Raw genomic sequence first — 144179 nt, forward strand, 5'->3', positions numbered from 1 at the left:
GAATTATGTGCGCGTGTACTTTATATTTTCTAACTCCTTGTTTAAAACTTCTTGTAACTTCTTGCTCTATGCATCCATTCTTTTCCTGAGTTCTTGGATCATCTTTACAATCATTACTCTGAACTCTTTCTTGGGTAGATTGCCTATCTCCACGTCACTTAGTTGTTCTTCTGGAGTTTTATCTTGTTCCTTTGTCTGGAATATATTCCTCTGCCATCTCATTTTATCTAAGTTTCTGCTTGTATTTTTATGTATCTGGAAGGTTAGTTATGTTTCTTGACCTTGGAGAAGTGGCCCTCTGTAAGGGATGTCCTATGTGTCCCAACAGTACACCCCCTCTCGTCACCCAAGGGCCAAGGACCAGCTGGTTCCAGGGTAGGTTCTGACCTGTATTTGCAGACTTGGTTACCCAGGTGACCAGATCATAGTTTTTTTGCTTCTGGTGTCTGCCCCCCTGGTGGGTGAGGTTGGTCTAGAGGCTTATGCAGGCTTCCCGGTGGGAGGGGCCAGTGCCTGCCCGCTGGTGGGTGGGCAGGGCCAAGTCAAGGGGCGTGTCTAGAGGTGGCTGTGGGCTTAGGAAGTCTTTAGACAGCTTGTCTGCTGAGGGTGGTGTTGTGTTCACACCTGTTGGTTGTTTGGCCTGAGGTGTCCCAGCACTGGAGCTTACAGGCTGTTGGGTGGGGCTAGGTCTTGGAGCTAATTATCCAACCAAGATGCCTGCCTCTAGCAGGAGTTCAGGTAGATGAACACTCCCCGATATTTCCACCACCATGTTTTATGACCCCAGAGAGAGCCACAGCAACCCCCTGCCTTTTCAGGAGACCCTAGACCCCCTAAGACCAGCAGGCAGGTCTGGCTCAGGCTCCTATGAAGTCACTACTTTTGCCCTGGATCCTGGTGTGCAGGAAACCTTGTGTGCACCCTCCAAGAGTGGAGTCTCTGTTTCCATCAGTCCTGTGGAGCTCCTGCATTCAAGCCCCACTGGCCTTCAAAGCCAAATGCTCTGGGGGCTCCTCCTCCCGATGCCAGATCCCAAGCTGAGGAGCCTGATGTGGGCTCAGAACTCTCACTCCTGTGGAAGAACCTCTGTGATATAAGTATTTTTGTTTGTGGGTCGCCCAGCCAGCAGGTATGGGATTCGATTATATCGCGAGTGCACCCCTCCTACCATCTCTTTGGACTTCTTCTTTATGTCTTTGGACGTAGAATATCTTTTTTGGTAGGTTCCAGTCTTTTTTATGGATGGCTGTTCAGCAGTTAGTTGTGATTTTGGCATTTTCGTGAGAGGAGGTGAGCTGAAGGTCCTCCTACTCTGCCATCTTGTCTCCCATCTGTCTCAAAACTTTGACCAAAAGGCATGATGCATGCACAAAAGATGGGTGCAGGCTATCTTTCTCTGCCATCAGCTCAGGCAAGTATTTCTCCTCTTCCATAGTGCAGCCTTCGGACCGTCCCCGGGGAGGCACAGGGTTCCCCACGGTCGGACACAGGCTGCTGGGCAGCCCTCTCCCGCCCCTCACTGTGCACCTGCTGCAACCTCACACCACCCAGCGGTCTAGCTGCTGTCCCTCCTGTATGTGTTTGTAGAAGGAGTCTCTGTTTTCCCAAGAGGAGTCTGTGTGATGCCTCTCCAAAGTTCTAGCTGCTTGGGATTGGTGGGAGAAATGGGACTCAATCTAATCTCCTTTGTGAAGACAGTATTACTCTGGCTTTAACCTGTGTTCCAGATACATCTCATTTCATCTTGAAAGATAAAAACGTACTGCATTATTCCATTGCCAAACCAAACCTGAAATCAAAACAGACAGAGGTGCAAAATAAAAATGGCTGTGCGCAAATATGAGTTGTCAGTGTCTGGTCACATCCTGCCCAACAATTAGATTCAGAGCATTTCAGATTCGGCAGAAATCTTACACATCATCTTGCCAATCCTGTTTTGAAAGATGAGGAAACTGTGGCCCAGAAAATCTAAGTGTCTTGCTCAAGTTTTTACAGTGAGTTAAGGCCAGAGACAGGACTGAAAATCACAGACTTTTTTCTATACCACAACTTAATCATCTAATTGCTTTTTTTCCTTGATTGTCAGTTCCCTATCTCTAAACCTAGACTGAGGGTTTCCTAACCACAACAAAAGGGACACAGCGTGCTAAAGAATTAGTTAAGTAGAATCAAGGAATGCTATTTACTTTAAAAAAAAAAAAAGATTTGTTAAATGCTAAAAAGTTCATAATAGTCTAGTCATTTGTCACAGGTTCTTAGGTTTCAATTACAGGAAAACATTATTGCCAAAGTCCACAAGCGCTATCCTAATTTTTCAGATTACTTCCTTAGAAAGTGTGCTTTTGATCTGTTCTTCCATAGAAGAATAAATGTGCAGACTTCAATGCTTAATAAAGTTGAAAGCTTCTCCCTGGGGTAACTGAAATTCTTATCAAAGGGGCGATAGACCTGGTTGCAGCTGCAACAAAGAAGTGCCATATAAAGCCAAGTGGAAAGCAGTTAAGCATCACTGGTGGTACAGGGCCATTGAACACGGTCATATTAATTGGAATCTATTGCACAGGACATTCCACTACATGCTGGGCAAATGACCCTGAAAGTTTTGAGTTTCTCTGGTGTATAAAAAAAGTTCAGATGTAAAAATAATCATACAGATGGTGGATTCTCTATCCTTGAATGGGCATAGATACCCTGAGATCTAGGTGGCTGAAAATTTTCTTTTTTTAATAATATCCTTTGAGTGAGTCACCATATATGCATCTTCTTTTACAACCATTTGAAAACTTGTCTTCTAATAATTTCACACAGAGCTTTCAGCGTAGCAACATTCAAAAGAATAAAACTAATGAAACACAGCAACTTTTACATTTTTACTTTTGTGCTTTGGGAAAATTCCAATTAAAAGATACAAGGCAGTTCAAGTTGCAATTTCTTTATTGCTTCCAAAATGAATAACCTCTAATCTAATAGAAAAATTAGAGAGATTTAAAACCAAGGTAGTATGGAACATGTTTCGGGTACACCAGGATGCAACCCTCTGCACTTATGATTTAAATTTTTGTACCCTTAGATGCTCATATCGTTCCTGATTGCAGGTAGTATGTAAAGAGCAATCACTGTATTTGTCTTTTAGGTAGAAGCCATTCCTGAGCTTTATTACAGGCTCTTTATCTTACCCTTTAAACTAAGTATTAAAAGAAAACACCACAAGATATAATACTATCAATGGGTAATCTTGAAATGTCAGAATTATCATTAAGATATAGCTACCTGATAAGAATAATCCCTTACTCAGCTTCCCAAAGTTTGCCCAATTTTATAAATAAATGGTCTAGAATACAAATCAGTGGAAACATAAGCCCTAGCTAGATGATGACCAGAGGGTGAATGTCCTTTAAAAGTATTGTACTTCAAGCCAACTTTCATTTACTCGAAACTGGAAGCCCCAAATTCTTATGAACATCAATCTTTTTATCAAGCTATATAACACATACTAAAAAGATGCTGAGTTTATAATACATCCAAGTTCTTGTCTCCCCCAGGGATCAACACATAATGTTGACTGGATTTTTGATTAACATATTTATCTAAAACATAACATTCACGAGAAGTCCAAGCACAGAAATCAACTCATTTGCAAGAATCTTTTCTTAAACTAATTAAAGCAAACAGAATAACTGTGCCTTTTTTATTCCATAACCATAACTAGTATCTTCTTTACATTTACCTTTCTACAAACAGGTAAAATTTCGATGATTTCTACCTTTCACAAGATGATTACTTCAGAATCAGTTGGAGCCCCCAACAAGTGGGCATTATTATTGCCAAGGAGATATTTACAACCAGAGCTCATTAGAGAAGAGTACCTATGGAAAACCTACCTCTTTGCCAAGTGTCAAATATCAATGAATATAGTATTTAGGTAGCAGCAACATGACCTCTTGAGTCACACTCCATTGGATAGAATGGAACTGATAAAAGATAAATGACATATGAAAGAGTATGATATTCTACTCTGGGCCTTGCTTCCCCCTGGGTAATGTCTTGCATTGAGTGAGAGCCAGAACAAGATTTAAAGGAGATTACTAGATAGGCATATTAGACTCTGCCAAATTCTCTCCTTATAATGAATAACTCTGGATGTCACTGGTTTCACTAATGATTACAGTAATAATCCAATGTGGCTATCACTGAATAAAAGGTTAGCAGGACATTAAATGAATCATTTTCCTACCGAGTCATTATATTGTTCATAAAGCTTTCTCTCACAGCCCTCTACTAAAATTGCTGTGGCCATAATATTCTGTGAGAGGTGTGAACAAGCACTATTCTATAAGTGGTCTCACCATAAAACACAACAGTAGATAGAAATCTGTAATAGGAATAAGCTTTTCCTAGATTATCTACTCTCATAAATGTATATCACCTATTATTACCCCAACACTTTATCTGTATGCATATTGGGTAATCAAAGTAGAGAATTTTCATCCCCAGAGTACAAAGGTTTTCAAACAATCATGTTATTGTTGTATTATTTTTGTTAGTTACTGGTAAACTGTGATAAATTTACCTGCCTAAAAGACCTATCAGAAGCCTTTGAGGAATGTTTGATGGTCCACTTAACTAAAAATCAATCATTGACAATATAACATAGTAGGTTTGGAACCAGACAAATCTAATTTGAATTCAGACTACAATACATATAAATTCCACAACTTAGATCACATATATAAATTCTCTAATCCTCAGTTTTTTCATTTCTAAAATGAAAACGACAATACTTTCAATACAGAGTTGTTATGAGGACTAAATGTGATAATAAATTAAAAACCCTTAGCACAGTGTCAGACACATAGTAATTACAGGGATAAATGGTAGCTATCAGGGCCACCAACAGACTTTACAGGTCTTTTGAATTAGAAAAAGCCCTGTGGGGACTCAATTTGGAAAGCAGAGCATGAAATGGATTTTAGCCTCCCCTGGCCACCCCAGCCAGGTGCTTCTGTACAGTGTACAAACTGCACAGCTGTACTTAGAGGATTTGGGAGGTACTATCAACTACAGCACATGAAAGTTCTATCATTTAAATAATTCCTTGTGAATAAGTTTTTTCCTCTCTCTAGGAAGCCCCTGCTATTTTGATATGCAATGAAAATCAGAAGATGATGAGACAGATAATTTCACACACCACTGGTGGGAGTATAAATGGTGTAATATTTCTGGAGGAAAAAATAGTAAGAGTCTTAAAGAGGCTTATATCTTTTGGTTTAGTAATTCCATTTTGAGACCTTACTCTAGAAATAATCAAAGATACAGAAAAATATTTGTATAGTGTTATATATAATAGTGAACATTGTAAACTATCTAAACATCTGATTATAGTTTAATGGAACACTCTACATCATGTAAATTGCTCCTCAGAGAAGCTTTGATAATAGAGCAAAACACTTACTAAAATGTTGAGTGGAAAAAGCAAGATGCAGAATTGCATATTTTTATGATTCCATTAAAAAATATATTGAAAAAATCCTGGGATAAATGACAACCAAATATTCACAGCATTTCTCTCTGAAGAGCAATCACAGGTGATTTTTCTTTTTTTTTTTTTTTTGTGCCATATGGCACGCGGGATCATAGTTCCCTGACCAGGGATCAAACCCATGCCCCCTGCAGTGGAAGCGGAGTCTTACTACTGGACTGCCAGGGAAGTCCCTTCAAGTAATTCTTGACACATTCTCCTTAGACTGAGCATTTTTATTATTATAAGCAGAAAAGGAGTTATTTTTTTAATTTTTGAAAAATTAAATTGCTTAGAATAGCAGCTACATTAGTTCATTAGCGCTGGTCCATTAATGGGTTAACTAATATAAAGCACAATGAAGGTTTAATGTGGTTGGAAGGAAGATTCCTAGAACTAGAACAGGAATTCCTAGAACTGAGACTATTTTGAGTAGTTTGAATTACAAAGGAGAGGATAGCTGAGGCTTTAACTTGGTTGGGCAAATGGACAGTTAAACAGTGTGAAGGATGTCTGCTTCTGGCCAAGGTGGAGTAACTAGGACCAGTTATACCCTCCTGAAATAACTAAAAGCCTGACAAAATATATCAAATGATAGTTTTAAAGACATTGAGCATTAGGCAGGAAAGGATAGTGACCTCTGAGTCAGAAAACAATAAAATGAGTTTTACAATTGTGCAGCTTACTGCCTTGAGAAAGTTTCCAGGCTGTGACACAGGGAGAAATACCCAAGTGGTCCTTCCTGACTTGAAGAATTAAAACTGGGCTTTTGAGGAACCCAAAGAGCTAGAATTCACAAAGTAGAGTCCCAGAGAGGAGAAATCTGCATTGAGAGAGAATTTCAGAGGTCTGCACAGATTCCACCTAGAGTATTTAGCTGAGTACTGATCAGTACATACATTAAGGAAACTACTGGAGACCAGGGAAAAACATTCAAAAGATTAGAGGTGTAATCCTCAGACCTCATACAAGGCTGGAGAGAAAAAACAATGAATAGAAACTGATCTAGAAATGACACAGATGATAGAATTAGTAGATAAGGACATTAAAATATGTATTACACACATTGTAATGTTCAACGTTCCACATGTTCAACAAATTAGAGGAAAGGTTGAACATGTAGAGATATGAAAGATATTTTTTGAAAGACAACTTGAATTTCTAAAGATGAAAACTACAATATCTGAGATGAAAAATACACTGGATGGAATTAACTAGAGGAATACATTGCAGAAAAAAAGTTAGTGAATGAAATAATGTGGAAATAGAAACTATCCAAATGAAGAATGCCAAGGGGAAGGGGGGAGACTAAAAAAAGTAGAAGAACATCTATAAGCTGCAGAAGAATTTCAAGCGGCCTAATAAAAGTGTAACTGAGGTCCCCAAAGGAAAGGCTAGATGGGAGGACAGAAAAAAATTAGAAGAAATATGGCTAAAAATTTCCCAAATTTGATAAATACTGTAAACCTATGAATCCAAGATTCTCAGGAAACCACAAGAACAAGACACACGAAGAAAACTAGAGTGAGGCACATCATAAACAAATTGCTTAAAATTATTGGTAAAGAGAAAACCTTAAAAGCAGCCAGAGGAAAAAAGACACATTATGTACCGGGGAACAAAGACTACAGATTTCTCACTGGAAACAATGGAAACTGGAAGACAATAACACTTTTAAAATACTGAAAGGAATAAACTGTTTACCTAGATTTCTATACTCAGCAAAAACATCTGCCAAAAATGAAGGTAAAATAAAAACTATTTCAGATATACAAAAGCTGAAAGAATTCATCACCAGCAAGCAGAACTGCACTATAAAAAATGTGAAACGAAGTCCTTCAATCAAAAGGAAAATGAAAACAGACCGAAATCTAGAACTACACAAAGGAACGAAGGACACCAGAAATGGTGACTATGTAGGTAATTATAAAGATATTTTCTCTTATTATTTAAATCTCTTTGAAAGATAATTGACTGTTTAAAGCAAAATAATAATATGTTTTGGGGCTTATAAACTATGCAGAAGTAAAATGTATTACAATCATAGTACAAACACTGGGAGGAAACAAATGGAAGTATACTATTATAAAGTTGTTATACTATATAAGAAGTGATTTAATATCACTTGAAGACAGATTACGATGACTTAAAGATGTATACTGTAAACCTGTAAACTCTAAAGCAAACACTATATAACCATCAAAGAGTTACAGCTAATAAACCAACAAAAGAAATAAAATGGAATTATAACAATGTTCAATTAATCTAAAATAAGGCAGAAAAAAAGTAAACAAAGAACAGTCGAGACTAATAGAAAACAAATAGCAAGATGACAGATTTAAACACAAACATTTCAATACTCACATTTAATGTAGATGGTTTAAACACTCCAACTAAAAGACAGAGATTGGCAGACTGGATAAAATAACAAGACTCACCAATATTCTAAACCTACTTAAAAAGAATGTTAAATAGGTTCAATATTAAAGAACAGGAAAGATACACCATGTTAACACTAATGAAAATAAAATAAAATATTAATATCAGACAAAGCAAATTTCAGAGCAAAGAATGTTTCCAGGGATAAAGAGGGTCATTTTGTAATGATAAAAGGATCAATTCATCAAGAAGACATAGTAATTCTAAATATTTATGTACCTAGTACCAGAGCTTTAAAATACACGAAGCAAAAATTGATGAACTTCAAGGTGAAAAAACTTATGATTAGAGTCAGAGATTTCAATTTCCCTCTCTCAAAAATTGACACATAGACGAGAAATCAGTAAGGGTATAGAAGAGTTGAACAACACTATTAACCAACTTGACCTATTTGACATTTATAGATCAAACCACACAACAACAGCAGAATACACATTCTCTTTAATGAATCTGGAACTTTAACAAAGCTAGACCATATATCCTGGGTCACAAAACAAAACTTAAAATGTTGAATTAATTAAAATAATTTAAAGTATGTTACCTGAATATTCAGATAATAACTGAAAGATATCTGGAAAACAGTGTAAAATTTGGAAACTAAAAAACACACTTCTAAGTAAATAATGGGTCAAGGAAATCAATAGGGAAACTATAAAGTCTTTGCAACTGACATAATATGAGTACAGTATTGTGAAATTTATGAAATACACCTTAAGCAGTATTTAGAGGGGAATTTATAGCATTAAACACCTACTGTAGAAGAGAGGTTTCAAATAAATGATCTTAGCTTCAATCATTAGGACCTAGGAAAACAAGATCAAATGAAATCCAAAGTAAGCAGAATAAAGGAAATAATAAGACCATAGCAGAAATCAATAAAATAGGAAACAGAAAAGCATTAGAGAACAAGCAATAAAAAAAAGCTGGTTATGTGATAAAAATCAATAAAATTGACAAACCTATAGTAAAACTGATCAGGAAAAATGAGAAAGACACAAATGAAAGATCAAGAATGAGAGAGGTGAATTAACTTCAGATTCCACTAAAAGAAGATACTAAAATTATAATAATGAAGTATTATGAACAACTTTATGCCATTAAATTCAAGAATTTAGATGAAATATTAAACTCCTTGGAAGACACAAACTACCAATTTCCTTTGGAAATTCCAACTCTGCTCAGTTAGGCAAAAGCAGGTTAGTATATAATTGAAAGAGAACAGAAGCAAGCATGGAAAATTACAGGGCATTGTTATAATGATAGTTTTTAACACCCAGAAATTTTTAGTTCCTTTATGATAAGTTCTTTAGCAAAAAGGCATCAGTAGAATCTGAGAATATAATTTTAAATGTGTCAAAGATATAATGGAAAGCATTTGTCTTTTTTAAGGCCTAAAAAAAAAGGAGTCACTGTTTTACATACTTTTAATATAAGATCTTCTGTAAAAAGTAATGTTAATGCAGTGATTAAGGCAAAATTAATGATTCTTGTATTCACCAGAATTATCTTTTTATGAACTTGGATAAAATATCTATAATATTCATAAATGACATGAAATGAGTATCTATAACATATAAGGGGCTTCCACAAATTAACAAGAAAAATAAATGAGGCTATATAAAAATGATCAAAGGATATTGATACTGTGACAATTCACAGGAAAAAATTACAAACACCCATACATTTAAAAATATTAGGGAGGGTGGGAGCGAGACGCAAGAGGGAGGAGATATGGAGATATGTGTATATGTATAGCTGATTCACTTTGTTATAAAGCAGAAACTAACACACAGTTGTAAAGCAAGTACACTCCAATAAAGATGTTAAAAAATATATTAAAGCATGTTCAACTTTACTAGTTATCAGAAACATGCAAAGTAAATGCAAAGCATGAATGCAAAGCATTTTTCACCCACTAGATTGACAAAAAATAGAAGACCACAATAATAATCATTGCTGACAATGAAGAAATGGGAAGTTTCGTAATTTCTTTGGGGAATATAAACTGCTATAGCTTGAGAAGAGCAGTTTAGCATTATCTATCAAAGTTTAAAATGCACATATGATGAAGAAAGGATGTACCTCAATGATGCAGAAAAAGCATTTGACAAAATCAAACACACTTTCGTGTCAAAAATACTCAACAAACTAGAAACAGAAGGGAACTTCCTCAACCAGATAAAGGACATCTACAAAAACACCTGCAGCTAATATCAACTTTATGGTGAAAGACTGGATGTTTCTTCCTAAGATCAGGAATAAGCAATATATCTGCTCTCACACTTCTATTCAACATTATATGTACTGGAGTTCTAAGCATAGCAATTAGGCAAGAAGAAGGAATAAAATATGTCCAGATTAGAAAGGAAGAGCAAAACTCTCTCTATTTGAAAATGATATACTCTTGTATGTAAAAAATTTTAAGAAATACACCAAAAAACTACAAGAACTAATAAACAAGTTCTGCAAGTTTGCAAGATTCAGGATCAATATACAAAACTCAATTACATGCACCGGCAATGAACAATCCAAAGCAAAATTAATAAAACAATTCCATTTATAGTAGCATCAAAAATAATAAAATACTGGGAATTCCCTGGCAGTCCAGTGGTTAGGACTCTATGCTTCCACTGCAGGGGGGCACGGGTTCAATCCCTGGTTGGGGAACTAAGATTCCGCATGCCATGGTGCAGCCCCCCAAAAAAATTAAAAATTAAAATAATAATAAATATGAATAATAAATTTAACCCCCCAAAAAGTCAAAGATTTGTATGGTGAAAATTGTAAAACATTATTGAAAGAGATTAAAGAGATATAAATAAATGGAGACACATCCCGTGTTCATGGATTAGAAAACTTAATATAATTAAGATGACACTATTCCCCAAATTGATCTATAGATTCAACACGATCCATATCAAAATACCAACTGGAGTTTTTATAGAAATTGACAAGCTGATCTTAAAATTAATGTGGAAATTCAAGTGACCTAGTATAACCAAAACAATCTTGGAAAAAAAGAACAAAGTTGAAGGACTCACTCTTTCTGATTTTGAAATTTACTACAAAGCTACAGTAATAAAAATAGTGTGGTACTGGAACAAGGATAGACATATAGATTAATGGACTATAATTGAGAGTACAGAAATAAACCATTATATGTACAGTTAGTTGATTTTTTACTAGGTGGCCAAGATCATTCAATGAATGAAACAATAGTCTATTCTTAGATAAATCACTGTTTTCATACCAATGGACCACTATGATTTTGGGGGTCAGAATCAAGTGCCCACTGTTGAGGTCAGGAATTCAAGGGCCCTGGGACTGACACCTCTGACATAGAGTAGGTGAAGAGCAATTCCCATACAAACACCCCCCCCCCCAATGCTAGGCAGATACAAATAACAGATGTCAACTATATCAAACACAAATTTTTTTTTCTGACAGTTTGAACGTGAAAGGAAGTAGAGGTCAGTATAGCTAAAGTGGAATGTGGAGATGAGGAACTTTATTAGAACAGAAGTGACAAGTACATTTAAGTGCTTGTGCATAGTAACAAATAGTGAGCATTTAAAGATACAAAAGAAATGGAAGCTAATCAATGAATCTAAAGAGTAATTATTCCCCACTCTCCCTTAGAAAGTATATTCAATAAAGAAATTTCTTCCTTAATCCTTGGAAGATGACCCAGACTCTTCCTTAACTTTCTTTTTTTTTTTCTCATAGATTGATTCTATATTTTACAGGTAGTACAGAGAGATTCTTTATACAAATATTGTGTGTGCCTTTACCACATTTACATACATATGTATATGAACATTTCAAACATATTTTGATCTGGGGAAATTAACTTTCTTCTTCTTGCTAAAGTAATACAACGTTGAATCACCACTTTAAATCACATTGTACAGTCTATAGAGTCATTGGAACCTGAAATTCCAGTACCCAGGACTATATTAATCAGCACTTCAATCTTCATTAATGATAGGATTCTCTCCACTCACCCTTTTACCCAGGAAGGGCAAAATTGCAGGCAGGCCGCAGGTGGCCTTGGCAAAAGGGAACGTGGTAGGCTTCTTTTTCTTGTTTGTTCACCTCCTCCCGCATTCTCGGCTGCTATTGCTGACCCCTCTAAGTGGGAGTACTAGGGGGAGGGAGAGGAAAGGGAGGCAGAAAATTTCTTCCAGGATTGGTACTATTTTAAGATGTCAGGACTTCCCTGGCGGTCCAGTGGTTCTGACTCCCCGCTTTCACTACTGAGGGTGCGGGTTCAATCCCTGGTCAGGGAACTAAGATCCCCGGTCAAAAAAAAAAAAGTCTGCATTCTCTGGTTTGGCAGATATTTAAAGCTGAGTCCTCTCTCTCTCTCTCTTTTTTTTTTTTAATGTGAGGCTTGCAGGATCTCAGTTCCCTGACCAGGGATCGAACCCAGACCACGGCAGTGACAGCACTGAATCCCAACCACTAGGCCACCAGGGAACTCCCTAGAGCTGAGTTATTCTTCAAGATGGCTTTATGGATCCTTTGGAGACTAACCTGATAGACCCTTCCAACTGCAACGCCCATGACATGGGTCTTTCTTTCTGTACTTACAGCTACTGATCCACCCTTAGCTGCTACTAGAAACAACAGCCCATTTATCAGATTCTCTGTTGAAGACCAATCACCTTCCCAGGCAATCTTCTCGGATAAATTTCTTGCTTTGTGAAGTTATAAATTTTCCTTATTGTTTAAGTTAATTGAGTCATAGTTTTAGGTTATCTGCAACCAAAGGCACTTTTACTGATAATAGTGATACATTAACTTTTATTTTTCTCTTCCTGGTATTGTTTATTTTATGGGAAGGGAGTTGCTGATTGTGTGTTTGATTTCTCTTTAGGAAATTTCAGTGGTCCTGTTCTGGAAGCTCGAAACTTATGGCCTTCAAGGCCTCAGAGAATATTGAGAAAACTAATAAATTGATTACGGTTATGAATAAAAATTATAATAACGAATTATTTTTAAAAGTCTTTAGAATCTTATCCCCAAATAAACTAAGGGCAGGGTTCCCAGATTTTTATTCTTAAACCTCCCTAAGTGAGTTTTTTCTGAGATTGACAGATTTTATTTTCACTGTATTTTGAAAATTAGATGCAATGCCCATGTGTTTTAAGCAGTAACTGTAGTATATTTGCCTTAAAAACTGACAAGAAACCAAAAGAACTAGAACAAAGAGCACTAATTTTGTACCCAGCTGCATGCTAAACACACAATGAACCAATTTGAACCCAAATATAACTGCTATTTTCAGATGTTTGTTTAATTTCATAAGTAACACATGAATATATTCTATTACGAAAGATTCAATCTCCAAGTTCCTTTCCTTTTTATAAGTATTTGCATACATACACACATATAACTTTAAATATTTTATATAAATGTAGTCATCATAAATATACTGTTCTGTGGTTTGCATTTTTACTTAATAATTTATTTTGAAAAATTTTCCAAATCAGTATACAGAGCTCATTTTAACAACAACATAATATTCAATAATGGAGTGCATATAATTTATTTAACCATATCTAGTAACTGATATTTAGGTTCCTTCCAATTTTCAGTTATTACAATGTTGCAATGAACCACAGACATTTCTTTATTCATATTTTTCTGTAGCATTTAAAAAAACTGAGACAATATATACCTGGAACAATAAAATATCCTTTAAATCACTCCCAGATGCTTGCTTAAAGTTCTTGCTTCAACTACATGTAGAGAATTATCTAAAACAGGTTATAATAATATATCATTGGAACAAAAAATTACTGCCTGCATGGACATTACCTAAAATAGTATACCTAAAAAATGTCTCATGTCTCAAAATGGAACTGCAACAGACAAGTTCATGAGCTGACTAATCTAATTGGGAATGCAAGCTGACTTTAGGCATGGCCTATTAGACCAAATTTCCTTTTTCTCCTTCTTTCCTTCCCTCCCTTCCTTCTTCTCACACTTGTAGATATCACCGACAATTTATTAAATATGTTCGAATACACCTTTCAAGTCTTGGTACTTCCATTACCCACTGAGGTTCATTTGTGTAATAATTATGACATATGGATAGCTACTAAGAGTTGTTTCTAATGTCCACAATCAGAAGACTAAAAGATCAGCTTTTGAAAAGTGGTCCTCTTCTAAGCAGTTACAGAATTAACACTTGTCAAGCTGTTTGTTTTTCATTATAAGGGAAGACTTGCATTATATTTTTATTGTCTGAAAGAAACCTCGGCCATGCTTTTCATGTTACCATGTAGTCTATAAATAGATTTTCTCATTCAGCAGAAAGGAAGCAGAAATTTGATACGTTTTACATAAAGTATCAGATATTCCTGTGGTTCATGGGTCAACAAACCGAACGATGACACCTCACATATTACAGTCTGCATTAGCAGTAATTCTTAGTTTGGAAACCTAAGAAGAATATTGTAACAGAATCAAGGTCTGAAGGCATCAGAGGGTATTTTTAGACTTCTGTGGGGTCATGATCTGCTCTTTTTAGGTGTGGATTTCACGTATTAAAATTCAATAACTTGTTTTCCCAACTTCACAAAGCCCTTAAGGCAAAATGCATAATGAAAAATTCCTTGGGGTCCTAAACAGTAGCAAAGGATACATTTTCATTTTAATCCCAATATTGTTTTCAGCAGTTCTTCAACTTGTTTACTGTTGTGTCCTAGGTCTTCTCAGGCAGCAGGTTGTAAAAGGCTTCTGTGATTTGGCAGTACAAGAGCCCATAAAGGAATGAACAAGTTATTCCAATTAGCACAAAGGCCAGGTTAGATATCAGTCTGCAGATGTAGGTAACATTCCTTGTACATGTAAGGAAATTTTGTTAAACAAAACTTCTAGTCAGGTTGGATTAAATTTAACCATACTAGAGAAAGAAGAAGTTCAGAGACTTTGTAAATAGCTTTCTTAAAAGGCTATAAATCTGGCTTAAGTCTCTCAGTTGAGTCTTTTTACAAATCTTAATTATACTCTCTCAGCAGTTTTGTGCTAACATCCAGAGCACTCTCTTCGAACTCTGACCAAAGATTGTTTTGAAATGTAATGAGTTAGAATCAAGTTTGCATTTGTATCTGCAAAGTTGATTAAAAAAAAACCAGAAGAGATTTTCATTCTAGTTCTGATTCTACTCTCAATAATCTTAGGTAATTGTCACAAGTATTTCATATCATTTGTGATTTATAAATCATAAATGCTTTCTCAAATTTTGATTGTATGATGACAGTGTTCCAATATTATTCAAATTTTTGAAGTGTGAATTTAACATGGTTTTATTAATCACATAGGACAAAAATAAGTGACTACCATTGGCTCTTAATTTTGCAGCATATCCAGTTTATTTGGTTCCTGGTCAGTGGTGGCATGGGATTGGACTGTGAGAAGTGGAAGTTTCATTCATTATTCATTTTCCATGACCAAGGTTTGCCTAATTTCACCACGAACCCTTTGGCCGCTGCCATTTTATAGACAAAAAGTAAAAGACATAGAGATGTTGAATAACTTTCCCAAGCTCACATAGCATTTTAGTAACAAATCAGAATTAGCTTTCTGGAAATTTCAAGATGTGACTTAACCTACCAAATGATCTTAAAATACCAATGCAGTGACTGAAAATAGGAATGCATTGTAGCTGATGCCATAGAGCAGTAGTGTAGAAGCTTGTTATTTTTATCATTTTTCCTAAGAAGGAAAAAAAAGAACAACGTATATAAACAGAGTAAGAAATATAAATAGCCAATTAACATATAAAAATAGGCACCATTACTAAGAACTAAAAACAAGTAGATATACATAGAAAAAAGTCTGCCAGAGCACACACCACTTAATAGTAGTTACCCTTGGGAATCAGGATTGTGGAAGGAAAGACTTTTATTTTTTAATTTAAATGCTTTTGTATTGTTTATATTTGTTACAACCAAAATATATGATAGTCAACAAATATTTGTTGAACTTCTATAGCACTGTATTTGGAATATATCAGTGAACAAAATAAAAATTCCTGTCTCCATGAAGTTTATATTCATCTTCTGTTACACTGTAGTTCAAAAAACAGCTGAGGCATCTTTCATTTAAATTTAATTCAAATAACTGCAGCAGAAAAAAATAGAGGGAACTGCTTTCTCAAGCAGCATAAGTTACATTGAGCTGGATTTGTTTTTTTTTAATGACTATGAGAACAAAAGACCCATGTGAAGGTGGAAAAAGGAACAAAACAAAAAAATAAAAACAGACTTTGGAGATAGATAATATTGCAATATGTAAACTATATTTATCTCCAATATCAGCCATGTTTTATGATTTCAAAAAAATATCTAAAGCATGAATCACAAAACTTAAAGTAAAGCAAGAATAGGGGTTAGTGTTTATATTTGTACTAGAACATGGTTTCTGTAGCACATTTGAGAGACTTTTTATTTTTATAACTTGAGTGTCAGATGACAGAAGGAGGAAGAAACCTATGAAGGAAATGAGAGTATAACAAAATACAATCTGAATTGGGGCTTTGAATCTTAGGCCAAAAGGTTCAGCTAATGTTGAACAAAGTATTGTAAATATTCCAGAGCAGGGGCATTTACTGCACTGCAACTGAATAAACCAGGTGGCCAAGTGATTGCTTCAAAATCTCCCTTTAATTAAACATTGATTCGCTTCTTACAAGGGTGACTCATATTTCTGACTTTTTTACTAATGAATACATGTAAATGTTTCAAATGTTTCCAGACATATACATGAACACTACACTATTCATGGTGTGGTTTCAATCAGGTTTAATTTTTAGATGTTTGTAAGTTTATATTTGAAGATTTTCTTTGCTACATGATACAATTTTTCTGAATTTGATTTTGGATGCTGCAACAAAGTTTTCAAAATACTATGTATACATTGTACTTTTTCAGTCATACTGAAAAGAACACTAGTTTCCAAGTACTCACCCAAACCAATCATAGCTATATTCCTATTGAATACAATAAATTATGCTATAAAGAGCTACTGTACTTATGAAGGTAAATTCTGTATCATATAGTCATTCAACTTTCATTCTGTTAATCTTAGATTCTGAAATATATACATGTATGTATTATATTCATATATAATATATTACATATACTAGATATCACATATGTTCTTTGTATATTGTATGTATATGCTTTTTCTTCATTTATTTAACTAGTGAATAAGAAACAACCAAAATAACACCAATGGAGAATGATTTCTTAATGATATGCTTAGTATATTTAATATTGTTCTTTTTCAAACGTTAATACTTACCAGTTAAGCTTTCCACATTTTTCAAATCACATTTTCCTGGGAATGAGGTGAATTATGTATTATAAAATGAATCAAAATACTCTTGATTCTTTTATACATGATTCTTCTAAAAGTTTCTTGGTGAAGTCAAATAGTCATCCAAGAATTGGTAGACTTTTAAAAAAAAATTCTCTATGATCTTTTATTGTTAAGTTATATTTTTGTTTTTACCTCCTCAAAGCAGAAGCTCTATTTTATGGAATATGCACTAAATTGATATTGAAAATCCTGAACTCATTCCTAAAACTCTGAATTTATGAAACTCAAATTAATTGGACAAGTTGGAATGATTAATTTTGCTGAGGTGTTAGGAATCAGAAAGAGTAGGTGTTGATTCTCTTTCAATACTAAATTAATTCCATGTCAATGAAAAGACACACAAAATAGTTGCCTGTTGTTTAATAGCCTTCAATAAACGCTAAGGGAAAGGAAAAGAGAAATAAGTAACAATTACTGAAGACCTAAATTTTCCAAGAATTGATACAAATGTTTTTCCTTAATCCTCACAGCAGTATTATGACATAGGAAATGTTATTTAACAATTTAGAGATGAGGGAAAGTAACTTTCTCAATGTCACACAATTAGTAAGTGGCTGTGTGGTTCAGCCAGGATTGGTGACTTTAGAACTCAGTTCTTAATGACTGTACTCTGCTGCCCATCCGATTGGTCTTAATTTCCTTTTGTCTCCTTGATTACTGTTAATTTCTTATTTTCATGCTTCTTTTACTTTTCCCCCATTTCCCTTCTTTCTTTCCTTTTCCAATACGAATGGAGAAAGGCAAGTAAACAACAAATATTCCTTCATTGCATTGGGAAAAATACATCAAGGATATCCTAGATATTTTGCCTTATTTATTTTCAAATTCCTTACGGTAAGGGAGGAATCCTAAAACAGCAATCCTAAAAGGTTTCATCATTTAGGTACTTGCAGGAAATAGATGGCATACTCAAATTGGATAATTTGAGGAGATTTTTTTCAAAAGAGACTATTTTAGAAGTATCATCAGGATATAGGGAAACTACATGAGATAGTGCAGTAAGAGTTGGGTTCCCTTGCCAGTGCTAGGCCTGCAAGGGGTGGAAGGCTGCGGGGGTGAGGCTGGGTTTATGGCTTCCTGAACCTAGGGACTCAGAAAGCTCTGTGAAGAGGGTCGTCTGACAGGTACTCTGATCTTCAGTCAACGGATGCAAATAGATGCAGGATGGTGGAACTAGTTCCCATAGCTCTCTACGTTCTTACCATCTCCTACTAGGGCTCTCTTGGCAGCCTCTACCCAAAGCTGAAAGGGAAAAAAGCCTGTGATGCAGTCAGTGCAGGTCAGCCTCCTGAGGCATAGAGCTGGCTGAAGAAGAGTGGAGAGAGAGCCTAGAGAGGCAAACAGAAGGCATCCAGCACAAGGTCCAAATTGTGATGAGAAGAAACAGAGCAGCTACTTGAGCTAAGGGGTATTTCCTTGTTTTCCAAAAGCTTTCGTTTTTGCTAATATCAGAAATAGCTTTCCCTGATTAATCCCATCAGTATTCATGTAATTTCTTTGTACAAATTGCAATGTCATTAAATATTTTAATCTGTTCCTGATTAATTTATCATTTCTTTCATGCGTATCATTATTTCTAAGTTTTCGCAGTGTGTATATGTTATGTATGCTACTACTGAATCAGAAATGGGCAGCCTGGGGCCTCTTAGGTCAGATGGCTAGGCCCTGGTACTACAAAACACAATGTTGAGAGTAGCTATGGCCCCCAGACCATACTAGCCTCAGGCAGCCTGTATCAAACAAAGCTTAAGAATAAGGGCACTGAAGCCAGACTCTGCTACTGGCTAGCTGTATGAGATTGGACAAATTATTTCTGCTTATGTTACCTATTTATAAAATAGGGAGTAATGATACCATCTATCTCAAAAGGTCGTTCCAAGGTTTAGAAGAATGAACATGTGCAAAGTGATTGCAGCAATGTCTGACATATAGTAAGCACTGAATAAATGTTAAGTTTTGTAATCTCAAAAATTAATGTTTTTGTTGTGACACGAATTGGCTGATTACAGGAAGACGGTAAAAGTAAAGATGGTTTAATATAAATTACAATTAAGAAAGCAACTCAGGGACTTCCCTGGTCGTCCAGTGGTTAAGAATCTGCCTTCCAATGCAGGGGACGTGGGTTCAATTCCTGGTCAGGGAGATAAGATCCCACATGCCGCGGAGCAACTAAGCCCATGTGCCGCAACGACTGAGCCCGCGTGACGCAACAAAGAGCCCCTGCATTGCAACAAAAAGATCCCGCGTGCCGCAGCTAAGACCCAACGCACCCAAAAATAAATAAATAAATATTTAAAAAAAGAAAAGAAAAGAAACTCAAAATGACTTTGAGACCACATAAAGAACCATCAGGGCAGAAAATACATCTAAATGACTAATTTGCAGGCAAACAACATAATCCCAGAAACCAACTTTGTAGTGTGGGGTCTCACATCTAATATGCTTAATGTTTAGGTTGACTATTATATTTCCCTCATTGTAAAATATTTTACCAAGTATTTTTGGGTCATTCCAAGTGACCACAAGCTTAGGTCAAGTTGTATTCCCCCTGGCTTCTCTTAGCTGATCCCATGTCTCAAATGTCTTAAATCAGTCACTTTCTCTCTCTCTGTCTCTAGCTCTGCTCTTATTTCATTTAATGCCATTTTATTTTCCCTGTTCCAATGCTTCTTTCACCATTTTTATTCCCACAGTTCTCTAATTAACTTTGCCTAGTTTGTACTTAGGGCCCTGGATTATTCTCTCTAGAAACCTGTAGCTTTATCAACTTTATTCCTGTCAAACAATTTCTGCCTCATACAAAATGACTGCCTTTGTGTAGTCACTTTATATATTATCCATAAATTTTGTGGATCAAAAAACTGAAAGCATAGAAGGCATGCATCATAGATAAATGAAAAATTATTTAGTAGTAATCTAAGAAGGTCAATGTTTTCCAAATTGTAAGCCATGACCTATTATGGGTCATAAACTAAGTTTAAGTTTAGTCAGCAGATTCCAGAATTTTTTAAATTAAACAAAGTACAATGAAATACGTAAAATAAAAAAAATCAGAATGCAACTGTAAAAGTATTCATTGTTTTATGAAGCTTTTGTTTTAGTTATTTATATGTATATATGCTTGGTCACCATGTAAAATGTATTTCTTATTCTGGATCAAGATATAAAAAGTTTGGAAGGCTTCTGATATATCACATTTACTTGTTTGTTGTTTTTAAAATGCTCTTAGTCCTTTTTATAAAGACATTTATACATTTTCAGTTAGATTGTAATTTCTTGAGGGAAGGTACACATTCTTCTTTACCTTTTGTATAACAGCTCCACAATTCAATTGAACCAACAGTATTGAAAGCCTCAAAACATACTATTCACTAAGTATCCAATATATATTGACCATCTTGACATCTATGCAACTAAAGAAAAATGAAGGCAACGATAGCTGAAAATAAGTGTGTAAATGAAATATTCTATTACAATAGGCCTCCAATTTGTCTTGCTATTTGTGAGATCCATTACCATTTGTTAGCACCATTCAATTAAATGAAAGAATTTGCTATATACTATATGCCAGACCAGGCATTTTGCTAGGTGTTTAAATTAGACATGTGATTAACATACAGTGTCTGCTCCCAAAGAGTTCATGATGTACAAAGGATATGTGTTTTGATGAGACAGGACTGAATTATAAGTATTGAGTATTAAGTGTTTTTGTCTCACGACATTCTACTGAAGTGGGCATCATTATTCCTACTTTTAAAGAAGAGGAAACGTGTCTAGAGATGTAAGGTTTTACTGGGATTTTAATCCCTCTGAATTCAAAGCTCGTGATCTTTCTTCTATATCTACTATATTAGGCCTAAGATTTTTACGTGGCTTACTTTGCCAAATCCCAGAACATGGAGAGGCATAGGACTGTAACATTTGCATTTATCAACTAATCAATAATTATCTTTTGAGCACCTACTAGATGTCCATGTTCTAGAAGGAAGATCAACATATACAAATTTAGGACAGAAATTAACCACTGAATTCAAGGAAGCCCATAAGGTTGGACAAAATCGATTGCCAGAGGAATGGAGTTTATGAAAACCACTATGGATGTCAAATAGAACATCAGTTCAAGTTAGGTCTGGTTACAAAAAGCTTTTCGAATAAATCATGGCTCCTATATCATAACACAAAATTGGAATAGCCCCAAGAAACACTGCTTGTATGCCTCACCAGCACCCCCAGCCCTCATTGACTTTATTTTTTTAAAATATTTATTTATTTATTTGATTGCACTGGGTCTTTGTTGAGACAGGTGGGTTCCTTAGTTGCGGCATGCATGTGGGATCTATTTCCCTGACCAGGGATCAAACCCAGGTCTCCTGCATTGGGAGCGCAGAGTCTTAACCACTGCGCCACAAGGGAAGTCCCCCTCATTGACTTTAAATATGTAAATTTGGGCCAAAATGGCTGAGTACATTAGCATCAAGTAATTATGGTTTACTGCAATAGTTTTCCATAATTTTATAAAACTAACAGTTTCCCCTGTGGCAGGCTTACAGTGAAGTCTAAAATGCAGACAAGATAAAAGTAGAGCTGATTATGGAGAGAAGAGTGGTGACGCAGAGCAACCCCCTTCCCTAGCCAACAGTGTCCAATTGTTGTATGATTAGAAACAAGTCATATAACAGCTATTCCTTGATTAATTCATTATTTACTGGGCACTGGTCCCAGCCCTCAGGGAGCAAGAGAAAGTTGGATGAAAGTAAACTTAGACAGCCTGAAGGAATTTACAAGGCATATTGTTACATTTCATTTTCTCACAATCATCCTGTGTGGTAGGTTCCAGCAGAGATTTTAGACAACTTGGCCAAGATTGTGTAGCTCCAACCTATTATTTTTAAAATTGATTTACAAGTGGGTTTATAAATATTCTTAAAATAATGTTGAAATCAAAATATTTCGAAATACATGATTCCTTGACAATGCCAAAAATCCCTTGCCTTTTGTCTCAGAATAATAATATATTTGATTAGTGATGGCGAAATGCATCTGTACTTTTTCACTGTCTTATTCAGTATGCTTTGAGATTTCCTGAGTAACTGAACATTTTACATTCTTGGTTTTCTTGATTTTAATTGACATGCAAGGAAAACTTAAACTTTTCATGTCAACTTTTTTATGCTTACACATTTTATGAAATATGCCTAAGCGTCATATACATTGATTCAAGGGATTAGAATCCCAATTATACCTTAACATCTTGAACATGTTTCCTCTTCTTTAAGATGGAGATAAAGTTGCCCACCTAATGAGCATCTGTTTGTAAGCTATTTTATAAAATTACTTGTTAAATGTCAAGCTTATAAAGATTTATGAATGTGTCTTTAGGTATTATCATTATAATTTCTTATATTCCTACTATAGATGCGTAAGTGTAATTTCTGAAGATCTCAGCTTAAACCTCACTTCCTCCAGGAAATAGTGCATTGCCTCTCCCCATGATTATGTTATGATACTCTACTCTGGGCTCTAACAGAACACTTTCCCCATATGGAACTTGTCTCATTTTATTGTAATTGCTTCTTCAGTCACCTTTCTTGCCTGATAAACTGAAAGCTCTTAGGGAACAAGGACACTATCCATCTTTTGCACAATGATATCACATGTGTGTATACAACATAGCAAAACTCTAGTAAATACTTGTAGAGTGAATAAAAAGTCAAAGTTGGAACTTTTTCTCCACTTCATAAAATTTGATTTTCAGTATTGAAAATTATTACTTTAAAAATAATTTCATTAGTAATGCAATCCCCTAAGGTTCTGGTCACTTTACTCTTCCTCTAACCCATTAATAAATTTTTGAATGGAAAATGCAATAATAATAATATTAATAATAACAAAACAATATCATTAAAATGCCTTCACAGTATATTTGCCTGGAAAACTGATGCCTTTGAATGAGGGATCATCAAGAAGATGAAATTCAGAGTTATCAAACTTGTTGAGTTGCTGTGATTTAATTACATATTATTCTCCAAAATGTCATCTTACCAAGGACATCTTTTTCCCCAAGAAGATAATTCTTAGTAGAGAAGAAAAAAATGTTTCTATTTTCATGCCATGGTAGAAAAAGAATTTGCAAAGCAAGATCAGAAAAAGAAATATAATAAATCTATAAGTGACTTTCAGAAAACAAAATTGTAATAAAATATCAAGACTGGGTGCATTAATAATTTTGTTAAATTCTCAAGCCATTTCCTACGTGAAGTTATATATTAGTTGGTCTTTCTCATAATAGATGCTGAGCCACTCTTAGCAAATTATGACCTATGAATAAGAGTATTATGGTTACTATCTTCATATTTAAGCTTATACACAATGTGATTAGTAAATTGGAGAATTTGAAGGAAATTGAAGATCCAAGAATTATATCCTTTTTCTTCACTTTTCTCCCACTCTTTACTCCTTGGGGAGGGGATGGGGAATCCACATAATTTTTAAAATTTTACTCAACATATACCCATCAAAAGAATATGAGATTCAAAGAAACTGACCATGTCTTTTCTTGCTCTTTACATACTTAGCACTTAGTAAATGCTTGTCATGTTGTATATATTCCAGAAATGTTTAATTGATAAATGAATGAAAAATTGTTTTTATAAGAATCAGTTATTCTTAATATTACACTAGAATTTTCAAAAATCCTATCTTAGACTCCATACAAATGTATATTTGGTTACATTGATTATGTTAACCAATATATCTAATAATGCCCAGCAGAGGAAAAAAAAAACCTTATTTATGGATAAAAACTAGCTTTATTCAGTGGACTGAATCCAATACACCCTCTACATCCGCTGTTCTTTTTTTTAAAATTTATTTATTTTATTTTTGGCTGCTTTGGGTCTTCTTTGCTGTGCATGGGCTTTCTCTAGTTGTGACGAGCAGGGGCCACTCTTCCTTGTGGTGCACGGGCTTCTCATTGCGGTGGCCTCTCCTGTTGCAGAGCATGGGCTCTAGGCACATGGGCTTCAGTAGCTGTGGCGCATGGGCTCAGTAGTTGTGGCTCGCGGGCTCAGTAGTTGTGGCTCGTGGGCTCTAGAGCGCACGCTCTGCAGTTGTGGCACACGGGCCTAGTTGCTCCGCGGCATGTGGGATCTTCCCAGACCAGGGCTCGAACCTGTGTCCCCTGCATTGGCAGGTGGATTCTTAACCACTGCGCCACCAGGGAAGCCCCATTCCCTGTTCTTAAGACTTCTTAATAGCAGTGTGTCACTAGTATTACTGCAACTCCTTTTTAAAAATCATTAACTTATTCACAGGGAACACAATGAAAAACTCACAGAAGAAAAAAAAAACGAAACAGTTAAACCAGGTTAAAAGATTCATCAAACCTAAGAAAACCAAAAATTTTTCCACCTATCCTCAACTAAAGCAGATATCTTCTTTCCCATTTTTGCCCACTGCATCTACCTGATTTAATGTTTATTTAGGAGTATCTTCCTCTTAACATCACCAAGGATAGATTTAAAGCAAAACAATTTTAATCAAATTCACATGCAGATTATACGGGCTCCAGCCAATTCCTCTTATCATAATTGACCAGAACTGTGGTACTGCCGTGCTTTATAGAATTTTAGAATAATTTTCTCTGATGCACATTTCATATCATTATGAAATAATATGGCCTATTTAAAAATATGTTTTATAAAACCAGTTCCCTCTCCTGTCTTATTAACTCTTGAGAGACTGGACAGTAAAATTTTTAAAAGATATGTATTTCCATCTTTTGGGCTTTGAAATTTCCGTCATATTGGAAATTGGAGAAAATATTATTAAATTTCACATGTGTTTGAAAGTAGTTTTACTTATCCAAAATCTTTTTAAAGTAATGCAAAGCATATATATCATCTGCAGTTATCTTTCAAAATGCCTCATTAGAAAAGTTATAGTCAAAATTAGCAAAAGTGGTTAAGTTCAAAATACAAGGAATTTTATAGCAAAACTGAAAATGCCTATCATGTTTTAAATTTGCAAATCATCTTTAAAAATTTTAGATGTATCATACATTCATAAAAGCATGTAAAATCAGTCCAGAGAATAAAAATAACAATAGAATGAATGTTGATAAAGCCATTAGCCTAAAATATAAAACATTGCTAGTATTTTAGAAGCTCTTTTCGTGTCCCTCCCAGATTGAAAATCTTCCTTTCACCCATCCCAAGAGGTAACTGCTATCCTGACCTCTCGGCTAAACATTCTCTAACTTTTCTTTATAGTTTGTATCACCCATCCCTGAGCAATTTCACGCTTCTTGTTTAGTTTTGAAAATCTGAGTAACAAGCCTGAACCTAGATATATACAAAAAGGGCTATATTGCCACTGTTACATATACCTTCCAAGGAAAATAGAAACTGAACTGCGTTTGTATGTCATAATCTTGCTTCAGCTTCCCTGAGAGTGTAAATGAGCCCTTTTTTAAGAAGTCAGTGACCAAGGCCATAAGTGAATAGGCAAAACATCTGTCAGGACAGTAATGTAGGTCAACTTGGAAGATACAGACAATGCAAGGCAGACAAACTTACAAAAGATCGTTACTTAATAATATCATCAATATAGCCAAAACATAACAGGAATATTTATATGTTTAAATATATATATATGTATATTTCTCTGAAGTATATAAAAATATATATGCACTATATTGCATCATTGCATACATGCAATGGGAAGTGATTAGGTTCTGAGAATCAAGCCTTTATGAATGGGACTAGTGCCCTTATAACAGAGGCCCCAGAGATATTCCATGCCCCTCCCACCATGTGAGGTTATAGTGAAAAACAGTTATCTATGAGGAGGTGGGCTCTCACCAGACACTGAATTTACCAGCACCATGATTTTGGACATCCTAGCCTCCAGAACAGTGAGAAATAAATTTCTGTTGCTTATAAGCCACACAGCCTGTGATATTTTGTTATAGCAGCTCAAATGGACTAAGACAAATATATATTTATTTGTTTTAGAAAATTAGAAAGAGCCTCTGGAATTTAAAAATATGATAGCAAAAATGAAAAACTCGATAGAGAAGTTAGGGAAATCTTCCGGAAAATAGAGCAAAAATATTAAGAAATGAACTCTAGGAGAGAAAAGATTAAAAAATTAGAATATCAGTTTAGGAGATACTGCATCCAAATAGTAGGCATTCTAGAAAGCAAAAGCAGAGAAAAAGGAGAAAGAGAAAGTGTAAATGAAATAATTCAGGAACATGACCTAAAAAGAAAGAAAGAAAAAGAAAAGACATGAGGTATCTTGTGTCCAACACATATATATATATATAAATACACTCACACCAAGGCACATTATCATGAAATTCCAGAATACTTGAGACAAAAATAAGATATTATAAACTTCCATAAATCAAAGAATGATCATACAAAAAGATAGGGGATTGGGGTTTCTTCAGACTTTTCAGTAGCAACATTGGAAACAAAAAGACACTTGAGCAATGCACTTCAAATGTCTGAAGGAATATGATTTCCAATTTAGAATTTCATAGCCAGCCAAACTATCATTGGCTATGAAGTAGAATAAAAATACTTTAAGACACAGAAAAATGCAAAAATTTTCTTCCCCACATTCTTTCTGAGGAAGCAACTGAAGTAAACAAGGGCCACTAATACAGAAGAGAGGTGAAATGAATCCCCAGGATGTTGGTGAAGGGAGATCTCAAGATGATATCTGTATATCTGGTGAAGAGTATAACCAGTCCAATTTAGAGAAGGTAAAAACATCTCTGGGAGAGACTTTGGAATTGAATTGTTGATAAGTAGTTAGAACATTAAGTTAAAAAGATATTTAAACTCTAGGAAAATATAAAGTCATCCCTGAAAAGTAATCCTCATTTATCTTATGGCTCAGCTCTGATTATATGAATATATATATATATAATTGATATAACCTAAATTTCTATAAGACTAAATTGGAGGAAAACAATAGAAAGTGTACATGTTGTAGGGGAGGCAGGAGAAAGAAGAGACCTAAGGTCTCCTCTTCCATAACAAGAAGCCAATAGATAATGCCCACATATGATTTAGAAATATAAAAGATAGCAGAATAATAAGCTAAAAAATTAAAAGTGGTTGTCTCTGGGAAAGGGGAAATAATTATAGATGCGAGTGGAGCACAACAGTTTCTAAAATTCCTTGAGAACTAATTGATTCTTTAAATTAAGTATAATTTTGGCAAAAAGAAAAGCTCAAGAGGAGATATATAATTTTTAAAAAGAAAGAGTGTGTATCCTGTGTGCACTACAGAGAATCCAGGACTGAAAGTCTGAGGTCTGGTAGCACCAGTGGTGACTGAGAGAAGTGGAAGGATGTTTAGAAGGTCAATATACAATATATCGTTCTCAAGTTTAGATTCCTATTTTAACCTCAAGTTATCAAATCATTTTTTCGCTTTTAAGCTGACTTCCTTCACCATCTTCTCTAGGCAACTCTTATCATCTAACTCTTATGCCCATTCCACCTTAATTAGGTTGCTAATGGTATTAAGATGTAATATAGCAGTTAAGGGCATAAACTTTAGAATCAGAAAGACTGACTTTAAATTCTAACTTGATCCTTTATTTGTTGTATGGTCTTTGGTGAGTTAGTTAACATCTCTGAGCTCTAGTTTTCTCTTTTGTGAAATGAAGAATAATAATGGCCACCTCTAAGGACTAATGAGAGGATTAAATGAAGCAACATATGTAAAGATGCTGAGTACACTGGCATGTAATGAGTGCTCAGTTATTATCAATAAACTCTAGAATAGTATTACTGTTAGAATCAATATTTTAATTTAAGTATGAGACAATTATTTGAAATCATTATGGGCATTTTGTGCTTTTTTAAACTACTCATCATGATTCATTGTTGGATCATGGAATCAATTCAATGGATCATTATTAACATTTTAAAAACTGTAAAACAGAGTAATAAGGAATAGACCAAGGTACTTTGTACTAAGAAGCATTTATTTAAATGTTTGAGAAATATTGGCCTAAATGTTGATGGGAGGGAAGCATGCTATTTGAAGTTTCGTAGTGTTTCTCTCCTTTTAAGTAAAAGAACAGTTATGGAAAAATAGATTAAAGATGATATAAATAATTGTATGTGTTTCTCAAATTCTTTGCTACAATAATAAATTATAACGAAAGCCTAGGGTCAAGTCCATGTTTACAATAGGTTAACTCCTACTTTTCAGGACTACCAAAGTCCAAAAAGGAACTTTTTGGAGTCCATTGCATCCTAGCTCATCTTTTATACCTAAGAATAAAATTCTGAAGTATTAAAAACAAGTTTAGTTTATAAAAATGTCTTTGACAAAATTTTTATATTTTAAAAGAATCAGGGAATTCCCTGGCAGTCCAGTGGTTAGGACTCCACGCTTCTACTGCCTGGGACCTGGGTTTGACCCTTGGTCGGGGAACTAAGATCCCACAAGCCCTGCAGTTTGGTTAAAAATTAAAAATTAAAAAAAAAATAAATGAAAGAATCAGATATATTTTTATTACCCAGACCTTGGTTTTTAAATACAATTCCCTAGTAAAAGGAACCAGGTTTCCTTGGAGAAATAGCTGGTTCCACAACCATCTGGGGGAATGGAAAGTATAAGATGAACCTAGAAAAATTTGTGCAAGAAAATACAGATTGCTCAAATATTGATGAGCCACATTAAAAGAACTCCCAAGCCAGTCTGAAGAGGTTCCCATTGGCTAAATCTGGGACAAATTATGAATCAAAAAAAAAATTGGAAAAATATTATTCTTAGGCTGGGCTACAGAAAATATAAAATGAGCATGAAACATCTTATAGTAATATATTTTGATAAAACTATGTGCTCTCCAGCCTGAGCTTCTGGTCTTACAGAGAGCCACACCTTTGTTTATTCTACCTTTAATGGGTTCCCATTGTCCTTAGTATAAAATTTAAATCCCTTGGTTGTTTGCCAGGGATCTCTAGCCAAGTTCATCTTTTGCCACATCTCCCCTGCACTCTGTGCTCCAGTCGTTCTCCCCTTTAGAAGCCTTCACACAATCTTTTTTTCTCTGACTAGTATACTGTCCCCTTTACTACCGTCCCACTTCTACCTAGTTAAATCTGGAATCAACTTTTTCAGGTTTCAGCACAGTGGTGCTCCCTCAGAGAGGTGAATTGACTATAATAGGGTAACCACAATAGAATTGGGCCTGCCATAGAGAGTTCTCTTGCCTTCTGGTCCAATATGCTTTCACAGTTTTCTTTCGTATTAAATTACATTATGAATTTAACTACAAATAAATGCAGGAAAAAAAAGCAACATTCCAATCACCCTAACAAATTAAACTTTTTTCATTTGTTTAAGCTCGTCTTTATTCTTATCTATTTGTGCATGTACGTTTTACATAGTTGTCATAATTGTGCAGATCAACTTTTATATTCTGCTTTAGTTTTTATTCACATATTTTAAGCATTTTCCATGATGTTTCATAGATTAGGTATTTATTTTTATTATTCTTATCTCCTGCATTAATTCATCATTAGAGTCCACAATATTTTGAGTACTAGGCATGCTAATGTGCAGAAGCAGAAGTAAATCATTGCTCTAGGGGAGTTTATGTCTAGTTTACATTAGTCAGACATTTTGCTTTCTATCTTTTATTAATGTTATTATTAGTCTATATTAATAAGATAATATATTCTCCTGTGCTCTGTGAATTAGGCTAAGTAGCCTCTTTTCCCAAATAGTCCCATTGATAAATTGCACTGACTGTTACTCTAATTTCTCCTCATAAACTTTCCCTAGGAAATCTCATCTGCTTTCCTGACCTTAAATGCTAAATATTCACCGGAGTCTCCCCAAACTTAATCTCTACTCTATACTTCTACTAAAATCTTCACTGAATGTTTTGAAGACACCTCAAATGCAATTATTTCTCCAACAGAACTCCTTATCTCCCTGCACAAATCTTCCATTATGTTCTAAATTAATGGCATCGTTATGTACCCAATCGTCCAAGTAAAAACTTAAATTTATCCTTGAGTCTCTCCTCATTTCTCATCATATATCTAGCTACTAGTTCCCGTTTCTTCAACATTTTAAACATCTCAATTTTATCTCTTTTTCTCCACTCTCATCACTTTAGTTCATGTTCTACTTATCTCTCCTCTATGCTTACAATAGACTTTTAAATGGTTTCTGCCTTCTCTATTGTGGTTTTTAAATCTTTCTTCCTCTTTACTGATAAAAATTCCCTTTCTAAAACCCAAATGTGGTCAAGTGATCTCCCTACTTCTAAACTTGCAATGGTTTGTTCATTATCTGACACCATCACCATCATTTGTTGAGTACCTGGTATATCCTAGGCCTTCTTCTAAGTACTCTATATATATTATCTCATTTAATCCTCACATCAGCCTTTTTGGAGTGGCCACTCTTTTCATCCCAGTTTTATGAATGAGAAAACCAGGGCACAGAGAATTTAAATAATTTTCCCAAGTTTATAGCTAGTAAGTGGCAAAGCCAGCAGTTTGAATCTGGAGTCATTGCTCTTAATATTACATTACAGCTGCCTTTCAGAAATATAATAATTCCAAACCTCTTAATGTGGCTTACATTATTCTTCCCAGTTGGATCCACATTATTCTTCCCAGTTGGATCCAAAACCCATCCATCCATTCATTAATATTTATTAAGTACCAAATGTAATTGGATATTAAAAAAAGAAACTTCCTTCAAAGAGCTTACGGGTTGGTGGAAAATAATATGAGAAAAATATTAAAGTTCAAATTTTGCAATTAAGTAGTATAACTTAGTGAAATAGAAATATTCTTAATTCTATGTGAACAGAGTGAAAAGCTTCAACTGGGCTGAATTTTCCTTCTTCATACTTTGGTCGTTATTCTTGGTTTTGGGGTTTGGAATGAGTCCTTCCTTGACTATATGACAAACTATAGTTTCTTCAAGATGCCACTAAATTGGACTTCCCTGGTGGTCCAGTGGTTGGGACTCCGTGCTTCCAATGCAGGGGGCACGGGTTCTATCCCTGGTGGGGGAAGTTCCTCATGCCGTGAGGTGTGGCCAAAAAAAAAAAAAAAAAAAGATGCCACTAAATTGTCTCTGCCCTATGGGAACATACTGGATTCTCAGCACAGAATTGGCATTCCTCCTTCGTCCATCTTACATGGTACAGAGTAATACTAGATAGTCTGTTGAATTCTCATTGCTTATTTATGGGGCTGTCCCCCACCTCAACCCCAGACCCTAAACAGAGATCAGTCTTATTTTTCTTTGTATTCCTTTTTATTACATCTAGCACTGGGTATATACTATCAATAATTGTTTAAACCATAAAAAAAAAATGACAGCAGTCAATACTGTTTACTACGTGCCTGGTTTTCTTTTAACATGGATAAATGGAATGATGAATGAATGAATAAATGAGAGAAATAGTCTGGAGGGAGGTTGACTGGTTAAAGCTGTGCTTCACAGATTCTCAGAGTCACCGCTAGGTTCTACTCTCTTTGCATTGTAGTAGGCAGAATTCCAAGATGGCCTTCATGATTCTTGCTCCCTGGTTATCCATGTTTTTGTGTAGCTTGAACCTGTAACTTGCTGCTAACCAATAGAATATGGCAAAGGTATAGTTCTGCAGATGCAATTAAGGTTTTGAATAAATTGACTTCAAATTAATTGAGATATTATCCTGGGTGGGCCTAACCTGATCAGGTGAGCCCTTTAAAAGAGAGTCTGAGACTATGAGGGTTAATTTTATGTGTCAACTTGGCTAAGCTATGGTGCCCAGTCGCTTAGTCAAACACCAGTCTAGATGTGGCTGTGAACGTATTTTAAAGATGTGATTAACGTTTAAATGTTAGTAGATTTTGAGTAAAGCAGATTACTCTCTCAGATGTGTTTTTTCCAACACGAACAATTCTCCAGTTCTCAGTGGACGGTGACAGGGTGTCCTACGAATTTAACTCAGTTCTGACACTACCTGGAGATAGCATCGGATCCCATAGGATAAAGGCTCAGTCCCACAAGTCCGCCCTCTCTTCAGATGCCAATCTTGAAGTCCAGGTTGTCACCTGTGCTTCTGACCAACCTATAAATTGGAGAGTCCCACAACCCCCTCCTCAAGTTTGACTAATTCACTAGAGCAGCTCACAGAAACATTTACTTATGTTTCCTAGTTTATTATAAAGGATATTAAGAAGGGTACAGATGAATAGTCACGTGAAGAGGTACAAAGCGTAAGGTCTGGAAAGGTCCCAATTGCAGGAGCTTCTGTCCTTAGGGAACTAGGATGCTTCACACTCCCAGTGATTTCGGACACACGCAACAGTAAGTGGCAGCTTGCAGCAAGCAGCCGTGAGCAGTAGCTGGAAGCAAGATCGTAGTTCCCAGTCTGGGAGTCCTAACTGCTAGACCACAGAAGTCAGCGGCTAGGGCCTAAACCCCCAGTTCTTGCCTGCCTTGTCGGGAAAGAATTCAGGCGAGGAGGCAGAAGGTAAAGAGAAAAGTAAAAAGTTTATTGGAAAAGCAGAGTGCATGCAGAAAGAGGTACAGGCCAACTCAGAGAGAGAGTCTCGCCTTTGGAAAGTTTCAATCCTTTATAACGGGGCAGTTTTCCAGGTCTTTTGTCTTTCTTCTGGCCAATCATCTTGCTTTCTCCCCCCTGGCTAATTTGTCTCAGGACCCTCCCCTTAGGTGCACACACACCTCTCGGCCAAGATGGATCTCGATGCAAAGGAGTCTGGGGGAATCAAGACTCATGGCCTGGTGTTGTCCCCTGACTTTTGAGCCCCAAGGAGCCTTTCTGTGCATGTGTAGTGTTTCCCTTGCCCCAAGGAGGGGAGAAGCGGAGATCCCTTGATCCTTTACTCAAACAAGGTTTTTCCCCTCTTTGTTCTTGCCATGACTGTTACCTTAAGGCATCCACAATAGATGAAGTTTGGCTATTTACCCTGTCCCTGTCGTAGCTTCCATTTCGCAGAGTAAACAGGAGGCTGATTTTAAATGTCTTAACCTGGAGCGCATCTAACTCCTGTCTCAGGAAATGTAAACAGGAGACTAGTTGTTAAGTGTCTGGCCTGAAGCCCCCTTTTTCCTGCCCTATGAAATGTAAACAGGAGGCCAGGTGTAAATGCCTAACCTGGAGCCCATCTGTCTCCTGCGTCACCAGCAGGTGGATGTGTTCACCAACCAGGATAACCATCAAATGTCTTTGTTCAAGAATTTTTAGTTTTAATTTCCAGCCTCCCTGTTCCTCCTTTCTCCTTCCCAGAGGTCAGCGGTGGGGCTGAAAATTCCAACCCTCTGTTCAGATCCCTTGGTCTTTCTGGCAACCAGCCCCATCCTGAGGCTATCTAGGAGCCCCACCTTAAGTCAACTCATTAGCATATACTCTGGTGTCAAGTCTCCTTAATGAATAACCAAAGACATTCAAACCACTCAGGCTGGAAGTCCTGGCAGTAGCTGATGTGGCAGTCTTGAGTCTGAGGGCAGTCTGGAGACAGAACTCCTTCCTTTTGGGGAAATCTCAGTCTTTTAAGGCCTCAACTGATTGGAGGAGATCCACCCACAGGAGGGAGGGTGTGGTATAATACATATTCTGAAAGGAGAAGTTATGCTGTTTTAAGCCTCTAAATCTGTGGTAATTTGTTTTTTATGAAGCAACAGAAAAATAATACAAATTTTAAATAACTTACCATGCCCAAGTAAGGTTCCTGGTGATTGATATTTTGATTATTGGGGTTTTTTTTGGAGGGGCATGTCATTTCATTTCAAAAATTACAGTTTTTAAAAAATTATAAAAGGTAATACAGGCACTTGAAAAAATATATATATAAGAGAAACCAATTCTCCCCCCTCTCACAAATAAACAGTTCTGCAGCTTATTTCTCTTAATGATATATGTGGAAGAGCTTCCCATCTTTGCACATATAGATGTACTACTTACTTCAAAGGTTCCCATTCTTGGTTCATAGCATTCTCAGTATCTCAGTAGTCACTACACTGCACAAATAAATACCTAATGATTCTGTTTATTAAGTAGTTAGATCTAAAAACTTAAGAAGCATTTATGTCATAACAATTCAACATATATGTGAAAAATAAATAAGTATAAACTAGTAGAAAGAATACTTTAATCTCATTCTTAAATAATCCAATTTCTTGCTAATGGGATGTGCCTATCCATTGGTCACTACACACCTCTCTTGGAATCACAGAGAACGTTACCACCCTCATTTTCTGTTCCATATTGATTTTTGCTTTATTGTTACATTAATTGCTGAAAGCCCATGCTTGCAAAGATGCGACATCAACAAATGGAATGTAGCATGACTTAATGTTGAAACTAAACTACCTTGAAATAGCAGTGTGCACAATGTCCAACAGGTGTCAAGCATTACTGTGTTTACCTAAAAAATGTAACATATCTTCAGGCACTCCTGTGAATTCACTGCCATGTCCTGGTGCCTTTTGTTGCTCAATTTGGGAACTCTGGCTCTATCCCATTCCTTTTAATGGGTGCATATTAATCAATTTTATGGATTAAGTTGTTTTAATTACTGCTCTATTAAGGGTTAACTAAGGTTTTGCTGGCTTTTATTTCTTTTCCTCTTTCATTAATTTTTTTCTTAATTGTTTTTGTGAGTTCCTTCCATCTATGAAAACTCCTTTATGAACAATCCTGCAATCTTATTGAGTATATCTGTAGAATAAATTCCTATAAATTGAATTGCTGGCTTAAATGTTATGGTTAATTTAAATAGTAATACCATTAAAAATATGTCTCTGAAGAGGATTAACCAATTTACATATTTGTGTATCAACATGGCATTTTCCAATTTTTTTCTAACACTTGTTTCATGAAACTTTTAAACCTTTATCATTCAAAGAGGGAAAAAGTGGTATATAAATGACTTTTTTTTCCCTTGGCCACGCTGCAGGCTTGTGGGATCTTAGTTCCCAAACCAGGGATTGAACCTGGGCCCTCAGCAGTGAAAGCAGAGTCCTAACCACTGGACCACCAGGGAACTCCCAAATGATGTTTCAATATGTATTTCTCTGTTGGGAGTTTTAGTTGTGAGCATTTTTACTATGTTTTTATTTATATTTAGTTTTATGTCAACTGTTCATGTTCTTTGTCCATTTTTCTGTGGGATTATGTTTCCTTATGACTTACAAGAGATCTTGGGAATTCGCTGGCAGTCCAGTGGTTAGGACTCCACGCTTTCACCACCGAGGGCCTGGGTTCAACCCCTGGTGGGGGAACTAAGATCCCGCAAGCGGTGTGGCCAAAAAAGAAAAAAAAAAGTCTTTAGTAAAGAACTTAGTCATTTTTACTTCTGGCTAACTTTGACTCTGTTTACGGTAACATTTTTTTCCTTTGAGAAGTTTTAAGTGTTTATGTACTAAAATTTACAGTCTTTCCCCATTGGCTTCTGGGAATTTTGTAATGGCAGAAACAATTAAACAATAGTTTAAAATTTATCTATATTTACTTGTACTATTTTCATGACTATTTTGCACTTAAATCTTTGTTTCAACTGGAATTTATTTTGATGTAAGTAGTAAAGTAGGGAAATGCATTTGTCAGATTAATTAATGCTAACTGCTATATTAAACAACCCTAAAATCTTTGTGGCATAACATTAATAAAAATTTCTTTCTTGCTCACGCAGAGTCCAAACCAGAAAATGACAGACTTCATTTGGACTTCAAATGGGCAATCCATGCTCTTATCTCTTATTAATTATTCTTCAAGTGGGTATGTAATCTAGTTTTTTTTGCTTTAAGTTCAACTTCACATTAGGTTAGGGTCTAGGGTGGAACGAGGTTCAGTTTCTGAGCAAAATAAAATGAGAATGGTCCCTTCCTTTCTTTCTTTCTTTTTCTCTCTTTCTTTTTTAAAATATTTATTTATTTATTTATTTGGTTGTGCCGGGTCTTTGTTGTGGCAGGTGGGTTCCTTAGTTGTGGCTCGCTGGCTCTTTAGTTGTGGCATGGGAACTTTTAGTTGCAGCATGCATGTGGGATCTAGTTCCCTAACCAGGGATTGAACCCGGGCCCCCTGCATTGGGAGCACGGAGTCTTCACCACTGCGCCACCGGAGAAGTCCCTGGTATGGTTTCTTTCTTCCTTCATCCTGGGTTGCCTATCTCATAGGGACTCTACAATATCAAGACAACTAAACTCAACAGTTTGGTTTAATGTAATTTTCTTTTATATTAATTCTTATACTCAAAGTCTGATAATATATTGTGATTTAAAAAATCAAAGATACCTATAGTGCTTCCCTGGTGGCGCAGTGGTTAAGAATCTGCCTGCCAATGCAGGGGACACGGGTTCGAGCCCTGGTCTGGGAAGATTCCACATGCTGCGGAGCGACTAAGCCCGTGAGCCACAACTACGGAGCCTGCGCGTCTGGAGCCTGTGCTCCGCAACGGGAGAGGCCGCCACGGTGAGAGGCCCGCGCACCGCGATGAAGAGTGGCCCCCGTTCGCCGCAATTGGAGAAAGCCCTCGCGCAGAAACGAAGACCCAACATAGCCAAAAATAAATATGAATAAATAAATAAATAAGTTTATATTAAAAAAAAGAAAACTTAAAAAAAAAAAGATACCTATAGAACAAAAGTTGAAATCTTTTAAATTATGACTCCTGAGTCTTTTATCAGCTATTTTTAAAACAGGGCACAATTTGTTTTGGAAACTGTTGGTTAAAATATTAAAAGTTATTTTAGACTTTCTAAATCTCTGTTTCTTGAGGAAGAAAAACTCCTATAGTCTCTATTTAGTCAAGTTAAAATTACTTTCAAGTGAACTACTTTGAGAAGATGTAAAATGATGATAGCATGTTTCCATATCACATTTCATGAAGACAACTCAAACTAAATATAGTGCCACAAAATTGATCAAAATCTTAAGTTCTTAGTGTTCCAGTAGTTGTGTATACAAAGTTTCATTATGTGTGTATTTAATTATATTTTTAAGGAACATTTTCCTATTTAATTTATAATTTTTAAAAATTAGAAATACTTTTCAATGTAGAAAATTTGTAAAACATAGAAAACATGAAGAAAAATGATCATTCATAATGCAACTGCCTGAAGATAACCACTGTTAACATTTTGGTAAACATCTTTATATTTTCATGCAACATATGTATATATTTTCTGTACAAAATTGATTCCATATACAGTATTTGACAGTCTTCCTTTTCTAGTTACATTATAGACATTTACTCATATAAATAATATTCCTCTAAAACTTTAACAGCTGTGGAATATCCATGGTATAGTTTTTAAAAAATGAAAATACTTTTTTTTCCTGAGAATCAAGTGATATGCTCATTCCAAAAAATTCAGACAGTGCAAAAAAATATAAAAATTATAAAATTTATGTCAACCATAAGTCCACCTTCTAGAAATATACAACTATTAATATGAACTTCCAAGCCATACATATATGTATTGAACCTGTGCCCTCCCGCAGTGGAAGCACAGAGTCCTAACCACTGGACCGCCAGGGAAGTCCTGCACACACATTATTTTAAAGGTGATTATGTTTGCTGTTTTGTGACTTTTCCTTTCTTTAAAAATTTTTAAAATTTTACTTATTTCCCAGTTTTATTGAGATATAATTGACATTCTTTTCCTTTTAATAATGAATGTCTTTTCAAGATGATGAATATAGATCTATAACAAAATTTTAAAATTTGTGTAATATTCCATTACGAATATAACATAGGGGCAGCAAACAGGGTCGGGAGGTAGGCTTTGAAAATGGAAATGTGGGGGACTTAAATCTAGTTCTGGTAACTTAAAACTTATGAGGTCTTAGGTAAATGACTGGTTGTGAGACAGGCTGGGACCTGGGACCCTTTGCTGGGAACTGGGCCCCTTTGCTGCAGTGCTTGCACCTGGACACACTGCTCCTCGAGCAACAAAATACAAAGAAACTCTATGGGACTAAAAATAACTGCATGCATGCACAGTATAGGGCAAATCCTGGACAAAAGATACAGAGACCAAAATCCCAACTAACGCTTTTGAAGAGCTTGGAGCAAAAGCAGGGTACTGAGCATGCCCCCTGCACACCTAAGGGGTGGGCAAACCACCTAAGGCAGCCTTCTGGCCTGAGCCCTGGACACACCCCTCTCCTCACCCCATATAAAGAACAAGCTTGCCTCCCCCTCCCCTCAGGGAATGAGCAAACAAGGGAACGTGTTGTTTGTTCTCAATCCCCCTTGCTGCAGCACGGGCCCCAATAAAGCCTTGCCTGGGTTTCTTTGCTGGCCTCTTATCAATTTCTGTTGATTAAGGAGGCCAAGAACCCTGGTCGGTAACAGTTGCTGCAAATCTCAATTGCTTAATGGAAATCATAAGTGTTGGACACGTGAAGCCCTTAGCAAATGGTGGCTATTACTCATTGATGGGTTAGTGTGTTTGCGTTTTCCTCACAATGATGAACATTTTCAAAAGAACATTCTGTACATAGCAATATGGTGCACTTTTGAAGCCTCCATTTCCTTTCCCAACCTCTTGTTTCTAGCAGGACTAGTAAAGTGTTGGTGGGAAGGGGTTTGGTGGGGGGAGAGGGGGTTGTCCAAACTCAAAATGTTTTTAGCATGCAAGGCCTGAAGAGGACCAATCTTTATTCTTCAAAGTTCAGATAATTTGGCCTTGGTCCAAACGGAACTTTCACAGCCCTACCCAAAGTCACTTACATTGAGAAACAAATGCGAAGGCCAAGGAAGGAAGAAGAAAGGAAGGAAGGGGAGGGAGGAAGGAAGGAAGATCTGTAAAGCAAAGTAGGACACTCATACATTGCTGGTGGGAATGCAAATGGTGTGGCTGCTTTGGAAAAAAGTCTGGTAATTCCTCAAAAGCTTAAACATGGAGTTGCCATAAGTCAGCAATTCCAAGTGTATACCCAAGAGCAGTTAAAAGATCTGTCTATACAATAACTTGTGCTGGAATCTTCGTATCGGCATTATTCCTAACAGCTAAAAAAGTGGAAACGAACCAACTGTCCAACAGATGAATGAATAAGTAAAATGATGTGGTGTATCACACAACGGTATTTTTGACAATAAAAAGGAATGAGTAGTGGTATGTGCTACAACATGGCTGACTCTTGAAAACACTATGTTAACTGAAAGAAGCCAGTCATAAACGACCACATATTATATGATTCCATTTGTATTTAATGTCTAGACTAGGCAAATCTATAGGAAAAAGCAGATTAGCGGTTGCCTAGGGCTTTGGGAGTTGGGGTGAAATGGGGAGTGACTATCAACAGGTAAAAGGGTATTTTGGGGGAGTGGTGAAAATGTTCTCAAATTGGTTGTGGAGATGATTGCACAAATCTGTGAATATACTAAAAACCATTGAAGTGTACGCCTTAAATGGATGAATTGTATGGTACGTGAATTATATCTCAATAAAGCTGTTGGAAAAAAAGCAAACTAGGGCATTATAGTTCTGAAGGATCATAGTAAGATGGTATATAAAGTGTTGGACACGTGAAGCCCTTAGTAAATGGTGGCTATTACTCATTGATGGGTTCGTGTGTTTGCGTTTTCCTCACAATGATGAACATTTTCAAAAGAATATTCTGTACATAGCAATATGGTGCACTTTTGAAGCCTCCATTTCCTTTCCCAACCTTTGGAGATGTAGAAGTGCTGCTGGAACGTTATGTACATTTTTTTTTTTTTTAACTTTTGGGTTTATTTATTTATTTATTTATTTATTTATGTCTGTCTGTGTTGGGCCTTCGTTTCTGTGCGAGGGCTTTCTCTAGTTGTGGCAAGTGGGGGCCACTCTTCATCGCGGTGCGCGGACCTCTCATTATCGCGGCGTCTCTTGTTGCGGAGCTCAGGCTCCAGACGCGCAGGCTCAGTAGTTGTGGCTCACGGGCCTAGTTGCTCCGCGTCATGTGGGATCTTCCCAGACCAGGGCTCGAACCCGAGTCCCCTGCATTGGCAGGTAGATTCTCAACCACTGCGCCACCAGGGAAGCCCCGTTATGTACATTTTTAAAGGACCCCCCCCCGCCCCCTTTCCCCAGAAAGGCTAGAGCTAGGCCAGTGGGCATTTCCTTGAGGCGGTAGAGTGCCAGCAAAGCATCCTTTTCCAGAGTTTTTCTGTCAAAACGGTAATACAACACACAGAAAAGAATACTTCCAGTATTATTTCCAAAGGTCTTGGTTTGGGAAAAACTTTTATTGTTAAAACAAATATTCAAAGTATCTCCATCATAACGCTTACGGTATTGCTGTAGGTTCTGGTAGAAAAGCCAAATTGGTCTGCTTTGATCCTGTTTGTGGAAGTTCGCGTGCACTGCAGCAGGGGAAAACTTGCTCTCCCTCTCTCTCGTTTCCCTGATTACCTTCTAACAATGATATTACCCCCTACATTTTGCTGCGGCTTGTGAACACAGCTAAGTTGAACTGGACGTACTTAGTTTGACTTTTTAAACAGCTAAAGTGGTAACAGGTGGGGAGAGAGCTGGGCCGAACTGTGTGGAGTCGGGAGGAGGCCACCGATTTTTTTTCAAGACCGAGGCGAGAGAGTTTAGAGCCCATTGTATGTCCATTTATAGGCTCCCTCTTTCCCCCAAAGTTTGTGCCAGTGGGCGTCTGAAGCCCCCAGAGTGGGGGCTTCTCTAAGTGGGGAAGCTACTTCAGGGCTACCAGCACCTCAAGGAAGTTTCAGGGCACGATGCCCGAAACCGGCAGAACGCAGAGGCGTGGGGCAGGCGGCGCCCGTCCGGCCAGTTCAGTCCCCGCCGGCTGGAGGCCCGGACAAGCTGGGGCGGGTAAGCTGCGCGCACCGGGGGGCGGAGACGTAGGGGCGGGTCAACAAGGTCGGGCGATTGTGTCGGGAGGCGAACAGAACGTTGCGGCGGCGGGCGGAGCCGGGGGATAGTGATGTAAGGAGCGGGGGGGGGGGGATCCCGCTGGGAGAATCAGGACTGCGCGGTGAGACCCCAGGGGTGTGGGGCGGGGGATCCCAGTCCCCGCCCTGTTTTCCCCGTCCCTCCCCCCTGCCTCCTTCACGCCCCTCCCCCTCCTCCTCTCTGGTTGGAAAGTTTCTAGAATCTCTTCCCAGCGGCCTTTGCGGTTCCAACATGGCGGAGCTGACGGTGGAGGTTCGCGGCTCCAACGGGGCTTTCTACAAGGTACCGACCCTTTTGCCGCTTTGTCGGGTCTTCTGGGGGATGGGGCAGGTTTGAGGGAGGGTTGGTGGTCCTGGAGAGTGAGGTTTGGGGTCGAAAAGGGCGGCTAGGCCAAAGCCTGAGGCCGCTAGGTTCATCGCTTCTCCCCCCTCCACCCGCGGTTTAACGGTCTCGGGGGCCCGGGCTCCGTTATGTTTTGAAACAACACGTCGGATATCTTTTCCGTATTCCTATTTATGAATCTTCTTCTTGGATGCTAGTGTGGCCCTTGGCGGGCCGGTGAGGAGAAGCCGAATGGCGGCAGGGAGCTCCCTGGGAGCAGGCCCGAGCTCCGGGAGGTTGGGGGCAGTCGTGAAAGGAGGTGGTGGGATTGTGTAGTCACAGCCGCTCCCCCGCCCCTCGGACTGGGCCGAGCGGGAGCGCCTCGGCCCGCTGCTCCGACCCCTCCCCACCCCCTTGGGGGGGCGCGTCGCGGAATCTTAGGAATTCACCTTTGTACTAGGGTTTCGGGCTAATAAACTTCAGTGTCTGAAGGGTGAGCGGGTGCCGGATTGAGGGTTAGGATCGAGGAGAAAACTAGAAAATCTTGAAATGTGGCGGGTAGAAATATTTTTTGCGGCCTGGGAAATTGGGCGGCGCCTGAGCTCCTCTATTACGGAAGAAAAGGCGAGAGTTCTAGGCTTTAAGATTTAAAATGTGAAATGGATTAAGGAGACACAGGTGGGGAGGTGACTAGTTTCTTTATCGGTTACCCAGTGTTTTGGGAAGGTGTTGAGCCGCCCCCCCCCCCCCCGAGGTTTTTTGTTTCCATCGGGTGGAAGGAGGTGCATTACTATAGCATCGGGTCTGGAAAACGGAAGAGGAATTCGAGAGTAGAGGAATTTAGTAGGGGCTTCCAGTGTAGGGGTGACATAAATGAAAATGAAATCCTTACAGTTTAGTTTTGCCATTATAACGGTCCTTTCTCCCGATTCTCCCTTTCTCCCAAAGTATGCCACGAGGTTACGAGATCAATACAAAATCTCCCCAGCTGTTGTCTGTCAGTCAATCTCACTAAGCCAGCATCTCAAATGTTTGAGAGTCCTGGCTATTTTTATGAAGGGCCTTCTCCTAATACAGGAGTAGTATTGTGAGTACGCAGAATGTATTCTCACTGGGTTTCGTTTCAGCGTGCCTTTTATCCCGCACAGAATTTTATTTTACTAGGTGGTCGTAATTCCTATTTTCAGCGTTGCTTTTCCTCTCCTAGTTTACTAATTATCTATGTGGAATTGGTTTAGCTATCACGTGGTTATAGCATGGTGGGGAATCACAGTTGGCGTCTGAAGGATCTCTGTAAGTATTTACAAGTTTGAATCTTCTTAGGTGGTTAGCATAAAGTAGAAACAGGGACTGCTTGGTGGAAAGGAGTCCTTTAATGTGTGACTGGTTACTTTATCAGTCTATGTTTAACAACTAGGTGTCAGACGAAAGACCTGAGTAAAATTTGAGTAGATACTTAATTAACTTCTGTTCTTTATTTGTTTAAGATGTTTTTTGGTGTGGACCATTTTTTAAAAGTCTTTATTGAATTTGTTACAACTGTTGCTTCTCTTTTATGTTTTGGTTTTTTGGCTGAGAGGCATGTGGGATCTTAGTTCCCCTACCAGGGATCCAGCCCATACTCCCTGCATGGAAGGCGAAGTCTTAACCACTGCACTTCCACGGAAGTCCCCTTCTGTTCTTAAACCTAATGGTTGCCTTCTCTGAACGACTGCAGATACAGTTGTGGCACAGTGCACAAAGAATGGGCTTATACTTTTTCCTGTTAAGGGTAGATAAGGTTCATCATATTTGTATCATTTTTACTATTTGGCTATTCAATTCTTGTGTAATGGAGGTATGCATTTTTTCCTGGCATATCGAAATACAGAAAAGATTATTTTGCCTTAACAAATTATTGTTAGCATGTTGATGGTAGATACAACACCATTTCTTTTTATCCAAGTATATTTTATGTTGTTCACCTGCTATACATATACTTTATTTTTAATTTATAAGGTTGAATAATAAGATCGTCAGTTTGAATGTTTTAGTAAAGATTGTTTACCATCTTACTTTGGTTTCGCAAAGTTTTTTGGTTGTTTTATTTTGCTTTTGTCAATTCATGAATCAGATGCCCCCATTTTGGAACTCCAAAGTATTTGTTGTTGATACCTATCCATACTATACAAAATCTGCTTGATTCTTAGACTTTGATTCCATTACCCATTTTTGCCTAACAAAGTAAAGTTAGGTGGTTTTTTGGCAGAGGTTGGGAAGGACTCTAGTCACGTTGTCTCTACTGAGATAGCACTTGAACGTTTGGAATTTTATGTCCTGCCATAATCCATTTGTACATGCACTTTGTGGAAACTACGGTCTTCGAACTCTGGAAGAGTGAGCATGATGAAGTGGAAGGAGCCCTGCATTTGAAGTTAAACACATAGGAATTCTAGGTCTGTACATACTTCAGCTTACTTAACATTGTCTAGCAATGCACCCTTGACCAGATATCCCTGGGCTATAGTCTTTTGTATAAAATGAGGCTTTTGAAGTAGTTCAGTAGTCTGCAGTATTTTTTATCCCATGAAACTGTCCACTTGGAAAAAAATTGGCTTACCGCAGAAACAGTTTTATTAATTTTAATTACATGAATTTTTTGAGATTAATTTGCATATGGTAAAGTGCATCTTTTTTGACATACAATTATGTGAGCTTTGATAAATGCTAACAGTTGTGTAGCCACTACCACTAGCATGAAGGGATAGAATAGTTCCACCATCCCCTTAATTTCTATCCTGCCCCTTTGCAGTCATCCTCTCTCCACACCCCCAGAACCTGGGGTGGTTTCTGTCCCCATAGTTTTGCCTTTTCCAGAATGTCCTAAACAGAATCATACAGAAAACTGTGTAGAGTTTTCAGTTTGGCTTTTGTTTAGTGTGGAAGTAATTTTATTTTAAGTAATTTTTTTTAATTTAAAAAATAATACATGGTCAGTGAGGGATTTTAGAAACTATCAGAAAAAAACAGAAGTTGCCTTGAGATAACAACAGGTAACATTTTGGTGTATTTTTTTCTTTCAGTGGTGGTTTTCAATGTACAGGTGACTCTGATTTTCCTCCTCATTTTCTCCCCTTTTCTCTGCCCTGCCCTCCCCCCCGCCAACACACTTGGCTGTAAATGCGAATTGCCATTGAAGAACTTCAAAGTCATGGGATTAGTAGCCAGTATCATCATGCTTGAGGCAGTGTGCTGTAGACATTGATTAAAGATTTTTAGTGGAACTGAAACTTCATTGCACAAAATAATTGGAACCGGTGAAGAAGATTCAACCCCAAAATAGAGTAGTCTCTTTTTTCCCCCCAAATATTTACACAAATGATTGCATACTAAATACTTTGTTCTGCATCCTGCGCTTTTTACTTAACAGTGGTTCTGTGGTAGTTACAGACATAAAAACTTGGTATACTCTTGTTTGAAGCCAGATAACTCTATAGGGGTTGGGAAGAATGGGAAATATGGTAATTAAGCACTTGATGGGGGATGTAATTTTATATAAAAATTCGCTTTTGTAGCCTTTTTTATCTGGAGTGCGGCAGCATAGGGTTTATACTACTGGTCATGTAAGATGCCTTTTTTCTTTTTGTTTCCTTTTTAAAGCTTTCAGATGGAATTTACATTTTCTGATAGTGTATTTACAGAGTTGTGTAACCATTACCACAATCTTATTTTAGAACATTTTCGTTAACCCCAAAAAAACCTTGTGCCCATTTGGGGTCATTAAAATGCTTTTTAACTGATGTATATGATCTTAAGCTTTGTAATAGCATTTTAGCTTGCATAGCCGTGAGCAGAATATAATTTTAAATAGAAGTTGAAAGTAAGTCACTCAGTTTCTGGCTCTTGGAGAGGAAAGTTTCCATGGTGTTCCAAGGAAATGTGTGATCTCTAAGATGGCTGAATGAATTTTCAGGCCTTCTCTGTAGAAGATAGAATTACTTTTAGAGCTCCGTGATTTCTGGTTTTGACTGTGTAATTGATCAACTACAGAACGTTTTAAAGTGCTATGATATTTGCAAAATTTCCTTTTTGCTTTAGTTTAATATTTAAATGAAATTTGAGAGTAATTAAATCATGCAATAGGTTTATTATTGCTAATGATGATGGTCTGTAGAGTTACAGTAAAGGAGTTGTGTTTTGAAAATGTACTGACTTCAAAGTTAGTGTAGAATATTGTTGATTTCTTTGTGGAGATTAGTAATTGAGGAAAAGATGGTTGCTCTCTTACTGGGGACACTATTAAATTAAGAACATACAGTTCCAGATATTTTGAAGCTATTGTTGTACATGTTTTAAAATGCAGTTTTTTAAATATGTAGAAGAGCTAGGATTTAACTAAGTGAAAAGGCCACTTAATTTTTAAAAATTAAATTTAAATACTTAAATACTTTTCCTGTGGAGTTGTGTTTTTGTATTACAAGAACAATGTGTAATTAATGAAACATCAGAAAACACAAAAGCAAAGAAAGAAAACTGTAATCTCGGGACTTCCCTGGTGGCGCAGTGGTTAAGAATCCACTTGCCAATGCAGGGGACACGAGTTTGAGCCCTGGTCCGGGAAGATCCCACATGCCGTGCCACAACTACTGAGCCTGCGCTCTAGAGCCTGCGAGCCATAACTGCTGAGCCCATGTGCCACAACTGTTGAAGCCCACGCACCTAGAGCCTGTGCTCTGCAACGAGAAGCCACTGCAATGAGAAGCTTGCACGCCGCAACTAGAGAAAGCCTGCGTGCAGCAACGAAGACCCAACACAACCAAAAATAAATAAATAAGTTTATTAAAAAAAACCCCAAAAAACCGTAATCTTACCTATCTAGAGAATTTGTTGTCAAGGCCTTGGCTTTACTTACAGAAAACATACTTTTTTCCATATTTTTCTTTCTATACATGTTTATATTTTTTATATCATCAGATATTTGTGTGTATTCTGTGAGTAAAATAATAGTTTACTATTATTTGTTTATTACTATTATCTGTTATTTACTGTGTATTCTTTGAGGCTTGTATATGTATTTCCTGATTTCTCTCAGGGACTGCATGAGGTATGTGTTTTTATCCTCATTTTACATATTAGGAAACTGCCAATAATGATTAAATAACGTCCCAATTACACTGTAGCTGAAATGAGATTTAACACCAGGGCTTCTCACTTCCAGTTGCCTAGTTCAGCATAGTATGAGAGGTTCGCCAAAGGAAATCTCACGGCAGTAAGCTTGTGTTTTAGCTAGGAAGACAAGGCAGACACTTGACTGGATAATAACAACTCAAGAACTGAATTCTCTACCACAGTGTTAAGGATGTAGCAAACTTGCTTTTTTGTAGTTGAAGAGCAGTATGCATTCTGTGATTGACCCTTAATTCTCGTACTAGCTAGTTTGTGAGGGCTTAGGTTTTTCATCCGCAGTATGAGGCACTTGGATTTCTTTTGACAATTTATCAAGTGGTGGAATCTGCTAGATTGTTAGTTCACTAAGGTCCTATCTAGCTCTAACAACAATAACAGCTATTATCTGTTGAGCACTCAGACTATCAGACTGTGTAGGTACTTTACATGAATTTATCTTATTTAGTCCTCTCAGTCAGAGTGAAAGAGATAATGTTACCCCATTTGAGGAAACTGAGGCTAAGCGAATCTATCCGTAAAATTAATAGGCTGATTCAAGATTCATAATGATGTTTTGGACTCCCAGAGGGCCTGATCTCTAACCATTATGTGATTTTTTTTTCCAAGTACGAATATATGGCTTATCAAATTATTAATTATAAATTATTCTGATGAGTACAATGGGAGTCAAGAGGACTGAATTGGGAGGATTCCTGGAGAAATGATTTGAGCTTGCTTCACATTACAGAAATCTGCCCTTTCCAATGGTAGCCACTCGCCATGGAGCTGAAATGTACTAGTCTGAATTGAGATGTGCTTTAATTGTAAAAGTCATACTAGATTTCAAAGACTTAGTATGAAAAAAGGAATGTAAGACTGCAGAGCTTTAAAATTTTGGTTACGTGTTGAAATAATATTTTGGAAATATAGGGTTAAAATTATTAAAATTAACTTCACCTGCTTTTTACTTATTTTAATATACTTAGAAATTTTAAAACTAGATATATGGCTCAAATTATAATTTGTGCTGGATAGTTGTGATTTATACCATCCTTAATTGTTAGCTTTATAGTGTTCGTTATGTGTAAGGTATTTTGGGAAATGTTTGAAATGCTTTTTTATATATGTATGAAACGTCCTGTTCAAATTTTAAGATGTGACACAGTAGTTATCAAAAGGCTTGAGAAAATTCTTTGGCAGATGTTTAGCTAATAGTAGTAAATTCTGTTGTGATGCTGGTGTAAAATTTTCTAGGACCAAATCTAAATTTTCTAGGACCAAATCTAAATTTTCTAGGACCAAATAAATAATAGCTTGAGCAAAACAAAATTAAGCAATGCAAAGCATTACTTTTGTTAATCTGTACGTGTAATATATATTTACACGTACAACAATCTCTTCAATTTATTTTTCCTTACATTTAAGAGGCTGATAGCCGTGGCAAAATTGAACCAAAGTTAAATCTAAGTTAAATGTTAGTTGTTATAACTTGTCTTCCATACTCTAGCCTCAGCATATTTTGCTTAGCTTTTTTGGGAGCATGAGTAGAGGTCTCCCCAGTAATAACTATGAGATTTATAGTTGTTGGCAAAGCAACATGGCATTTCCCTGTCAGTATTTCTTAAGAATCAGGAATCTCATCTTTTGGGTTCCTATCTCCGTGCCTTTCTTATTCTGGCTAATTAATAACAGTAAAACTTCTTGGGACTTCCTTGGGACTTCCTTGGCAGTCCAGTGGTTAAGACTCTGCACTCCCAATTCAGGGGGCAGGGGTTCAGTCCGTGGTCGGGGAACTAAGATCCTGATGCTGCACAGCGTGGCCAAAAAAAAAAAGTAGAACTTTTCTTGTTTCATAGCTTTTTGCTTTAATAGTTTTCCAGGTTATTTTCAAGTCTGAAGTTTTCCAGTGACTTGATATGTGTAGTTAGTTCATTAGTAGACCTTCAGTACATATTTGTTGAATGAACAAATGGATCAGTCATTCTTGGTGTCTGGACACTCTTTTGACTTGTTAATATCTGTATAAATGCATATATACAAAACTAAATTATTTCTGATTTTGATTCAAACTGAACTTAAATTTTTTTTTTTTTGAGGGCTTACACATTGATCCTGGTCAAGCTCAGATATGTCCCAGAACTTTATGCATATATAGAATTATAGAGAACTTAAACTCAACTCTTGGCAACAGGAAAGTCATTATAGTTTTGTGTGGCCATTTGAAACCTCTGAGTCTTTCTATTTCAGGAACTGTTGGATATTATAAACTTGTGAAATTAATAAACCAAGAACATTACTAGTATGTAAGCATTAGTAGATATTTATGTATTCTTATGAAATCCTCGCATTTTCATTGTCATTTTTTATTCAGAACAGTTAAATGTTCAGTACTAATGGATGCCGAAGGCTTGCCTTGAGTAACTTTTTTCCTTAAAAGGACTTATTCCATAATGATGCAATAATTTCTGTAATACATAATTAGTAAATTTGTGGATTTTATTTGTAGAACATGTGTCCATTGATTTGAAATAATTTCCAGACATAGATGTAGGTCCTTTAAAAAAAAAAGTGCGTATTGTTTGAAGTTAAGAAAATTTTTGATTGCAGCAGTCTTGAATGTGCTCGTTACGGGAATCAAATAACAACCCAGATCTTTTAGGGGTTGTATGTAAACATCAAACAAACGAGTTTATTACTTAGAATGTGGATTTGAGATCACTAGAGATGGAAAAATTAAAAAGATATGGGGAGTGGTAATGTGTTTATATATGTGCTGTATGGAAGTAGTGCTGATTGATGGAGTATTAAAGATAATCTCAACTCTTAAAAAATATTTATACATGTATATGCAAGTGTATAATTTTATACATATGTATAAGCATATACATATTTGCTTTATTGTAAATTTTTTCTTTTTTTTCTTTTTCCCTTGGTTTCCCTTCTCCACGTGATCTCTCATTCACAGTCCATTTCGGTAGCCTGTTTGTAGCCAAGTATACATCGTGCCAGATTTTTCTTCATACTCATAGAATGTACATAGATACACATTCAGATACAAACGTAGGTGTTTTTCAATACTGCTCTGTAAAAATAAGATAATCTACATCTTGGCCATTTTTTTGTTGGAGTGTAATTTATTTTTTAATGGTTACATATTTCATCATAAGAATTACTGTGAAATCCAGCCATTCCCCAGTTAATAGACACTTTGTTTTCAGTTTTTTGCTGCTCCATGTGTGTTTCCATTGGATAGGTTTCAAAGAGCGAGATAGCTTGGTGGAAGGGAACTTTTACCTGTTAACTCTAATAAATGTTAACAGATTACATTCCGAAAGGCTTAACACTTTGTATTTTCTCAATTGATGAATGTCAGCTTTTTTTTTTTTTACATCCTTGCCAGAAATAGGCATTATAATCTTTGATTTTTGTGAATCTCTTGGATGTAAAGATTGCAACTTTGATTTGCAAATCCCCACATGTGAATTTTAATGTTTGTTGGCCATTTGGATTTGCTTTTCCATAAATCACTTGTTTTTCCCCATTTTCCTTCTGGAATGTCCTTTTTTGCTTTTTGAGATTTCTTAGGACTCATTATATGAATACCCCCTCCCCATCTATAATTTGTTAACTCTGTGGTATCCCTGGCCATAGAGAAGTTCTGTTTTTTACATACTGAAGTATTTTTTCCCTGTTAAGGGTTCAGGGTTTCCAGCCTCGTTAAGACAGCCTGTGTCCAGATTATACATACAGTTCCTTAGGTTTTCTTAAAGTGTTTTATTTATTTCATATTTACTACATCAAGTCTTATTTTGAATATCATAGACAGTTATGGTAGCACCGTGTATTAAACAATAATTCTCTGTTTTAAAGTTTTTGTTTTTGTTTTTGTTTGCACATGGGGAAATTAGGTACTGTTCTCATCAGCCAGATCTTCCTCACTTCTAAGATTGGGATGGGAGGAACTCCACCATCTAGGAGAGCTGGGTCCCATTCAGGGTTGATAGAACCTTCTGAGAATTGCTCCAGAAAGTTTCTAGGGTGCTCTGGGAAGACCATAAAGAGTTCCTGAAGGAGGATATTGTGACTTGCTTTTGGGCAAGTAAAGCCAGTTAAAAGAGTCTTATTTTCCTTACCTTACTGCTCTGGGCCCTCTCTTCTTTTACCTACTACATAGTAAGTAGTGGATCTGAGACCAGTCTTAACAGTAAAACCAGTATATTGTATTGCTCAGTGTTTTTTTCCCCTTCCCTAATAAGGAGTTCTTTCTGTATCTGTTAACTGTATACACAGTCCAGAAACATAAAGTTTGTTTATTAAATTCTTTAAATTACTTGACGTAAAAGTTCCAGGAAGATTAACCGTAGTATTTTTAGGGGGAGAAGGAGTAGCTTTAAGTACTCTTGGCACACCTTTGAGTGCCTAGGAATTACCTTAGTTTAAGAAGCTTCAACTCCTTCAGTTCGCAGACTGAGACTCATGTGTAAAATTGCTTAGGTCTGGGAGTCCCTAAGTCAGTTTTCTCAACCTAATAGTTTCTCATCTGAATTATAAAGCAGAGGAACACCGTTTTCTCAATTCTTCCAAGGATTGTGCATGGCTAGTACTATTCTAGATACATGGGAGAGAAGTTCATTACACACAATGAATAACTTGGTGATTGGGCTGTATTCTCGTAGAACTCTGATTAAGAAATAGTTTGCTGTATTCACTTTTCTCTTTTTTTTTTAATCCTGTAAAATGGATCATACATGTGTGGAGTGCAAAAGCAGGACAGCAGATGATTCTGACTGTTGACATGTTGATTGATTTTAGGTATAAAAGTAAGCCATGGGTGGAGATGTGTATATAATTGGAAGTTGGGTTTTAGAGTCCAGGGAACAGGTTATTTTTCCATATGTAGATTTGGGAAATCAGTGGAAGAGCCATACAATTTCATTGTATTAAAAACGGCATCAGTTGTAAGAGGCACTAAAAAAGAAGAAATGTTGCCAATTGATCTATGAGTGGTAGTTTTCTCTTTTAAAATTCTTTTCTATATCACCTGAAAGATTATCTTTGAACATTTGCATACATAAGGAAAATAGAAGCAAAATAAATTGGCTAAAACATTTTCAGGTTCAGATGATTGTGTTTCTTCTCACAATATCTTCCTCAGTGTCATGGAGAGCATTGATGTTGCAAGCATACTTTAAAAGAGCTATTATCTCCAGGATTTTCTTACAAGAATTTTCACCCACTCTGCAAGTTTTGATGCTGGTGCTTTCTTGATTTTATCAGAAGGTGTCAACAGAACAACCTTCTGGTAAGAAACCTAAATCCTTCCTAAAATGGTACTTCATTGGTTTGCTGAATGAACTATTGAGGGGTTGCAATCAAGTGCCACAGAAAATTGCAAGCAAACCAAGTTTGAGCATGCTTAACAGTGACGTTTATATCCTGGCAGCCATTCAGCTATTGGCTATTCTAAGATGCCATCAATTGTAGGAAGCATCCTGATTGCAGGAATGCACAATTGTTAGAATTGTTGGGCTGGGAAAGTAGACTGGGGCCAGAGAATGAATCACTAAACAAACTGATAATTGATCAAAGAATAACAAATCATCATCCATTTTGTCAGTTCTTGAAAAACAAAAACTTGAGGTGAATTTTGCATAAATTATGCTATTAACTTTTCTTTTCTCATGGGTTATATTTTTGTAATTACATTTATCCACAGCAGCAAATTTTAACTGTGGAGTTTGGGAAAATGGAGAGTTTACCCAGTCAGAGGAAAGGCCCTACGGGATCTAACAAACTGATTCCAGTGCCTCTTAATGTACTGAGAATTTATTTTAAACAGTTTATTTTTATTTATTTTTTAAAAATTTATTTTATTGAAGTATAGTTGATTTACAGTGCGTTTCTGCTGTACAGCAAAGTGATTCGGTTATGCGTATATATATATTTTTCATATTCTTTTCCATTATGGTTTATCACAGGATATTGGATATAGTTCCCTGTGCTGTACAGTAGGACCTTGTTGTTTATCCATTCTGTATATAATAGTTTGCATCTGCTAATGTCAAACTCCCAATCCATCCCTCCCCCACCCCACCTCCCCCTTGGCAACCACAAGTCTGTTCTCTATGTCAATCAGTTTATTTTTAGAAATACAGCATTTTATCACAAATTTGCTTCAATAATTGAGCCATCAACTGTAATGTCTTAATACATTGGAAAAGGCAACTAAAATATAGTTATTTGACTGTTGTGCCAAATAAATATAAAATTTTTAAATGTCATACCAGTGATCCTGAGAAAGACTTTAAAGAGAAGATCTTAAATTATATAAGAATACTTGATCAGGTTTGAAGGAGGCAGTAATGTGACTGTGAGAACTTTTTGCTTGCTTAGGAGAATAAATGTGAACTAGAGGTTTGATTCCTGATGATGAATCCTTGCTTTACCATTTCAGATAAGAGTCATTGAAAACATAGCCTCCATTTAGGAAGCTTGTTCTGTGTCTTGCTGGCCTCTTTTTGCTCAGTCTATTGGCAATCAGTAAACTCTTCTAACAAGAATTTTGAGGTTTAAGAGTTACAGCTTTAGGGCGTAAGTGTTGGGTTTTTGGGTATGGGCTTCCACTTTAAACCTCATTTTGAGGATTCAGACTGTCTGACTTCTGTGGTAATAGTTTGCTGAGTATTAAGGGTTTTTTTTTCATATAAATTTATTTATTTTTGGCTGCGTTCGTTCTTCGTTTGCTGCGCATGGGCTTTCTCTAGTTGCGGCGAGCAGGGGCTACTCTTCGTTGAGGTGTGCGGGCTTCTCATTGCGGTGGCTTCTCTTGTTGCGGAGCACAGGCTCTAGGCACGTGGACTTCAGTAGTTGCGGCGTGCAGGCTCAATAGTTGCGGCGCACGGGCTTAGTTGCTCCGCAGCATGTGGGATCTTCCTGGACCAGGGCTCAAACCCGTGTCCCCTGCATTGGCAGGCGGATTCTTAACCACTGCGCCACCAGGGAAGTCCCAGTATAAAATTTTTTAAGTTTCTACTTCCCCCTTTGTAAGATATGTGAATTTAGTGTTGTAATGAATTACAATAATGGGAGGTCATTAGTGGATTTTTGAAAAATCTGAAGTAGCAGGTGAATTTGAAATGATACTTTTCAAAGGAATATTTTTAGACTAGGATGATAGTTCCTAATGAGTTTAGTGGGAATGTCCTCAAAGGGATTCATGGATCTCTGCAGATTGCTAGGCCATCATCACTTAAGCAAAGCTTCTGATAAATTGATTAGTATATTAAACAAGGTAGCTGCCTTTCCAGTTGTAAATTAGATTTTGATATTTTGTTCTGGGACTTTGCCTTAAATAGGCTTTTTAGGAATGGTGCCTTATTCATAATAGTGTTGCTGCTAGAGGTAACCTTTTAGAGTTTAAAACTGGGAATTAGCAAAAGCATTTTGTTATTTAATTGATAATGATTTAATTGAAGAGAGTTCAAGACAGAAGATGAGGTTTTATTTATTTAATTTATTTTTTTAAAACATACGTTTATTTATTTTTCGGCTGTGTTGGGTCTTCGTTGTGGTCCCTGGGCTTCTCTCTAGTTGTGGTGCGTGGGCTCAGTAGTTGCCTGGTGCGGGCTTAGTTGCCCCGAGGCATGAGGGATTTTAGTTCCCAGACCAGGGATTGAACTGTCGTCCCCTGCATTGCATGACCGATTCTTAACCACTGGACTACCAGGAAAGTCCCAGAAGATGAGGTTTTAAATTCAGCATTTACAACCTCCTAGGGAGTAAAACTTTGGGGCTATATAGATGTATATAGTTTCAGCTTCTCTTTCTCTAAAATGAGGGATCTGGAAGGTCTGTAAAAGAAATTGTGTTTCTCTTTGGACTGGCTTTCCCACAGCCATCTGTTCTGACTTTTGATTGTATTTATAATCTCATTCTGTCAATTCTTGAAATTCATTCATACCGTGTGTATTATTGCTTATCAATAGGATTTTTTCTCCCTATGACTACCCTCATCGAGTTGAAAAACGTTTTTTTCAGCTGTAGTGTTCTGTAACTTCAAAAATGTGTGTTTAAGTTAGGCAGATATCTGGAATGCACCTTGTTCTTTCCACAGGACATTGAAGCTCCCACCTCAGAATTGCCAAGCACCTTGTCTTTTTTGTCTTGATTATTGTAGCTTTAAAATAATTTTCAGTATTTGGTACGGATAGTGTTTTCTCATTATTCTCTACCCCCATTTAAAAGTTGCCTTACTGAATGCCTTCTTGTTTGTTTTTAAGATAGGCTTTGATGTAATTTTATTAAGGTTAACTCCCTATTCCCTCAACAGAATTACACATTCCTTTGTGTTTTAGTAGGATCCCATTTAGGGGCATGTTGAAAATTTTAAAATATCAGGAGTGCTTTACGTTTCCCTAAATGGTCTATTTCTATTCATTAGTCAAGTTTCACAGATGTCTGCACATAGGTCGTGTACAGTTTTTTGTTGTTGAGGGCATTTCTAGGACCTTGCTGTTAGTAGAATATTTTTTGTTTGTTTTATTTTCCAGTGCTTATTTTTAGCTAGAAAATCTAATTTGGTTAACTTGCCACCTTACTGAATCTTTGAGTTTTCTTTTTAAATTTTTATTTTAGGCTAGATTGGATTTGAAAAAAAAATTCTTCAATTAGTGCTTCCAGGGCTCAGATTCCTGCTATTCCCTCTGTTCCTGCCTTACTCCTAATTTACATATAGTTTTTGGCATTCCTGGGTTTTTATTATATGATGCTCTGTTTGTTGTTTTGTCAGGGATAGCATTCTAAGATATTTTGATTACACTTTAAATATTTTAAAGTGCCTTGTTACTTATCGATGATTATTTTAAATTATAGTTAAGAGTTTCAAGTGTAAATATATACCAGGCTTTGTGAATGAACAAATTAAGGGACCATTTTATGATGGCTTGGGCTTCCATGTTTGTATATGTATGGGGAGAAGAAAAAGAAATGTCAGAGTATTCTAAGAAATACAGGTTCTGGGCCAGATGAGTATGAATAGGAAAAGAGACCAAATCCCCAAAGGTTGGACTAACAAGAAAGACAGAAGTTATGGAGACTTAGTCATAATGCCGCCCCCCTCCTGCCCTCCACCCATGCCATGTGCAGGAAAATGTTGCCATTGTTATTTGGTGTCTCCTGACTCTCAAACATTTTGGCAAAGACCTAACCCTGCCATTTTCCATCTCTTGAGTATATAGGGACCTACCATTATTCTGGTGAATTGAAAAATGTTGACTGTGTCCTGTATCAAATGCATCAATTTTTATAGAGATCTGGCCATTAGAAACTCCTTATCCCTAGAATCTGGGGTTTGGGGATTAGAACATGTTTTCTGTTCACTACAGTCCAAATACACTTTATTTGGGTATCAAGTTTTTAGCTTATTTAATCTGCTGCCTGAAAGATATTAGCAATAAGAGTAGGTTCCAGAGCTGTATTTTTTCTTAAAGTGTGTGAACAGTGTGTGCACCCAGACAAAGCTGATGCTGATGTTTGTGGTGGATGTAAAGTGGGGGTGGGGAGCAGTATAAGCACTGATTTTTAGATAGAAAAAAACCTTTTTATTATAATGAGGAGTAGAATTTCCCAGTGATTTGGAGCTCTAATTTGCACTTATCGGCTGTATAAATTATACAGAAATGATAAAGATTAATGAAACATTTCAAACTGAAAATTGTTTGTGAAGGACTAGAAAACGTCAGTGAAAGTGTAAATATGACTAATCTCTGATGGAAAGATGTTTTACTCTAATATTCATGAATTTGGTAATTCTCAGTTTATGAAAATAGTCCTTACAAATGGCAAGGGTATAACAGAGATGGATTTGCTGGGAACGTAGCTATGAAAGTGCTGACCAAAATGATTGCTGAAAGTAGATGTATGGATGAACTAGTAGAAATAGAGAAACTGGCCAGGAAGTCATTGTTGTAGCGTGATCAGATAATCACAGCTTGAACTAGATGGCAGCTCTTAGTTTTTAGTTTTGGGAGGACAAAGAAGAACAAAAAATGTCTTCAGAATTGCAAGGCAAGAGCTACTATAGCACTCTTTTTTTAATTTTCTGGCAGCCACTATATTTCTTTTATAAGTTTATTTATTTTCGGCTGCATTGGGTCTTCGTTGCTGCACACGGGCTTTCTCTGGTTGCAGCGAGCGGGGGCTGCTCTTCCTTGTGGTGCACAGGCTTCTCATTGCGGTGGCTTCTCTTGTTGTGGAGCACAGACTCTAGGCACACGGGCTCAGTAGTTGTGGTGCACAGGCTTAGCTGCTCTGTCATGTGGGATCTTGCCAGACCAGGGATCGAACCCACGTCCCCTGCATTGGCAGGTGGATTCTTAACCGCTGCGCCACCAGGGAAGCTCCAACTATAGCACTCTTGAAAGGAAAGTATCTTGAGTTTTAGACCTCACATGAAGGTATATGCATTGAAATTTCCCATAACACACAATTAAGTCCATCACAGGCATTTCTAGCTGGAGAGAGATCAAGGCCAAATTACAGAATCATAAAATTCAGTAGCAAATGTGGGAGGAGGGTGCTAAGAGACTAGATACATGACTTATATACATTCTGTGATGGGTGATCCTACATTATTAAAGAAAATAAAATGTTTTTATTTTCAGCCTCATCGGTTATCTTCTCTTCTGTAAGACTTTCTGTATTGAGTTCCAAAGATTTTCTGGGGTGGTAGTGCTGATCTGTTTGCTTTTTGGTTTTTCCACCGTCAGTTTCTTAGTCTTTGGTTTGCTAATTTGCTTAAAATAATATCTGACACATAGTGTTTAAATATTTTGGGAGGTAGATGAGGTAAACAGATGTATTCATTTTTGCCATGTTTTAACCAAGTACTGCAAGTGTGTGTATTTAATTAGTTTATAGTGTACATTATGGAGTGTAGTATGATAAAGACGTTTCTGAAAAGTTTTTGCTGAGTACCAAGTGGTTCAGAGTGTGTAAGCATTTGGCTAAGGTTGAGAACGTTGCTTTTCTGATTGACAGTAGTACAGTGTCATTTAATGTTATTTGTAATCATGAAAGAGAGGTTAAGTAACTGCCAAGGTCAAACAGCTCATGAATGATGGAGATGGAAATCAAACCCAGATTAGCCTATTCCAAGCTCTGGGTTATTATCAGTACTCCATGTTGTTTTTGTAGCTCTAATATAGTGGTTTAGAGTTAATTTAACGTTTAATTGAATATTTATTTCCTTTTAATTTCTTTATAGGGATTTATCAAAGATGTTCATGAAGACTCCCTCACAGTTGTTTTTGAGAACAAGTAAGTTATTTTTTTATTGATAGAGATCCTAATTTTGAAGATTGGTAGTGCCAAACTGTTTGCTTTTGGCTGTTTCTATTGCCAGTGGAAAATGAGTGTGCTTTTGGGTGGGGGTCATTGGTTTGATTATCTTTTTGAGTTCAAATAATTTTAGTTTTTGATGACTTCACCTGGTTTTCTGCTCACAGTTCACTTGGCACTTTTTCCATGACCCCTTTCTTTGTCAAATCACATGTGGATGTGAATCAGTAAGTAGTTTTTGCAAAAATAGACGGCACGAATGGGATTATAATATGCTTGCTTCTTAAAAACGCAGAATTTTGAAATCATGTTGTAGATAAGTATTAGGCTGTCTTTAATTGCTTGATTATTCATAAGGAATAATAAAAAGTTGTATAGATATTGTAAAGGTTAGGTAAGTTGTGCTAAAAACGTTAAAGACGGTGTTCTGGGCTTGGTTAGGAAGGGTTATAAAGGAACACTGTATAATTGAAGGTCAGAAAAGAAAGTGGTCAACTTTCACTTTTAAGCTGCTTCTGTAACTGCCTGAATAGATATTGGCCCAACAGCTGTTTCTTGTAGAAACAAGTGTTGAGATGATTTCTGTCTTTGAGCAGCTGCCATTTAGACAGTAAAGATGAAAGAAAGCACTCAAATGTCTTTTACTTGTCTCTTTTTTTGCCCAGCATTGGCACAGGGGAGCCATAGGAGCATTTTACGTGCTGGTGTACCTCCCAGGCATGTGGATGACCTATTAGAACTTAAAGTAGGAAAGCATTTTAGCTTTATCAACTTAGTTATAAAATACAGCCCACAAAAAATTAAGCAACAGCTCAAGTAGTAGTTTTAATACATTCATATTTGCTACAAAGATTAAAAGTAAGTTTTTTCTAGGTTTTAATTACCTATGTATGTGTTCATTGTAGAAAAGAAATTCTATCTGTGTAAGAAAATTTTTCATAATTTAGCTATTCAGAATAATTGAGTAGTTTTCTATATTTCTGTGAACATGTACACTAAGAAATTATGCAGCTTATATTTTATAATCTCTAAAATTGTGTTCCTTAATAAGTCATTTAGTGGTAAAAGTGTTTGTAATAAGTTGATCCCACTATAGCAGTTTATTACTCTGAACTTACCCTATTTCATTTGCAGAATAATGTATGTACTGTTACCTTAGGATGAGTAATTTGGAAGCAATATATAATTGTCAATGATGTTAACTATTTATAAACTTCATCAAGAGCCATGCAAAATCTGTTCTACCTCAACAGACTACTTGGAAAAAGATTTAATACAGAGGTTGTTTTTCTTTGGGGAACGCTAAATGATTGATTTGAAAAGTATACAGCACTAAGCATAGACTACATAGCTTCTGTATTAGGGGCTATTAGAATAATATATTTTAAAGTTGTTAATTCCTTTTCTAATCCTTCAGTTGGCAACCGGAACGCCAGGTTCCATTTAATGAAGTTAGATTACCACCACCACCTGATATAAAAAAAGAAATTAGTGAAGGAGATGAAGTAGAGGTATGTATTTATAAGTTTATTTTCTTGTGTGCATATTTTTTTGTTTTAAATAAATATTCTTGTTGGAAAATCTGTTTAGCTGATAGAGAATAAATCTAATTCCTTTTCTCCATTCTTTCTATTGGTAATGGCTGTGTAATGTAGCAATGCTTGAGTTTTGGAGCCAGAACTGGGATTAATGTCTCAATGCTACCATTTTTAGGTTTGTAGCCTTGGTCAAGTTTTTTTGTTTTTAATGACTAAAGTGAAAATAATTTGAGAATTAAAGATGATAGTGCATTTGAGTTGTTTTGCACAGAATCTGGCAGAGAGAACGTTGGTCATTATTTCCTTTTTCTTTTGCCATTTTGTCTTGTGCTTTTTCCTCAGTATCTTTGTACAGTATTAGTAGCTGTCCTTTATTGTAGTGATCATTAATATAGTTCCTATGTAACAATATGAAATATAATTAGCATACTGCCTTTTTGAATGTTCTAGAAATATTCAGAAAAATTTAAAAGGAAGAAAACAAAATCACTGCCCAGAGATAAAAACCACATTTCATGGTTTGCATATTCCCAGACTCTTCCTTTTTTCTCTTTTAAAAAATAAAAATTGTACTGCTTCTTTGTATCTTGCTTTTTTCACACTTAGTAGATCTTGAATGTCACTTAGTAGATCTTGAATGTCTGTCTTTATATTTATTTTTGATTAACATGCCTGCTGTTGTGTAAAAAGAAACTTGGAAATAATTGTCAAATAGAAGCATAATGAGTTTGTTGGAGATAGAAAATTTGATTTTCGATTTTTAAGAAATTGATACCTCCAAGGAGCTCAAATATGCTAAATGTATTTCTCACAAGGAGTTGCCTTGATAGTGTTGAAAGATTTTCAAATCTCATTTGTACCTAATTTATGTAGGCTGGGGTAGGAGAACTGGGAACACGGGTCGATCTTTAATGATGAAACAGCTATCTAAATAAATGTTTTTATAAACACTTAACAGTACGTACTTCATGCCATACACTGTTCTGAGTGCTTTGCAGATGAACTCAGTTACTTGCCACTTTTATTCTTCATAATTTTTTTAATGGTAAATTTTCTTTTGAGTTAATTGTAGATGTTAGGCTAGAAAGTCAAATTGTAGGGCTTTAACCCCTAACAGCTTGAACTCACATTCTAAAATTCTGCCTAGATTTTAATTCTTGCTCTAAGTAATTAGAGCAAGCATCCTTCTGCTTTTGCTAAATCAAAGCATGTTATAACTTAATTGTGTCAGGGTGCCACATGTGTGGCAGTCATTTCTGTGAGTAGTGCTTTTCATATTTTAAAAATTGTTGTTCAGACAGTTATTGTTAATGTAAAGGCTCAGTTTAAAGGAAAAACTTGGTGGAGTGCTGAGGGTGTTGTTACAGTGTGCTTTCCTCAGTCTCAATCTGGGAAGATCCTGTCCAGTTCCTGGACCATCTTTATGGCTTGCCTCCCCAGTTGTATACAAAACTTTATTGAATGATTTGGAAATTGATGATTACAGAGTGTTTTATTTCACTTTCTGTTTTATGGTTCAGTCTTGGTGAAATTTGTTCCTTAAAATTAATGAGAATCATGGTCTGGAATTAAGATATTACTGTTACTTTGTAATTTTTTTGTGCTTTTGAAATTTTTGAAAATTCATATAGGGAAGAAGTTTAAAATTAATCTTGCCACCTGTGGATTAATTGTTCTTTTTTGTTTTGTTTTTTTGCCAGCGTTAGGAATTTATTCTTATGACATAGAATGAATGCTTAGGAATTATGGTTGTTAGTACTTTATATTTTGTGTCAAATAACTTTATGTAAGCTCCCCCCCCTAAATTCAAAGTAACAAAACTTAATATAAAAAGTGAAATGATACAGAGTTACATAAAGTAAAAAGTGAACCTTTCCTCTTAGTGTAGGTATGTAGGTGTGCTTATCTGCCCACCCCAGCTTAAATCTTATTTAAGAGATGTCTCTTTAGATTTTTTTTTCTTTGAATTTATAAAGAATATGTGTGCTTTTTTAAGTTACAAAAATTGGGAATACATTCTATTTGTGATTTCTATAGTCAGTTAATTAAGATTCTGTAGACATTTTCAAGTCTGCACATACAGATTTAACCTCATTTTTTCTCACCACCCCATGATATTCCTTAGTATAGGTGTATCATAATTAGAAGTCGTTGAAATTATTGACAGTTGTTTTTTGCTTTTATCCCCTCCAATAAAAAGCAAGAGTTAATGTCCTTATGTAAATCATTTTCTGTTAGTATAAATCTTGGTGGTTCAATTGCTGAATCAAAGGCATGTATATTGAAAATTTTGATAATACCAAACTATACCATTTTGTCCTCCAAAAATGCTTTTTGAATGACCACTTCATAATTTTGCTAATACATTAAGGTGTTTGTTTCCTCATAGATTGACTGGCTGGATTATTATTAATCTCATCTGTAAGTTTTCATAAACGTGATAGAAGGAAGCTTTTGTCTTTATCTTCTGAACCTTGATTACTAGTGATATGGAGTGTCTTTTAAATTAGTTTATTGGCTGTTAGCCCCTTGTTCTGTTTATTATCTATTTTATTTTTTGCCCATGTAGTTTTCGATGTTGGAAATGTGTACATTTTATGGGTAAGTTTCTGTTATATATTGTGTTTTCTCCCAGGCATTCTTTAAAAAGCTGTACTTTAATGCTTTTGCCATTAAGAGTTTATATTTTTACTTATTCAGATCTGCCAATTTTCCCAGATTCAGATCTATCAGTTTTCCCAGTGTGGCCTCCAAGATAACCCATTTTAGTACTTCTACAGAGATGCACCCCCCCCCCCCTTTTTTTTTTAAAGAGTATTTAGGTTTTTAATATAACTTGATTCTTTTTAGGGTAATTTATTGCATAGTATATTGATTTTTTTTTTTAATTAAGTCATTGGCTACTGTTCTCTTTGTGCTGCTAGTCATAAATACTATAATAGCAGTGATAACAGCTGACACTAACCCATATAATATATATATAACTAACTGGCTTTTTAAACACATTCTATCAGTTTGACATAATAGTCTCTTGAGGGCCTCTTCTAAACTCTATGAATACTTTAATTAGCCTTTCCAAGGTTCATGTAGCCTGAAGGTTAGAAAGTTGAATAACTAGTGTAAGTTTTTGTCCTGATTGTTAATTCTTTCTAATATGTCATGCTGTATTACAGGGTGTTGTCAATTTTGTGCCACATTCCCAACTCTTGTTCTTTTGCAGCTCTAGGAACCCTTCCTCTTTGAAGAATGGAAAGGTGACTATGATTTGGCCATTAGTAATTGATTTAGAACAGAAATGATCCAGAAGGGAGCTTTTCATTAAGCTGTCCAGGCATTTATCTAAAGTTCAGCCATACAACAGAAGACCTAAATAGACATTTTTCCAGAAGACATACAGATGGCCAACATACAGATGTTCAACATGGCTAATTATTAGAGAAATGCAAATCAAGACTACAATGAGATATCACCTCACACCAGTCAGAATGGCCATCATCAAAAAGTCTACAAATAATAAATGCTAGAGAGGATGTGGAGAAAAGGAACCCTCCTACACTATTGGTGGGAATGTAAATTGGTGCAGCCACTATGGAAAACAGTATAGAGACTCCTTTAAAAACTAAAAGTAGAATTACCATATGATCCAACAATCCCACTCCTGGGCATATATCTGGAGAAAACTGATTTGAAAAGATATAGGCACCCCAGTGTTCACAGCAGCACTATTTACAATAGCCAAGACGTGGAAGCAACCTAAATGTCCATTGGCAGATGAGTGGATAAAGAAGATGTGTGTATACACACACACACGCACGCACGCACGTACGTACTTATATATACACACACAATGGGATACTACTCAGCCATAAAAAAGAATGAAAAATGCTATTTGCAGCAACATGGATGGAGCTAGAGATTATCATACTGAGTGAAGTAAGCCAAAGAAAAATACTTTATGATGACTTATTTTTTTTAAATTTTAATTTTTTAAATATTTTGGCTGCGCCACGCAGCATGTGGGATCTTAGTTCCCCGACCAAGGATTGAACCCATGCCCTCTGAATTGGAAGTGCGGAGTCTTAACCACTGGACTGCCAGGAAGTCCCCGTATGATCTCACTTATATGTGGAATCTAACATATGACATAAGTGAACTTATTTACTAAACAGACTCACAGACATACAAAGCAAAGTTGGGTTACCAAAGGGGAAGGGGTGGGGGATAAATTAGGAATTTGGGATTAACAGATGCACACTACTGTATATAAAATAAACAACAAAGACTTACTGTATAGCACAGAGAACTATATTCAATGTTTTGTAATAGCCTATAATGGAAAAGAATCTGAAAAAGAATATATATACACATATATATATATACAGACATAGATATACACATATATATACACAAAACTGAATCACTTTGCTGTACACCTGAAACTAACCCAATATTGTAAATCAACTATGCTTCTATTAAAAAATAATAATTAAAAAATTCAGCCATATGAACTTTCCATTCTTGTAGGTCAGGTATGGTTAAATATTGGCGATTTCACATGGCTTACTCTAAAATTTTATTACTTTACAAACATGTTTGGCTACTTCAGGCTTGCCCTTTCCAGCCAATTTATGAGACTTAGATGAAATTATAAAACATAAATTAGTGTCTGGTAGTGGCCTCAAGAAGACACTATATGGCTTATAATAGAAAGTTGGTTTTGAAAAGTTTAAGATTCAAAGGTTTATTTTTAAACCTAATTGGTGGCTTTGTGTTTGATATCTTAAAAAGTGGCATGTATTTTTAAATCTTTAAAGTATTTAATATAATTAAGTTTTTTTGACAAGTGTCTGCTTAATAGTTGATTTTGTTAACAAAAGATTGCTAAGAAAATTGGTAATTTCCTGGTGGTCCAGTGGTTAAGACTCTGTGCTTTCACTGCTGAGAGCCTGGGTTCGATCTCTGGTCAGGGAAATAAGATCCCACAAGCCGCGTGGCATGGCCAAAAAAAAAGATTGCTAAGAAAATAATGCTCAGCTTGTAAAGTTGGAGATGATGGGGAAATGAAGAGTTCTTTAGATTCTCTTAAGCTGGATATATAGTATAATGTTCTGGGATATTGGAAGGGCAGTAGAAAGAGTTTTTCCCCAGTGATTTCACATGTGAGGGGCCTTATTTTTTATTATAAGATGCCTACCTTATTCAGCAAGTTAATAACACACAAACGTGTTACATAGGAAACCTGACATCTCAAGCTAATAGATAATTTTATAAGACTTCTTAAGTTTTTCCTCTTGGGTTTAACATATTTGATATATAAAAACTTTTTTTTTGAATTGTGAAGTTTTCTGGTTGAAATACAGATTGGCAAGTTTTTGTTCTTGTGATGTATGCCTTTTCTTCCATCTTTTATGGCAGATAGTCAGACATTATGGTTCTGCATCTTTATAATTTAGTTATAATCCTGGGATAGGTCCCTTGAGAGAAATTTGATAAAGGGATTAAGAATAATTTGATGTAGAACACTCCCTTACCTTACAATTTTTTTTTTTTTTTTTAAATTTGGCCATGCCGCATGGAATGCGGGATCTTAGTTCCCTGACCAGGGATCAAACTCAAGCCCCCCTGCAGTGGAAGTGCAGGGTCTTAAACCACTGGACTGCCAGGGAAGCCCCCTTACCTTACAATTTTTTTAATTTAGTATTTTACTTATATGACAAATACAATATACATGTATAATTTACATCTTACCTTCTAAAATGTTTCAGTTTGATTCTTGCAACCAGTCTGAAAATTTTAGCTGTCTGTAGTTAGTCAGTCTTTCTCATAATATGAAATCAGCATTGTTAGTCTTAGTGCTTGGGAATGCTCATACATTAAAGAATAGGTGAACATATTCTTTATTACTTGTATCTTTTTCTTTTGGGGATTGGCCAGTTTCCAAGACTTATGAAACCCATTTGTTAAAGTATCAGCCACAGATACTAATGAGATAATACTGTTGTGTAAGTAGATAAATCACATTAGTGTTTTCTAGATGTTAAGCTTGCTTTCCTAATGTACATTTTCTGTTTCTTCATAGATTGTAATGAGATGAAATAGATATGAATAGTACTCAATAAACGTCTTTCATGTAGTTGTAAGACAGGTTATTATGATTAAGCATTCAGTTTAATGCTTAACATTATTTAGAATTAGGTAAAAACTGGTAGAAATTGTCTGCTGGTGTTCACATTATTTCTGTTTGGTTATAACTTTGAAAGGCATCGTTGAACATTATTAACTTGAATGAAAAGCTGATAACATTAGGATCCAGACTGGAATTCCATTTAAGTCATAATTTGGTTGTGTGCTAGAATTTGGAGGCCAGTAAGGTTTGACTTGGGTTCATTTGGTAGAAAGAATACTGAAATAGGCTTTTGGAATTTGATTCTTCCATGAAACTGTAGCCTTCTTCAATCTGGGTACTGTTGTGTTTTTAGGTCTCTCATGGGCACTCCTTAGTCTTTTTTTAAGCTCTTTCTTGGATTTGAAGAAACTTAGAATATTAGAGAAATGAGGGCCATTGCCTTAGAGTGTGAATTGCTTTCTTGGAATAGTTTGGGGATTTAAGTGAATTGAAATCTGAAGGGAATTTCTGTGAGGTGCTTTTTACTCCAATGACGTAGTCATAAATAAATTCAGTAATCTACATCTCGGACATAGTACGCTAGGGCGTGGTTTTAACACTGGGTTATTAAAATGACTTTTTATTGTGTTGAGTACACTGTTCATTTTGTAAAGGATGTTATTTGACCCACAACACAAAAGTGGAGGCAAATTCATAGCATTTTGATTTGAGCCAGGAACTTAGATTAATTTGGCTTTATGAGAGAGGCTTTGTCTTTCAGGGATCCGTTATTAATGAAGTTTACAGAGATGGATGTAAGTATAAAATGGAATCCAGCATTTTAGTGTTCAATGAGAACTAAAGCTGCAAGACAGTCCACAATGTTTTATTCTTTTTTGTAGGTAAACTTACATAGAAAACCAGATTCCTAGACGGTTATTCTTTGGTGAAATAGAACAGGTAGTTTATTTTAAGACCCATTTTTCAGCATTCAAGCTTGAGGCACCCATCCACTGTAGATCAACAAGAGATATACCAGTCTGTTTAGCTGAACTGCCTTTCTAAGATAGTGCTTGGAAAGGGCACTTCCCTTGTTCTCAGGATTTTCTTTTTGGTTTTTAATTCTCAGTATACTAGGGAAAATAGTCAACATTTACCATTTGAGTCTAATGGGCCATTTTTATTGTTTTTTATATTTTTAAGTCATTTTACATATAAATTTACAGAGGTAAGAATAAAAGGATGGTGAAGATAAACATTATTAGATATTTTAATAAGCATTTAAACAAAGAAATCCAAGTTTTTATTTCATGTTTTCCTGGTTTTTGACAATACAAATACCTAAAATGAGCAAAGTTTTCTGAATATTAACCTATTGCTCATCAGCTATCATGCATAAGTCCAGAACATAGCCATCTTGTAAATACTGATATCAGATTTAAAGTCCATCTCTGATAAGCTCTAGTTTATCATTTCCTCTCTTTCATCTTACACACTTGAATTATCAGAATGCAATGGTTTAAGAATACAGTTGACCCTTGAACAACATGGGTTTGAACTGCATGGGTCCATGTATACTCGGATGCCCCCCCATGCGGCTTGTGAAAGTCTTAGTTCGCTGACCAGAGATTGAACCTGGGCCCTCGGCAGTGACAGTGTAGAGTCTTGATCACTGGACCGCCAGGGAATTCCCACTCAGATTATTTTCAATAGAAAATACTACAGTACTGCATGATCAGTGGTTGGTTGAGTTCACAGATGTGGAACTGCATATACAGAAGGCCGTCTGTGTAACACTCAGCTTTCAACTGCATGGAGGGTTGACTCCCCTAACCCCTTTGTTGTTCAAGGGTCGATTGTATTTTGGAACTTTTGACGGCTTCTAATTTTATCGAATAGAATATTATCATCTTTGCTCTATAATTACATCACTCATATTTAACCAATTGGATTGACTAATGTGCATTTCTTCGTCGTCTGTTTCTTTCTAGTCAAAGAAGATGGCAGAGTATTTTAGGATGTAGGAAAAATAAGGTTCCTGGATTCTGTCTTAGATATATGTAAGGGTTCATTGGATGCTTAATAACAGTTGCAAGACAATGAGTTTTATTTTACTCTAAAAGTAAGAATTTCTTATTTTTTGGAAGATCTGTAAGAAAGGATAGAGTCAAGAAATAGTTAGATTTACTCATATAAGAAATGCAGAAGCTAAAATTGAGTTCACTGGAGCTTCATTGGTATATAGGCTTTTTTTTCCCTCATAGCTTTTCTCTAATCATGGTGTGCAGTAAAGTTGATCATGAAGTTTTGGCTTATTTACTTTTAGTTCCAGTATTCCACCACTTCGAAGATTACTCTCATCATCATCTTGATAGAAGCTTCAGGCTTTCCAAAACTGTTTGCCTATCAGTAGTTGTTTGCATTATTTCACAAATGGCTGTTAACATGTATTGATTGGTAGATTTCTCTGCCCACCTGTGTAGGGGCAACCTTAGTTTAATCAAGATTTTTGTGAGTGTTTCTTAGTCATCTCTTCCCAGCCTCCCCCCCCTTCTCATGTATTGAAAATATATCAAACAAACTGCTGTGTCATAAGAAATAAGTCTAATTCTCAATGGAAACTTTTCTAATGTATTATATTTTAAAATAGCTGATAATTATAGAATACATAAGATACAGGGTTTTTTTTGCATAGGAGGTTTTGTAAGGTATGTACTCTGCTAGATGGACTAAATGTGTGTATAATTTTTTTTGTTCAAAGACTTTTAGTACATTTAAGTTCCTCAGCAAGGGATTTAAATGTCATACCTTGAAGGAATTTTAAAATAGGAAGAAATTTTAAAAACTTTCTAAAAACAGTTCTTAATTTCAACATTTTATAAATACTGATAACAGATTTAAAATACATCTTATTAAGGTTCTAGCTTATCCTTACTTCTGATACTTGAATCATCAGAATGCCATGCTCGAAGATGAACAGTGTTGACAGAAACTGAAAGACCTATGTTTTACACTATGTAAAACTGTCTTGTAAGAAGCATTTCTTTAAAATAATACTTGGACTTCCCTGGTGGCACAGTGGTTAAGAATCTGCCTGCCAATGCAGGGGACACGGGTTCGAGCCCTGGTCCAGGAAGATCCCGCATGCTAGGGAGCAACTAAGCCCGTGTGCCACAACTACTGAGCCTGCGCTCTAGAGCCCGCGAGTCACAACTACCAAGCCTGCGCGCCTAGAGCCATGCTCCGCAGCAAGAGAAGCCACTGCAGTGAGAAGCCTGCGTACCGCAATGAAGAGTAGCTCCTGCTCGCCACAACTGCAGAAAGCCTGTGCAGCAACGAAGACCCAATGCAGCCAAAAAAATAAAAACGAAAATAAATAAATAAATCTCTTTAAAAAAAAAATAATATTTATGTTTAGTAAACCGTCTTGAATTTGGAATTCGATTTCCAAGGAGCCAAATTGCCCAAAGAGGGTTCAGTTTTATTTTTCAGTAGTAAAATTTAAGCGTATATAACTTTCATTAAATCATGTTTAGTACACCAATTTCATTTTGTTCACAATATTTTTTTTTTAATTAATTTATTTTTGGCTGTGTTGGGTCTTTGTTGCTGTGCACGGGCTTTCTCTAGTTGCGGTGAGCAGGGGCTGTTCTTTGTATTACTCTTAACAATAAAATTTTTGATTCTTGAATTTAATGGAAGTTTGCGCTTATAATAAGTCATTGTCTATAGTGTTGAAATCTTTTTGGATGAAGGAATAAGGGCATTTTTTTTCTTGCCAGGTGTATTCAAGAGCAAATGATCAAGAACCATGTGGATGGTGGTTGGCTAAAGTTCGAATGATGAAAGGAGAAGTAAGTGATGTTGAAACTTGCTTTGTGACTGATTTCCAAGGAAACACCTCCACTCTTGGTTCTGTAAATGTTACTCCAACTCTTAGTTGTTAAAAGCCTACTTCAGAAATAGTTAATCATGCCTTTCAAAAAGTCATGAGACCAGTAACTTATATTTGTGTTCTGGATTTGCAAACACCAAAACTGCTCTCCAGAGGTATAAATAACACAGGCATGTGAGGACCACCATAGTTCATGCTTGTAAGAATGTATAATCTGGTTTAGGCAAATCAGATTGATGTAACTAAGCTGTGCTTAGTATTTGTGCCACAAGGGGGAGGGTCTACTGGTTAAACTGAGCAAGGTAATTAGAACTTCATTTAAAGCTCATTATTTTTGTTCAGATGGGATTTTTAAAATATTTTGATGTCTTTTAGTTTTATGTCATTGAATATGCTGCTTGTGATGCCACTTACAATGAAATAGTCACATTTGAACGACTTCGGCCTGTCAATCAAAATAAAACTGTCAAAAAAAATACCTTCTTTAAATGCACAGTGGATGTTCCTGAGGATTTGAGAGAGGCGTGAGTAATTTTGTTTACTGTTGAATTGATTTGTGAATCAAGAGGATTTTTCAGTGCTACAAAAAACTTTTTTCCCCAGACGCCCAGTCAAAAACTTTGATAGAAAATCTTTTTAACAAACAAAAGTTTTAATGGGTGGTGTCAAAATGAAATACTGAGTTTTCATTATAATTGCCCTCTAAATTTAACCTATTATTTAGGTCTTACCCATGAATTACTTTCTCCCTAGGTGTGCTAATGAAAATGCACATAAAGATTTTAAGAAAGCAGTAGGAGCATGCAGAATTTTTTACCATCCAGAAACCACACAGCTAATGATACTGGTAAGGTAACTCCATATTTTAAGGTAGATAATGAATATTGTACAGATTTTATAATTAAATATTTCAAAAGATAAAAGCTAACTTGTTTTATAGTGACTTTATTAAAATACAGTGTGGGAGAAATTTTTTTGCAGTTATAAAATTGTTAATTTGTAAATTTCTCCTGGAGTAAGGAGGAAAAATCAATATAATATTCTTTACATCATAAAATCCTTAATGTATGGGATCCTGGATTCCACCCGCGCCCCCCCAATCATAATTTGAAGAGTAGATCTAAGTAATATGGAAATTAAGAAAGCAAAGTAAGATTAACTTGTGGCGGAGGGGCGGTGCATGTTAGGTGAGGAGAGAAGTATAGTAGACGAAAATCAAGGAAGGCCTTATGTGGAAGGTTGTGTTTGTATTACCTTGAAAAAGGATTTAAGTTTTTGAGTGATTAAATTGTGTGTTGATAGTCTGCCAGTGAAGCAACTGTGAAGAGAGTAAATATTTTGAGTGACATGCATTTGCGAAGTATTCGTACGAAGTTGATGCTTATGTCCAGAAATGAAGAGGCCACTAAGCATTTAGAAGTAAGTGGGTTTACTTGTAAAAGTTTTTTTGCGTGTTCCATTTAGTTTCATGAGTATGTTGTTCAAGTTCCACGGCTGAAACTACTTGACTGTTAGGTAAGGCAACTTGGGACCTGTTTTATGGCTAGTAACTGGAGTCATTGTGTCCTTAAAAAAATTACTTTTTTCTATTACTTTTATCAAACATAGCCTTTTGTCAGCTAAATGCCTGTTGAGTTATTTGTTAGGACTTGGATGACAGGTGCCAAAGAGCTTAAAAACTCACTAGGGATTTCCAGTAGAACTTTATTGCTGGTTTTTACTGTCCTGTATCAGTCACAATGCACTTCCTTAGTAACTGGTTCACTGTAACGACTCCTGGGTAAGAAGAGAGGAGGATACATGGCTTGTAGTTTTAAAAAAGAGCCTATCGTTGCTTCTCTCCATCCTAAGGTATTCCTGTTTTCTCCTCTTCTTCGCTGCCACACTATTAGGAGATGTGTTCCCCCCACCCCCTCCCACACGCACTTGTGCACACACACACTGTCTTAGAGAAATTAGGGTACGTTTATCTTTAGGATAAGTACACTAATGCCCTTATTAATTTAAAAGTTCCAAACAAGGGATATGTGAATGAGTTTTGAAACATGAATCATCTGAATTGGAGAGCTTCCTGTATCAGTAATTCTGGAAAATTGTTTTAGAATTACTGTTTTCTGTGACCATGATTAGATAGACAGGTCAACCTTTTTTCCCCTTCCATTATATGACCCCAAATGAATTTCCTTTATTCCTTTTTTTCTTACTTCTTTTTCTTTTTTAAAAAAAATTATAGTGAAATAAACATAAGATTTACCATCCTAACCATTTTTAAGTGTGCAGTTGATAGTGTTGAGAAGTGTATTCACATTGTTGATCAACCTTCAGAACCTTTTCATCTTGCAAAAGTGAAACTCTGTGTCCATTAAACAACTTCACATTTCCCCTTCCTCCCAGCCCCAGGTCACCACCATTCTACTTTGTTTCTATAAATTTGAGTACTCTAGATACCTTTCGTAAGTGGAATCATGTAGTATTTGTCTTTTTGTGAGTGGCTTATTTCACTAAGCATAATGTCCTCAATGTTTGTCCATGTCATAGCATGTATCAGAATTTCCTTTTTAAGGCTGAATAATTCTGGTGGTACTCACATATCACATTTTGTTTTTGCATTCAGTGGACATGTGGGTTGCTTTCTCCTCTTGACTGTTGTGAATAATACTATGAACATAGGCGTACAAAAATTTTTTTGATCTTTTAAATTCTAATTTGCCTCTTTTACTAGTGCACAAAACAACTTGCAGCAGCTTTTCATGAGGAATTTGTTGTGAGAGAAGATTTGATGGGCCTGGCAATAGGAACACATGGTAGTAACATACAGCAAGCTAGAAAGGTTCCTGGAGTTACAGCTATTGAGCTAGATGAAGATACTGGAACATTTAGAATCTACGGTGAGGTAAGCTGTTTGTCCCCCACCTTGGGTAACTTTCCTATAACATGTTAACTGTTGTCTGGAATTTCAGTTTCCGAAGGATGTAATGCTTTAAATTAATCAGCCTGGCAATCGTTACATGTATATAGGGGGATTAAAGGTTGTGTTTAATGTGTACTCTTCTCAAAAGTTCCTTAATCAACTGCTTCTGAATTTTACTCTGTTTTATGTGCATTACAGATAATTTATTCAAATATTTTTTGAGTGCTTACTGTCGGGCACTGGCAGTTATAAATAGCATATAATAGAATAGCTTTTTTTTTTAAAATGAGGATTATTCTTTTTTTTTGTAAATTTACTTATTTATTTATTTTATTTTTGGCTGTGTTGGGTCTTCGTTTCTGTGCGAGGGCTTTCTCTAGTTGCGGCAAGCGGGGGCCACTCTTCATCGCGGTGCGCGGGCCTCTCACTACCGCGGCCTCTCTTGTTGCGGAGCACAGGCTCCAGACGTGCAGGCTCAGTAGTTGTGGCTCACGGGCCCAGCTGCTCTGCGGCATGTGGGATCCTCCCAGACCAGGGCTCGAACCCGTGTCCCCTGCATTGGCAGGCAGATTCTCAACCACTGCGCCACCAGGGAAGCCCTAGAATAGCTTTTGTAGAACTTGAATTTGAATAATATTTTGTCACTGGTTAATTGTGACATCTGTGTGGACAGGAAAATAATCTGAAAAATAAATCAGACTTTTCTTCATTGAGGCCATCCTTCACATTAGAGTAAATGAGTTTTTTGGGGGTGATAATTTCAAGTCTTGACTTTTCATTTGAGTCATATAGTAAATCTTATTAGAGGCCTGATTTTTACTTCCGAAACCGTTAGAAGTGGGCCATATAACAAAGTAATTAAGATGAAAGGCTTTGGAGCCATACTGCCTGAATTGGAATTCTGTATCTACCACTTTGAGAGGGCTTGGAGAAAGTTACTCAGCTTCCCTGCATAATCTTCGGAATTGTAAAATGAGAATAATAATAGTGCTTACCTTACAGTTTATGAGGATTAAATACGGTTTTAAAATTTTTGCTGTGTATAATACAGTGAGCACACAATATACTTGACCTATGGTTATTAAAGGACAAACATTAGAAGTGGAAGTTAACTGTTACTAGAACTATAAATTCCTTTTGGAGAAGACACCCCCCCCCCCCATCTTCTAGTCTTTTAAAATCATAACCATTAGCGATTAGGAATTTTAATGATGTTATCAGTAGGTAATTTTTTTTAAATGCGTCTGCAGAAACAGCCTTTTAAATCATTTCTTATGTTGAGAATGAAAAAACAATGCAGATAGTACAGACAACATGAACAATTTTTTTTTTTAACACTCACCTGGAGAATTCAGCATAGGAGTGTGGGCCAGATGTATTTAGGATTGGGTTAAAATTTGGCTAATGTAAGTAAGTTAAACTCTCTTGTTTTCTCAGGAGCTTAAAAGGGACCTTAGAGATGTCTAACATTTTGGTTGTATAAGACTCTTTCCTAGCTGTTTAATGATTACTGTGAATTTGTTGGAAAAGTACTTCATGCATTACTTGACTTGAAATGTCACTCTGGTGGTCGGAGCAGAATCTTGTACTAGAGCGTAATAATTCAGTTTTTCTTATTTTATTTTTTTTGTAGATTGTGGGTTTCTTCAAGGTTGAATTTCATGTTTGTTTCCCCTCTCTCCCAACCAGAGTGCTGATGCTGTAAAAAAGGCTAGAGGTTTTTTGGAATTTGTGGAGGATTTTATTCAGGTTCCTAGGAATCTTGTTGGTAAGTACTTCTACTAAATGTTAAATAAGTTAAATGTTATTGAATTACATACAGTGACTTAATTGAAAATTAGCGTTTTCTGATATCTTAAAGTTATGTAGAGTATTTTTTTTATAACAGTTTGTCATAGTTTTTCTTAAGCCTTTTCATCCTTTGGCCTCTTTCTTAATATTTTCATTTGCTTGATGTCTTTATCATTCATATATCCATCAAAATTGTCATAGTACTTTTTGAGAAGGTATTTGTGGTAATTTTTTTTGTTTAATGTAGAAGAAAAAGTAAGAGTGGACTAACAATAGGGTAATAAACTTCTACACAGTAGGCCTCAAGTAAGTAATAGTTGTTGCAAAGGCATAGACTAAAGTTTAAGAAGTCATAGGAGGAGAGAGGGATGGTGATGATGATATGAGGGGAGGTTTCACTATTAAGTTTTTGACACTCAGTGAAAACTGCTGCGCCCATGGGTTATAAGTTAAGTGACAATTTTTGAATTTGAAGGTGCAGTTAAATCAGCATTATAGTTTGGGATTAGTTGTTTAACAGCTTTGTTATTAATATCCTCTACATCTGTGCTGTCTGTCCTTTAAAATGCTGTTTGAGACATATGGGAGAAGCTTTGGTCACATGTTAAATACTTAGTGATTATCCTAAAAGTTCGGCATAAATAAAGCATCAACATGATGTAGCAAAATTTACTAGGGGAATGGTTTTTTATGATTTTTTTTTTTGTCATCTATTGAATCTCATTAGTTTTTTGACCTTAGTGAAATAGTTAGAGCCCCTTGGGCTCCATTTATATATGGTTACACCTATAGGAAGATTCTATACATGTTTTACTTGTCAAATTCTGTAAAACATTAGTAGGTGAAAATTAAAAAAAAAAAAACACTTCCACTATTAAAAAAGATGTTTGTTTTGGCCAGTAACAAGTAGTGCACTTGGGATAATAGTGTACAACACAAGAATTTGGACAGTTTCGTGGTGTTCAACTGTATAAAAATCTTTTCACTTCTGCCCAAACGTTTGGATGGGTATGATATACTACCCGTTAAGTAAGCTCCACTTAATCTGTTCTTAGAAACCACTGTTCACTGTACACTGAATTGCTGGAGATTATGAGTTGAGAGGTTAAAATTAAATGTAAGTCTCAGGAATTGTACATAATTTTAATAAATGTTAAGATACAAAAAGTTACCAAATGTTTATTGTTGCCTAATGAAATTGCCTTTGACAAGAAAGCTGCTTTTGAAAATGATCCCCTTTGTTGTTTATATAATACTCTATTATTGACAGCTATCAGTACTAACATTTTGGTTGCTGCTTTTACAGAACATAATTTAACTTAAGATTTCTTCACTTGTAAAAATGATTTGGAGGTGAGTGTGTCCAAGGGAGTCAGGGTTCTTTCCAGCCCAACAATTCTATAGAAGATAGCCTTGGTCTTGTAGAATTCGTGGTAGTGTTAATTTTAAGTAAAAATTCCTGATATTTCAGAAATAAGGAAATTGGATGTATTTGTAGCTCTCAGATTTTTCTCTTTATTCATTTATCTGTGCAGTGATGTGAGTACCTGTCATGTCTCTTTTTTTCCTCCACCCTGGCTTGGTTGGCTTTGGTGATTTGGGTTATTTGTTTACTGTTTAGAAAATAAATATTAGCAACTATTATGCATTGGTGAAATACTCAGAAGTAAAGACTTCAGTTGGTTGGTGTGTATAATAGTAGTACTACATCTTCCTCCAAAATGTTTTCTGGGTGAAGCAGTGTTTTGAAAAATAGTACATTCTTAGTCCAAGTGAAAGAAAAAAAAGAGGACTGAGACGTAAATGGGAATGAGGACTACTTGGTAGGTAAGTTTCAGAGAGGATTCCCGCACATGTTCAGGTTCCAAGGGTTCTAGACTTGTTGACCATTCCCATCCTTCCCAAATCAAAAGTATTACATGAACGTTGATTTGAAAATTAATTGAAACTTTTCACCTCTTGGAAGCCTTCCTTAATCACTTCTCTACTCTGTCCCTTCAGCATTTATGCTCAGTGCTCATTATGCTACAGGTCTGCTTCAGTTTGTCAATATGCTTTGGAATTTAAACTGTGGAAATGATCAGTTAAAATACTGACGGTCTCTGGTGGGACTAAATAAAACTTGCAGGTAGGTCCTTGCCACAGACCCCAGAAGGGTGATGGATATTCACTCAGCACTGGTATAGTTCACAAGAAGGAAGGGGTAAAGATTTGGGGGAGGGGGTATGATATATCCATCTGTTTTTTCGAAAAGATATTTGCTTATTTTTATCAGGGTCAAGGATGGAGTTGCTGCTTGAGCTTCACTGTGTTAACATGAAGGTTGCTTTTATATGCTGCTGCTAGGGCTGCTCAGAGAAGACATACATCATGTGACTTCCCTGTCCTACTCCTTTGTTTTTTCTTTTTACCTGTTCAATTGCTGCTGCTTTTAAACTTAGGGTTATTGGGCAAGGAGGTTTGAAAATCCTATAATAGTGTCTGCTGTATTGACCGGCTTATTGTTGCCATTGTTTCCTTATTTATCTCCTTCCCCCCTTATTTATTCTTTATTGGGAACTGTTCTCTCAAGCATGCAATAGGAGAAACTTATATTTTAACCTCTTACAACCAAAATTAATTTATTGTGGAAATAGATTGCTGATATAGTATGAAATTTTAATTAATTGAGGATTTGGACTTAACAAATAAGATGTTGCTGTTAACTTAGGATACATCTATTTCATCTACTGATAGTTACTTGAACATTTACTTCTGTTACCAGGTAACACTACCCAGTATTGCTTTGTTACTTTATGGGTGTATGTTAGCTTTATAACAAGTGAGTTCCTAAGGGGAAGAGCATCTTCGTGTCCTCCTTTTAGTTTCTCCTCTAATTATTGGATACTCAATAACTGCTGTTGTGACAGACTTACAAGTTAAGTGTGGAGAAGGTAAATAATTTGAATTTTATGTCATTTTACAGTATTTCATATCTAGGAAGACAGCAGACTATATACATGTTGTATGTAGTTGTACAGTTCTGCAGTACTTTAAAAACTTACAGGTGTAAAATGTAATACTTGTTAAATGTCAACATTTTATTTTGGTGAAGAGAATATTCATTTTAAAAGAATCTTGAAGTCACAGGTGTCTTTTGAACAAATAGGAACTTGAAAATAAAAGCCAGATTGATGACTTTGTTAGTTGTTTGAATAATAATATATGTAATATGTCATAAATGTAAACAAATTGATGTGTTTAATGCCAAAAGTTTTCTTTTTGCCTTCATTTATATATCTAAGTTTTTGAAATAAATGGGTTGGACTTGATATTTTAAAAATAGAAAAATGATATAGAACATATTAAAAAATATTTAGACATTGAAAATGGCTTACATGTGAGTGGCACTGTCAATCTCAGTTAATAGTAGTTGCCTTAGGCGTACCGAAGAGAAGGTTTCATACCAAGGATAAAGTTCCTCAGTGGTCTTTAGGGTGAGTTAATTGAGAGTAAGAAGATGAAGTTTTGCTTGGTTTTTATAATTTGATAGTAAGTCAAATTATTTGGGCTGGTGTTGAAATGATAAGCAGTGTTGGTTTTTAACTTACCATTATATGTGTTTTCTCTTATTAAAGGAAAAGTAATTGGGAAGAATGGCAAAGTTATTCAAGAAATAGTAGACAAATCTGGTGTGGTTCGGGTGAGAATTGAAGGAGACAATGAAAATAAACTACCTAGAGAAGATGTAAGTATTTAAAACATAATTTGCCTGTGTTGTGTGTCTCCCTCCCCCCTGCCCCCCATTCGTTTTCTGGTTGACTTACAGTACTATTTTTTATATTTTGAAAATTGTTTTAGAAAAGTTATATCCGGTGAACTGCTTATGCTCTGCAGCAGATTTTTCTTTTTTAAAAAGTTCTGTTCCTTATAATGTTGCTTAACACACTTAGAAAACAAGTCATCTTTCAGTTGTTGGCCTTGGGCTCTTGGCTGGTTTCTCAGTACGTCAGTAAAAAAGCCAATTTTGGGGGGGGAAAAAAAAAAAAAGACTGATAATCCTAACAGTTCTTTTTTTTGTACTTAGAGTGTAAAGAATTTGATATTCTAAACAAAACAGTCAGCTGTGAAGGAATTCTTGATAAGTAACACTTCTTGACCTTTTTTTTTTAAATTTGTAAGCCCTAACCATTTTTTAATTGAAATCTTTAAGCTTTATGTTGCTAGTAATTCTGATGCCAACTTTCTGAAATTTCTTTTTCAGTCTTTTTCTTACATGTTGATGTCTTGTCCATAGTGCTGTTTTTTTCCTTCTCATCCACCACTGTAAGCATCTCTCATCTTTGTGGCTCCAGTGGTCAACTCTGTATAAGTTGCATGTCTGAACATAAGGCAAGGATTTTCCCCCAGATTATCTCCCAGAAAGCAGTACATTCACAGCTTCCTCAGTTTTGCATGATAGATAACTAGAGAGTTTGTTTGCCTATCGGACAGAGTAAGTTTTTTTCAAAAAAAAAAAAAAAGAGAGAGAGACAGAGAAAATTGTAGATTTTGGCTCAGATAAATAGCCTCACAGCTGGTATTCGATGTTGTAAAGATGCCTATGAAAGATACCATTTCCTTTATTCCTTTTACTTAGTTAGAATGTGGAGGTAAATACACACTTAAAAACAAATGAGAGAAAAGAAATGACTTACTATTATACAAACGAGTACTTGTGGATTGATTTCATCCTACACTGCTTCAAAAACTGCTGTGAACCTCAAGTAATTTTAACTGATTCTTAAGCAAGCACCATGCCCCAAATGGGGGGGGGGAATCCCATTTTTTCTTGACTTTAAGATGAGGATTAAAATCGAGGGTGTCATACTGTTATAATTGGCACTGTCCCCATTTATACTTAATATATAAAATAATGGTGATCCATTTGGCATACAGCCACTGCCTAAAATTGATCTGAAGATCAAGGTGTTTACTGGGCAAGGTCATTAATGACTCAATTATAAATTTCTTAGCTTGATACTAATATCTAAGTCTTCCCTTAGCTTGACTTATTCCCAGTTGCTTTCCAGTATTTACCATCTTGTTGCAAGCTAATTCTTCTAGGCCCTCCTTCATAAATTAAGAAGTTATTGTACTTCCCTTTGTTTGTAGTTTTGGTCATTGTTACCTCCATTTCTGTGCCAGAGTTAAGAAATTTAAATGCTAAAAGATACCAAGCACATTATGTAAATTACGAAGCAAGTTGGGATGTACAAGATAGGAAAGGGAGGAAAGAAATGTGCTTCTCACGTTTAATCTGGTTGCTGTGTAGGAATGCATGTATTATGTGTTGCTGTTTCTTCCCATATTTTAAAGAAAAGCTGGAAACCTAAACAGTACACAAAATTTTTCAATTTTCAAAACATTGCATGTGAAAACAAATCTGAAGGTTGATATTGGCTTATTTGGGGCCACCATTTCACAATTTAAGCTGTCTAGGGGCATTCCCTGGCGGTCCAGTGTTTAGGACTCTGCACCTTCACTGCTGTGGGCCTGGGTTCAATCCCTGGTTGGGGAACTAAGATCTCGCAAGCTGTGTGTCATGGCCAAAAAGAAAGGAAAAAAAAGCTGTCTAAATCCCCTGGAGACTCAGTTTGTAACTTGTTTACTCTGAAGTCTTTGGTGACTCATCTCTAGCCCGATACGACCTTTCCACCTGTATACCGTAGCTTTTATTGTCTATATAATTGTGTATTTAATGATTTTCTTTAAGTCTTAAATTTTGTTTTCTGGTTTATCTTATGTCTCCAAACCAGGTTACGGAGTTCCTTGAAGTCAAGAAATCAAATTCTCATATTCTCCCTTCTTCCCTAGCATAATGAACTGTATAGAGTAGGCACCTGGTAAATATTTGAAGTCAGTTAATTCAGGTTTTTTAAGATTAGATTTGAGTTTTTACTTGTAAAAGAAACACGGTTTATGTAAAGGTTAGAATAGCACAGAAAGGTATGGTGTAAAAAATAAATTATATTTATGTCCTGTTCATGTCTTTCTCTTCCATCATGTCTCATAGATTTTAGACTTGTCAGGTTGCCTTTTTGTGTCTTCTGCTCTTAAAAATAATGTTGCAACAAAGATCCCTTGTGACTGAATGGTAAATTCCTGGAAGTGCATTTGTTAGATCAAAGGGTATATGGCATTTAAATTTTTAGATCTTGTTAGTTTTCCCACACATTCCTCCACCAGTATAGAAAATGTCTGCTTTCCACATATTTGCCAATACTGAGTTTTATCACAGTTTAATTAGTGCCATTCCAGAAGATGTACATGTTATCTTTCCATTTGCTTGAAAGACATTTTCTATAAACAGATTGTCCTTTGCATATTTTTTGTCATTTTTTATTACTGAAGTGTGCAAGCTTTTACATTTTGAGTAAGTTAGTCTTTTTATGTATGTGGCAAATATTTTTGCCTTCTGACTTGTGCAATTTTGTGTCATGTTTGGCAGGGCATAGATTGTTCAGAAGTGCATTTCTAGTTTTTTCCCTCCAGTTTTTTTTTTTTTTTTTTGGGTGTAATGTTATCAGGAGCAGGATCAGCTTTATTTTCTTCTGAGTGCTAGTTTGTCTCAGTGTCACCTATTAACTGTAAATAATCAGTTTAAAAAATATTTTTAAATCTAGAAATTTCACTGAAATAACTTAGATATAAACTCATATATTCAGTAATAATCATTTACTCTTTACTCCAGTTTTTTTTTTCTTTAATGGTTTATAATACCTATTAAAATAGTCTGTAAAATACGTGCAGTTAAGGATGCCTTTTTACTGCTCCTTTTCTTTGGAGGTAACTTGGTTACTATCTCCAGTTGGGGGTCAAGGCATTCTGTTTCTCTTAATCCTTGCAGATCAGCTGTTTGGAAAGACTTTACCTTCTTTATCTACTTTGTAAAAGTCTTATTTATTTTTAATATTGACTTTAAAGGACAATAATATTCTTATGAATTCCCCTAAATTTCCACATCTGGGATGGCATAATTCACATTCTACCTAATATTCCTGTGCTTTTTAAATTCATGTCACTAATGCTGTACAATGAGATTATTATCGGAAGGTTTATTATCTTTTCTGAGATTATGATTACCTTTAGAACAGGGACTTTATCCTATTCCTTAGCATAGATTCTGGCAGTTAACAAGTGGATGTTATTTGGAATTAAGTAACTGGATATGAAATTGGCTGGGGAGCAAATTGTTTTCTCAGCTGTAGAATTGGGATATTTCTTAAAGTGAATTTTTAATGAACATTAAATAATGAACGTAAATAATATAGTCCCAGAAATACAGTATGTGATTAAAACTTTTTAGATCTCTTTTCTTCCCCTCCCCTGTCTTTTATTCACTTTGTATCCTCTGTTTTCTGCATGTGAATTTTTGAGGACACTGTCAAGACTTTCTCACTTCCTAATAAGCTTAAGTTAGAGTCCCTTGTTTCATGCCTTCCTAGTTGTAATTACTTCCTTATAGTCACTACAGCTTTAAGCTCCATGATAGCTGTGCTCTGTACTGTAGCCTTAGCAACTGTCCTGGTGCATTTCTTCTTTTTGATCTCCCATACTAAAATTCAATTAAATTTTTAAAAAATTATCTTGAAAATAAGTCACATAGTAGTTTCTTACGTAGAATAAAAAGTTAAGCCACACTTAATTCCATATTTAGATTCCAAAGTTAAGCCAGTTTGTTTAGATAACTGTTAGGAACTATTCTGTAAAATCAAGAAAATGAGGAAAGACACTGTGATTGGGTGAGTTTACTTAGGATCTGTTCATTGCCCTTAGCCAGTAGGAAGCTGTAAGTTTACTTCTTTAAAGGAAAAAAAAATCATCATCATATTCTCCTCCTCCTCACTTTTTTAAACCTTCCTCCTTTGAAATTCAGCTAAGTAAACCAGGTCTGGGTTAATCCTTTCATTTGCTTTAATAACTGGTGACTACTTGCCCATATCAGTAATTTCTTTACATTGCGTGAATATTGAGAGTCTGTAGATGGTAATTCTATTAATGGTCACGAAGTACTCCTTCCATTACACACATGTTGAAAGTTTTGCTATCTGAGCACATATTATAGGGATGACCTGGCTAATGGGTTTTATTATGTTTTTAAGGAAAGCACTACTGAAGTGATATATCTAGTCTGAAAATTCATGCCAGTTTGATGGAAAATTTCTTTAAAAGTTGGTATATATACTTAAAAGATTAGATTGAATTAGAAATTAGAAAACATAAATATTAAATACTGAGGATGTTGTGTTTTCTTACAGGGGATGGTTCCATTTGTATTTGTTGGCACTAAAGAAAGCATTGGAAATGTGCAAGTTCTTTTAGAGTATCATATTGCTTATCTAAAGGTTTGTATAGTGTTCATATCCTGTTGCTCTACACATTAAACTTTAATTTTATATTTGTAGTAAATTTTAAGTCTTTAAATATTTTTGTTAATTCAGCTTCATATTTGCCCTTTCTTTCTGCGTGAGAATATTAAAAGTCTTTTGCTGTAGTAAAATGATTGGCCTCATGTACATTTTTTCTCTTTCCCTCTGTACTTTTACATTTTTTTCCGTACTGTTTAAGACATGGTCACTCTTGTGTTTGATGCAGATAGGACACAGAACCAGGAATGAAGGTGGGCTTTCTTGGTAACTGATATTCTCTGAATCACATGTACTACCCCCATAGATATCAGTTGATAATTCTTAACCATTGTTTTTAATATAGTCTGTCTGGGTTGATGAATAAAGCGAAAAGGTTTTAGAAAAGAAATTCCCTATAAGTTGGATTGTCATTTTCTGCTCTTCTTATTCCTGTTGTTTTTTTCTTGTTTATAGTATCTCAACTGCTCTGTCTCTAGTTATGTTTTCCTTTTAGTCACTCATATCATTGGCTGCTGTGTTAATATTTTGAAAGCACCCCTGATAATGTCATTCCTTTTTTTAAAACTCATCTTTCCAATACTCTACTGCCTTTTAGCCAAGAGCTTTCTCTAGACACTTTACCTTCATTCACATCCTGTAATGGCCTCATTCTCTGAATGACCAAGTCTGCCAGTTCATCTAGGTCAGAACTCAAGTGTCATTATTTTGATAGGAAAGTAGGTTATTAATAGTACCTGTCATAAATGGTACCTTACCTCATTTAGCAGAGTTTTTACTCCTTGAAGGCTAGATCTGGTAATTTTGTGTAATTATTAGCTGTTTAAATAGGTTATTTCAGCACTTGTCTGTTGAACATCCCCTAGGTTATTCTAATGCTTGTGTGTAAACATTCCCTTGAAGGAGAAGAGTCATTGTCTTTTTATTTTGAATACCTGTAGCACTTAGCATGGTTGGCACATGATGCTAAGGCATTTAGTAAATGCTTGGTGAATTGAATTAGCAAATGACCTTGTAAATTGTGTTCATTAGGAATACAGTTATACTTTGCTGAATAACTGCCCAAGATCACAGCTTTTTTCATTCGTAGGACTGGAGTATAGCTCAAGCTCTGGGCTTTAAGAAGACAAAAAAATACATGTAAGATTTATCCTTTTTTGTTTTGGTTATAGGAAGTAGAACAGCTAAGAATGGAACGCCTGCAGATTGATGAACAGCTACGACAGATTGGTATGGGTTTCAGACCTTCTTCCACCAGAGGGCCTGAAAAAGAGAAAGGATATGCCACTGATGAAAGTACCGTCTCTTCTGTACAAGGTTCTAGGTCTTATAGTGGAAGAGGCAGAGGTCGTCGGGGCCCTAATTACACCTCCGGTTATGGTAAAAAAAAAATTTTTTTTTTTTTGGTAGTGGTTTCGGTGCTCCAATACATTTTGCTTATTATTGTTTTTGGGTTTTTTTAGGATTTATTTTTTATTAAATTAATTAATTAATGGCTGCGTTGGGTCTTCATTGCTGTGCGTGGGCTTTTTTCTAGTTGCAGCGAGTGGGGGCTGCTCTTTGTTGTGGTGCGCAGGCTTCTCGTTGTGGTGGCTTTTCTTGTTGCGGAGCATGAGCTCTAGGCGTGTGGGCTTCAGTAGTTGTGGTACATGGGCTCAGTACTTGTGGCTTGCGGGCCCTAGAGCGCAGGCTCAGTAGTTTTGGTGCACGGGGTTAGATGCTCCGCGGCATGTGGGATCTTCCCGGACCAGGGCTTGTACCCGTGTCCCTGCATTGGCAGGCGGATTCTTAACCACTGTGCCACCAGGGAAGTCCTGCTAATTATTGTTTAGTTCATCACTTTATCTTGGCTTTGAGGGCAGGAGATAGTTCTGAGGTACATGTTTTAATAGTGACAGCATGCTTTATATTAATGACAGTAAAAGGTTTGTAGTGTTCAAGTAAAAGGTTTGTGTGTAATGAAATGAAACATGTTTTTAAGTTTATAGCTCATGATCATGTTTGTTCTAAATATTTAGAATAAATATATATGCAACTTGTTTTCTCAGGTATTTTCCTTGTACAATTGTATACATTTTCCAATAAAAACCTAGTGATGGTGGTGATACTACTAGGATTTATCTTTTGCCTACCCTCTAGGAAAAGTAAAAATGAAAAAATACACTAATCACCGTGCCATGATTACATATAGCAAATCTGTACTGGTTTTTAAAATATACTATATTGGTTCATTTGGCAGTTTTGAATATTAATATCTCACATCTGGAATTATTTTGTGAAATACAGCATTTCAATAATATGAGGGCTTTAAAAGTTAGAACCTAGTTAACATTTTATAAATGAACATTTTTCTAAAATGTGTTTCACTGAGAGGATGGGGCTTAACCTATGTAGGAAGGGACCGGTGGATGGTGATTGTCAACAATTCTCTAATCCTGAATTTCTCAGTTCGTCTTCAGCTTTGGAGTTGTTCCATTTTTCTGCATTTGGACTTGGATCTTAGCAGTGACCTGATTTTTTTCTTCCCTTCTATCTTTCCTTCTCTCTTCTCTTCTCTCTTCTCTACTCCCCTATGCTCATCCTAACTGCTTTGGGAAAAAATTTCATAAGCCTTTTCCAGAGTAGAAGGCATTTAGGGAAAACAAATACATGAAAGCTTTACAGTGTGCAGATTCCACTTCCACATTTCATGTTTGACCAAAGGATCATCTAATGATGCCAGAGTTATATTAGATTTGTACTGTCTTTCATTTGTTGTAGAGTTGGATGGTCAAGTTTTCCTTCCCTTTTTTCATTACTTTAAAGTTAACCCTGTATTGAAGCCTGAAAAGAAAAATTCCAGTTACTGTGTTCAGTATGTGAAGGACTGAGAATTGAGAACTATTACAATCCTGAAAGCACATTGAATACAAAAGACAATCAGTAGTTAAATAGAAATGAAGTACATACTGAATGATTTTAGAGGTACAGATTACTAGTACAAATAATCAGATTTGGTTTTTTGGTTGACGAATTCATTGAACAATTTTATAAGCCTCTGGGAAGTCCACTTATTAACAAGAGGTCACTCTTCAGCAAAATGCTTTTGTTGACAGTAGAAATAAATTTAAATGAGAATGGTAGAGGAATATCATTTGGATTGAAGAAAGCTATGCAAATTGTTCAGTAGATGGCACTCTTACCTCTGAATCTTTGCAAACTAGTAACATTGTGTTTCTTGAAATAGCTGTTGAACTTAAAGTGGGCTCCAGAGAAATAAAAATTATTTGAATTTGGTTGTAGATGTTCTTGTCCGCTTAATAGCAGGTTTCTTAGGTGGTGAAAATATATATATATATATATATATATATATATATATATATAAGCTGTATAAAAATTTAACGTCTCTGAAGTTATATACATCCATTGTAATGGATGATGTCTTACAACTTTAATTGGCAGCATTTTCTTTAAATGGCACACAAAATATGACCTAATGTTGGATTTGATAAAATGCGGGGCTTTAGCTGTTAATATTAAGTTCAGCTTACGTGTTCATTTAAAAGGATGTGAACCATCTTCATAAGGTGATTTTAGAAGTTTTAGGGGAAAATCTGAGTTAAAATTCTGTTAAAAACAGGTCTTTTTATTTGTTGGAGCCATTACAAATTGAATCGGTTTCATGGATCATTTATAAAGCCTCCTCCCACCCTGACTTTTTGGATTCATGAACTTACATTTTACAAAATTGAGATTGGAATGATTGCAATGATTTTAACAGAGTATTTGTTTTCTGTTGATTATGCAACAAATCATAATTTCAGAGGCTTTTACAATACTATTATCTTACAGTTCTGTAGGTCAGAAATCTGACATGAGTGTCACTGGGCTAAAATCTAAGTGTTGGCATGTCTGTATTTCCTTTTGGAGGCTATAGGGAAAAATTTGTTCCTTTGACACTTCCAGCTTCTAGAGACAATCTCTGTTCCTTGGCTTATTGCCCGCTTCCTCCGTCTTATAAAGCCAGTAATTACAGAGAGTCCTTATGCTGCCATCTCTGGTTCTCTGTAGTTGAGAATGGTTCTCTACTTTTTAAAGATCCATGTGATTAATTTGGCCTTACCTGGATAATCTAGGATAATCCTCCCACCTCAATATCCTTAACCTTAATTACATCTGCAGAGTTTCTTATGCCATCTCAGAGATGTTTAATATGAAGGAAGTGGAACACTAGCCAGTTCATTAGCTTTTTTTGTTCTTGACCTTAATAGCTGTCTTTATCTACTGAAATCTATCTATGATTTAGACACCCTCTTTGAGTATCTTATCTTGAGTATTAGATTTAGGTTAAACTTAAGAAAATTGTTTTGCTTATGATACTGAGTTAAATACTACACTGTATTTCTAAAGATAATTCGAAAGGAACTTCTGTTAAAAAATGAGATACTCATCTAACTTCAAATCTTGGTAATGTTTTCAGGCAGGGTATATAGCTTTGTAAATAAATCCCAAAGTTCTGATACATTCCAAGGTTTTTTTTGATTGTTTTGTTTTGTTTTTTAGCTACTCATGAAATGGTAAACTACCCTTATTCCACCAGACCATGACATCAGTTAACAAAGTTCTTTTTTGTCATTTGGAAAAATAAGTGTTTTGATTCATTCTCTACTATGAGACTCATTTCTTAACAAAGATTCGAATGTCAGTACTAGAAGCTTGCTATATTTTTCTTAAAATGTATGTCTGATTTACCCATTCTTATATAATGACTAGCTACATCTATATTTAATGGCATATGGAGAAAAAAAGATGGATAGATGACTTATTTTTAAAGGAGAAAGGAAGTTGGTAAGCTTGTTTTTAAACTTTACGTTTTAATCCCTGTACTTTAGTACTTAGCATTTTGTGCATCTGAAGAGCTCTTGTGTTTTGCTTTTATCATTAAATGACTATGGAGTTAATATAGTGTATTTTTAGTTTATCTTTCTTATTTGGGAGTTCAGCATAAGAACTTCAAAATCATGCAGCAAATTCACATCTCAAGAGAAAATTGATATGCATGTTGCTAGGCTTCTGGGGGCATTTAGAGGTATAAGACAGAGCTCTCCCCTTTATTATATTGTAGACCAAGTGGGAAGTATATCCACATTGGAGAAAATAGAAAACAATATATGACAATACTTCATGATAGATACACATTAATTTTAAGGAAATAAGGGGAGAGGTCTGTTTTTAGTTCTTAGTTAAATTGGTTGGAAGCTACAGACATTGAACTGGGCTCTTAAGGAGATAGATTTGCATGTATAGGGTTCCCACACTATCAGAAAGTAGAGTTTTCCTGTGAAACCTTTTGTAAGCTGAAATGGCATAAAGTGAAGAAGCAGTTACCTTAGGACACATCTTGCTAATAGATGCACAAAATAACGTGAGATAAAGCACAGATGCTCACTGACACAGTTCAAAACTATGTTGGCTTGATGCTGAGTTTAGTTCCTGAGGAAGGAGCTGGGGGGTGCTGCTGTCACTGTTTGGGGTGCTTGCTGCCTCTGTAATGGCTTGCTGCAAAGCAAATGCTGAAGGCTATTTTCTCTTCGTGCCTTTTTTTTCCCTAAAGCAGAAATCCTCTTTGATTTCTTTTGGCTAGCGAAAACAGGTATTTGTGTAGGTCTTTTGTAAAAGCAAAATGATGTAAAATGGGCTTCCCTGGTGGCGCAGTGGTTAAGAATCCGCCTGCCAATGCAGGGGACATGGGTTTGAGCCCTGGCCCGGAGAGATCCCACGTGCCGTGGAGCAATGAAGCTCGCGTGCCACAACTACTGAAGCCTGCGTGCCTAGAGCCTGTGCTCCGCAACAAGAGAAGCCACTGTAATGAGAAGTCCGCGCACTGCAATGAAGAGTAGTCCCCGCTCGCTGCAACCAGAGAAAGCCCGCGCACAGCAACAAAGACCTAATGCAGCCAGGAAAAAAAAAAAAAGGTGTAAAATGAACTTTTGAAAAGCATAGGATACCTCTGTGCTAAGAGGAAAGGATGAAAAAATGCCATCCCAGAACTAGCAAAGAAGTGGGAATGAGTATGATAGTGATTGGGTCATATAAATCTGACACATTAATTGTGTTATAATAATAATGATATTGTAGGCTTTCATAGAATCTTTGCAGTGTTTGCATTTTTAAAAGGTCACTATTGAATTTGGTCATTGGGATGTTAGAAAAAGTCTGTAAACTTTTAAAGTCATGCTGAAGTTTTTGTCTCACTGATAATGGCTTCAACTCCATTGATTGTCAGGTTGAAGCTGTCTTTTCTCAGAGTAACCTAAAATTTGTTCAGTGATTTCAAACGCTGTATTCTTCTAACTTAAGACATTATTGGGTGAAAAACATAATTTTATGTAGAGCTACTAAAAATACACTCCCAGTTCATGAGACCATCAATTATAAGAAATATTCTTATTTCAGAGATGTTAAATGTGAAAAAAACGTGCCACCTAGAATCAGTGAAATAATGGTAGAATACAGTATGCAGTTAAAATACTCATTCTTCTAAATATGATTAAATTTGCTTTTAAATATTGGATAGTGGTTATTTCTTATTATATTGGGTTGGCCAAACAGTTCGCTTGGTGAGTGAATACATTGTGCAATAAAATTCTTGGTGAAAATGAAAAATGTGTCTTTTATTTTTACTTAAAACCAAATGAACCGTTTGGCCAACCCAATACTAACAATTTGTTAAAAACCTAAAAATGGGCAAAATTTAAAAAATATTTCCCTATATTAAGTGCATTTTCATATTGTATATGTGTAATGTTTTGTATGTTTTCTGCAAAATTCTATTGGCTATGTTTCTGCGCATCCAAACAGTTCAATTTTTAATCTATCTGACTAGGTAAATACTTTATTACTGGTATACAATATTAACATTTAATTATTTCTTAATAAATTTCAAATTCATTAACATTTTTATTTCTCTTTCTTTGGAGCAGCCGATCAGTAGGGTTATTTAAACGATGATAAGCAGGAAATGTTGAAAAATTTCACTTTTTTCTTTAATAGAAATATAGTTGGCTTACGTTTTCTTCTTTCCCAAGGTACAAACTCTGAGCTGTCTAACCCATCTGAAACTGAATCTGAGCGTAAAGACGAGCTGAGTGATTGGTCATTGGCAGGAGAAGATGACCGAGAGAGCCGGCATCAGCGTGACAGCAGGAGACGCCCAGGAGGAAGAGGCAGAAGTGTTTCAGGGGGTCGAGGTCGTGGTGGACCACGTGGTGGCAAATCTTCCATCAGTTCTGGTAGTCTTTTATATACTATGTCAGAATCCTTTCTTGGTAAACAGTATAATTTCATACACGTTAATTCATTTAACAGGGCCACTCATTTTTGGAAGTTTCTCTTTTAACTGTCTGAGGAAAATAGTAGAATATATATATATATACACACATACACATAGCAACATAAGGAAAAGCACTACAGAGTGTTTCTCAGTGAAAGTTTAGCTAGAATATTCAGAATGTTCTTGCTTAGTATAATGGGCTGGGGGGAGAATTGAGAATTGTCAGGGATCCATGGACTAGATTATATCAGGGATACAACCATAACATATTATTGTATGGCAACTTTTAATAAAACCACTCTTAATAAATTTTAAAAAAAGGCTGGATCAAATCATACTTTTTACAGGACTTTAAAGTACTCTCTAGTTCTAGTGATATTCTTCAAGTCCTAAGTTCAGTTTACAGACTTCCAGGGAAATAGTTTTTTATATTTTAGTACATTGTTCACTATTACCAAGGTTTGTAAAATTATAGTATGCTGAATTACAAAGTAAATGTACTTTACCTAGTGTTTATGATTAATGGATAAACTTAGTGTCTTTTGCAAAGATGCTAGCTTGCTAGCTGTTACCAAAGGAAACTTAGAAAGGAAAAATCGTGATTAGGTGAATTTCTTCTATAATTTGATTGGTGGAAGCAATAAATGCACATAGGTAAGATGGGTATTTTTTTTTTCTTATAAATTATATCTTAAAACCTTTCCTTTCCCACCCTCACCCCACCTTACTCCACCTTCCCTCTTTCTTTCTGGAGATGGGAGTACTAGTCAACATTCATTTCCACATTTTCCTATAACCAGTTAGAATTTCAAATTTTTTAGTATGCTTTTTTGTGTAGACTTGTTTTGCTTGCTTCAGTTCATAGTAAGAGAGTTCTATTATGTCATGGAGTGCAGGTGTTGAGTATTATTTGGAAATAGTTCATTAACATTGGCACAAAGAAGCAGCAACCACATTGAACTCAGTTATGGAGACAAAAAGCTGTTTCGTGGAATTGATTCATATTAGCTGAATATTTGTTTTCATTTTTATTTCTCTAGCCTCTGGGCAGGATTAGCTAGGAATGTGAATGTAAAAAGTAGCATGTAATAATATACTAGTTCCTAATACGTTTTCAAAACAAGTCAAAGAGAAATGGTAGAAAGCCAAGTTGTCTGCCCATCTTCTGTTTTAATTTTTCATTGCCATTTAAAGGTTTTTATATTTGTTGTTTTTCAGGTAAAATAGTGATACAGAAAACATTTTATCTGAAGACAGAGAGGGTATATTTTTATCGGGGGAAAATTGAAGTTTCTTATCATTAATTGATATAGTTCAATATAGGTCAGAATATTCCTAATAACTGCAGCTCTCTTAAACAAATATTTCTTGCCTCTGACATGCATATAGTGCTCAAAGATCCAGACAGCAATCCATACAGCTTACTTGATAATACAGAATCAGATCAGACTGCAGACACTGATGCCAGCGAATCTCATCACAGTACTAACCGTCGTAGGCGGTCTCGTAGACGAAGGACTGATGAAGATGCTGTTCTGATGGATGGGATGACTGAATCTGATACAGCTTCAGTTAATGAAAATGGGCTAGGTATGTAAGCACTTAGGGAAAAGATATATATTATTGTATAATATTGTTAATGTATGAAGCTTTTTTTAAAAAAAAAAATCCCAAACATATGCAATTCACAAATTGAATTTTTCCTAGTGTTTACTTCAGACGAGGTAGATGGCTTTGTGTCTGTCTTAAATGTCTAGTTCTCAGAGTTGTATAGCCAAATAATTTGAAACTGGGAGGGTTTATTAAAGTACCCTTTGATGCCATTAAAACAATACAAATATTCAAACTGCAAGGCACTTAATACTCTTACTGTTCTAAACCAAAATTGGGCTTTCAGTTTGCCTCTTTAAATGTTATTATAAATGACACTAATGAAGGTGTGTATACTGAGTAGGCATTGATTTCCAGAGGGCTAAAATGTCATTAACTTTGGTAAAAAAAAGGAAAACTTTATTCCTGAATGATGATAATTTAAATTAAGTCTTAGAGTTTAATCAAGAGTTAAAACCCTCTTAATTTCTGGATGATAATTCCATTTTTTATGTAGTAGGAATGTTTCATACTACAAAAGTATTTTTCCTGTGAGTAATGTGTATTGTTTTATCTTTCCTGTTTAATTAAAAGGTTCTTTCCCCTTCTTTAAATCTTTGAAGGAAAGAAGTTTTTTGTTTTTTTATTTTTTTTGCTTTGTTTTTTGCTTTGTTTTTGTCAGAATAGTTCATGGTGAACTTTGCAATTACAGATGATAGTGAAAAAAAACCCCAGCGACGCAATCGTAGCCGCAGGCGTCGTTTCAGGGGTCAGGCAGAAGATAGACAGCCAGGTAACTTGCGTGGACCTGTTGACAACACCAGGTTACAAGCATGAAAAAAATATGTCATGTGTCTGCTTTCTAAATATATTATACTTACATGTACACCTGTGCATATACATTCAAGATGTGCATTGCATAAATTGTTTACTCAACTAATACGACTACTACTCTTAAGAAAATGCATTCTTCCTTCACACCGTAAATGTGTAGTAAACCCGTCTAATTGAACTAATGTTGTGTCTCAATTTTTTTACATGGAAATACTGTTGAGAAGACCGCTATTTTGTCCACTTGGCAGATTCTGCATTCTTGAGTTGGGGCCTGCCATCCCAGGAACTATGTTGTAGATTGTGATTGAGGTTGAGTGGCAAAACTGGGCAGTTTTTGCATGGTGCCTGCTTACTATATCTGGGTTCAGCACCTCATTTTTGTGGGGTTTCTCATACCCACAGTTTAAAAAAAAAGTATAAATGAAAAAAATACTTGAAAGTGTCTTTTTCCTAGTAAGAGGAATGCATGTTATGTTTTTGTTTATTGTAGTGTGATGCCTTTTCCCTTACACCTACTAACTATTCAAATTAATAGTACTTACTTAGTTTTAGAATGTTAATTTAAGTAGATATAATTTTTAGTAACTTCAAAGAAACTTGTTTGCTGTGTCTATACTATCTTGAACATAATTCCATTTCCTTTGTATGGAGAATCACATGTATATTTACAATGAAGAAACTGTGTGCACCAGAAATAAACCCCTTTTAAACTAATCAATTTTGCATTCTTTCCAAAGCAAATTCTTGTGTTTTCCCCAAATAAAGAATGTAAATTCCAGTATCATTATTTAGAATTTTAAGTTTAGTGGTTGTAGAGACATTTGGGAAAACTGGTTAAGGGTATTATTTCCATTCTTGGGAAAAAGAAAGTTCATGTTCTAAAGATAGTTGTAAATTTAAAAGGAATTAAATATTGTCAAAATAGAAGGTTCCAGGAAATGTTAGTTTTCTCTTCTTTTCTCTCTCTTTAGTGTTAGAAATATCTTTTAGATGAAGAGATTGTATTTATTTTGTTTTTTGAAGCTGGCATAGCAGTGCATACCGTTTTTGGCTGTACTTTATAAATAAGGAAATTTAAGCTATTAGTAGTATGGGCTTGAGATAGAATAAATTACAACATAATTTATTAACTAGGTGGATGGTGGTTCATTACTAAGTCAAAGGACATAAAGGGAATAACGTAAAAGCCTTTGATAAAGAAGAGGAAGTGATTTCTGCATGGTATTAATCGAAACTTGAGTAATTTAGGGTTTTAAGTAATTTCGCAATGATTTGTGTTCTTTACTGCATTTATTCCTGTTTTACTCTGTTCTTTGGAAGTACTGATTTCCTCTTTAGAACTCATTGCCTTTCTCAGTGTGCCCTCTGCCCCCCAAACCAACACACACACACACACACACCCACCCCCACAAGATAGGATAGGTGGAAAAAGCACATCATTTTCTCCTTTGCCCCTGGAAGGAGTTCTACGAAGGCAGCTTCTATCCAAAGTTAATGTCAACATTCTCTGAAATAAACAATTATTTAATTTGTTCTTATTTGCTCAGAATTTCTTGTTGCCCTTGGTATAAATTAAGCAGTGAGTATTCTTTACTAAGAAAAGTATGACAGTATACTGATGTCCAGTGGATTAACTTTGGAGCCCTTAAATTCTAGAGTCCAAATTATGCTGCACAAATTGCCTTAATTTTTTTCTGGATATTGGAAATACTTATTAATCTGTTTTGAACTTTTAAGTGTCTTGTATTATAAAGACTGGCTATAAACAGGTTTTTCTTTGAATTAACCGAGGTTATTTTTAGTTTTACCTCCCTTTGGTAGGGGAGGGGCACTGATAAATTTTTACCTTTCCAGCTAAGTGCCTATTAATTAATTGATAAACTGTATCAAAGTATACTATTCTCTGTACATAGTGGATGAAGAGTTCTAAGAATTGTCACATGTTCAAATTTAGTAGTATGTGTGTCTATGCATCAGGGTTTCCAAGTAGCTGAGTTCTTCCAGGTGTCACTGAGGGCTCTACCATGGAAACAGAATGAATTCATTAAGGTGCTCTCCAAACTAGAATACTTCCTAGGATGCTTTTGCTTCTGTGTATGTAGATATAATGATGAAGTGGATTTGATAGTATCCCTCTCCCCAATTTTGGAAACTATTATTAAATGTATTTATAAATTCATTTACAGTGAATTTAAATGACCATTTATAAAGCTCCAAAATGAGCACACTGAGTTTCTTATAATTTGGAGGAAAAGAGACAGTTTTAGACATGAAACATCTTTATTTAGCGGTGTTTCTAAAGATGTGTATTCTGAATTAAGTTGTTTCCTTGAGATTTAAAAAGATTCATTTTAATAGTTCTAGAAAGTTCTTGGATCTTATAAAGAAAGGTGTCAGCATGTTAATTCATGATTAAGAAAAATGAATTGTAAATACAGTCCAGCTTTTTATTATATTAAAATGATTTATTTTCATATAATTTGAACCTGATGGACTAGTTCTTCCCGTACGTAGTGACTTTAAATTTTAAATTTACCCGAGTTTTAATTCTTTTCGTAATTTACTTGCTCCCATAATTTAAAGTACACCGTATTCCACATAATCAGGGATTTTTCTTCACCAGTTTCTGAGGGAAAGTAAATGCTTTGAAAGGAAGAGGCTGATTATTTTGATATTTCTTCAAATCAGTGAATTCTAAGTTGTAAGTCCTTGAAGAGAAAGTTCTGCAGTATAAAGTGAGGCCAGTCCAGTGTACTAGCAGACCAGAGGTAGTTTGTTGCAATTGGGTTGGCAGTAGGGTGTTAGTTTGGGTTAGTCTTTTCCCCTTTGGGTTAGTCTTTTCCCCGTATCCCTACTGCCATTGCAAACACAAATACCTTTTCAGTCAGTCCCTTGAAAGATTGGCAAGATGGGGAAAGGGAGTGGTTACTGAACTAATGGTGGACCTTTTCCCACCATGATCAATGGCCACATTTTTAGGTTGGTGTTCTGTCATCTTTAGTTTGCTTGCAGTTTTTTTAGATTACTCAGAATGGTTTCTAGTGTGAAATGTGAAAAAGGAACCATAAAATACACTTGGATATCTTACTGTGCTTTAAAAAAAAATGTTAAAAAACAAAACAAAACCAGAACAACTAATTTCTGAGTAAATCTTTTACATCTTTGATGAAAATTTCAAATTGAAGCATGCTACACCACGATTTGACCCAGTTTGCCCCATTTTTTCCCCCACTGATAAGTGCAAACACTGTCTGGGCTTAGAATGCTGCATTCCCTATTCTTGGTTGTGGATTTCTATGTCAGACTTACCCCACAACTGTAGACTAACCAGAAGCAAATGGCTGGACTCTTGTTGAAGAGGACTTTAATCTAGGCTTCCTCGCTCTCCAGCTTGAAATCTTCTGTAGTCAGCACTAAACCACAGGCACATTTTTCAGGGTTAGTTTTTGGTTGGAGGTGGTACCCAGCTTAAGAAAATTTTGAAATTGGGTAACCCACCATTAATTTATTTTAAAAGTAAAATTACTCTTTATCCATAAATAAACTTTAGAAGTACTTTTTCAACACCTGTAATTTTTTTCTCATCTTCAACAGTCACAGTTGCAGATTATATTTCTAGAGCTGAGTCTCAGAGCAGACAAAGAAACCTCCCAAGGGAAACTTTGGCTAAAAACAAGAAAGAAATGGTAAGGAGAATTTAACCTGTAGGTTTTGGTGTTTTTATTTTTGTTTTTGGTATGGTTTAGTTTTATTTTCACTTCTTAACTTACTTGTATGATCACTTGTTTCCCCAGTTAGACCAGTAATATTTTAGTTAAATACTACTCTTGATTTTGTTTTTGGCCCCAGGTAACTGAAAATATGCATGCTTGAGCCTGAAATACTTTTCATTTAGAACTCTAAATAGCATTCGTAAAATTCAGCCTGCCCAAAGATACTGGGCATAGAGACTGTTGCCTTAATTTGGGGAGCAATAGGCTGAATATACCTCTTCTCAGTGGTGGATAAAGACCTTTAAGTTTCAACTCTTTTAAATATTTTAAGGGATTTGATATGTAAATGTGAGTTCCAAAGAAAAGGTGAGTAAGTAGGTGGTTATTTGCATTACTTAGGGTATTAATGTTTATATCTTTTATATGGTGAGCTTTCCAGTGGTTAAAATGAAATTAGGTGCAAGTTTTCAGTAAACAGGTACAGATTCTTCCTGTGGTTTATGCACCGCTAGATACTAGAGATAAAGAGTTGAAAAGCCCAGAGAGGTGGAGTACATTGGTATTTGTTTTGAATTTTAAGAATGTTTTAATTCTTTGATCCATTGTGGTATGTGAAACTAAAATTATTTATTAGCTAATTAATGTTTATGTAGCTATTTTCCTCCTCAGCTATAGATTTCATTTATAAAGAAGTTGAAAAAGTTGTCTCCCTTTGGCAGGCAAAAGATGTGATTGAAGAGCATGGTCCTTCAGAAAAGGCAATAAATGGCCCAACTAGTGCTTCTGGCGATGAAATTTCTAAGCTACAGCGTACTCCAGGAGAAGAAAAGATTAATACCTTAAAAGAAGAAAATACTCAAGAAGCAGCAGTCCTGAATGGTGTTTCATAAACTGAAGAAGTTCCTAGTTTACAGTTCTTTTACATTACATTTTACAATAGTGCTTGTACAAGCTTGCCAAAGATAGAACATGGATCGCCAGTCTTTACATCGCACTTTCAGTTCCTCCATTTGGAATTCAGAAAGGGGAGGGATCCTGAAGAAATCATATGTTAAACATACTTTGACACCTACTGTGTTATAAAATATATCATCAGATGTGCCTTGAGAATAGTATATGTAACATTAAAAAAAGTTGCTGGCTATAGGAAATGTTATTTTGTTTTCAAAATATGGCAGAGATGGGGGGAGGTGGGTGGGGGTGGGATCCCTAAGGGAATATTCTTTATGAAAGCATTAGCTGCTTTTGTTACATTTTTAATAATATGCAACCACTTCTTCACCTGAGGAAAACTAGAGTGAAATGCAGTCTACGATATTTTGCACTGAATTGTAATTTCTTCATTAGTTTAGTCTGGAAACTGGTCTGTTTTAATGTGTTTTTAAAATGCTGTATGTAGAGGAAAATCTGCAGGCCACTGGAATACATTTGTTAAATTCTCATCTGCAGGGATACTGGGTGATATTGGCAGCGACTGTTCTACATTGAGGCTTTGTTTGGTTTATTTATTAAAGTGTACAGTATTTAAAAAATCAAACATAGCTTTAGTTAAAACACTAAGCTGAATTAGTCATGTCCATTCAGACATAACCTGAACTACTGAAAAGATCAATTTCCAGAAGGTTTATTCTGTATAAACTACATGTTAGTCTTCAGTAGAGTATCTTTTCCTTTTCTTTTTTCCCCCTTTTTTCTTTCTTTTTTTCCCTTTTTCCTTTTTTTTTTTTTTTGTTTTTTGGATTTTGGTTGTTTGATGTGCAATATGTTTTTGTATGCAGGTAGTAAATAAACTTTGATCTTCCATTTGCTGATTTTTAACTTTCTACTTTTTATACCAACTGTTGAAAAACTAGTAGTTGGACCTACTTAAAGGCCTAGAGTAGTATTCTGATTGCTTTTTAAGATGCATTTATACTTGCTCATAAGTAGTAGTAAAATATTAGCTGGTCAATTTATCATTTTGTAATGAATCCTCTGAAATCTTAGTACTTAAAAAAATTTAGTGTGTTAGAATAGAATGGTTTAGGGTATTGATCAGAGATTTGATATTAGGAAAGTCTTTGTAACAAAATTCTAATCATAGGCAGCTTTTGGAAGGCATTGGGGTAAAATCCAGAATTTTACTTTTGCCTTTGATTCTTTATTAAAGTTATTTTTATAAAGAAGTACAATGAGCAGTTTTTAAATAAGGAATGTCACTAATTTGATTTTTGGTTCTCAAGGAAATAATTTTAAAGGTTCTCATACTAATGAATGGATTTTTTGTAAATATTTTAGCCAGATGTCTTAATTTTAGGAAGATACAAACTTACACGAAGTGTGTTGCAAGGTGATATCAAGTAATTGTGGGTTTATGGGAGTTGCTCTACAATATTATATAAAAACTACTGAGCAAGAAGAAAGACAGCTCTTTCACTTGGCATCTGAAAAGTATTTTTTATGTGCATAATTTGTGTTAATTTGTTATGTGCATAAAAAAGCTAAGTGATTTTAATTTATGGCTGAAGGACAATTCAGGTTATAGTTAAAAATTATTTGCCAGGTCAGTGTATATAAAACCCTAGTCCTGAAATTTATTACTGTTGAGGTTAAAGATGTGGTATTACATGCTTTTTCCTAAAACCCTGATAACTGAAAATTTTAAGGTGTAGTGTGAATAGTGCAGTCCTTGAACATTGAATAATAATATCAAGTAATTTCATATCCTAATAAAATTACCCACAAATGTCTTTTTTTTAATCCACCGAAGTCAGAAACACGTAAAATTGTTGGCCTTTTTATTCTTCTCTTCAATAGTAGAGTTACAAATTAACTATAAGGTATGAGAAGAATTTTCATTAATCCCCAAATCAGTAAATATGGCATAAAGAAAATATGATTTTTCATGTTCTTCCAGGTAGAATATTCACTAAAATCCTCCTGTAAAGACTGTTTCAGTGGGAACGGAAGAAACACAAAATCATCTTAAGTGGGTTTAGCCCAGTGAGTTTTTTTAGAATAACCAGATTCTAAGAAATAAGTATTAAGATTTCATTATTTACAAATGACTAATCCCAGTGTCCTTTAAAAATATGTACTGCAGGGGCTTCCCTGGTGGCGCAGTGGTTGAGAGTCTGCCTGCTAATGCAGGGGACACGGGTTCGCGCCCTGGTCTGGGAAGATCCCACGTGCCGCGGACCAGCTGGGCCCGTGAGCCACAACTACTGAGCCTGCGCGTCTGGAGCCTGTGCTCCGCAACAAGAGAGGCCACAATCGTGAGAGGCCCGCGCACCGCGATGAAGAGTGGCCCCCGCTTGCCGCAACTACAGAAAGCCCTAGCACAGAAACGAAGACCCAACATAGCAATCAATCAATAAATCTTTAAAAAAAAATATATGTACTGCAGAATCATGATAGGCCTTTTATCTATTTTTTTTTTTTAATAGCACATGCTCAGATTCAGAAGTGAAAAGCCCACTCCCCAAAGGTAAATATTCTTGATAGAGGTAGCCTTCCAAACTTAGTTTGAGAGGGGAGCATCTTTTTTGGCTACTAGTTACATGGAATGTTGCTATGGGAAAGCTTGCCAGTACCCCAGGCCCGCCCCCCCCAAAAGGTTTTGTGCAGCTTAAATATTGTTTCAGCATACATATATGAAATCGTGTATGATATCTGAACTAAATCATGAATTAAGAGCTGAGATCACATGGGGGTAAAAATGGTCTTTTCCTGAAGCCTTGGGAAGCCTAGGATTCTTGGGTTTGGCATCACTCTTTTAAGCCTTCCACGGGCCTAAAACTTCTGCAAAATGGTATGGGTTTCTGTTGACAGGTCAGTCACCACTGTTAAAATTATAATAGGGATACATAAAAGTCTTAATTTTAAGTAACTCTATTTTAATGTGGAGGTAACGGCGTATCAAACCAGTGAGTTCATGAAAACTGAGACGTTGCTTAGGACAAGGCTGAGGGAGGTAGTAGCTTAAGTAAATATTCTTTAAAAAGCAAGTCCAGGTATATACAGACAAGCAAAATAACCAAAGAACAGGAAAACACTAAGCTGGTGTTTTACTATTTGTTCTGGATCTCCATTCATGTCAGCCGTTCTTTTGTGGCTGGGATCCATCACCTTGGGAAGTATTTTTGTAGCCACTGTTTGCTATGAGTCGTGTTTAACCTCAGAAGGGTCTCTGCAGAGTTGGTATGTTAGCTGAATATTGCTGGTAGATTGGGGAATAGTACCTACCATTTGTGTCCTCTGCAAACAGATTGACTTTTTTCAGATTAAAACCAACTAGTTAATATTCTCATAGGCTGTGCCTACAGTGAGCTTGTGCCGTAAGCAGATGATTGGCAGTTATTGGAAATGAATAAAGGAAAATTACTTTCATACTTAGATTTTCTAAGGCTTCAAGGAACTTGGATTTGAACTGGATCTGTGGGTTTAGCAAAATTCCAAAAGGCAACAAGTAGGGTGTTCATTGTAAAGTCTCAGTCTCCCTATCTTTGCTATTTACAATTTGGATCCCCTGTACCCTTTATAAGGATATCTGATATAGTGAATTTGCTGATCGCTTATTTTAAAATTTTAGTTTTTTACTAGGATGCTTGAATGGATAATATTCACTTATAACCCATGATTAACCTATGACAGCATTTGGGTTTTATTTCAGGGAACTGTTGCAATAAAGCAATAATTGCAATCTGCTATAGTAAAACTTTTGGCAAGTGGTGGTAATTTGAAACTGCACTCAACTGCTGGTTGAAAACGTCAGTTATGTTGAACCATAGGAAATTGCTGGGAGCTGACCAGTTTTGACCCACAGAAGAGACAATTTCTTATGGTTCAACCTAATAATACATTTTAAGGTATAATCATTTACTCCAGAAATCCAAGCAAGGGTCTAATCATCCAGAAAACCCCTAATTATTGGATGAGGGAGGTGCATACTCTATAAGGAAAATATTAATTTTGTTTTTTAAAATGGTTTATCAGTGGGTCACTTTAGATTCAGATTCATCTATCTTCTATATTACTATTTCAGGGTACTGAAGCACAGAAGGGAGTTACTATCTTTGTCGTACAAACTTTTTCTATATTCCGTTTCATCTAACTAGAGAGGCCTAGATTAGGTGATCCCATAAAGGCCTTTCAATATAATATAACTTGAGTGTAATCATATGTTAGACACTGTGTGATACTTAACCATAGTCTTATGTACTCTCAAGGAGTATGCTGAATTAAAATGGTGTGTGTTTTCTATTTATATCTGTCCCAGACATTTACAGCTATATTGTATGCAATCTAAAGATAAAAAAAGGGCAGAATTATTTTTCACTAACATTCTCAATTTCAAAGCCCCACTATTAAGTATACTAGTTAGCAGTTTCTCAAATTAGGGTGAAACCACAGGGATATTTTCTGAATGTTTCGTACCCTTTTTACTTGATGGATTGTCAAATGTAGCTACTCATTTTCTAGGTTAGAGACTGTTTTCATTACAGAAATTTTCCCATAGTTTTTCTAGATGAACTAATCTGTGCTTAATTGTTCCCTGGAGCTCATACCTCAACCTCTTTGAACTTCATTTTTTACCTTGCTGTTTTCAGGTTGTGAAGGAAAATGTCACGTAAATACTTCACTTGAAATTCCATTAACTGAAACAGCACTAAGGTCACAGCAAGTGTTAACTTGTTCCAGATTATACCCTAACACTGGACTACAACCTTGTCATTGGGTCAGGAATAATAGGTTAACACTGGATAGAAGCTCTTTCTATATCCTATTGCTAAAGCAACAGTTGGCTCTAAGCAGATACACAACACTGAACGACAGTGCCAGCAACAAAAAGCAGAGCTTAAGTCATTTAAGTTTCCTGGTACTCAAGGTTACTCTCAGTCCAGGGTTCTTTAACCAAAAACCTATTCTAGCATTCTAAGTAAGTGCTTTTTACTTTACCTCAGATTTATAGATTTCTTTCTACCATATTCTGTCCTTTTAAGTTTTGGAGCCAGTTTCTAAATTTTCATTGTAATTAACATGTTTGGGAGATCATTTATGCTGAACAAAATATGACCCCATCACACACTTCTGAAATGCAAAACAACTTTTATAGGTTGTTAACAACAAAGATGCCTTATAAATTCTCACTGAAACAGTAGAACTCAGTATTTTAGCCTGAAGTGTTTAAACTTAAGCTCGGTTAACTCTTAAATGAAGCATTCTGCCTGGGTTAATTTAAATTACTTCTGATACAAGGTTTTCTTTAAGGTAGAACATAAATTTTCAGTGTGCCGAATACTACATAGCTTTTTAGTGTGGCATGGTCCAACATGTTTAGGTTTTTACCCTGTGTTAAGATACTAGTTATCCAGTTTCTTCTACTTCTCATTTTACATCTAGCTGCCTTTTACCCTTCTTGCTTCTGTTTGTTGTGATTTAGAGCACAGAAAATTAAGGATAGCAGAGAAAACTATATAACCAAGCTTCTAGAATCAGAAAATGGGCTTGTGTTCCATCTATTTTCATACATGTTCTCAATTATTTCTTGAATGGTTTGGGTCTGTATGACTTGTTAAATGCTTCTATAGATATTCCCATCATTTGTAAAACAGCTGAAGGCAAGAGAATTTGCTTAAAAATAAGGGTGGGAAAAGATTCAACTTCAGGACCACCCATTACAGCCTACTTTCATCACCAGCAAAGCAGGTTTATAAAGTTTATTAAGTAGCATAGGACTCATCTATTGTCAACCTAGAGGCCCAGTGAAGGCAAAAGGGAAGAGGCTAAGTAAGGAAACTAAAGCTCTGGTATGCCAGTTCTAAACATTAAGGCTGTGAATAGGCATGTATTAAGGACTAATACATAGAGAACCAAATTATAAATGAACCTAGTAAATTGGAGAAGATATTCAGGGCTTATAGTTTCAGTAGCTGTGCAACTTCAGAAAGCATTTGCTCTAGTTTTTCAATTTCCTATCCATAAAATGTGGAGAAATATTCAGGGCTTATAGTTTCAGTAGCTGTGCAACTTCAGAAAGCATTTGCTCTAGTTTTTCAATTTCCTATCCATAAAATGTGGAGAAATCTTCACAATTTAAGTTGGCTGTTATTTTTTTTCCCCCCTCTTAACAGATGAGGAAGCAGAGCCCTAAGTGCATAGATACCTTGCTCAAAGTTGCCTGGCTATTATAGCAGAAGTTTCACTTGAAACCTGTACCTCCTATTCCCTAGTCCTATATTCAACCATAATCTTCCTCCCTTTTAAAGAAGTCTATATCTGAAAGGACCAGTGGATAAAAAGGGCCCAAGGTAGAAGTGTAATGACAAGTACCAGACACACATCTCAGTACCATCAAGGAAAACATCCCTGGGTTATCAGATTTGTGAAAGGTACCACAGTGTAGAGGTTAACAGCGTAGAACTTTGGGTTTGAGAAAGATCAGTTTTCTCAGCCAGCATGTTGCTTTGGGCAAGTATCTTGACCTCACTGAACTTCAATTTCATTACTTGTAAAATGTAATAGTAACTACTACTGGGTAAGGGGGAAATGCTTAGCACAACGCTAGCACATTGTAAATAGTCAATAAATGTTAATAATACACAAGCATTTTGTAAGAAAATACCATTAAAAGATGAAGGCTCTCTTATAGATCATCATACTTGCATCAATTACCGTGATCTATAGCCCTCATAAAAAAGATGACTTTTTTACCCAAGAAAAATGGTAGGTTTGCCTAACAGCTTTCAATGAAATATGGATTCTTCTACTTGAAAAAGGTAAGCCTAGAGAAAATAAAACATTACTATGAAAGAAAAATGTGGTCTGCTGTGCTCCTTAGTATTATTTTAAAGTGGTTTCCATTGTCTCAATACTTATCTTAGAAACAGGTATGCTGTTTTTTTGCATTAAACACTCAAAAGTACACCTTCGACATGAAGTTTTCCTTTTTAAAGTTAATGCTTGAATGCCTTTGGGCATATTTTCTATTTGAAAAATTTGCTTTTTAGTTGATAATATCTCTTCTCCTTAATTAAAGCTCTTGTTCATAAACATTTTTTTTGACTAGTCCAAAGGACTGAAATAAAAGGCTAGTATGCCAGAATACAGTTGATCCTCATTATTAGCGGATTCCTTATTTTCACGTTCGTACCTCCAAAGTCAACAATCACGGTGATTTCCTGGTCGGTTGTGGACATGCAAAGTGTGAAAATGAGTCACCCGGTACCTACAAAGTAATGCTCTGCCTTGTTTCAGTTTTCCTACTGTAAATAAGCATCCTTTTCGTGGTCCATTTAATGCCAAGTTTTTTGCATTTTTGTCCTTTTTATTGGTGATTTCACTGTTTAAGATGGCCCCCAAGCATAGTGAAGTGCTGCTGCCTAGGGTTCCTAAATGCAAGAAGGCTGTGATGGATTGGCATGAGTTATTGGCTGTGAATTTAATGTTAATGAATCAACATATATTAAATAAGATGTCTTTAAACAGAAACACTTGTAAACAAGGTTATATATTCACTGGTTGACAAAAGTGTTGTGACCAGAGGCTCACAGGAAACCCCTAGGAACCGTGGTTCAGGATTCACTAATTTAGTATTCTCAGTGACTTTATAGAACACAACTACTTTGAACAACAAGAATCAACTGTACCTTCATACCCCCTTGTCCCTGGAAACAGCCAAGTGCTTCGTCATACTCTAAATATGACAAATGAACTTGATCAGATTTTGAATGAGGAAATGGGATGGAAAATAAAAGCAGATATACCTCCATTTTGACATGTCCCTAAACACATTCCAGTGCTAAATATGACCACCTCCATTATTTTGACCTTGAAAATCTTTGTGTTCCCCATTAATAAGAACTTTAGGATGATTTAAGAAAGTTTAGATTGTAGGTAGTAGTACTTATCATCTTAGAACTGAAAATTAAGTATTCTGGCTGACCACAAAATAGCTATTTTAACCTCGGTGTTTTAGGTAGGTCCTCTGGTTATGATCCTTACATATTTTTTGTTAGACCAATAGCCATTTACCCTGAAATGTCATTTAAATATATCAGTGTATGAATTCTCGAGTCCTTAGTTATATTTTGATAACGGAGAGCTTTTCAGTTTCACTAATTGTGTTTTAACAAATGTGAAACTTGATTATGTAAAAAAATAACCAATTAAAGTAGTTTATAAATGGTCAGTCTCTTTTAAGGGGTTAGCTAAATAAAATGTACATACTTTCTCGATTAAAAACAAGACTTGTATTCTCAAATCTTTATCATACTGTTACAGTTTTTAATGTATGAAATCTGAAACAATTCAGATTTATCACTGACAAAGTGATAAATACATACCTAGATCAATTTCTTAGGTTAAGTTGTGGCTAAATTCACTTTTAAGTTCAAGGTTCTAAGTGGTTGGGGGAGTCCTCTGTACCTTGAACAGCCGCCTGTCTTAATGATATGAGCCCCTACTATAACAACCTGTGCTAATTCCATCATATTTATTACACTGTATTTTAATTATTTTCACATTGTATTTTAATTATCAGTTTATCAGTCTCCCATCAGACTGGGGATTCCTTCAGGGGGAGACTATCTTGTTCACCTTGTCTTGAAATAGGTACCAAATTATTTGACAAATGAGTAATGAACACTTCAAATGGCATGCATTTATCCATAATTATTGAGTATTAACCTACAAATATTCTATAATCCGATTTTAAATCCTCAAATTTATACCAAGGCTTTCATTTAGCTTATGCTAATTTTTAAAATGTGTAGCTTTGAGGCATTTTATTATAAAAAGCTGGTACTCATATACATAAATGAGTAAGAACTTAAAATTCATCATACATTTACTTCATTTTTTAGCTTGACCTTCTAGTAAATCTTTAGCTTCATTGATTTTGGCTGCTATATAAGGAGATCCTCCTACAGGAAGAAAAAAAAGGAATAGTTATAATATGGACTCTCCAATTTCTGCTTCATGAAAAGCTATTCTCTTGCTTCAAGAATTCCTATGCTTATCTAAGAGGTGAAATGAGCAGAAATGAAATTTTGACTTTTTTAAATAACTGTGGCACTGGAACTGGATGACCAAAAACATGGTTAATATAGTTGACCAATGGGAGGGAGATTTCCACAAAAAATGGCACCTTTTGAAAAAGCTTAAATTGATAGAAATAAGATTAAAAAAAATTCTCATACTTATGTGACTTTGAAATAGTGTAAGTTAACTTTTCATGATGATCACAAGTCATAAACACCGATTTATTGTACTGTGTTATTTTAAAACCATGAAATTTTCAGAGGTGCTGAGCTTAGTTGGGAAGACCCCACTTTGCTTTATATCCTTTTCCTGTTATCAACAGTCCCTTCATGATGTCACCTACATCTGCTTTCCTACTAAACTGCAGCAGTGATTTGAGTGATTCTCAAAAAAGTGTGGGCCTCAGACCAGCAAGCACCAGCAATCAGTAAAAAGCTTAGTTAGGATGCAAATTTATGGGCTCCACCCTAGACCTACACAATCAAGAGCCTTCCAGTTAGTATAAGCTAAGTTTTGTAAAAGGTTATGCAGTCAGATACCAACCAATTACAACCCTGTTTAAGCTCAAAACCCTCTTTCTTAATGAGAGGCTTCTCCTGTAAAGTAAAAGGACTTAAACACTGGAACATGGATTTTGTGGTCTACATTTTGGTATTCCATTTGATCTTTCAACACAGCCTAGGCTGCTTAGAAGTGTATCAGAAACTAATAAGTACATCCTATAGGTTTCTAAGTAGGTAACCACTAGTTAAAAGGTCTAAATGGATAGGAAAAAAATTAAAAGTTTTATTAGTTTCATTAACTGAAATTCAACATTTTCCTTAGGTAAGAATGTAGACACCCCCCAACCCGAACAGTAGTAGTAGCAGTATTTGAGACTCACTATTGTAAGTCACATCACAACTGCAGATCTCAAAACACGGTTAATGCTTATCACTACTTCCAAATTATAGTAGTTACTAGATCTGCTGATTAGTCTATAAATTTTTCACTCAGAACTTACTCTTTTAAGATACCTAAACAACAAATGGATCCAGCCTGGGAGACATTGCTCACAAACAGATCTAGGCATTTCCCTTATAATAGCCAAGAATTAGATACAAAATTATCCTATTAGTAACAATTAGTTACTCCAACAAAATGTGTTAACAATAGTTTAATGATACTTACCCTTGTCTGGGTGATTTAAAAGCATAATTCGTCGATGAGCATCTCTTATTTTTCCCTTATTGGCAGTAGGGCTAATTTAAAAAGGAAAAGGTATTGTATACTTCAGAGTAGTTCTGAGTCACATTAAAAAACTATATAAAGGTCAATTAAAAATTGTGAAAATGAAAAAAAATTGTGAAACGAGTAAGTCAACACAACAGTATGAAAAGCTATTTGGGAACCTCTTCTCTAACACACTAGGATGATTAATATTCTGAACCACAGAACTAAACAGAGCTCCTTAGAAAAATAAGGCATTCTTAAAAATTTAGTTGAACTTTGAACTATTCATTACAACAATCCTTTTATTGAAAAGTATGTTTAAATATGTTTAAGTATTTGGAAATGAAGGCAGAATTTCATCACAAAAAAATTTGTTACTCCGTTACAGAGAACAATATTGAGCACTGTGATTATCTGTTGAAAAATCTACCTTTAATGAGTTAAAAAGTACTCATGCGTCATTAGACCTTCTCATTGGACTTTTGTAGGGAATCTTTAGATCTTAAAAATGTAATAGATGGAACTTCCCTGGCAGTCCAGTGGTTAAAACTCCATGCTTCTACTGCAGGGGGTGTGGATTAGATCCCTGGTCAGGGACCTAAGATCCCGCATGCCGCACAGTGTAGCCAAAAAAAATAATAAAAATTAAATAAAAATGTACATAATAGAATAACTCTCTCCTAATAAAAGAGAGAAGGTCTTTCTTACACTTGCTTATAGCTCTAAATTTGGAAGAAAAATATTAAAAATGTGAGGAATTATTTTACCTTACACCTAGTATTAATGCTGCTTCCCGTTTTGTCATTTTGGGTTCAAACCCACCTCTGTAATAGCCACCACTGAAGGCCTGAAAGCGGAAATACATTTGTAAGAAAAGATTATCAAAATAAACTGAAAGCTGCTAAAAAATGTCTATAAATGTTCACAGAACCAGCAGAAAAACTAAGACACTTCAGAAAACTAAGTGCAGTTCCTATGGTATTTTAACTTTATAAATAGCAACAAATATTTTAATGATCATTAAACATCCATATTTTTCCCCCCCGGACAATCTAAACTGTCTTGAAGATACAAGACAAAATAACAGTGCCTCAAAGCCAGTTCTTCTGGGAGTGAAGGGAAGATTATTCCAAGCTAGCCATGTTCTAGATAAAAATTTGATCTCAGAATATGACTACATGTTTTAGAACAAGTGCTTTAGAGGATTCAGAGATCTTTTGAGACAAGTGGTTCAAGGACATTTTGAGGTTCAAGGCAACTACTAAAACAAGACTTTAAGATATATATTGAGAAAATCAGGCTATTAGATCCACTGACCTTGGTATGTCAGAAATTATATTGGTAAAACCTACCATTACCCTACTCTGTCACATTCAATCATAACAATAAAAAGCAATACTCTACAGGCTGTCAAAATCATATTCATTCTGAATTTAGACCACAGAAGGTATGATCATCACATTCAGTCATACTCTAGAGCCCAATTAACTGAAGTGTTACCCAAGTAATCTCTGTTAGGGAGTGCCAGAGCCACACAGTAAAAATGGATCACTTCAGACCCCTAGATCCCTCTGTGTTTGTGATGCAGAGCAGATGATACTGAAGGTAATGGTGTATGAGCAATAAAGTGATATTAACTTTCATGATACTAAAACTGTTAACACCTCTTCCCCAAATCTGTCACATGTAACATCTGATTCTTTAGGGTAGCACCATTACAAAGCTCAGAACTTCTAAACCTTCTTGGTGGGAAGCAAGAGAAGGGGTCCAAAGCAATCACTTAGAACTTCATGGATGTCTGGCTCTAGGCTTCATACACAGACAGCAAAGAATTGGCAAAAATGTTGAATAAGAAGCCTTACAGATTTTGGTAGACTTTGAAAAACTTGTTTTACTTGAGGCTCCATATGCTTCATGGCTTGCAAAGCGTAACGGCCTAAAAACAAAAGCAATAAAATAATTAAAAAGTCCGCAACCTCCTCTACTTCAGTTCCACCCCCAAACCATAAACAAACCTGCAAATCCTGCAGCAGCAATGGTGAGTCCAACTGCTACCACTGTACTGGCCTGGTAAAGGGAAGCAGAGTAAATATTCATTTCTCTCATTCTCACCCTTCCCTATCATGCCCATTCTCCCATTCCAACTTATTACAAGTTTTATTTCAACGGGAGAAATAACTTTTAGGATGAAAATATTCTGCCCAATGATCCTGCAAATTTTATATCCAATGCATTGAAAAGGTATGGGATTTTTCACTCAGGAAAAAAAAAAGGCAAGTCGATTTGCTTATTTACTTATACAACAGTGAAAAGGATAATTCCCCTCCCCTTTAAAACTTCTCTTTCACCTCCGGGCAAGTGAAGTCACATTAAAATTCAATCAAGAGCAACGGAAATAAAGTTTCTGCCAGAGAAGGGAGAACTGTTTACAGAGGTTTCCTGTAAATTCTGATTCACCGTTAAACGTAGGCTTAACTAAGAGACTAGCTTCTCATAGCACCTTCGGCCAAATACGTTCAGGAATCGAGAAGAGGTGTGTCAGCAAGAGAAAAGGGGAAAGACAGAGCAATGTAGAGAAAGGACTGCGAGGATGTGTTAGGGGAACAGCAGGTATAATCAAATGCGTTTCCACTAACCTCCGAGCCCCACGGACGGCAGGCACAAAGGCCCGAGAGGGGTGAGGCAACAGCTCTGTGTCCTAGAGGGTGACTCTCCGGGGCGCTACACCCCCAGCTCTGAGTCGCATTAGGGAGACATCTGCGGCTCCTCTCCTCCCAGACCTTGAGCAGAGGTTAAGGCCTCGGCCTGAGATCGCCCAAGAGGCCGGAAGGCGGAACTCACCATGGTTCCCGCTCGGCTCCTCTGCTTCCACCGGGAGCGCGGTTCATCCCACCCCACCAACTCTACGCCTCTACCACAAAGCGACGCGGCCACCACCAGCACTTACAAACCGCCCAGACACGGGCGCCCTAGGAAATACGGCAGGGGCGGCCGTAAACTAGGCCGGAAAACTGTCGTAAAAGGGGACAGCGGACGGGAAGGAAATGGTCGCTCAAGCCGTGGGCAGGTGGAGAACACGACTTCGGATTGGTTGGTGGGTGGGCGGATCACCTCCTTACTGGGCTCAAAGGTGGGGCTTCTCCTTGTTTTGTCCTTTGCGCCTGGGCCTAGAGTATTTAGAAATTCTTTCGGGGAAGGGTATTGGTATAGAAGGGCGTGAGCGTAGCTACGGTGTAGCTACACTCTGAACTTTTTTTTTTTTTTGCCTGCATATTAGCATCTCCATTTGGCATTTATTTTGTTTATAACTGCCAAGAGTAATGAATATTCTTAAACATGCCGTAACAAGTCCACCATGAAGGCAAATAAGTATGTAGCGGCACAGTATAGCAAAAAGATGTTCCAGAAAATCAAAGGAGCAAACCACATTGTTTCGGGGGTTCTGTAGCATTCATTTATTTAGAATAATTTGTTTAAATATGTGACTTGACAGGAACTTGTGTGAATGTTTGGGGTTTGGTTTTGTGGAATGGAATTACTACTTCAAGGACAGTTAATATTCTGATCATGGGATCTCAAAATCACCACAACTGAAAAATGCTATTTAAAATTTCTCCCCTTCTCAAAGTAAAAAGTAGGGTTTGGGTTTGCCCTTAGAGTATGTTTCATATATCCCTACATAAAAGGAGAAGAGAAAAATAATGGAGACAGTAGTGGAAAATTTTCAATGTGATGTTTGGATGATCAAAATAAATTTGGAGTTAATTCGCACTTCGAACTTACAAAGTATTAGGAGTCTGTTTACATTGCAGTGAAATTCTGCTTTGATGAGGTCATTGGTTATTAGACAAATATGTGAGTTTGTTGGCTTTCTTTTCCTCATCTATAAAAAGATTCTGCATTTGGATCTCCAAGATAGCCATGAGATTTTTGTAATGAAATTTATTGTCAGCAAACGATCCAACACTAAGACCCTAGTGTTAAGTGTGCATCTTCCTCTTTTGCCCCCTTTTATCTAGTTTTTAACCCAACAACTACAAAAGAAATAAGTGGGACATAAGACCTTGGGACCAAAATGGCCAGAAAAAACTAGACTGCTATGTTCAAAATTTCCTGTTATGTATAGTTTTGATATATACAAACTATGATATGCAGCTTGCTTGAGGAACACAAACCTAGCCTCAGGAAACCAGTGGTGGACAACACAGGGAGACATTTGAAGTGGAGATGGCTCTGTTTTGGGAAGCAAATCAAACTAGATGCACAACCTGTCTCTGTCACTTACTAGTTGTGTGAATTTGGACAAATTTGTCCAAAAGGAATAACTATTCCTGACTCTGAGTTTTCTCATTTGTAAAACAAGGGTAATGATGGCTACCTTGCTAAATTTTTGTAAGGATAGAGATGTACATTGTGTGTTCTATACATAAGTATCACTCAGTGTAGCTGTTATTATTATGAGGGAAGTCAGAGTGCAAATTGGTGTGCAAAGGCCTTCCCAATTCTCATGACACTTCACTCATGGTTGCAAGCCTGGTAATCCCTTCCCTACCCACTAAGGGCATGGAAAGAACCCTTAAAAGCAATTTTAAAAAATATCTATTGACTGGGACTTCCCTGGCGGCACAGTGGATAAGAATCCACCTGCCAATGCAGGGGACATGGGTTTGATCCCCGGTCCGGGAAGATCCGACATGCTGCAGAGCAACTAAGCCTGTGCGTCACAACTACTGAAGCCCGCACACCTAGAGCCTGTGCTCCACAACAAGAGAAGCCACTGCAAGAAGAAGCCCGTGCACCGCAACGAAGAGTAGCCCCCGCTCGCCACAACTAGAAAAAGCCTGCGTGCAGCAACAAAGACCCAGTGCAGCCAAAAATAAGTAAAAAATTAAAATCTTTAAAAAAAATGTCTACTGGCTGATGAATGGATAAGTAATCACTCCTTGTTTCTTCTAGCTTATGGTGTCTGCTAGCATACCTTGACTTGTGACAGCATAACTTCAATCTTCAAGGAGGGCCAGTGTCTTGAAATCCCTTTCTACTCTGTTTTCGCGTTGCCTTTCTCCTCTGTGTGTAGAATCTCCACTGCCTCCCTCTTAAAGGATACATATAATTCCATTTAGACCCCTATAATCCAGGATAATATCCCCATTTCAAGATCCTTAACTTAATCATAGCTGCAAAGACTTTGTCATATAAGGTAATATTCATGGGTTCCAGGTTTTAGGACTTGGTATCTTTGGGGGCTATTATTTCATCTACCATAGAGAATAAGAGAAGACAGAAGAGGGGACTAGCAGGGACAAGAGAATGAGAAAAGACTCAAGCACATATGCTCAATTTCTTCTTCCACATTTGTCAACCAGGCAAATCACTTCTTAGGGAGGAATAAGTGAGAGATGAGAGGGAGTAGCTAGAAGTACTCTTGAATTGTGGCTTTGAAACACTTTCTGACCATAATTCTTAGTAAGAAATATTGGGTTGGCCAAAAGGTTCGTTTGTTTTTTTTCTGTAAGATGGCTCTAGTAGTGCTTAGTTGTCTTTCTTTTTTTTAAAAAAAATTATTTATTTATTTATTTTTGGCTGCATTGTGTCTTCGTTGTTGCGCTTGGGCTTTCTCTAGTTGTGGCGAGTGGGGGCTACTCCTCGTTGCGGTGTGTGGGCTTCTCCTTGCGGTGGCTTCTTTTGTTGTGGAGCACAGGCTCTAGGTGCGCGGCCTTCAGTAGTTGTGGCACGCAGGCTCAGCAGTTGTGGCTCGTGGGCTCTAGAGCACAGGCTCAGTAGTTGTAGCGCACAGGCTTAGTTGCTCCGCGGCATGTGGGATCTTCCTGCACCAGGGCTCAAACCCGTGTGCCCTGCTTTGGCAGACGGATTCTTAACCACTGCTCCACTGAGGAGGCCCTGCTTAGTTGTCTTTAGCTTCATTTGAAACAATTTTTTTAGACTGTATTGTGACAGCTGTCATATCAGCATGCATTGTAAACAAAAAACTTATCAAAATTGGTGAATTTTTGTGTAGCCATTTTAATATTGAAGATGGAAGAAAAAAGCAACATTTTTGGCATATTATGCTTTATTATTTCAAGAAAGGTAAAAACACAACTGAAACACAAAAAAAGATTTGTGTAGTGTATGGAGAAGGTGCTGTGACTGATCGAACGTGTCAAAAGTGGTTTGCGACGTTTTGTGCAGGAGATTTCTCGCTGGACGATGCTCCACGTTTGGGTAGACCAGTTGAAGTTGATAGCGATCAAATCGAAACATTAATTGAGAGTAATGAATGTTATACCATGGGGGAGATAGCCAACATACTCAAAATATCCAAATCAAGCGTTGAAAATCATTTACACCAGCTTGGTTATGTTAATTGCTTTGATGTTTGGGTTCCACATAAGTTAAGCCGGGGGCGGGGGAGGGGGACCTTCTTGACTGTATTTCCGCATGCGATTCTCTACTTAAATGTAACGAAAATGTTCCGTTTTTAAAACAAATTGTGACAGGCGATGAAAAGTGGATACTGTACAATAACATGGAACAGAAGAGATTGTGGGCAAGCGAAATGAACCACCACCAACCACACCAAAGGCCAGTCTTCAACCAAAGAAGGTGATGTTGTGTATATGGTGGGATTGGAAGGGAGTCCTCTATTATGAGCTCCTTCCGGAAAACCAAATGATTAATTCCAACAAGTACTGCTCCAATTAGACCAACGGAAAGCAACACTCGATGAAAAGCGTCCAGAATTAGTCAACAGAAAACGCATAATCTTCCATCAGGATAACTCAAAACCGCATGTTTCTTTGATGACCAGGCAAAAACTGTTACAGCTTGGCTGGGAAGTTCTTATTCATCCACCGTATTCACCAGACATTGCAGCTTCGGATTTCCGTTTATTTCGGTCTTTACAAAATTCTCCTAATGGAAAAAATTTCAATTCCCTGGAAGACTGTAAAAGGCACCTGGAACAGTCCTTTGCTCAAAAAGATAAAAAGTTTTGGGAAGATGAAATTATGAAGTTGCCTGAAAAATGGCAGAAGGTAGTAGAACAAAAGGGTGAATACGTTGTTCAATAAAGTTCTTGTTGAAAATGAAAAATGTGTCTTTTATTTTTACTTAAAAATGGAAGGAACTTTTTGGCCAACCCAATATATTTTACCTTCTAACCCTAGGAAACAAATACACAGTTGAGTGCGTGTGCGCACACACACACACACACACACACACACACACACACATGCATTGAATTTAATGTGAATTTAAAGGAAATTAATGTTTTTGAGACAATACTTGTACTTGCTTCATGAGATGCGTGCTGGTCTTTTCTATTTCTTAAAAAAAATGCCAGGAAACCCATTAAGTTCACAGCCCACTAATTGGTCATGATCTGAAGTTTGGAAAACATCACTCCATAAAAATCCACCTTTGGAAATATGATGCCAGGCATATAAAAGTTGTTTTTTTCCACCTAAAAACTATGTGCCAGGCATTGTGCTAAATGCTTTATGTTGATTATTTCACTTCACTCCGTAACAGTAATATTTATTTCTGTTTTGCAGATGAGGATATTTTGCCAAATACATTTGTTTTCCCCTCCAGATCCCTTCTCTACTGTTTTCCATTCTGCTCTGTGTCCCAGAGGAGCACAGGAGGCTAGGAGGCTGACCTTAATGGACTGCATCAATGGGCTCCCTTGTCTTCTGGCTTGGGGTTCAGTTATGTCTGTGATCAGAAGATCGGAAGGCAGGAGGACAGTGAGTTCATGGTCTTCATTTCTCCATTTTCCTCTCTGATGGTTGCCAAAGGCTGGCTGAGTTTTTCCACTGCAGAATGCAGTTCCTGTTGTGTGTCTTCAGGTAATTACTCTCACTCCTTTTCTTTTTCATGTATGTCTAAGGATAGTAATGACTCCATTGGCGTCCAAAGCCATGCTAGACACTGGGCACTTGACCATCATTTGCTAATTTCCCTTAATCCTGTCCATACCTTCATAAAGGGTCCTTAATTAAAATTTCTTCAGTTACTCTATTGGGGGATGCCATCTGTTTCCAACGTGGATGGTGACTGTTATAAGAGGCTACTGCAATCAAGTAGGAGATGATGGTAGCGGTGGAAGTGGAAAGAAGTGGCTGGACTCCTGCTTATATTTTGAAGGAAGAGCTGATAGAATTTGTTGATGGATGAGATATAGTATGTGTGAGAGAGAGAAAGTATTCAAGAGTGACTCCCAAGCAGTAGGCTTGATTAGCTGGAAGGCTGGTGTTGCCACTTAATGGGAATGGAGAGACTTCAGGAAGAGCAAGCTGGCGGTGGGAGCTTTTGTTGTGTTAAGTTTGAAATAGCAACTAGATATCTAAGGAGTTTCAAATAGGCATTTGGATATTCAAGTCTGGTGTCAGGAGAGAGGTCTGAGAGTCATCAGCCCATAGATAGTCTTCTAAGGCCATGGAACAGATGAAATCATCCATTGTATGAGTGGAGAGAGAAGAGGAATAAGGGCTGTGTTTTTGTATTGTTCATATTTGGAATTTGGGGAAATGATGAAAAGCCAGGAAATTAGACTGAAAAAGCGTGACCAGAAACTAGGTGAATGTGGTGTCCTAGAAGCCAAATGAAGAAAGTGTTCAGTGGAGGAATTGTATAAAATACTGCTAATAGTCAAAAAAAAAGAACAACTGAGAATTGGCTACTAGAGATCTTTGGTGATATTTATGAGAAAAGTTTCTGCAACACAATGGGGACAAAAGTCTGACTGGAGTGGATTCAAGAGAGGATGGGAAGAGAAAGAGTGGAGATATGGATTATAAGACATCTCTTTCAAGGAATTTTGCTGAAAAGGGAATTAGAGAAATAAATTAGAGAAATCAGACAGAGAAGCAGTATAAGGAGAGGTTTTTTGCTTTTGTTTTTTTTTTAAGATAGAAGAAATAAAAGCATGTTTATCTGCTATAGGAATGAACTTACAGAGGGAAAAATTAGACAAAATTCATTGAATTATATAATTTAAGAATGAGAAGGAAATGTAGAGACCCTTTCCACCTCAACAGCTTTGTTTTATAAGTGAGGAAACTGAGCCTCAAAATGGTTGGCTGACTTTTCTAAAGCCCTGACAGAGTCCAGTAATTGCTCACCCTTATTGTCCACTTTCCAGATGTATATAATGTTTGGGTCATGAGAGGGTCATAGAATTGCCTTTCTCTATATTTCCTTACCACCCTTAAGGAATTTGCTCACATCTGGGTCAATGGAGTCTAAGTTCCTGACTAGCAGCCATTTAGCCCATAGAATCTCTTGTAGGCAGCTGCTCACAATGCTATATGTAAAACTAAATGTCACTCAGTACATATTTAGTTCCCTTCCCTTCTCCTTCATTCCACCCCTTTTAATCTTCTTCTTTTCCTCCTTACCTTCAGTGATCCTACCATGACCTGACAATCTACCAATGGGAATTCATCCTATTGTTCCCTGTTTGGAAGTGAATATTCTTCGTAAATTATCATACTGAGCTATGATCAACAGACTCCTTCATGAAGTGTTTTAAGAGATCCTTTCGCTATTATAGCTTGTAAAAGGAATGCTCTAATTCTGGTGCAGAATGGAAGGAAGAAAGGAGATATTTAGAGCAAGTGGGATGGAGGACAGGCCTGGGTAGGAATGTGAGGGCCTAGGGCAGTGGAGAAGCGGAGGGGATGTTGGAAAGTCAGAAGGGAAGGCTGAGGTTCAGCCACCCTTTCCTCCTGTCGGCCTTATCTGCATCCAAGTCAGGCGATCCCACCCTGCCTTGTGGCTATTGTAAAATAATTTATAACCATTTCTCCTGTGATTTTCTTTCCTTTTTCTTCAACTTGTTTTATTTTTTCCTTGCTGCGTCTGTTTTAGTCTGACTTCCTACTTTCCTTTCTAATTACAAGAACTGTTGTCATTATCAAAGTCCAGAGCATGTGAGTGGAGGGCCAGTCAGAGAATTGCAATGTGTCTGACCAGAGTGACAGCACCCAGAAGGCATGTATTTCTGGATAAAGGCTCTGCTATCTTCTCAGCCTGTGAGGGAGGAAAACTGAGGTGTTCAGGATTTCAGCGGAAAGTTGGAAATTGGGGTGGACTAGATGTGCTTTTTCCCAAATGGAGATTTCCCAACCAACCCGCCATTTCATTCCGCATTGCATGTCTTTTTCCATTGCCTTTCTCAGTCTTTTCCCCCCTTCCCTAGCCCGAGTTCCACTTGTATGCAGCAGCTTTATGCATTGAATAAATCAATCCTTCCCTGCTGAGCTGTCAGCAAATGGAACTGACCAACAGAACAGTCTGTGTAAGTGTGTCTTGTGGCTGGGCTAGACAGACAAGTGCAATTATTTGATTGCTGGAGATTGCCACTAAATGAGGGTGAAATAGTGGGTCTGAGACTTGTTGGTGAATATTATTAATAATATAGTGTCATGCATTAATAACATAGTGTCATGTGAAACAAAGCTACACTAGAGAGTCTGTCTGAAATCCCATTTTCAGTCACATTTTCAGGGAGCTAGCTGGTGGAGGAGATGGGAAATAATAAAGCAAGGTGTCTTTAAGCAGCTGGTTGGGAGTTTCAGTCTGACCTAGGCTGAAGTTAAGAGAATATGCATTGCTGTCATGAGTGTTTTGGTGGCTGGAGTGAAGCATGGGATTCATCTCTGGCTAATTGTCATAAAATTACATTACTATAGTCCTTCGCTATGAAAAATCATCTTCATTCTCATCATTAGAATCCTTGAGGAGAGGCCATTGCAAAAACTGCATGAAATTCTTTCTGGCAACTGTGATGTCCTCAGTTACTGCATAGTCCATTTCCTTAGCCCACCTACCACAGACAACCCTTCCAGACTCCTCCACTTCTCCCTTCATAAAACTCCTAGTCATGCCAAATGGGATTTGTCACCATTATTCTCAGATGTGTCCTGAAGTCCACTGCCCCTGGGCTTGAGTAAAAGTAATTCCCTTCATTCCAAGAGCCCTTCCCCAACCCCAGCTCCGTCCATCAGTTGAAGGCCTAGATCTAATTTGCCTTCTATGAAGCCTTCTTTGTTCATTTGTCTGGAACAGGTGTCCACAAACTTTTTATGTAAAGTAACAGTAAAATTTTAGGCTTTGCCACATGCAGCCTCTATATTCTTCTTTGTTTTCTCAAAATGTAAAGACTATCCTTAGCTCATGGTCCATTCAAAAACAGGCCACAATGAATTTGGCTCATGGACCATAGTTAGCCAATCCATGGTCTAAGGTGATCTCTTCTTTCTCTGAAGTCCTATACAATTTTGTTTGTGTTATACGTGCCGCTTATCACATCTAGCCTTGTATATAAATTATTGGTATACAAGTATTTTCTCTATTGGACTGAAGATCTTTGAGAGTAGAAATTAAATCTTGTATACTTTATTTAACCCCTACAACATCTATTATGGTATCTGAACACAGAAGGTGCTCAAAGGATATTTTTAAATGAATGCATAAATTACTTATAATATCTTCCAGCAAGAACATAATTTATTTCCCAACTCTTCCAAGCCCTTAATTTTCTGATAGGTAGGTCTTCCACCTCTATCCTGATCCTGGACCCCTTAATAAGGCTATGAGCACCATAAATGGAACTGGTAATTAGACACAGAATATTGTTTTCATTTATTAAATGTTGTATTCATTCAACACTTATTACATGCAAATCTCTGAGAAAACATCAATGGATAGACAGAAACTTCAGCTGCTGTGGTGCTTTACAGTCTAGGCTGAGAAGCATGAGCTTAATATTAGCTCTCCTCCTGATATGTCTCAATTTCACTTTCCTAGTTTTTCATGTCATTTACATAATAATAATACATTTTGCCAGTTGGTTTGCCAGGGTGCAGGAAATAATAAAACTATAATAGTAGAAGCTGACATCTATTGCACACCTTAGATAGTTATAGATATTCTTTTCTTTTTTTTAAGTTTTCTTTTTTAAAAAAAATTAATTAATTAATTTATTTTTGGCTGTGTTGGGTCTTCGTTTCTGAGCGAGGGCTTTCTCTAGTTGTGGCGAGCGGGGGCCACTCTTCATCGCGGTGCGCGGGCCTCTCACTGTCGCGGCCTCTCGTTGCGGAGCACAGGCTCCAGACGCGCAGGCTCAGTAGTTGGCTCACGGGCCTAGTTGCTCCGCAGCATGTGGGATCTTCCCAGACCAGGGCTCGAACCCGTGTTCCCTGCATTAGCAGGCAGACTCTCAACCACTGCGCCACCAGGGAAGCCCGATATTCTTTTTAATATGTACCACCACTTAAGGAATTTAATGAAGCAATTCATTGCATTTATTTATTTTGTTGTCAGTCTGGATAAACTGGTGATCACAGCTGTCACTTAACCAGATAACAGGAGATAAATCAATCAACTGGAGGCTATATCTTGATCACAAGCTAAATTAAGCAACATCATTTAGAATAGGCATATTGTGCTTAATAATTGGTGGAGGTTTAAAAAAATAACGGACTTAGTAAATGAAGGTGTGGAGATTTGATTTAAGGTCTGTTTGAATCCTAAGCCTCGTCTTTACAATGTAATCAAAATATTGTTGGATCACATTGAGTTTCATTCTGAGCACAGATTTGCACTGAAATGAATGACAGTGAAGCAAAAAATAAAAATAAGAAAGATAAACAACTACACATACAATTAGCTGAAAGAAATTAAGATATTTTATGGCAGTCTCTAAAGAAAATATCAAAAAAGGAGTAAGTTCTTAGTAGTCAGAAGAATTTCCTTAAAGTCCTCCTTCCTTATTGTATCTTTCTGTCTGCCTCATGTAAAGTCCATTGCCAGACAAAACTCTTAACTCTCCCGATTCTCCCCCAAGGCTGTTTGCCCAGCTCTTTCTCCTCTTGCCACCACTCCTCAATCAGTCTGATTCTCTTCTCCAGTTACTCTCTGCCCATCCAAGGTTTTCCCATTCTTTTATATTCTTTCCCTTTCTGCAGTGCACACTGTGGTAGGTCAGAAGCTAAGATAGCCGCCAGGATTCCCAGCCACTGGTGTACACCCCCTGTATGATCCTGTACCCTTGGGTGTGGGCTGGACCTGTGAATATGGTGGGAACATGGCCCCCTTGATTGATTACATCGAAGTGGCAAAGGTGATGTGGTAGTTCACTTCTGTAATTTCACTTTATGTAAGACCATTGTAGCAGACTGGAGTGAGATTCTCCTGCTTGCTTTGAGGAAGTAAGCTATCATGTTTTAAAAGGTCTTATGGGCAGGACCTGAAGGTGGCCTCTAGGAGCTGAGATCAACCTCTACGAGCTGTTAGCAGTAACAGCTATGACTGCAAGAACTGAATTCTGCCAACAATTTCAGTGAGCTTGGAAGACACCTCCAACCCTCAGATGAAATGGCAGCCCTAGCTGGCGCCTTGATTTCAACCTTGTAAGACCCTGAGCAGAGAATTTAGATACAATGTGCCTAGACTTCTGACCTAGTGAGATAATAAATGTTATTGTAAGCCAATACATTTGTGGTAATTTATTATGCAACAATAGAAAATGAATACATGTACATTAATTTGGTTTGTGTGATAAAGTCCAAAAATATCAGGGGAAAGGGAAAGGAGTGTATTTATGTTTCATACATTTCGATTTTTATGTTTGTTACATCATTATTCCAGTGGTTCTACTCTGTTTTCCCCACTATAATACACAAACAATACACCTGAAGAATGTGATACCTTTCCATCACAATAGTGGCTCCCTATACCTGTAAATCTCCAAGGGTGGAGCTAAGGCTTGTGTAGTTTGTCAAAGTCCCCTGGTGGCTGGGATATGCTTTGGGTTGAAAACTATTGCACTATAATATTTTAGGGACTGCTAAAACTGGGTCTGCTACCCATCTCTGGACTAGATCATACATTGACTTTATTTGATTTCAATGAGCTGGCAATTTTAAGTTATCAAAGTCAGAGACCAGTGAGAAAATTTTCACATGCCCCATCTTCATGATAAAACAAAGTGCTAGACATTACCTAGATATAATCTGCCTTTCTCCTGCTCCCTACCTCAAGAAGGTATTCTTCAATCATCAAATCAGTTCTGGGCTTCCAGGAAAGTTGTTATGGCTCTCTTGGTAATTATAGGTAGCTGGTAGGGGGGATACCTGCAAGCATCCACAGACCCAATGGTCTCCTATTTGAGAGAGGTGCTGGTGGAAGTGGTGAAGGCATTATGGCTCCTTTCATTCAGTTTGTTCATTGTTGATTAAAGTGACATATAACAACTCCTCTTTCTGGTTGAGGATGTAAAGAGCTGTGTTTCTCCCTATTTTTTCTCCCTTTTTTTTGGTCAGTGTTCATGCGGAGAATTAAATTGATTTCTTAAAGTTAAGACAGTTTTGCATTCCTCAGCTGGATCATGGTATATTTATTCTTTTTATGTATTGCTGGATTGGGTTTGCTAATATTTTATTTAAGGTTTGCACATACGTTTACTCAAGATATTGGCCTATAATTTGCCTTTCTTGTAATGTCATTTCAGGTATTGATGTCAAAGTTCAGCTGGCCTCATAAAATGAATTGGGATGGGTGGTAGGCTAGAAAAATGACCCCCCAAATGACATTCATGACCTAATCCCTGGAATCTATTAATACCTTATTTGGAAAAAGAGTCTTTGCAGATATGATAAAGTTAAGAATCTTGTGAAGAGATTATCCCCACAAGAGAGAGGCAGAGGGAGATTACACACAGAGGAGGAGAAGGCAGTGTAAGATGGAGACAGAGATTGGACAAGCCAAGGAATATCAACGGCCTCCAGAAGCTGGAATAGCCAAAGAAGGAATTCTCTCCTGGAAGCTCCAGAGGGAGTGTGACCCTGCTGACACCTTGATCCAGTGAAACTGATGTTAAAATTCTGGCCTCCAGAACTGTGAGAGAATAAATTTCTGTTGTTTCAGGCCAGTTTGTGGTAATCTGTTACAGCAGCCATAGGAAACTAATATATGCAGGGTTCTTTATTTATTGTATTTTAAAATTCTCTAGAAGAATGTGAAAAATTGATATAATTTCTTCCTAAAATGTTTGGTAGAAGTCACCAGTAAATACTTCTGAATTGAGGTTTTCTTTTGGGGAAGGTTTTAATTATAGATTTAATTCCTTTTATAGTTATAGAAATGTTGACATATTCTGTTTCTCCTTGGTAAGTTATGTATTTTTTAGGAATTTTCCCCTTTAATCTAAATTTCCAAATTTTATGGCGTAAAGTTATTTAAAATATTCTCTTATAGTATCTGAATTATCCATAATGATGTCTTCTTGGGATAGCTATGCCGTCTTTCTTATTTCTTGATCAGTCTTGTTAGACATTTATCAATTTAAATAGTTTTGTAGAGAACCCAAATTTGGCTTTATCTTCACTATTATATTTTTGGTTTTGATTTTATTAATTTCTGCTCATATTTTTGGCATTTCTTTTCTTTATTTGAGTTTATTTTGCTCTTCATATTCTAACTTCTTGTGATGTTTGCTTAAATTATTACTTTTCAGCCTTTCCTCTTTTCTAATGCATGCATTTAAGACTATAAATTCCCCTCTAAACAGTGCTTTAGCTATATCCCACAAGTTTTGATATGTAGTATTTTTATTATCATTCAATTCCAAATCTTCCTAATTTCTATTGAGATTTTGTCTTCTTTGATCCATTGGTTGTATAGAAATGGATTTATTCATTTTCAAACTTATGGGTTCTTTAAGTTACTTTAAAATTTTACTTCTTGCTTAATTGCAGTGGGTCAGAAAATATTCTATATTGTTGATTTGTTTGAAATTTCCTGAGACTTTCCTGCTTTATGGACCAGGATATGGTCACTTTTAATAAATATTTCATGTGTATTTGAAAGAGATATATATTCTGCCATTGTTCAATATATATCATTAATTTGTTCGCTAATAATGTTCAAATCTTCTATATCTTATTTATTATTTGTCTGTTTGTTCTAGCACATTCTGAAAGAGGTAGATTAAAATATTCTACTGTAGTTAGGGATTTTTCCATTTCAGCTTTTAGTTTTTTTGATTTTTGCTTTATGTGTTTGGAGGCTATGTTAGCATGCATAGAAATTCAGAATTATTATATCTTCCTGTTGGATTGACCTTTTATCCTTATGAAATATATTTTTTATCTCCAGTAATATTTCTTGCTTTAAAGTTTTATTTTCTAATTTTAGTGTGGCTATACTAATTTTCTTTTGGTTACCCTTTGCATGCTGTATCTTTTCATATAATTTCACTTGCAACCCTATTTTTTCTTTCTTCCAGTTTTATTGAGATATACTTGACATACAGCACTGTATAAGTTTAAGGTATACAATGTAATGATTTGATTTATGTACATCATGAAATGATTTCCACAATAAGTTTAGTGAGCATCCATCATCTCATATAGATAAAAAATAAAAGAAAGGCAAAATTTTTTTTTTCATTGTGATGAGAACTCTTAGGATTTACTCTCTTAACAGCTTTCATATATAACGTACAGCAGTGTTCATTATATTTATCATGTTGTATAACATATCCCTAGTACTTATTTATCTTATAACTGGAAGTTTGTACCTTTTGACTGCCTTCATCCAATTCCCCATCTCCCCAGCTCCACCTCAGGAATCTCAAGTCTGATCTCTTTTTCTATGAATTTGTTTGTTTGTTTGTTTTTGAAGTATAGTTGATATGCTACACTATGTTAGTTCCTGGTGCACAACATAGTGATTTGATATGTCTGTACATTACAAAATGATCACCACAATAGGTCTACTTACCGTGTCACCATACAAAGATATTACATTATTATTGACTAAATTCCCCACACTGTACATTTCATACTCATAACTCATTAACTGGAAGTTTATACCTCTTAATCTCCCTCGCCTATTTCTGTCATCCCTATTTCTTTAATGTAGTCTTGTAAGCAGCATATAATTGAAGATTTAAAAAATTCCAATCTGATAATTTTAGTCTTTTAACTTGTCTATTTAGCCTATTTATATTTAATATAATTAATGGTATATCATTTGTTTTCTACTTGACCCTCCTATTCTATATTATCGTCCTCTTTTCTTGTCTTCTTTTATATTAGTCAAGTGTTTTGTTTTTAAAATTCCATTTCTGCTCCTCCATTACTTGTTGGTTACACACTCTTTTACAATTCTTCTAGTGTCAACTCTGATAGTACAGCATGAATCTTTGACTTATTAAAATCTAATATAAATTAATACTTTTGCTATTTCCTAAAAGACTTTTCCCTTTTCTGCCTTTTGTGTTTTTGTTGTTATGCATTTCAATTATACATGTATTTTAAATACCAGAAACTTTATTTTTATTTTATGCAGTCAATATTCATTGAGATTTACTCAGATATTTACCTTTCTATTGCTATTTATTCTTCTTTTTTCTTTTCTTCATTTCCATGCCTCTGTCTGTGATCATATTCCCTCCACCTGAAGAAATACTTTTAGTATTTCCTTAACTGTGGGTCTGTTAGTGACCTGCAGTTTTTGTTTGCTTGGAAATATCTTTATTTTATTTTGTTTTTTAAAGGATATATTCACTATATATACAATTGTAGATTAATAGCTAATTTCTTTCACCACATTAGATAGATCATTTCATTGTCTCTGGCTCCCATTGTATTCTGGTGAGAAGTAAGATCTCAGTCTAATTTTTCACCTTTATCATTTTTCTTTGGGTGCTTTTAAGTTTTTTTATCTTTATCTTTATTTTTCAGTAATTTTAATATGAAGTACCTACATGTGGATTTTTAAAAATTTACACTTCTTGGGGACTGTTTTTCTTCATAAACCTATGGATTTTTTTCATTTTGACAAATTCTCAGTATTATTTTTACCCCATTTTCTCTCTTCTCTCTTTCTGAAACCTCAATTAGATGCATGTGAAAAATTCTTACTGTATCTGCTTTATTTTACTCTGTGAATTAGTTGACTGTGACTGAGTAACAAATTACCCCAAAATTTATGGCATAAAAGAAACATTAGTTATCTCACAGTTTCTCTAGATCAGGAATTAAGGAGCAACCATCATTCTGCCTTAAGCTTTCTCATGAGGTTGCAGTCGAGATGTTGGCCAGAGCTGTAGTCATCTAAAGGTTTGAAGGGGCCGAAGTGAACCCTTTCAAGACGGTTCACTCACATGGCTGTTGAAAGGAGGCCTTATTTCCTCAGCACATGGATTGCTCAAAAAGGCTGCTTGAGTGTCTCATGATATGACATCTGGCTTTCCCCAGATTAAGTGAAATGAGAGAGAATGCAAGGAAGAGACTGCATTGCCTTCTGTGACCTAGTCTTGTTAGTCATACACTGTTACTTCTGCCATATTCTGTTTGCTCGAAGTGAGTTAGTAAGTCCAGCTCATGCAACGGGAGAGTAATTAGGTTCTACCTTTTGAGAGGACAAATGTTAGATAATTTTTGGATATATTTTAAAACAACCACGTTTTGAATTCTGTTTTGTCCATCCTTTTCTATTTTTGTACTTTATTCTTAAAATATTTTTTTCTTCCTTTCATTTTACAGATTGTCTTTTTAAGCTGAGTTTAATGTTATTAAACACATTGATTGAGTTCTTAATTTTGGCTCTTATCTTTTTCAATTCTAGAATTTCTGTTTGGCTCTTTATAAATTTTCCAGTCACTGTATATAGTTTCTAGCTGATGAAAATTTCAATCTTTTCAATGAAAAAAAGAAGCATAGCTATTTTAAGTGCATATCTGATCAGTTTAATATCTGGAGCTTTTATGGCTCTGTTTCTCCTGTTGTTTATACTTATTCTGCTTTATATTGTCTTGCCTTCTCTTATGTCTTCTAGTTGATTTTCTGTGGATATTTTATTTGAAAAACTATTTGTAGAAATTATTTGGGAACTTGCAAGACATTACCTTCTTCCAGAGTGGATTTTTTTCTCTTCCTTCAAGTGTCTGCAAGCACTAACCTTTGGCATCACATTAATCCATCTTAGAGACTGATATTTTCTGGACTGTTCAGATGACTTGAAGCTGAGATTTCATTCTGGATCTCCCAACTCATAAGGTACAGCCCTTTGGGAGTGCCAATGCAAAGATGGAGGACTTACTAGAGCCCTTATCATTAGGAGGTCTGGACTCAATTTTGTTATTTTTGCTACATAAGCCTGTCAAAAAAGTGTTCTTTAGTATCTCAGTCACTTCACCCAAAATTGACAAATGCCATTAGGGCAGAAGAGGCCAATGTTCAACTAACCTTTCTGGATTTCTGACTTCTCCAGTATCTTAGACAAGTTATTCTTTAAACTTGTTAGCTCTCCAACCCATTCAGGTCAATGTTTTATATATGTTATCCATCCTTTGTTGGTAGGATGATCTGAATTACTTAATCAATGATGACTGAAATCCAAAGTCTCTCTCTTCTTTATAGCAATAAAAAAAAAAAAAAAACTAGCAAGATCTAAGAAAGAAAAACAAAGCTGGAGGTATAACACTTCCTGATTTCAAAGAATTCTTCAGAGCCATAGTAATAAAAACAGCATGATATTGGCAGAAAAACAGATACATGGATCAATGAAATAGAATTGAGAGCCCAGAAATTAACCCACCCATATATGGACAGTTAATAAACAACAGAGGAGTAAAGAACATACAGTGGAGAAAGGATAGTCTCTTCAATAAATGATATTGGGAAAACTGGAGAGCCACAAGCAAAAAAAGAAAAAAAGAAAAGAAAAGAAATGGATCACCACTATATGATACCAAACCCAAAAATCAACTGAATTGGATTAAAGACATGCATGTAAGACCTGAAACCATAAGACTCCTAGAAGAAAACATAGGCAACATGCTCTTTGACATTGTTCTTAGCAATATTTTATAGATATGTCTCCTCAGGCAAGGGAAACAAAAGCAAAGATAAACAAATGGGACTACATCAAATTAAAAAGCTTCTGCACAGTAAAGGAAACCATCGAAACAATGCGAAAAGACAACCTACCAAATGGAAGAAGAAATTTGCAAATAATACATCTGATAAGGGGTTAATATCCAAAATATATAAAGAACTCATACAACTCAACCCAAGAAACCAAACAATGTGATTTAAAAATGAGCAGAGGAGCTGAATAGACATTCTTCCAAAGAAGACATATGGATGGCCAGTAAGCACATGAAAAGATGTTCAACATCACTTATCATTATGGAAATGAAAATCAAAACTACAATGAGGTACCACCTCACACCTGTCAGAATGATATTATCTAAAGGACAAGAAATAACAAGTGTTGGTGAGGATGTGGAGAAAAGGGAATTAAAACTTCCATTTTAATTTTCACTAACTTCTAATTGAAATTTATCATTTCCTTCAATTATGAATGTAGGCAACAAAACATCATGATATTAGTAGTACCTGTAACTTTGTCATCAATAGAAATCAGATATTTTTATAGCACATTCAATTTATAATAAATCTTAAGATATCATTTATATTTACTGTACTTCAAATTAGAGTATTTTGAAATAACTCTTCTTATTTAATGTGTTAATAAAGAAGCATCCTAGGTTCATCTTCTTTTTTCTAAGAGCTTCTATTGTCAGCTCTGCCAGAAGAACACATCTATGAGTAGGTGGTTTAATGAGAACTGTGCCCCCTCCTATCTACCTACCATGAGTTTTGAACTTCATATTCTCATTTGAACACATGGTACTTTTACCTCATCCCCATTTTGACTTTATGGTGTTAATTTTTTGATACCTAGTCTCTCTGGTCTAAACAGAGTCTCAGTGCTACTCAGCTCCTGGTCTTCTCTGTCTTGTTATCTTTGCCCTCAGTTCTCACATTGAATTGGTCGCTACATTTTGCTAACTGTAGGTTTGAATTCTCTTCCCTCTTCTTCTTCTTTGCTGGTACTGCCTTGGTTTAGACTCTCATCAACTCTTGGGTGGATTATTAGGGTAGCTTCCTAATTGGTCAGTTAGGCCAATCTGTGTGTTTGTGTGTATTGTGTTTGAAAAAAAATCACAATTCTCTGGGCTAGTGTTTGAATGATACACACTCAACACAGACGTGGAAAGAGTATTGGGATGGAAGTAGGAGACCTGGGTACTAGCTAAAAAAGTACGTGACCTATGGAAATGATATGGTGGAGTAAATGGGATTTTCCTGAAGGAAATAGACTTTTTCCACTTGAAGGGGAGAAAGGACAATTTTTTTCCTATTTTCCTTTTCTCCTTTTATTAGGAGTAAAGGGGTATTAAACACAAAGTCAGAGGTACAGGATTACATGGAGATTCCACTGATGTGAGTTGAATGGCTTTTGCTTCACAAGCTGTTCTTGCAGGAGCCAAGCATGGATTCAAAGTCAGATGGTACCTTAAGACCTCTAAGAGCTATTCTAGTATAAGCCACATTCTGTGTTGAACTTCCTATCTTCAGGTCTTCCATAAAGTCTTTTAAAAGTGTTACTCTACTGTGGAATTTAGGGGAAGCATCTTTTCCTCTCCAAGGTTAGGGTGGGGACATCAACAGGCTTTCTAGTGAAATTATCCTCAGCAGAGCAGCAGTCTCCAAAGGAGCAGTCCTGGAAGAGGCCGTGTACTATAGTGATGAGATGAGAGGGCATAGCAGAAGATACAGAGGAAATTATTCGGGAGCATGCTTGTGGCAACTCACTAGGGAACTCCCAGAAATTATTCTGGGGGTGACAGGACCAAGAGAAACACTTTTAACTTCCAGGTAGTAGGCCAGTGGGGATCATATCATAATAACTTGAGTAATAACAAAGTCATTTCTGATGGTATGCACAGGCTGGTGACTTATGGGTTCTTCTTTAGTGAATAATTTGGAATTACTCTGGATCTCTTAAAAATGGTTGTAGATTCACTATGGCTCATAATCAGATGTGCAAACTGTCCAAGCCTAAGATGTAGAAGAAATACAGTTCTATATTGCTCAGAAGGCTCTGAGAGTTTCACCATTGTACACCATTGTATTTCCTATAACTGGTTGATCATCAGCACCTGGGGAGAAAACATACAGGTTCCTGGGCCCCACCTCACACTTCCTGAGTCAACAGACTGTTTTGACTTAGAAGAAATACTCCTTTAGGGAGTTCTTCAAGTTGAAATGAAAGGACACTAATTAGTAACATGAAAATATATTAAAGTATAAAACACATTGGTAAAGGTAAGTGTACTGTCAAATTCACAATACTTTAATATTATATTGATGGTGTGTAAATCACTTAACTCTAGTACAAAGATCAAAAAATGAAAAATGTAGCTAAAATAATTTTTTAATGGATACATAATTTTAAAAAGTGTAAAAAGTGATATCAAAATCATAAAGGGGGGGAGTAAAAGGGTAGAGTTTTTGTATGTGACTAAAGTTAAGTTGTTATCAGCTTAAAATAGACTGTTATAAGTTTTTTTTTTGTAAGACTCATGGTAACCACAAAGCAAAAGCATATAGTAGATATGCAAAACATAAAGAGAAAGGAATCAAAGACTATCAATATGGAAAATCATCAAATCACAGAAGAAGACAGCAAAAGAGGAAGACAGGAACAAAGGAACTACAAAACAGCCAGAAAACAATTTAAAAAACGCTAATAGTAAGTCCATACCTATTACTAATTACTTTAAGTGTACATGGATTAAATTCTCCATTGAAAAGACAGAGTGGCTGAATGGACAAAAATCAAGGTGTGTATATATGCTGCCTGCAAGAGCCTCACTTCAGCTTTAAAGACATATACGTAGGTTAAAAGTGAAGGGATGGAAAAAGATAGTCCATGAAAATGGAACCCAAAAGAGCCCAAGGGTAGCTATGTGCATAACAGACAAAATAGACATTTAGTAAAAATCTGTAACAAGAGACAAAAAGGTCATTATATAATGATAAAAGAGTCAATTAATCAAGAGGATAAAACAATTGTAAATATATATACACCCAACATCAGAGCACCTAAATATATTCAGCAAATATTACCAGATCTGAAGGCAGAAATAGGTAACAATGCAATAATACTAAGGGACTTCAGTAACCCACTTTCAACAATGGATAGATCATCCAGATAGAAAATCAATAGGGGAAGATAGGACTTGAACTATACTTTAGACCCAATAGACATAACAGACATATACAGAACATCCATCCAACAGTAGAAAAATGTGAGAATATACATTTTTCTCAAATGCACACATAACATTCTCCAGGATTGGTATATTTTTGGTCACAAGTCTAAAGAAATTTAAGAAGATTGAAATCATATCAAGTATCATTCCAAACCATAAGGATATGCAACTAGAAATCAATAACAGGAGGAAAGCTGGAAAATTCACAAATATGTGAAAATTAAACAACACCCTCCTGAACAATTAATAAGTCAAAGAAGAAATCAAAAAGGAAATTTAAAAGTATCTTGAGCGGGACTTCCCTGGTGGCACAGTGGTTAAGAATCCACCTGCCAATGCAGGGGACATGGGTTCAAGCCCTGGTCCGGGAAGATCCCACATGCTGCGGAGCAACTAAGCCCGTGCGCCACAAAAGCCTGCGCCTAGAGCCCAGGCTCCGCAACAAGAGAAGCCGCCACAATGAGAAGCCCGCGCACTGAAATGAAAAGTAGCCCCACTCGCCGCAGCTAGAGAAAGCCCGCATGCAGCAATGAAGACCCAACACAGCCATAAAAAAAAAAAAAATCTTGAGACAAATGAAAATGGAAATATACCAAAACTTATGGGATGCAGCAAAAGCAGTTCTAAGAGGGAAATTCTTGGTAATAAACACTTACATTAGGAAAAATGAAAGATCTCAAGTAAAAAAATCTTGCTTTACACCTCAAGGAACTAGAAAAAGAAGAACAAACAAGCCCAAAGTTAGTAGAAGGAAGGAAATAATAAAGATCAGAGCAGAGAGAAATGAAATGGAGACTAGAAAAACGATAGAAAAATCAATAAAATTTAGAAGTATTTTTTGAAAAACTAAACAAAATTGACAAAACTTTAGCTAGGCTATGAAAAAAAGAGAGAAGACAAATAAAATCAGAAATGAAAGATGAGATATTACAACTGATAGCACAGAAATTCAAAAGATCATAGGAGATTACTATAAACAATTATATGCCAACAAATTGGATAACCTAGAAAAAATGGATAATTCCTAGAAACATACAGTGTACCAAGACTGAATCATGAAGAAATAAAATATCTGAATAGATGTATAATTAGGAGGGAGATTGAATCAGTAATCACAAATCTCCCAGCAAAGAAATGCCCAGGACCAGATGGCTTCACTAATGAATTCTTCTGAACATTTAAAGAAGAATTAATGCCAATTCTTCTGAAACTCTTATAGAAAATTGAAGAGGTGGGAACACTCCCAAACTCATGATGAGGTTAACATACCAAAGCCAGACAAGGACACTTTAAGAAAAGAAAATTTAACCAAAGAGGTGAAAGATCTGTACACTGAAAACTGTAAGATATTGATAAAAGAAATTGAAGAAGACACAAATAAATGAAAAGATACCTTGTGTTCATGGATCAGAAGAATTAATATTGTTAAAATGTCCATATTATCCAAAGCAATCTACCAATTCAGCACAATCTTTATCAAAATTCCAATGTTATTTTTCACAGAAACAGAAAAAACAATCCTAAAATTCATAAGGAACCGCAAAAGACCCCAGATAGCTAAGGCAATCTTGAGGAAGAAGAACAAGCTGATTTCAAGCTGTATTACAAGGCTATAGTAATCAAAACAGTATGGCACTGACATTAAAAACAGGCACATGTATCACTGGAAAAAAATAGAGAGCCCAGAAATAAAGCTGCATATATACTGCCAACTAATCTTTTTTTTTTTTTTTTTTTTTGCCAACTAATCTTTGACAAAGGTGCCAAGAACACACAATGAGGGGAGTCTCTTCAATAAATGGTGTTGGGAAAATTGGAATGAAATTGGACCCCTATCTTACACCACTTACAAAATTAACTTGAAATGGATTAAAAACTTCAATATAAGACTTGAAACCATAAAAAGCTTCTGCACAGCAAAGGAAACAGTCAAGAAATGAAAAGGCAACCTGTGGGAGAAGATATTTTTAATCTGTATATCTGATAAGGGATTAATATCTAAAATATATAAAGAACTCATACAACTCAGTAGCAAAAACAAAAACAAGGAACAAATAATCCTATTTAAAGTGTGCAAAGGGGGACTTCCCTGGTGGTCCGGTGGTTAAGACTCTGAGCTTCCAATGCAGGGGGAGCAGGTTTGATTCCTAGTCAGGGAACTGATATCACACATGTCATGCAGTGTGGCCAAAAAAATTAATTAATTAAATAAAACTTTTTTAAAAAGTGCAAAGGATCTGAAAAGACATTTTTCCAAAGAAGACATACAGATGTCCAACAGGTATATGAAAAAGTGCTTAACATCACTAATCATCAGGGAAATGAAAATCAAAATCACAATGAGATATCACTTCACACCTGTTAGGTTGTCTATTATTAAAAAGAAAAGAGATAACAAATGTTGGTGAGAATATGGAGAAAAGGGAACCCCTGTACCATGTTGGTGGGAATGTAAATTGGAATAAGCATTATGAAAAACAGTGTGAAAATTCCTCAAAAAATTAAAAATTGAACTATCATGTGATCCAGTAATTCCACTTCTGGGTATACATCCAAAGGAAATGAAATCAAGATCTTGAATAGGTATCTGAATGCCCATGTTTATTATAGCATTATTTACAATAGCCAAGAGATTTTCCATATACCCTGTGTCCCCACACATGCATAGCCTCCCCTATTATTAACATCCCCAACCAGAGTGGTACATTTGTTACAATTGCTGAACCTACAAATGACACATCATAATCACCCAAAGTCCATAATTTATATAATGGCTCACTCTTGGTGTTATACATTGTATGGGTTTGGTCAAATGTTTAGTGATCTGTGTCCATCATTATGGTATCATACAGAGTATTACTGCTCTAAAAAATTCTCTGTGCTCCATGTATTAATCCCATTAATCCCATTCTGCCAACCCCACCGACCTCTGGCAACCACTGCCCTTTTTACTGTCTCCATAGTTTTCCTTCTCCAGAATGTTAAATATTGGAATGGCACAGTGTGTAGCCTTTTCATATTGAATTCTTTCACTTAGTAATATGCATTTAAGGTTCCTCAATGTCTTTTCATGTCTTGATAGTCCGTTTCTTTTAAGGACTGAATAATATTCCATTGTTTGGATGTTTACTAATCCATTCACTCACTGAAGGACATCTTGGTTGCTTCCAAGTTTTGGCAGCTATAAAAAAGTTGCTATGAACATCTGTGTGCAGGTTTTTGTGTGGACAGAAGTTTTTTATTCATCTGGGTAAATACCAAGAAGCATGCTTGTTGGATCATTTGATAAGAGTATGTTTAGTTCTGTAAGAAACTGCCAAACTGGCTTCCAAATTGTCTTCCAAAGTGTCTCTTACATTTCCATCAGCAATTAGTGAGTTCCTGTTGCTCCACATCCTAGCCAGTATTTGGTCTTGTCAGTATTCTGGATTTTGGCCATTCTAATAGGTGTGTAGTGGTATCTCATTGTTGTTTTAATTTGCATTTCCCTGATGACTTATTATGTAAACCATCTTTTCATATGCTTAGTTGACATCTGTATATCTTCTTTGGTAAAGTGTTCAGATAGTTTGCCCATTTTTAATGAGATGTTTGTTTTCTTATTGTTGAGTTTTAAGAGTTCTTTGTATACATTGGATAAAAGTCTTAGATATGTGTTTTGCTAATATTTTCTCTGAGTCTGGGGCTTGTCTTTTCACTCTCTTAACAGTGTCTTTCACAGAGCAGAAGTTTTAAACTTTAATGACATCATTTTTTTCTTTCATGAATTGTCCTTTTGGTTTCATATCTAAAAACTCAGTCAAACCCATGGTCACCTAAACTTTACCTATAATATATTCTTCTATATTGTATTTTATATATAGCTTTGTGTTTTACATTTTTGTCTATGATCCATTTTGAATTAATTTTTTGAAAGGTGTAAGATCTGTGTCTAATTTTTTATTTGCATATGGATGTATAATTATTCTAACACCATTTGTTGAAAAGACTATCCTTTCTCCATTTAATGGCCTTTGCTCCTTTGTTAAAGATCAACTGACTGTATAAGGGTGGATCTATTAATGGGCTCTTTAATCTGTTTCTTTAATCTACTTGTCTATTCTCTCACCAATACAATGCAGTCTTAATTACTGTAACTTCATAGTAAGTCTTGAAGTCAGGTAGTGTCAGTTCTCTGACTTTGCTTTTCTATTTCAGTATTGTGTAAGGGTATTATTGGTCTTTTGTGTTTCCATGTGAACTTTCAAATCAGTTTGTCAATATCCACAAAATAATTTTCTGGTAGTTTGATTGTGATAGCATTGGAGTTATAGATCAAATTTGGAAGAGTTAACACCTTATCCATATTGAATTTTCCTATTTGTGAACATGTAATATCTATCCAGATATTTTAGTTTTCAGCTCAATGTTTTCCATTTGTTTCTTTTGTGTAGGTTTTATTTCTGTACTGTGATATATATTTGCATTTATTACAAACATATTTTCCTTTATATCCTTAAGTATAGTTTTATAACTCCTTTAAAATCATTGTCAACTAATTCCAACATCTGGGTCATCCTGAGGTCACACTTCATTTACTGTCTTTTCTCTTGAGAAAACAGATTTCTCTTTCTTCATATGTTAACTAACTTTGGATTATATCCTGGACATTGTGAAAAATATGTTGTCAAGACTCTGGATTCCATTATGTTTTAAAAATATTTTTTACCTTTTGACTCCTTTACTCGTTTCTCTCACCCCCAAACTCCCGCCTCTGGTGACCACCAATCTGTTCTCGGTATCTATGAGCTTGAATTAATTAATTAATTTATGGATTCCATGTATAAGAGGGATCATACAGTATTTGCCTTTCTCTGTCTATTTCATTTAGCATGATGCACTTGAGCTCCATCCATGTTGTCACAAATTGCAAGATTTCATTCTTTTTTTTGCTTGTTTTCTAATAACAGCTTTATTGAGATATAATTCACATACCATAAATTTCACAATTTTAAAGTCCACAATTCAGTGATTTTTAGTATATTCAGAGTTATACACCCATTACCACTAATTCTAGAATATTTCTATCACCCCAAAATGAAATCTTGTACTCATTAGCAGTCCCTTCCATTTCCTCCAGCCCCTGTATACCACTCTTTCTATCTCTATGATTTAGCCCATTCTAGACATTTTATATAAATGGAATCATATGAGGAAGCCATTCTTTAGTAGAAGTGACTAAAGCTGACACATAGAAAAGAAAGAGAGAGACAGGGACAAAGGGAGGGAGAGAGCAAAAGATTAACTCATTTAACTTATTTTGTCCATAAGTAATTCACATATCTTCCCTAGACTCTCACCCACTAATCAAGAGGAAAAAACTGTTCAATATATTTTAAAGATTAGTCCAATACAATAATATAAATCATCAGTGCAGCTAAAACTCAGATTCTTTTGAAGAAATAGGCAAATCCTTGGTAATATGAATCCTCCCTTGGTTCAGTGGACAGAGAATGTGCTTTGGAATCAGACTACTAGATTTAAATTCATGTTCTATCATTTACCAACTACATCACATTGGGCTACTCATTTCCTACCTTGGAGTCTCAACTTCTTTTTCTGATAAGTCAGGATAATAATTCACAGAGCTTTTGGAAAGATTAAGTGAGATAACGTATGAGAAGAAAATAATACAGTTCCTGGAATGGATGATAAGTTCCATTCTTCCTTGGGAGTTTAGGCATAAGTGGGGAATGAAGGAATGACAGAGTCTACCAGAAAGGAGTATTTTCCCTTCTATAATGTGGAGTTGTTGTTGGGAGGCAGTTGTTCCACCAGGGACTATATATATATATTTTTTTTAAATTTAATTTAATTTATTTATTTTTGGCTGCGTTGGGTCTTCGTTGCTGTGCACAGGCTTTCCCTAGTTGTGGTGAGCGGGGGCTACTCTTCCTTGCGGTGCACGGGCTTCTCATTGCGGTGGCTTCTCTTGTTGCAGAGCACAGGCTCTAGGAGCACGGGCTTCAGTAGATGTGGCACGTGGGCTCACTAGTTGTGGCTTGCGGGCTCTATAGCGCAGGCTCAGTAGTTGTGGCAAACGGGCTTAGTTGCTCCGTGGCATGTGGGATCTTCCTGGACCAGGGCTTGCACCCATGTCCCCTGCATTGACAGGTGGATTCTTAACCACCACATCACCAGGGAAGCCTGGGACTATATTTTTTGACTTCACTTGTGTAAACTGGCTGTGAGTTACATCTCTCTAGTGGTATGTGGGTGTAAGGAACGTGTGTTGCTCTGGACCAGGGTTTTATTTTATTAAAAAAATTTTTTTTATTGAAGTATAGTTGATTTATAATGTTGTGTTAGTTTCTGGTGTACAGCAAAGTGATTCATTTATATATATATATATATGTATATATATATATATATATATATATATATATATATATGTATATATATACACACACATTCTTTTTCATAGTCTTTTCCATTATGGTTTATCACAAGATACTGGATATAGTTCCCTGTGCTATACAGTAGGACCTTGTTGTTTATCAATCCTGTATATAATAGTTTGCATCTGCTAATCCCAAACTCCCAATCCTTCCCTCCCCCACGCCCTCCCCCTTGGCAACCACAGTCTGTTCTCCATATCTGCGAGTCTGTTTCTGTTTCATAGATATGTTCATTTGTGTCATATTTTAGATTCCACATATAAGTGATATCATGTGGTATTTGTCTTTCTCTTTCTGACGTACTTCGCTTAGTATGGTAATCTCTAGGTCCATCCCTGTTGCTGCAGGTGGCATTATTTCATTCCTTTTTATGGCTGAGTAATATTTCATTGTTTGTGTATGTATGTGTATGTGTATATATATATATATGTATATATATATATATACACACACATACACACACACACATCACATCTTCTTCATCCATTCATCTGTCGATGGACATTTATGTTGTTTCTATGTCTTGGCTATTGTAAATAGTGCTGCTATGAACATAGGGGTGCATGTGTCTTTTCAAATTATAGTTTTATCTGGATATATGCCCATGAGTGGGACTGCTGGATCATACGGCAACTCTATTTTTAGTTTTTTGAGGAACCTTCATACTGTTTTCCATTGTGGCTGTACCAATTTACATTCCCAACAACAGTGTAAGAGGGTTCCCTTTTCTCCATACCCTCTCCAACATTTATTATTTGTAGACTTCTTTTTATTTTGCCACACTGCACGGCTTGTGGGATATTAGTTCCACAACCAGAGATTGAACCTGGGCCCCGGCAGTGAAAGCACTGTGTCCTGACCACTGGACCTCCAGGGAATTCCCTATTTGTAGACTTTTTGATGATGACCATTCTGACTGGTGTGAGGTGATACCTCATTGTAGTTTTGATTTGCATTTCTCTAATAATTAGCGATGGTGAGCATCTTTTCATGAGCCTGTTGGCTATCTGTATGTCTTCTTTGGCAAAATAATCAGTTCAGAAATTATTAAATAATTAAAAAATGTGTAGACGTACCCATTTTAAAATCAGATTATTATTATTTTCTATTGAGTTGTATGAGTTCTTTGTATATTTTGGATATTAAACCCTTATTGGATATACCGTTTGCAGATATAATATCTTCTTCCATTTGGTAGGTTGTTTTTTCATTTTGTTGATGGTTTCCTTTACTGTGCAGAAGCTTTTTAGTGTTATGTGGTCCCACTTGTTTATTTTTGTTTTTGTTCCCTTTACTTTCGGTGTCAGATTAAAAAAATCATTGCCAAGAACTGTGTAAAGGAGTTTACTGCCTATGTTTTCTTCTAGGGATTTTTATGGTTTCAGGTCTTAAGTTCAAATTCTTAATACATTTCAAATTAGTTTTTGTGTATGGTGTAAGATAGTGCTACAATTTCATTCTTTTGCAAGTGGTTGTCCAGGTTTCCTAACACCACTTATTGAATAGACTGTTCTTTCCTCATTGTATATTCTTGGCTCCTTTGTTGTAAATTAATTGACCATACATGTGTGGGTTTATTTCTGGGCTCTCTATTCTGTTCCATTGATCTATGTCTGTTTTTATGCCAATAGTATACTGTTTTAATTATTATAGCTTTGTAATATAGCTTGAAATCATATCAGTGAATGTGATGCTTCCAACTTTTTTTTTTTTTTTTTAATTTTTATTTATTTATTTATTTATTTTTTATTTATTTATGGCTGTGTTGGGTCTTCGTTTCTGTGCGAGGGCTTTCTCTAGTTGTGGCAAGTGGGGACCACTCTTCATCGCGGTGCGCAGGCCTCTCACTATCGCGGCCTCTCTTGTTGCGGAGCACAGGCTCCAGACGCGCAGGCTCAGTAATTGTGGCTCACGGGCCTAGTTGCTCTGCGGCATGTGGGATCTTCCCAGACCAGGGCTCGAACCCGTGTCACCTGCATTGGCAGGCAGATTCTCAACCACTGCGCCACCAGGGAAGCCCAATGCTTCCAACTTTGTTCTTCTCAAGATTGCTTTGGGCCATTCATGATCTTTTGTGATTTCATACAAATTTTAAGATTGTTTGTTCTATTTCTGTTAAAAATGCCATTGGAATTTTGATAGGTGTTGTATTGAATCTGTGGGTTGCTTTGAGTAGTGTGGAAATTTTAACAATATTAATTCTTCTGATCCATGAACATGGGATATTTTAAGTTTTATTTGTGTCTTCCTCAATTTCTTTCCTTAATGTCTACTAGTTTTCAGTGTATAGATCTTTCAGTTCCTTGGTTAAATTTATTTCTAGATATTTATTCTTCTTGATGCAATTGTAAGTGGGATTTTTGAAAAGTTCTCTTTCTGATAGTTTATTAGTGTATAGAAACACAACAGATTTTTGTGTATTGATTTTATATCCTGCAACATTACTTAATTCATTTATTAGTTCTAATAAACAAATTGTGGTAAAATTCATAAAACATAAAATTCACCATTTTAACCATTTTAAAGTATACAATTCATTGGCATTTAGTACATCCACAATACTGTGTAATTATCACCACTATTTTTTTTTTTTTTTTGGCCCCACCGCGTGGCATGCAGGATCCTAGTTCCCCTGACCAGGGATCGAACCCGCACCCCCTGCAGTGGAAGCAGGGAGTCTCAACCACTGGACCGCCAGGGAAGCCCCTATCACCACTATCTTGTTCCAGAACATTTTCACTGCCCCAAAAGAAAACCAGCACTAGTTGATCACTCACTTCCCATTCCTCCCTGCCTTCATCCCCTGGAAATCACTAATCTGCCTTTTTTCTCCATTGATGTTTTATATAAATATATGAATAGTACAATATGTGGCCTTTTGTGTCTGCCTTCTTTCACTTAGCATTATGTTTTTAAGGTTAATCCATGTTGTAGCATGTATGAGTACTTCATTGCTTTTTGTGTCTGAATAATATTCCACTATATTGATATGCCACATTTTGTTTATCCCTTCATTAGTTGGTGGATGTTTGGATTGTTTCTACCTTTGGGTACTATGAATAGTGGTGCTAGAGACATTCATATATAAGTATTTGTTTGAATAACTGTTTTCAGTTTTGGGGGGATATATACCTAGGAGTACAATTGTTTTGTTACATGTTAATTCTTTATTTAATTTTTCGAGCAACTCCTAAACTGTTTTCCAAAGGAGATGCACAATTTTATATTCCCACCACTCTTTAGCACTGAGAAAGCTCCAAAATGTACAGGGGTAGAGAGGGAGTAGATAAACCCCTGAGCTGATCTCTCCAGGAGCCACCGGATAGGTCAAAACACACAACCACAATCCTTTGAGAACAATGTCCATATTGTTCCCTCTGGCACTGTCAAGAGTCTGCACCACCATCTTCATGGTTGCCACCTGAGCTAGCAGGTGGGAGATTTTAGGTTAAAAATGCCACAACCCTTTCTTAACAGAATTCAGTAGTTTCTTTCCTCATAAGTGTTCTCTTGGATGTTGCAAGGTTTTGATTAGATTCCAGAGTTTTGAAAAAGTTGATTCTGACATTTTTTTAAGCTTAATCATTGCTTTAATGGTGGGGTGGCGTTTTGGAGTTCTCTACTCTGCCATTTTTGGTAATATCACTCCTGTTATTTATTTTTTGAATATATTTATGTCTTTTGTTTTATCAGTTTGGCTCAGCTCAGACTGAAAATTTAGTCTTTTCTGTAGAGAGCAATAGCTAAAATTTAAGTTCAGTTCTTTTAGCCTTATCTAGACTGATTGGAATTTGTCCTGTGCAAACATTGTTCAAGAGTTGGCCAGAGATTTGGGCAGAGTTTATACACAGAATTTTGGACACTCATTTCTGGTTCTCTTCTTTCTGGGATGTCCTTCTTTCTAGATGTTGTGGTTAACCTGGAGCCTTTACTTAACACGTCAAGCCAGTAAGACTGTGTGCTTCTATCTAGTTTTTAATGTCCCAAATGTCATGTACTTGGGCCTCAGTTCTTTGCTTTCTAAAAAAATTTAAGAGGAGTACTTAAAGAGAGGTTTCAGGCATCATCTAGTTGATATTGAGTATTTGGCATCTATATAAATCTTCTAGATCTGCCATAACAAAATACCACAGAGTGGGTGGCTTAAACAACAGAAATTTATTTCTCACAGTTCTGAAGTCTGGAAGTCCAAGAGCAGGATGTTGGCATATTTGACTTCTCCTGAGGCCTCGCTCCTTGGATTGCAAATGGACACCTACTTGCTGTATCCTCACATGGCCTTTTCTCTGTTCGTGCATAGCAGACCCCTGGTGTTTCTTCCTCTTCTTATAAGGACACCAGTCATATTGGATTAGGACCCCACCCTTATGACCTCATTTATCCTTACTTACCTCTTTAAAGGCCCTGTCTCCAAATGCAGTCAATTTGGGGGTTAGGACTATAACATATGAATTTGGGGGGACACAATTCAGCCCAGAACAGCATCTTTTTAGTCTCATGACATAACTGAGATCTAGGAGAGCTGTGCTTATTCCTCCTAGGCAGGGATGTAAAGTTTAAAAATAAAAAAGAAAGAAAAATTCAAAATCAGCTTCCCAAAGAAAATACCTGAATTATGAGTGTCAAGGCCATCCGTAGCTGGCTGAGTGACAGTTGTATACCAGAGCTCTCCTTGGTTTTGCTTTTCTGTTAGTGAAAACAAAATTTGTCATATGGAAGCAATCAGCTGAATATTTCCAACTAATTGTTAGTTCCCTTTAAAGGCAAAGAAGTGATAACAAAAGTAAAAGTTTACAGATATATTTTCTCTCTCCCTAAATATAGGTGCTGTTAGCAATGAGAAATCCAGAATGCCAGAGTTATTTTACAGGGAGAAATGAAATTGTTCTATAAATATCATAATTTCATTTTAGATGGTGTTGCTGGATGCACATAGTGCCTCAGTTAGAGAATGTTCTTTGAACACAAATATTGCAGACATTGGTAGCAGATACATATAGTTATGGTAAAGCTAGCTAAGTGCAATGTCTTCAGAATGGGAGTGTACTCATGACTCACCAGTTGCTGGTTGCTAAATTAGTAGTAACATGCTACCTCACTGCCCATTGGTCCTCTTTCTATGAAACTGGCTTCTACATGATGTTAACCAAGAACTCATCTTTAATGCCAAACTCTAGGCCTGCTTCAAATATTTGGGAGCCCCCTAAGGGGGCCTTGTTGGTTCACTTTTGTGCCATGTCGTAGAGATCATGTTTCCCTAGCCAAAATATTGGGACTCATGATTCTGATAATGAGATAGAAAAACTGAGATTGAGACCATTCCAGCACATCTAGGGTATACGATATAGTGTACGGTACCTATAAAGACAGGCCTAAGATGCTTGGCAAAGAAAGCCATTGTATCGTCTACTGGCTGAACTGTTTCTGGAGAGGAACTCCTATGGGAATGGGTTGACATGGGTATTCTGTAAGTCTTCAGAGTAACTTCAGCAAGAAACCAGAAGATTCTGGTTCAATTGGGACCTTAATTAAATTGAATTGATTAGAATATCCATGGGAAGCCCACAGCTTCCAGTGTACTTTTTGAAACCCATGACCAGTATGAACTTTGTTTTTCAACCTGTTTGCTAAAACATTTTAAGCAAACTAAATGAATCTTTCTTTTGACTGTGTTTCTAACTGAATTACCATCTGCTATTTGGAAATCATAATTAGTTTTGAAATTTACATTTAAATATAAATTGTGCACTATCACACTGATTGGTCTAAGATAAGGAGAAGAGAACTATTCTTATAGTTTGGTCTTATTATTCACTCCAATGCTTCATCTATTACATGGAATCCCAAATGTATCTTAAAAACCCTGATTGGTATATAGAGGCTTCAGCTGCTTATTATTCTTTCCTCAGCTCCTCATTTTTGCAGCATCTCTCATTCATTTAGAACACGGTTTTAATTTCCATGGCCACCGTGGCTTTTCTGTGTTCTCTTAAAGGAAAACTGCCAAGGTTGATAGGTTCAAATTTGACTTTTCTTCCTAAGTGCATTTATGCATTGCCAAGATCTTCCTGCTTCCTTACATGCTTTTGATTTTAATCGTTGATGCATTGCCAGTTGACTCAAGGACCAAGCAATTACAATAATGTCAGCCCTCAAATCTGATAGTGTAAATCCAGAACAGTACGCTGCTTTTCTTTGTACTTAAAGAATGTAACAAGAACAGTGCCCAGGAATCAATTTAAGAACAATAGGCTGTTGAGTTAAAGTATCATTATCATTAAGAGGTATTTTTACAATGCTTGGCATTTTTCAGTGGATGCAATGATTAGATCTATGTTCTCAGCCCACTCCTACCATGGCTTATTAGGTGACCTTGGGCAAGTCACCCTAATGCCTCTGAGCTTCCTCATTTGTAAAATGACAGGTTGGATTTGATGTTTTTCCAGGTTATTTCAGATTCTTAACTATGATTAATAAAACTACTCTGCTGAATACTTTTCAAGTTAATCCCACTTTTATGAATAAAAATGGAACCACAGTGGTATTGAAACTCTGGGTTATACAGTAAGTGTTATAAAACTGATTTGAATTCCTAATTCTTTTTGTAATTTTATTTATTTATTTATTTTATTTTTGGCTGCATTGAGTCTTCATTGCTGCACACGGGCTTTCTCTAGTTGCAGCGAGCAGGGGCTCTTTGTTGCGGTGCGCAGGCCTCTCATTACGGTGGCTTCTCCTGTTGCGGAGCACGGGCTCTAGGCTCATGGGCTTCAGTAGTTGTGGCGCACGGGCCTAGTTGCTCCGCAGCATGTGGGGGTCTTCCCAGACCAGGGCTCGAACCTGTGTCCCCTGCATTGGCAGGCAGATTCTCAACCACTGCGCCACCAGGAAAGCCCTGAATTCCTAATTCTTGATTCACGCTAACACTACTTTATTGGTTTTAAAACTTGAATAATACAGGGACTTCCCTGGTGGTCCAATGAGTAAGGCTCCATGCTCCCAATGCTGGGGGCCTGGCTTCAATCCCTGGCTGGGGAACTAGATCCCGCATGCATGCTGCAACTAAGTGTCTGCATGCTGCAGCTAAGATCCTGCATGTCCCAGAGAAGATCCCGTGTGCCACAACTAAGACCCGGTGCAGTCAAAATAAATAAATAAATAAATAAATAAATGTTTTTTAAAAAGCTTGAATAATACAAAGACAACTTT

General features: G+C 36.2%; 2 protein-coding genes across 6 annotated transcripts; one reads left to right on the forward strand and one right to left on the reverse strand.

Annotated features, from left to right (window-relative positions):
- The first annotated feature begins 41333 nt into the window (after positions 1-41333).
- FXR1 (FMR1 autosomal homolog 1) lies at positions 41334-97306 on the forward strand. Of its 4 annotated transcripts, XM_068546294.1 has the most exons (18): positions 41334-41557; positions 58005-58057; positions 59496-59589; positions 69505-69576; positions 69993-70141; positions 70371-70464; positions 70920-71036; positions 72340-72510; positions 74218-74296; positions 77937-78046; positions 82599-82685; positions 83879-83936; positions 84024-84086; positions 89774-89977; positions 91408-91608; positions 92321-92401; positions 96037-96128; positions 96875-97306. In XM_068546294.1, exons 1-18 carry the CDS (start codon positions 41507-41509, stop codon positions 97043-97045), a joined length of 1947 nt encoding a protein of 648 aa, XP_068402395.1. In that variant the 5' UTR covers positions 41334-41506; the 3' UTR covers positions 97046-97306. The 4 variants fall into 4 exon arrangements, with proteins under 4 accessions (XP_068402395.1, XP_068402392.1, XP_068402393.1 ...); XM_068546292.1 differs by lacking the exon at positions 92321-92401 and having other exon boundaries at positions 41449-41557; XM_068546291.1 differs by lacking the exon at positions 92321-92401 and having other exon boundaries at positions 41335-41557; positions 83879-84086.
- An 8064-nt stretch (positions 97307-105370) lies between these two features.
- DNAJC19 (DnaJ heat shock protein family (Hsp40) member C19) lies at positions 105371-110381 on the reverse strand. 2 transcript variants are annotated; one of them, XM_068546295.1, is made up of 6 exons: positions 110229-110381; positions 109403-109454; positions 109250-109323; positions 108155-108234; positions 107346-107416; positions 105371-106057 (listed from the first exon to the last, which is right to left on the reverse strand). In XM_068546295.1, exons 1-6 carry the CDS (start codon positions 110229-110231, stop codon positions 105987-105989), a joined length of 351 nt encoding a protein of 116 aa, XP_068402396.1. In that variant the 5' UTR covers positions 110232-110381; the 3' UTR covers positions 105371-105986. The 2 variants fall into 2 exon arrangements, with proteins under 2 accessions (XP_068402396.1, XP_068402397.1); XM_068546296.1 differs by having other exon boundaries at positions 110024-110381.
- Between the last annotated feature and the right edge of the window lie 33798 nt (positions 110382-144179).

Source organism: Eschrichtius robustus, chromosome 6 (genome assembly GCF_028021215.1).
Source record: "Eschrichtius robustus isolate mEscRob2 chromosome 6, mEscRob2.pri, whole genome shotgun sequence".
Lineage (NCBI taxonomy): Eukaryota > Metazoa > Chordata > Mammalia > Artiodactyla > Eschrichtiidae > Eschrichtius > Eschrichtius robustus.

Excerpts from the sequence above, each read along its gene's own strand:
- FXR1 (XM_068546291.1), top strand. The coding sequence starts at position 41,507 with ATGGCGGAGCTGACGGTGGAGGTTCGCGGCTCCAACGGGGCTTTCTAC. Across the intron at positions 74,297-77,936 it reads GGTTCCTAGGAATCTTGTTG|GAAAAGTAATTGGGAAGAAT; the intron begins GTAAGTACTTCT and ends CTCTTATTAAAG. Across the intron at positions 78,047-82,598 it reads ATAAACTACCTAGAGAAGAT|GGGATGGTTCCATTTGTATT; the intron begins GTAAGTATTTAA and ends GTTTTCTTACAG.
- DNAJC19 (XM_068546295.1), bottom strand. Across the intron at positions 109,324-109,402 it reads TGCTGCTGCAGGATTTGCAG|GCCGTTACGCTTTGCAAGCC; the intron begins GTTTGTTTATGG and ends TTTTGTTTTTAG. Across the intron at positions 108,235-109,249 it reads TTCAAAGTCTACCAAAATCT|GCCTTCAGTGGTGGCTATTA; the intron begins GTAAGGCTTCTT and ends TTCCGCTTTCAG.